Source organism: Mytilus californianus, unplaced genomic scaffold (assembly GCF_021869535.1).
Source record: "Mytilus californianus isolate M0D057914Y unplaced genomic scaffold, xbMytCali1.0.p SCAF_3, whole genome shotgun sequence".
NCBI lineage: Eukaryota > Metazoa > Mollusca > Bivalvia > Mytilida > Mytilidae > Mytilus > Mytilus californianus.
Window position 1 is genome coordinate 127,177,848 of NW_026262679.1, and position 137,566 is coordinate 127,315,413.

Consider the following 137,566-nt stretch of genomic DNA (forward strand, 5'->3'; position numbering starts at 1 on the left):
TATCGATACGCAAAAGTAACTATGTTGATCTTAAATCTTAAGAACAGAATATATCAAATAATTCTATTTAAAATTATCCTGTGGATCATTCGATGTCATTATCTTAAGTTTTACTTTCAAGCCTTAGCCGTATAAGGCAAAACCTTATGGAATTTTGTGTGTTTAATGCTCTCTAACTTCGTATCTGATTTGGTCTTCGATCTGTTTAGTTTGAGCGACCAAACTATAAGGCTTTCATCAGGTTTTTTTCAAATAAAATTCACTTATACAATATTGTAAGATGTTAGTCACCATTCGTAACAATATAATGTAGACTCATTATTTGGTTCATTGGTTAATTTAAAAACAAAATAAGAAGATGTGATATGAGTGCCAATGAGACAACTACACACCAGAGATCAAATGACACAGATTTGAGCAGCTATAGGTCACCCTAAAAGGTTCCACCATGACAAAATCTAAAACAATTTAATTGAGGAAACGAAGAACTAATGAGCAAAACAATAAACGAAAAACAATTATTAACCGTATTTCGTATGTTACCTTATAATAGGTAGGGCTGTTTTTTATAGGAAAAAATAGGTCATTCCATTTTTATGTTAGGGAACAACCATTTAATTCTGAGGGGAGGGGATTTATGGTTATTTTGCCAATAAACTAATATTAAGTTGTTGAAAAATTTATAATTTGTTTCTTGCGTGGTACGAAATTTTTGTCTCAAAATGAATGAAAATAACATACCTCCCTCAAAGTTAAAAGGTCGTTCCTGAGTAAAAATTGTATATCTACAAAAGTTATTACAAATCAAATGAGTCGAGATAATTTAAATTCGTATTAGTGTTTTGATATATAATGAAGATTTTGCTGCACATTTGTCTTTTTGAGGCTCGAAAAAAATGATAAGTGTACAAAAGCGGCGCGTATCTGGAAATTGAAGTATATTTTAAATATTCTTTTTTTTAAGCAACTCTACTTAAGATTTTGAACTAAAGATTGCAGAATTTTTATGACTTTCAAGATTGTGTTACCTTAAAGTGTTATTCTGTCTGTTACTGAGACCAAAAAGTCAATGCAAAAATAAAGGTTATTTTTCAAGACTTACAATGTGAATTATTTGTGCGTAATTCCTACGGTATTTTCAATTTTAAAAATAAAATATTCCAGAATTATGTATCGTTACTTTTGTTCACTATTATATAGTTAGCTCCTTACCTGTCCAATTGACCCTCCTGATTGTCATGAATAGTGTCAGGATCAATTCCAATTTATATACTGGTTAGAAATTTGACATACTTTATGTAATAAAACGGATTGGGTACTCCAAAAACGTGAATCGGTCATCCCTTCATTCATTTCCATTTCTTACTTCCTAGTAAAGGACAAATGGAAGTACACATTTGTAACACTGACCAGTAGAACGTAGTAACAGGAATGCTTTAGGTTATAAATCGAAATTATAGAGAATTTTCCCACAACAAATATTAAGGTGGATTTTTCACTTGGTCGTTTCACAGGTTTTTATTTCAACAATGTCTTCATTTCTAATCTATTGTACCCTAACTTCCTGCCTATCCGTCACTCTTTTTACCTTCACTACGTTGAGTTACTGATACCCGAGCAGAGCCCTGGTACCCGAGGCTATCGTCGCCTCAGCAGTCAGTGCTTAGATACTGACAAGATTTATAAGTTAACATTAAGTTAATATAAGTTTAAAAGTTGAAATTACAAAGATACAAGTTACAAATTGACAATTTACGAATTAAGAATTTTGACCCCGTTGGCTTTCCATTAGTCCGAGCGTTCCTGGTGAAGAAAAAACCAGAAAATCGCTTAGGAATCACAAAATTTATAGTGTTATTTTCATTTTCAGTCTATTCCTGTCTATTCCTGTCTATTCCAGTCTATTCCAGTCTATTCCTGTCTATTCCTGTCCATTCCAGTCTATTCCTGTCTATTCCAGTCTATTCCTGTCTATTCCAGTCTATTCCTGTCTATTCCTGTCTATACGCTGTTTTTTTTTATAGTAAACTACGTTTTATTTTGGATTTAATTTTTGGATAGAATGATTGCACAGTTACAGACAATTTACAAATGCGCAATAAGAATTAAGATGTTTTGCTTTTAATATAGGATAACTGTCAGACCAAAATCGGACGATTTTCTAGGCTTTTGACATTACCTGGTTTTTCATTTGATTTTAGGAAGCTTGTAAAATAAAAGTACAACATAAGCAGATATACACTAAGGTATCAGCATTTTTGAAATCCCAAAATCCGCCCCGAAAATAGGCTTATGGCGTTCATTACATTCTAATTCTTTGTTTTAAATGTTTTGCTCATATTTGTAAATATAATTTGTGATTATAAATTATCTCAGAAGATGATTCACCTACCAACAAGTAAAGAAAAATCTCTTTTATTTTTCTTTATTCTGTTTATTACAAGTGTGGACACAGATCAGTGTGGATAGTATGTTTGGATGTTTAGTGTTCTGTATTATTAACTGTGTTGCACAATGACAACCAACCTGAGCATTAGGAGTGTTGTTTATTTAATATTTAGTTTTTTTATGTTCAAGACGGGCATGGAAGAGACACTAATTGCATTATTTACCAAATGATTATGATAGAATATGTTCCACATCTTTGATTTTGGATACATTTTGTAGTTAGGAGAGGAACACATAATGGGTTCATTTTTTCATGATGTGATTTTTCTTATATGGGAGAGGGTATCCGAGAACATGTATTTGCTATCTATTTGTATGGTTCTATTTATTTTACGTTGTGGTGAATCATCAGTATCATAAGTAAAAGATTCCGTTTAAGAAATTGTTTCTCAGATTAGAAGACATTTAATGGTTTTTAGTAATGACAATGCCTGACATGATGCTTGGGGCTAGATCAGCTAGAAACTAAACCTCTGTGTTATTTTTTATTAATACTTTGAAAATATCTCCTCCAAAGCTGGTCAAAGCAAAAAAAGTTTTGACCAGTATGAAAATAATATCAACAAAAGAATTAACCTTTGTGAGTATGCTTTAAAGACTCATAACTGCTACAGAAGTCATCTGATAAAATTTCAAGTGGATATGAACATCTACTTATTATGTCTAAAGATCTAAAAGGTTAAAGTATTCAATATAATAAAGGTATTGCAAAAATATTCTCTTTTTTATTTTTTTTGTTATATGGATACAAATATAAGTGATACCAATACAGTAAGACAGTTTTGTTGTGGTATGAAAGTGTACTATAGTAATTAACATTTACTGTTAATCCACACAAATTAAGAAATAAACAAATGAATGATAAATGTTGAACATGTACAATGAAATATAGTTTTAGAAATCAATTAGGCTAGATAGGCCTTATGAATTTTGTTTTTTTTAACATACTGAATGACCCTCTACACTCAGGACTGAGTCGTCAGTAGGCAGTACAGATGTATGAAAATAAAGTGCAACAAAACAACCTAGCATCATATTGCTAGTAGCACGAGTAGCATTGTTTGGTAAATTTGTGCTTTTTTAAAAAATTGGCTAATGGACAAAAAATGTTTGGTTCAAATCTAAATAAAATGCTTTTATCTCCCTATAACTTACATTGTACATAGAATAGATACTACTTTGACAATTTCTTGTACATGAGAGTTGTCTGTCAAATCTTTATTTCACCAAGAATGAATTGCATAATAATGAACTGAGCTCAAAACAAAGCACTTTCATAATACACTTAGACAAAGAGCTCAATCCAGTGATATACTTTGTACTACAGGTCCTTCATGAACATCCATCGACCAAAACCATATCTCAATAACATGCCATACGACATGGTTGGATCAGAAGTCCTGAAATTGACATGAATTTTATTATCGTATTTACCGGTTAAAACTTTCACAAATTTGTTGTAAAAGCATTCAGTATCTAGCAAATATCAATCGCTTCATGCACAGATTGATATAGGTTGAGTGCCCCTCTGTCGTAAATAAGAACATACCTCCACTAATTTTAGTTAACTGATCAAGAAACATTCATAATTATAAAATGTTATCTAAGACTTGTCAGTGTCTATTTACCATCATCACTGAATCAATAATATATGCATACATATTTAAGAGTAAAATTGACATACATATATAACACTAAAACTGACATTCGGTCTTTACTCCACCTTCATTCCTCAAGTCGATGTTCAAATCTGACTTCAATGATAAAATAAGATTCCATATCTACAACCAATGAAATACCCCTCTAATAGACTAGCCGCAATGAAATCCCAGTTTTCTAAAATGGCAGGTGGAACCTAAAACTCAAAATATTTTAAACGATATATTTTAAATACTGCCAATATATACATTTCATAATAATTCTAAAAAATTCGCTATATTTTTCCTTATTTTGTTTTTTGTTTGAGACTATATATTGACATCTAGATGTCTTTCAATTACATCCAGGTTGGCGTGGATTGATGTCCGATTGTTGTACATTTAATATATCGACGTGGGATTTGTTTATATAAATAACAATAAATTGCTTCGCCGAGCGCAGCTGGATACGACCGCAGAGGTCCAACCCTGAACAGTTGGGGCAAAAATGGACGCAATATTCGCGCTTGATACAGGTCTGAATTTGGATTGTAATTAAATATTTGACACATAAAAGTTTTCTGATACAGAATAAATGTAGTCAAAGAACTTAGAACTAGTTATATGATTTGAATTTATATTCATTTTTTTGCTTTTGTGCAATACACTTTGCTGTTGCGAATTGACCCCTCCTCTCCCCACAAAAATAAAATAAAATTCCCCTCTCTTTTTTTTTTGCTTTTGTGCAATACACTATGCTGTAACGTATTCACACACACACACACACACTTTTTTTTGAAAAAAAAATAATATTTGAAGAATTTTTCTTTTTAATTTCTGAAATCTGAAATGAGAAAAAAATTGAACCCCCAAAATTTCTTTTTACCCCCCCCCCCCCCCTTTCCCCCCAAAAAAATACTTTCCCTCGAGTTACCCATTTAGATTTAACATAGTGCTAACTTAATCTATTTTATAATAGAATTTAAAATATGGTGTCAAATCTTTCATATGGATTTTTTTGTAAAAAAAAGAAGCATCATTTGCATATATTTTTACTGGTCTTCCTTTATAAATATGCATTTCTTTAAACATAATTTAAAAGCAGTGTAAGGGAGGTAATCAAAACGTTGTATTTGGATTACCTCCCTTACACTGCTTTTAAAATGTCTTAATTGTTCATTAACCATTACTTTATACATAATTTAAAAGCAGTGTAAGGGAGGTATTTCAAATGATGTATTTGAATTACCTCCCTTACACTGCTTTAAATTATGTTTTGTACTATAGTATTTGTCCATTAACCAGGACACCCATGTTTTCCCCCTTTTTTGCCCCTAAGTCCTAAACGGTTTGAGCAATAAACCCCCAAAGTAAATTCTAACCATCCCTTTGTGGTATGGAAACTTGTAGTATAATTTCAGAGAGATCCATACACCGTTCCACAAGTTATCGTCTGGAAACTAGAAAAATGCTTATTTTCTAGCCCCTTTTTGGCCCCTAATTCCTTAACTGTTGGTACCATAACACCCAAAATCAATCCCAACCTTCCTTTTGTGGTATTAAACCTTTTCCTTTTGTGGTATTAAACCTTATGGTAAAATTTCATAGAGATCCATTCACTTAAACTAAAGTTATTGTGCGAAAACCAATGTGTCTTCGGACGACGACGACAACGACGCCGACGGCAACGTCATACCAATATACGACCGCAAAATTTTTTTGCGGTCGTATTACAATTCCCTTAAATTCAAATAAAATGGATGTTAGAAATTATAGGCAACCATATGCATATCACCTTCAATAAACAGCTGCGCCATGAGCGCATGATACCCTCGTCATATTTACAAAGAATAAAGTTCAATTACTTCTCAATGTCATATTAGATTAAAATTTACGAAAATCAAAAAGGGAGCTTACATCAATAGATATAAACAATTCACCAAAGTTTAATGAGAATTGCTGAAAACATTATTCGAAACTGGGAAATCCCCCCTTTTTTATATATAAAACCCCATAACTTGGAAATATAAAATTTATAAAATTCTAAAGGCAGCAGCTTACATCACTAGATATAAACAGTTCACCAATGTTTCATGAGAACTGCTGAAAGATTTTTGAGTTATAGTCTGAAAACTGAAAAATCCCCCTTTTTTTAAGAATAAGCTTGGAAACGTAAAATCTGAAATTTATAAAAAAAGAAGAAAGGGAGCTCACGTCAATTGATATAAACAATTCACCAAAGTTTTATGCAATTTTATTAGAGCGTTTTTAAGTAAATGTCTGACATATTGACAACGGACGGACAAACAGGCGGACAACGGTATACCATTATACGTCCCGTAAACAGGCGTATAAAAATGAAAAAAAAAACCATACTGTATATTCTGCTGTAAAAGAGCCCAACATGTTTATATTGGGATTCAGTTTATATTGATATAAAGATTCAAGATTTATTAAAAAAAAACCTTTCATGACATCATAATTATTTGCATTTGTTATGTTGATTGATAGTGGTACATGTATGAGGACTGGGATGAAATCAATAGTTCTGATCAACAGTTCCATGGTAAATAAGTTGTAGTAGGTTGTTTGAAGTTTGCAGCATATTCAACTTTGATCATCTTTTTCAAGTCTGCAATCCATATAAAAGTCAGTATATGTAATATGCCAATGAGACAACTATCCACAGAGGTTCAAATAACAAAGTAATTATAGGCAACCATACAGCCTTCAAAAATGAGGAAAAAAAACCAGTCCAGAAACATGTTAAATATGCAACAATTAAATTGAGAAAAGTAATGGCCTGATTTACAACTTATAAACAACAGGTTGGGACCCCCCCCCCCCCAAAATAAAGTTGTAAAGAAGATAAAAAGAAGATGTAGCCTTTTCAACTTATAAAGGGGGATCTGGAGGGGATTCATTACATTCGAGACAATTTTTCTAAAGGATGGATACATATAAAAATTACAATATGTAATATATATATTTCCAATGAGCATGATGAGACAACTATCCACAGAGGTTTAAATGACATAGCAATTATAGGCAACCATGCATACATCCTTCAAAAATGAGGAAAACTGTCACTTGAAAAGTATGCATCAATACAATTTAGGAGCAATGATAAACAGGTTGGGAACATCCACCCCCCCACCCCAAAGAAAAATGAGGGATATTTTGCGGTTTAAAAAAAAGGAAAAATAGATGTAGCCTTTTTAACTTATAAAGGGGGGATTCATTACCATAGGAACAGCTTTTCTAAAAGATGATTCCACTTATTTTCAATAAATAATAAATATTGAAGTGTATCTCAGGCATCTGGGAACAGACTCAACAGTACATCTATACATGTATTAATATATTCCAAATTGTGGAGGCATTTGGGAACAGACTCAACAGTATTTCTATAAATGTATTAATATATTCCAAAATGTGGACAAACCCGACATCAAATGTTCTTCTTGAATGACTTTAGTGGATGAGATCAAATTAAAAAGACCCAGTGGTGATAATCGTGATATACTCCAATGACAGTCTTTCCTGCTAAAATGTAATGTGTAGATCGTGATATACCATTTTTAGGACTATAAACTGTCTTTTATATTTAGTTCATTTTGACATAGCAAAATATAAAGAAAAGGTTAACTATCGGGAAATTGAGTTCTTTTTCGCAAAATAAACCCACTATAACTCAACTTTGAATGCAAACGACCCTTAAATGGCTAACAGATATTGATATAAAGAATAGTCCTTCGAAAATATAGTTTAACATGTGACTATCTCTAAACGAATCAAATTAGTTAAAAAATACGAATTAATAATATTATACAATTATAGCCTTTGTATGAGGTCGATACAAGGATATATTGACCTGAAAGAAGTATATTGACTGAGGACGAAGTCCGAGGTCGATATACTTCTTTGGGTCGATATATCCTGTATTGACCTCATCAATAGGCTATAATTGTTATATTATTAATTTCCGACCATATTTGTATCAAGATCCTGATTGATTTTTTGATTTTGTTGGAATTTTATAGATATCATATTGTCTCCTAGACAATAACAACATATAAATTGTTATTTCATTTACTTTTTTTTTTTACATCTTATGTATATGAAGATTTTTTTTCTTCAAATAATCAATCATAGATATTTTTTTTATAAAACTTTTAACAATATCATGAAATTCATTACATGACGTCACAAAGTATATCGGTTTTTAGATATTCTATAAATATCCGTGCAATATGCTTTTTGCTGTGCAATATGCTTTTTGCTATCCGCCGTTTTCTCTCTACCTTCGAAAATATAGTTTAACATGTGACTATCTCTAAACGAATCAAATTAGTTAAAAAATACGAATTAATAATATTTTACAATATCGATCATCTGTTTATCGCTCTATTGCTGGTATTTTTCACCTCCCTAAAACAGTTTTAACGGTAGATGAACTAAAGCTTGGTAGGGTCTCCTCGCACATGACGACGTCGATGAAAAATTTTGGTTGACATATGTATATAATTTAATTTTGGATGTAACACGTCTTCTGATTGGCTGAGAGAATTTGTTTATCAGCTCTTAGACATAACTTTGTCATGTGACCGTGACGTCATCAACGTTTTTTTCATGATTTACTCCTTAAAAATGGAATTTAGAATTAAATTAAAAGGAATGATTGTATTAAAAAAAATAAGTGTGCACCACATTTTTGATGTTATTTCTTCATAGACAGAAAAAATATTAGTCATTCCTTAAAAATATATCCTCTTTTCATGGGTTTTCGTGCTATTAAGAATGCATTTTGGCGTCACAATTTCCATTGAAAAGGCATGCATAGTACGAATTCATATATGACAAATGTATGACGTACGAAAACATATGAGCTGACCATATATGTATAGATTATCGGTTTTTCTACACACAGTCTGATATCGTCAAATATTAGCCAGTGAGCCGCAATGAACCTTTTTGACGAGTGAACACAGCTAAAGAGCTAAAATAAATCAAATTGTGTCCTCAGTGGGTGATATTTTAAGGTATCTATACGGACTACGGAGAAAACCTGATTATCTGTTTATCGTTCTATTACTGGCTTTTTCACCTCCCTAACTTGGCCTAAGACAGTTTTACGCTAGACGAAAGCAAACTTGATAACGACTCCTAACACATATGTATAGATTATCAGCTTTTCTACACACTGATATAGTAAAATATTAGCCAATGAGCTGCAATAAACATTTTTGGCGAGAGAGTGCAGCTTATGAGCTAAAATTAATAAAATTGTGTCCTTAGCGACAGTGGGTGATATTTTAAGGTATCTATACTAAGAAAACATGATTATCTGTTTATCGTTCTATTACTGACTTTTTCACCTCCCTAACTCGGCCTAGCCCTGAGACAGTTTTACGCTAGACGAAAGCAAGCTTGATAACGACTCCTCACAAATTGTGACGTCGCTGATTACATCTCCTCAGACATTATGACCTGAGTTATGACGTTGCTGATAATGCCTACTTTTGTCTTAAAGCAGTGATACGAGAATTATGGATACGTTGTGCACGATGTTGGTACTACTTGGCGTTACACGATGTTCCTCATAATGAAGCGATTTCGACGATTGCAAAGAACGTTTCAAGCGTTCAAGCTTATAATTGATGAGGTCAATTTACTGTTATGAATTTGGTAACCGATTTCGGTTTGTCTAAAAATGCATAGTTTAACAAATAAAACTCAAAGTGGTCGTACACATATTTTTTTAATGAATATTTATTAATAGTTGTCATTCTTTCCAGGCCAAAACTTATATTTTACTTTTGGCAGCAGTTTGCATTAATGAATCATACATTAATTTCCAAATTTATACAGATTACTTTTTAATATAAATTAGATTTTGAATTTATTTTCCCTTTTTATTACATGTTTATACATACTCCTTTTGTTGCATTTCTTTCCGTTTCTGTTTCCTTTCTATATTTTATCATTTCCCGATGCTTTCTTTGTCGCAAAATTTCAAGGTAGTTAAACATTTTGGATTCATGTTTTTTCTCATTTCCGTATTTTTGTGGCATTATGCATATCCTTTGTTTTGATATAATTGCCAGCTATGGATTTTCTCTATTTTATTTTATTGACTAAAAAATTATGCATGTTGCTTTTGATGATTTGAAACTTGCAGATAGACGTTCCTTGAATAAACAAATGTCATGAATGTGCTGAAAAAAACTAAAATCCCGATATTTTTTATATCAATCTCATTTGGTCATTAGAATTTAAACTTAAACTTTTCCTTTATCATAAATTGGTTATAATTGTTATAACTTATATTTTTATTTTTATTCGAATTAAACTGGAAACAAATAATTATGATATAAAATTAAAAACCCGAGCATGACATCAATTACGTTTTTCGAACGTTGGGACAAGACGGCTATACTTTTTGAAACGATCTAAAAATCTTGTTGCCTATCGAAAAAAATGTTAAACACTATATTGTTTAAAAAGAAAAAGAAAAAAACTTTTACCGCCAAGTTTTATTTTCTATGATCTAACTGTGACTATTTAATATACAGCCGGTTAAAACCTCAATTGTAAAGAAAATACAGCGTTTTTTTTCGTTGGGACAAGATGGCTTTACTTTTTGAAGTCATTGCAATAAAAACTATACGCATGGTTTCCGGCAAAAAAATATCATGAACCAGGAGAAAAGTAAAAAATCTTTCAAAATATCATAAATATTTTTCCTCTCAGCTTTTCCAATTTCACGGTATAAATGCGCAAACCCGATATATGCTTACCTTGCATATGCGTGGACATTTTTCAGACCGTTTTCAAAAATAACATTTTCCGGTTTACGGTTTCAGTGATATTGATTTTGCTTTAACACCCGAATAACAATAACAATAGCAATACTCTTATGAAGTTTTACGATGATCAGTAAAAAAAAATACCGTAGGAAAGAAACGGAACTCCGATCTTTTGCACACAAAATGTAACGTTGGACATTACGTTTTTGCGTAAAAATGGGATAATTAAGTGTTATAATTCTTGATATTTTAAATTTCGGTTCCTTTTTTCCTTTATTCTCAAGTCTAATGTAATAAATTCAACCAGAAATCACTATATTTTTATCGAACTGACCAGTCTACGTATTTATTTTCATGCTAATCTATAGCAAAATGGAATTCGTACCAACATCGTGCGCAACGTCGGAGCGACTGAACAGGGTATTTCTATACGTCAAACTATGTACTATAGAAGAAGAGACACTTTTTTCTCAAAGCAGTGATACGAGAATTACTGAGCGACTGAGCAGGGTGACGTAGGGAAGGGGTGGGATATGCAGAATAAAATTGAGAATGAGTTCTTCATATCTGACTAGACCAGAGACTTAATATGTACAAACCTGACGTCAAACTATGTACTATAGAAGAAGAGACAAATAATATCACATTAAATCCTTTCACATTACATCTAAAGATAACAATAATCCAAAGTAAATTAAATTACGACTAGAACACACCCCCGAAATCGCGGGCATTTAGAGCGTGGTTGAAAGTATGTAAACTGTAGTAGGATAATTTTTTGTAAAAGATTTTATGACTGGAGAATTTCAGGAAAGGTATCAAAAGTCATAGGTACCGCGACAGGACAATATTTTCTAGCCCGCTCCCTTTTTTCCAAAGTCCGTTATTTTTTTGTTTTCTGTTAATTTCCATTGTTTTCGCGTTTTCTGTATACTATGAACATACATAACTGTTTATCATAAATAAAGTGTATTTGTTATTTACTATCAGTTCCAACTTTATCATCCACGGCGGTCACTGACATATTATATAAAGAGTCTCTATATTTTATAGTAGTATGATCATAGTATACATGCAGATAAACGCGAAAATAATTGTCCTGTAACCGGGTACTTATGAAAATTATGTGTAATTTTAAAACAGTTCTAAACGGAAGTCTTGTCTATGACTTAAAAGTCCGTCCGATGACGGAAACAATATCCGGACGCCTTTATTTTCGTTTTTCTCCCAATATAACCCAAACTGAATAACCATTAGAATAGATGACAAATGCGACTATGCATGGTACCTATAGGAAACAGAGGCATGATGATAAATTTATTGTGGACGGAAGAGAAGCGACACACAAAATGAGGTCTTCTCATTTAATAGTATAGATGTCAATGGAAGAAATTCCCGCGCAAATGTCATGACTTGGATAGACCAAAAAGAATTTTAGGTCTATGTATCATTCACATTCCGATCAATTTAGTCAGTTAAAGAAAAATAAATATGTTAACTATATCTATATTGATTTTGAATTAAGTTAATCTATCAGAAAAATGATTTATTTATCGCAGACACCCCTTAATACTATACACCAACTCGAAACTGAAGCTAAAAAACCCTAAAACATAATGGTATATATGGAATCGTCCAATCGGATTTCCTAATATTGATATATATAAAGGTGAAATATGTAGATTTAGAGTTGTGTACACAGAAATAAGATCAGAAATAAAGCCCTATGTAAGGCGAAAAAAAACCCAACTGTATAAAACATCGTTGTTTATTGAATTTGCTTGCATAAGAACCGCGAAGTTAAAATTTATAACGATTACGTGTATCCTGTCAACCCCTGAAAAAATAATAATGTCTTCTTGACTATTTCCGCGCGCGGTGGACAGTAAAATTAATATTTTGTTATATAGTATGTTAATAAATATGACAATTATACTACGCATTCTCACGTCTATTTCTCGTGTTTATGTCATTAATTAAGTGGATTTTTTTATACATTTTATCTAAGAGTTAAGCATCTTTTTATTCTTTACAAATTACATTTACGTTTGTACATCTGTGTATAACGATTCTTGATGATAAAATGTTATGTCTCATTCTGCAATTGTCAGAGGTCGGACAATTTCGTGAAAATTACACATTTATCTGTTTGGTCTTATTAACTAATAATAGTAAAGTATTACACCCCCCTATTAGAGATTTACAATAAATGAATGTCTCCAACTCGTATCCGAATGCTACAGCCGGAACTGCAGATACTATTTATGATGCTCTTGTATATCTTGAAGCTACAAGAAAAGAAAAAAAACCCGAAAAAACCCAAAGAATCTTATAATAAATGCAATTGGTTCGCAGTAACTATGGAAGATATGAAACATTTATTACAAATCAGGTTCCAAAATTGATTAAAACCCCTTTGAGTTGATTAAGATTAATCGGAAAGTGTGTAGACTGTTTTGGTTTAGGGATGTCAAAATCATGAAAACAACAATTTGCTTACGGGATTACATATAAAAATAAGATGTGGTATGATTGCCAATGAGACAACTCTCCACCAGAGACCAAATGACATAGAAGTTTACAAATATAGGTCACCGTACGGCCTTCAACAATGAGCAAAACTCATCCCGCATAGTCAGCTATAAAAGGCCCCGAAATGACAAAATGTCAAAAAATCCAAACGAGAAAACTAATGGCCTGATTTATGAACAAAACAATGTCATTAATATTACATCATTTAAAACCTAACTGAAAAAGATTTATTAATTAAAAGGATCATTAAGTCTTCTCAAATTGTATATACAGTTAGTCTGCCATTTTCGTTTGTCTTTCTCTTTTTTTTTTTAGGCAAGATAAACCTTCTAAACTTTGTTTCCCCCGTGTGTTACAATCTACATAAATTGAAATAAACCAACAAGTCACCTAAACCCCACAACAGCTGTGTAATGATGTCAATAAAAGGGTCGCCCTTACCGCTTCCTTGATTCTATAAAATAAGGTCTAACCGTAATGCAAAGGAACTGATGAATATTCCTAAATAATGCTAAAAACCCCACATTTCCCCATTTTTTTGCTAGTCACGATATCGTTGTACGACATCGTTTATCACAACTAATGCTTATTTCAAAAAGTTCCAAGGCATTTATTTTTTTCTGTCCAGTTTTGTGAAGACAGTTTTTTACAGCAAGCTTTAGAAAACGCTACAATTAACTGCCCAAAAATTTACAGTCACGAACAGACTCTATATTTAATCATTGTTCACATAATGGTCCACGGGACTATATCTTAACAATTTTCACATAATGGTCCACGGGATTATATTTGAACAATTTTCACATATTGGTCTCCTGGAACTATTAAAGAAGAAAACCAAAAAGGTTTCCGAAATTCACATGAACCATAAATTTATTACAACATGTAATTGAATAATTCTAAATAATATATATCCAGAAAATTTTCTTTTTCTTTTCAAATTTGAGAAAATTAATTGAATTATATTTTTTCAATATTGCTTTTGGCTATTATCAAAATTGACTGTGTATAGGTGTTATCTCCGTTTATCAAATAATCAAACAAAAACTTTAACTTAACCCGATTTGTACAATTATGATAACCAAACCATATTACATATCTACATATATGTTAAACATATCACCAGTCAGGGGTCCAAAGTAACATCTTGTCTGTCAGGGGTGGATAAATGCTGTAAAAGTGGACCGTAGAATTAAATAATTGTTTTCACAATGAATTCTATAACAAGTGTTGCAGTTATTCTTGTGGCTGTGTACGGTATGGTCTTTGATTACATATTTATCTAACACTTTATTTCATTTCACGAAAAAAATGTTAAAAGCACTTCTCTGTTTTATTTCATTGAAAACAAATAAATACTTGAATTGACCAGTATGGTCGAAGATTAACTTTAAGAAAAAAACTTGTTAACTTAAAAAATCAAAATCATTAAATAACACTTTCATGAACTTTCCCTTTATTTGCTTCTTGGTTGTCTAATTGTCAGTATTCATTCTAGATTTTGCAATGAGATTGTTTAACCCGTTCTAGTCTGTAATTTGGCAATATACATGAATGGAAACCTTGGGTTCCTAGAAAATCAAAGAAAATAAAAGAAGAATGTGTCCATGGGACACAGACGCCTCTTGTAAATTTACGACAAATTCAGCATTTTTTCCATTTATAAAGGGACATAACTTGAGAACGGTGAAAGTAACACCACATTAATTCTAACTTGTTTTGTGTTTGGTGATAATGGGCTTTGTGTATATGCTTCATAACATTTGGTTGAAGCAATGTTAAGTAAGAGTGAGGAAACGGCAAATTCAGTATTTTTTTCCATTTATAAAGGGACATAACTTGAGAATGGTAAAAGTAACTTGATTTGTGTTTGGTGATAATGGGCATTGTGTATATGCTTCATAACATTTGGTTGAAGCAATGTTAAGTTAGAGTGCGGAAACGGCAAATTCAGTATTTTTTTTCATTTATAAAGGGACATATCTCGAGAACGGTGAAAGTGACGCAACCCAAATTGAAATTAGATTCTGATTGAGTTCCACCAAAACCTTCACTAGGGACCGTCGTGAACGTGTAGTGAGGAGTTGGCTTTTGCTCCATGATGAGGGTCTCAATATGACTTTGAGATAAATAAACAAATAAAATAAATGAACTTTATTTCGAGAGGATAATCCCATTAGTTAAAACTAATCTTCCTCAGATTCCTCAAAAATAATAATAACATATACATAAAGTACATGAAATATTATAATGATATATATGTTACAGTGAATTTGTATAATCCCTGATTTTTCAGTGATTTTACATAATCACTAAAATCATTTGTGATTATATATGATCCCTGAAAATGACCAGTGATTTTACATAATAACTGAAAATTTTAAGAATTATTTTAGAAATTCGCCGATATTATTTCAGGTATTATAAATAATACAAAGATCCTTTATTTGATGAAATAATTCAAATATAAACAAATAAATCGTCTACATTTCTTAGCAATTTAATGTTTAAGTGGACAGTTTTCATTACCTGTCCATTTATTTATCAAATCTAAAGTGAACAGTTTTTCCAATGATATGCTATTTTAAACTGTGTTGAACTACATTAACTCATAAACAAAAAAGCATTTAAAATTGAAATGAATAATACAAACGGGATAAAGTTCTGCACATGTATGCCATAAATTGTTTCGTTTTCCCAAAACAACATCAAATGCATATTCATGTTGTGAATGTAAATGCACAGATCATGTTATTTGCAACTTAAAACAAATGGTGATGATTGTTATTGAACACCTGTGTTATGGACATTGAATTCGAATTCAAGCTAGGCAAAATAATGTAACTAAACGTACAGAAAAAAAGCCAGAACGCCTGCTTGGCAAATTGATCGCGGAAAGGAGGATACCAAAAATTTAGAACGAGACATAGAATTGTGCTTGGATCCTACAAAATAAATCAATTTGAGGTGGCCGATCTACAATTTTGGCACCTTCAGATATTTCTGCAGAAACGCTTTTTTTTCTTCAAAGTGCGGTAACATTAGATTCAATATGTGAAGGAAAAGTTTTTTTTTAAAGTGGATGTTGTTGACGAAAAATCGAAAAGCAGGGCATTTGAAAATTATGGTTGATTTGTAAATGTGCAATAGCAAATGTCATCCAAATTTACAATGTACTTTTAAAAAATAAATTATTTGTATTAGAGTACTGTGCTAAACATTTTAATATTTAAGTTTCTAAAGATGTTTAAATATAATTTTAAAGAAGAAATTATTTTATATAAATAGCTTTATTTATTGTTTCTTCGTTCGAGTTATTATGTATAATCCATGACATTTTTCTAGTGATTATGCATAATTCCTGAAAATTTTAGTAATTATATATAATCGCTAAAGTAACCAGTGATTATACAAAATCCCTGAAAAATTCAGGGATTACACATAATCCCCAGTTATACACATTTACTGTAACATATACACATATACAATTTCATAAAGATATTAATGGAAAAAAAACATATACAAGTATTGCCTTTTGATATTGAATTCGTTTTTCTACATTCAACCAATTTAAACTATTAAACATTAAAGCGGAGGATGTCATTATGTCAGCTTCTACTGTATATCTAGCATATTTCTATAAAACTTATTAAGTTTATCTATTCCACTTTCATTACAATTACCCCATATATCGCAACAATAATCAAACAATGGCATAATACAAGCATTATAATACATAATACGTATATTCATAGGCAAATACTTTTGTAATAAGTTGATTCTATTCGATATTGTACATACCATTTTATCTATTACCTCATTCCAATTTAGATAATTGTCGATATATAAAGAAGTTTTCACAAGGCACAGCCTCTAATCGTTTATCTGAAATATTGATATCTAAATTGTTCCCAGTTGAATAAAGCCTCTGTTTTGAACCGATAATCATTGATTTATATTTTTTGGCATTTAGTTTCATACAATTTCCGAACACCAGTTTTCAATAATATAAATATCATTTTGAAGGTTTAGCATTACATGTACATTATTACATTTACTACGTAAAGAACAATCATCTGCATGTAAATCTATCAATGAATTTCTATGTTCAGTGTCAAATCATTGATGTATAAAACAAATACCAGAGGGCCAAGGATAGAGCCTTGTGGTACACCAGTTTCTATGTATTTAGTATCAGACATGCCATTATTTACCTTAAATTTGTTCAAACAAGTTTGACTTAATATAAAAATAAGGAGATATGGTATGATTGCCAATGGGACAACTATCCACCTAAGTTCAAATGAAGTGGATGTAAGCAATTATAGGCAATCATACGGCCTTCAACAACGAGAAAAACCCATACCGTATAGTTGGCTATAAAAGGCCCCGACATGAAAAATATGAAACAATTTAATTGCAAAAACTACATGTAACAGCATAATTTATAAAAAAAAACAATTTACGAAAAACAAATATGACAGAATGAACCAACGAAAACCACTGAACTACAGATTCCTGACTTTGGACAGTCACATAAAGAATATGGCGGGTTTAACATTTTTTTTTATTAAGACGACATTTATTCCAAGTTTCTCCGCATTGCATACACCATTCCACAACATAGTAAGCTCGTGATTCCACAATGTTTTTTTTTTTTTACATTTTCTAGCTTTATTGTTAAATGCATTACTGATACGAATTTTCTTACTTGGTAACTTTTTGGACATTTCGATTTAATTACAAATACAGAATTTTCATACATTTTATCAATAGTTTGATTGGTATTTAAGATTGTTTTAATTGAAATATCACACGATTAATTTCTGTCACAACAGATTTACCACGAAGCCAGTCTTTCGGTATACTCTGGGTTTCATGCTTAAGTTTTATAACAGTTTGACTTTTGTCTATGTTTTTATTGACTTAGTCTTTTTCTAAAAAGTAATGGAACATTTCCATGACAATAGCGAATGATCAGGTACTATTTTACGAAGATCATATCTGCCGGGTTTGCCAAGACCTCGAACGATAGTAGTAGCTTTTGTTACGCTAAAGTAGTTAAATGAGTCATTGACTCGACCGTTTTATTTGTGAATTGTTTCAAAGGTTAAACATTGAACAATCTAATATGATGGTGTTTATCTAGTTGATAATTTCAACATTTTATCTTATTATATCATCGAAAGAGGCACAGATGTAATTGTGTTCTTTTGTACAAAGCACTTTTGATTTGTCTTTCGTACTTGACATCACATCCCGGCTTAGCTCAGTTTAAAAGATAAATAGGACACGTACATTTTTATGTCATACCCTTTTGGACAATCAAGGAAGAAAGTTCTACATTTGAATGCAGATTTAACAGTGGTATTTTTAATTAATGGTGATCATGTTTGTCACTTTTTGGTATTGCACGGTAACATTTGTAGATATAAATGTGATTGATTGATTGTTGGTTTCTTAACGTCTAGTGGCAAGTATTTCGTGCATATTCGGCACGAGAACAAATTATCAATAGATACAATGTGAAGGTCCTGTAATAGAGTCCGTCTGGGATGAAATGTCGAGGAAATTCGGACAGCTATTTGGAAATGGGGTTATACTGGATAGGGACAGAAATCTTCCATTGCAACAGACCGCCTACAGACCCCTCAAAGAGGTGTTGCAAGGATTTTTTACGTGCCACTTTCTTTACAAGAGGCATCGGATTTAACTTCTCTATTCTGACCGGATGTGGCTGCGTTCTTGTACATACCGTACAACCCGAATTTTCAAGGGTTTTGGTGCCGGTTAGAAGAAGACCAAATTGAACATATTTCTATTCCACAGTCACCTTTGCGGCCTATTAGTGTACATTATGGCGAAAACAGAAGCTTATATTTTTATGCGTTTCTGGATGTAAGTATGTTTTTTTTTCCTCTACTAAATTATTATTACCAGCATACGTTTGCGGTGTGTGAGTAAAGTTAATATTTCAGATATGCTTTGTAGGAGACATTTATATCAGTTAAGGTAAAGCTATATTATGATAGCTTTAAAGTATTTTATTTCTGTTCCGTTTTACAAAATTATAGCATTATCGTAAGGTAGAAATAGCATGAGGGAGATAATATAGCGTAGACAAATGTATGATAATGTCTATATATTTTTTAAAAATCAGATAATTAAAATCATTTAAAAAATAAACATATAAACATATTACTGTGACTTGACTGTAAGTGTGCTCTCCACCTGTTGCAATTTATTCAAAAATTTTATAAAACCAAACTGTTAAACTGGTCAAAAATTTTAACAAACTGCTGTAGAAAATACAGTCAAGTAGTGAAAGTGCAAGGTGATAAAATAAAGCATACTTACAATCCTATAAGACTTTAATTACACTTCAATGATACTATGAAAAACCAGTCTAACAATTTGTATACAAATTTATTGTAATTGTCATGCTAAAGGTGAAGTTAGTAATTTTTGAATTGCTATAAAAATGTCCAAACTAAGTTTTCATACAATTTTTCTTTCGAAAAGTCTTCTATATTCATAAGAATCAGACATCCTTTGAATTAAAACATCTTATATTCAGTAAAACATAGAATGAATTTCATAACAGCGTGGACATGGACACATGGTAATTAAATGTTATCGTGTGTATCAATGGCTGTCGACAACAAAGACTTCACGCAATTACAGTATGTCAGGGACCTCTCAATGGGGATATACATAATTACTATCTTTACACATGTTCATTCATAAAATAAAAGATTTTGCATGAACGTTAATAGGAATTTGTGTTTTAAATATATTTATATACTCACAACAAAAAATATCTTTTGACAGAATGAATATATTCAGAGATGATATCACCAAGTAATCGAGAGAGAAAATTATGTTTTTTCTTGCACAAACTTTTTGTGGCTCCTTAAAAAAATAAGAAAACATTTATTCGTACGAGTTGATGTTGAGTAACCTACGATCAACCTTCATACTAAGATTATTTTTGTTGGTAATAAGAACACCGGACCTTCATAAAAAATAATTTTAGCCTTCTGGACTGCATAATTTTTTGCACGGAACAAATTTGAATTCCCATCGAAGACTCCAACGATCAGATTTTCATTAACATTTAAATATCATTCTAACAAACAATAACTTGTGAAAATATCAAGAAGCATATGAATCCGGTCTTGTGTGCAAAATTTACGTTGATTTGAGTCAGAGTAGCTTTTTTGGAAACATTGATATTTATTTTAGATTTTGTTATACCTGAACACGTATAACAAAAGTTAAGGGATCTACATTCTTTTACTACAAATTAAGCAGGTAATTTCAATGAATTTGGTCTTACTCAACTATTTTTTTTTTGTTATTTGAGGATGTATATTTGAGACAATTCTGCATAAACGTTTATTTGCAATTTTATTCATGCTGATTTCAAAAGTCTCTTGCATAGCCACCCCCTCCCTTATTTTAACTGAATCAGGAATTGTCGCCCCCTTACAATTTAAAATTGTACTCACTTCTTTTTCGGTTTCTATGTTTCAATATATATCCATGAATTTAATGATATGTTCACAATAAATCTTTTTTGGAATAATAAATCATGTGTACAAGACTAAACTGGACAACTGTAACACGAGATAATGTACTATTAGTTACATGGTGTGTTAGTGACCTAATACGATATATATGGGGTCAGTAAATTCCATATGGATGGAATTTACTGACCCCATATATATCGTATTAGGTCACTAGCACACCGTGAAACGAATTTATCTTACCGACTATTTTCACATGTGGTATTTAGACTAGCGGCCTATCAAAGTGATTAAGTCTTCAATATTTAGTAATAAGAACCTACTACCATTTGTCTATACAAAAGACAAATGCCAACAATAACAACTTGTTAGCTTTAAATTTGTTTTATGAATTTATTTCAATCGTTCATTATCAATTTCTTCGTCTATTGAAACCTTTCAGATTTCTTTTTTGTTTTGAAAGGGAAGTAACTCCTTACTAACCCCATATGGTTACTAGCCCCATATTTTTTTAGGACACCCTATATCAAATATATGTAGTCACCACGTGTAGTCCTTTAACCAATCATATCCCCAGAAATCTATAGGAGGTAAGATAAAGGTTATTATGTCAACATAATAGTAACAGTGTAATAATAACCTTTAAACAGGCGCACTCGTTTAATTATTCAAGTATAAAAGGTCATGTGAACATATTTAATTCATGGATAGATATACTGAAACACAAATTAAAAAAAAATAAAGTACAACTCTAAATTAACAGAACAGCTGCATTTAACAGGTCCGCATGGGCGTATGCGTTATACATTGGGTTAATAGCGGATCAACACAATGTATAACGCATACCAGTCGACTGGCATATATTTCCGCCCAAAACATCTATGATACGCGCCCCTGTGACAGGTCGGGCACATTTCCTAATACTGACATGTATTATTTGGCATACTTATACCCCTGTCAATGCATGTATTAGTGTTTGTTTACAAATAAAGCATTTTTTTTTATTTTGACGATTGACCAATACACTGAATGATTTGCAATGCATTATGGACTACTTGTCTATAACTGACACACTACTTAATTTTTCACTTATTGCCAGAAAAGAGTTTTCTTACTTTTTATCTCTCGATTACTTGGTGATATCACCTCTGAATATACTCATTCTTTCAAAAGAAACCTTTTGCGGTGGGTATATAAATATATTCAAAACCTATAAACGTTCATGCGTCAGGCCTGTTTCTTGTCATCGCAACTCATCTCAAACCACACAACAGAATTTCACGAAACCTTTTTAGATAATAAGGACATACTATGTAGTTGTGCATATCGACAGGAAATTACGATTCAATTTTTTTTTCTAGGAGTTACGCTCCTTTGAACTTATTTGCTTCAATATACCTCTGCAACAGTTTGTCATCGCAACTCCTCTGAAACCACACAACAGAATTTCATGAAACTTTGTAGATAATAAGGACATACTAGGTAGATGTGCATATCGACAGGAAATTATGATTCAATTTTTTTCTAGGAGTTACGCCCCTTTGAACTTATTTACTTTAATGTACTACTGCAACAGTTTGTCACTTTAACTCCTCTGAAACCACACAACAAAATTTCATGAAACTTTGTAGATAATAAGGACATACTACGTAGATGTGCATATCGACAGGAAATTACGATTCAATTTTTTTCCAGGAGTTACGCCCCTTTCAACTTTTTTGCCCAACATACTACTGCAACCTTTTGTCATCGCAACTCCTCTCAAACCACACAATAGAATTTCATGAAACCTTTTCAGATAATAAGGACATACTACGTAGATGTGCATATCGACTGGAAATTACGATTCAATTTTTTTTCTAGGAGTTACGCCCCTTTGAACTTATTTGCTTCAATATACCTCTGCAGCAGTTTGTCATCGCAACTCCTCTGAAACCACACAACAGAATTTCATGAAACTTTGTAGATAATAAGGACATACTAGGTAGATGTGCATATCGACAGGAAATTATGATTCAATTTTTTTCTAGGAGTTACGCCCCTTTGAACTTATTTTCTTTAATGTACTACTGCAACAGTTTGTCACTTCAACTCCTCTGAAACCACACAACAAAATTTCATGAAACTTTGTAGATAATAAGGACATACTACGTAGATGTGCATATCGACAGGAAATAACGATTCAATTTTTTTTCTAGGAGTTACGCCCCTTTGAACTTATTTGCTTTAATATACCTCTGCAACAGTTTGTCATCGCAACTCCTCTGAAACCACACAACAGAATTTCATGAAACTTTGGAGATAATAAGGACATACTAGGTAGATGTGCATATCGACAGGAAATTATGATTCAATTTTTTTTTCTAGGAGTTACGCCCCTTTGAACTTATTTGCTTCAATGTACCTCTGCAACAGTTTGTCATCGCAACTCCTCTGAAACCACTCAACAGAATTTCATGAAACTTTGTAGATAATAAGGACATACTATGTAGATGTGCATATCGACAGGAAATTATGATTGAATTTTTTTTCTTATACAATTTTTTTTTTCTTACAGTTATTTTATTTCTCCAGTGACAATGTGTGGACGTGGGGTATGTGAGCGCGCTCACTAAGGTTCTTTAATTGCGTGCAGTCTTTGTTGTTGACAGCTAGTGACAGACACGATATCATTTAAATATCAGGTGTCCATGTCCACACTGTTATGAAATTCATTCTTCAATAAAAACAATATTCAAAGTCTAATTACAGTGTTAAATTGGTAACCTTTTAGAATAAGTTTATTTAAAGGATCGATAAGTTTATCCTGATCGTTTCTAAATTTCCGGGCTCGGTAAACAACATCTCCGTAAAAATGAAGATGTGCTATCCCGTTTGAAATAAGTTTTCTACAGGAACAACCAAACTTCAAAACCAAATCTTTATATCTATGGAAGAATTTAGTAAAGATTTTAAGTAATTAGTGGTAACGAAATCCCTGACTTAATAATTTACCAGTAATACATAGATTACGTTCATTAAAATCCAAAATGTCACAACAGACACGGGTTGTGATATATAAACACCGTAAGATGGTGCCAAAGGATCATCACCATCCAAAAAAAGGAAAATTAACAATAGGGTACGAAAAATCGTCCCTTTTGTCGTAAATTTTTAATGTAGAGTTTCCCGTGTAAAAGTGAAATATCTAAATCTAGGAAAGGACAGTTATTACCGTTTACATTTGACTTATTTAAAGTAAGTTCCTTTGGGTAAATTTCGGCAGTATATTTAGAAAATTCTTGATTATCTAACGAAAAAAATATCATCAAGATAACGGTAAGTGTTGTTGAATTTATCAATTAAATGCAATTTAGACGGGTCTTTACTGAGTTTGGTCATAAACTGTGATCATAACAGTACAAGAACAAGTCTGCTATTAAAGGGACGCAATTGGTGCCCATAGGAATACCTATAACTTGTCGATAGACTTTATTGCCGAAACGTACATAAATATCATCAAGGAGAAAATTAACAGCTTCAATCATCTCATCACACCTCCAGTAAGTATATCTAGCATATTTACATTTCTCATTAGAGAAGAAGGCTTTAAATAAGTTCTAGTTCACAAGGAAACAGTCCGCAGGAAGACATGTCACCTTACCCGGACACATTATTCTGACTCCGAGCCAACCAGTCTTTGCTCTTACTGCTTAATGCCGCGTGCTAAGCGGAGAAGTAGCAAATACCAATTTTAAAGTCTTTGGTTTGACCCGGCCGGGGTTCGAACCCACGACCTCCCGCACGCGAGGCGAGACTCGAAAAAGGTCTTTTAGTTAATTGACAGCTTTAATAAGTAATCATGCAATCATTGTTTCACCTTGATACAACAGTTAACACTAAATAAATAAAAAAAAACACGAAACATTGAATTAAAAATTTGTGTGTATGAATAATGAATGTGGGATCTACGTCACAAAGACACAAACAATCAAAAGACATATAGAGGTCAAAATATGGCCCAACGATAATTGACTATACATAGCAAATTGCCTAAAAAATTTATAAGAGACGATTACAGCCCTACCGCCAACACCAACGTCCCTTAAGATCCAAATAACATGGAGATAGGAACAAAGCCAACCACTGTCTCATGATTTGTGATTGTGAGATAGTCACTGAGCGTGTAAAGCCTCGTTTTTTAGTAGTAATATGCTTACGAAGAATTTTATTGATGACGAAATGAAAAAATGCAGTTTCTTCGAATAATTTCATCATCCGCTTCATATTAGAAATTCTAAATTTTCGCTACATATATTCAGTTTCGAGCGTCGTTATAGTTAAAAAAGGAATATGCTATATTGTCTCGGATATACAAAAAAAATGGCAATCGACACGAAACACTGAGACCAGACAAATGTTGGTTGTGATCTGGGTTGGTATGCCACATACACTCAATGCTACTTTGTTGTTTTTTTAGGTCTATGTAGCGGTGACCAGACAAATGTTGGTTGAGATCCGAGTGTGTATGTCACAGACACTCAATGCTACTTTGTTGTTTTTTAGGTTTATGTAGCTGTGAAAAGACAAATGTTGGTTGTGATCCGAGTGTGTATGTCACAGGAACTCAATGCTACTTTGTTGTTTTTTAGGTTTATGTAGCTGTGATCAGATAAATGTTGGTTGAGATCCGAGTGTGTATGTCACAGACACTCAATGCTACTTTGTTGTTTTTTAGGTTTATGTAGCTGTGATCAGATAAATGTTGGTTGAGATCCGAGGGTGTATGTCACAGGCACTCAATGCTACTTTGTTGTTTTTTAGGTCTATGTAGCGGTGACCAGACAAATGTTGGTTGTGATCCGGGTTGGTATGCCACATTCACTCAATGCTACTTTGTTGTTTTTTAGGTCTATGTAGATGTGACCAGACAAATGTTGGTTGAGATTGTGGTTTATATGCCACAGACTCTCAATGCTACCCTGTTGTTTTTTAGGCTTATGTAGCTGTGACCAGACAAATGTTGGTTGTGATCCGGGTTGGTATGCCACAGACACACAATGCTATTTTGTTGAACAAAAGAAATCAGTAACAAGAGCCCAAGCTGCTACAGATTGTGGGAACAAACAGGCAGACTTATTCAAATTTCAGGACCCTGGTGAACTGGTTTGTCTCTTACAAATTTTATATTAAAAGTTATTGTTTACCATCAAAAGTTCTTCCTTTTAAAATTGACAATAATGTATAACTAAGGAAATATGCCTTATGAATAAATTCATTCAATTTTATAAACAACGGCCACCTGCAGAAAAATATAAGTTTAAAAAAAAACTCATCATTATACTTGTATGTTTGGAAACATTTTCTCTAACAATTTTCAAACATTAACAATGATATTCATCATAATGACGTCTTTTATCAATTTATTTAAAAAAAAGAGGCTGCCAAATTTAAGCAAAACCGGTTACCTCTATTTTGTCACCAGTAGCAAGACAAAAAAGTTTAAAAAGCATTATTTGAACGGTTCTCAATTTATTGCACAGAACCAGATGACACAAAAATTTCCATGATCGCTCAACATAGCTGTTAAATACAATTTAAAAAAAAAATGAAAATTGTACATATTTAAGTATAATTTGCATTGAAGGATTGATTGGTTGATTGCTTTGCATAACGTCCAGTTACAAATGTTTCATGAATATTCAGGACGGGCATCAAAGACATAGTTAACCAAGATTAATATATCTAAATTTAAAAGAGCTTTCTGAATTTGTGGCTCAACCTCTTTACAATAAAGTATTCAATGATTACCTTCCGATAAAGACAAATCCCGACTTTTAGCATTGGCCACTGGAAAAACTTTAAGAATATGTATGACACAAAACATTTACTGCACTTTTAACTAATACATTAGAAGACAATGTCCACGCCCTACCTTGTAAATCCGTTTCAAATCCAAAATAGAAGGGTCTTTGTATTTTATTTTGACGAAACACTTTTTGTTTCACACTACACTTGTTCTTTTTTGCCATTGTTGACAAGACGAAAGAGTTCAATACAACAGCGTAATGTCTATAAATCAAAACTTCCAAACTTTCTACAAACATGGAGATACAGATATTGGGGTTAAAATGAATTTGTGTGAGTTCATTTTTTGAATCAATATCTCATGAAAATCGGAATGGAACCCTTGTCTGGATTTATAGAGTATATTGAACTGTTAGATAAACTCTTCTTTATTTCCACCAGGGACCTTTAGGAATAATGTGTTCTTTATATTTCAGACTTTTATTCAAAATACAATAAAAGGATTCAGTGGGGACGGCTTTTGGACTGATTTATCAGATCTTAGATTTGATGGTTCCTTGACTGGGACTGGTATATGGCAATGGGGACAGTATTTCCAGGTTGATAACTCTACCATGTATGTGTTCTATAATATCATTTGTCAGCAATACAATTGTTTGTTTTTATACTTAACGTTTACAATTCGAACGACATGTTTGTATATTTCATAGGCCGACGGCCTCGTATTACACAAAGAACACTTATGGACTTGAAAGATGGAATTAAGGGATCGAAATTTGCGAACATTTTCCATAACAACGTTTTTACCATGCATCAAGGAGAAAAAATCAAACAATTGCAGCGTGTCCATTTTATCGGGTTTCCTGGTGACCATTACATGATTGTTATTTGGTAGCGTATCTAATTCATATTATTCAAAAATAGCATGATATTTAGTTCTAATGTTATAATTATTTTATAAGTTGAACTAACAACTAATGTAACAATATGTACATATTCACATTCGTTAACAAAATAATGATCTAGTTCTTCTTTTTCTGGTTTAAACATTACTTTCAATGTATCTCTTGACTACCTAAAAACTATATATTATCTTACACACTCCCTCTTTCTCTTATATACCATCCTCTTGGTCGGTGCCATGGTGTCCCCTATAGTACCGCTCTCTCAGTAGACACCGGGAGGTATCTTTACACCACATACAAGGATATTTGTAACAAATACTAAATGCGACTATTTCGAAACCTAACTCTAATAAAATTTACTACAATTCCCTCTTTCCAGTACTTGAAATTCCTATTTCAAAATGTAACTCATTAAATATAATGATAATTAATATATTCTTTCACGGGATTTGGTACTTTCTCTGTCCAATTCCATTTAATTTTTTATTTTGTAAGTTCACATAGACTTTTACCTCTTGACGAAAAGTTTTTAATGAATATCTTGTAATACGAAATTTAGCCTAAGCATGATCTACGTTCTTTCACATTTTGCGTAGGTGCCATCTTTGTAACAGCTTCAACTTTATTTTGATCAATTCGTATACCTTCTCTTGAAACTGTGAATCCTAATTATTGTACATCATGACAAAAGAACGCACAATTCTTCTGTTTAAGTTTCAATCCATTAGTTTTAAGTCTGTAGTTTTACAAAGGTTTAAAAGATGCCCATCAAGTGATTTCCCATAAACAAAAATATCGTCAATATATAACACTGCAACATGCAAATGAAGTCTGCCAACTGCTACTTCAATCATCTCTGGAACATTGTTGCTGCATTACATCGTACGAATGGCATTTATGTATAATGATAATAGTCCACCATTTGGGGTTGAACACGCAGTCTTCTCCTTGTCACTAGGTTTCATTAATATTTAATTATAAGCCATATCCAAGTCCAGTAATGAGATCCACACAATGCATCCAAGTTATCTTCAACCTTCAGGATCGGATACGCATCTTTTATGGTCTTTTCATTTGATTTCCGGTAATCCACACATAACTGCCATGATGAGTATTTTTTTTACTCAGACAATGAGAGCGGACCATGACTGCATGATTTTTCTATATATTTTTCTTCTTCAAATGCTCTATTTCATTTCCGATATTTTCCTCTTGAACAATGGTACTCTTCTTGGGGGCTATTTGATTGGTGTTTTATAATGTAATTTTGTAGAAAGCATCCCTCCCCAAAAAAAAATTCCAGGTTTTTCATTAGGATTTGCAAATACCTCTTGGTATTGCATTAACACCTTCCAAAATTCATCGGCCTCTTCTTGTTTAAATAACTTCATTTTAAAGAAACAGCTTGTTCATCTATTGAGGTAACTGTGCACTAGTCTTGCTTCTTTTCTCGTCAATGTGACAAACGTCAACATGATCAATATCTACCTCAACATAGTAACCGATATTCATAACTGAAACAAACAAAGCCATATGCGTTCCCTTATACAGTATGATGTCTGCATTGGTTGCATTAAATGATCTGGCATGAATTATTCCCTTAGATACATTCACATATTTTTCATAAAACTTCTTTCATGAGACAGAACATCATAAATATTCTTGTCAGTCCCAATTTTACTGCTATTTCGTGTTTAGCAGGTACCATTATTTAATCGAGTGTCTACACTGTTTTTTTGAAATGATATATTCTTGCCATGGACATCAAAAGAAGTATTCCAATCCAAGTGGCAACGAAAACACTTTTTAATTTCTTCTAACAAATTCGATTTCATCCCTCCAACTATTATAGGAAAATCGATAATATTGATATATCTGGTAGTTAAAACGTGTTGTTTTCATTTTTTACAGAAGATGTTGTTAGTCAAAATAGTATATGTATATGTTCTGCAGTCAACGTTAAGTGCAGTCACTACAGATAGTACATGTATATGTTGCTTTCCATGGCCCATGGAAAGCAAAATGACCCTGAATAGTACATAAATATGTTGCAGTATGCAGCCCATGGAAAGCATTGTCACTCTAAATAGTACATGTACTCATGCTGCCATCAACAGCCCCTAGGAATCATATTCACTCTAAAAAGCAAAAAATAATACTGTTCACTGGTCTGTTGTGGTCCGCGTTTAAACAATGTCGATTGCATTGAAAATAAAAATGCACGGTTGGTAGGTAAAAACGTATACGTTTATGAGTAAACTTTAAACTGCAGGATGGAAATAAATCTTCGTGCATTATAGGAAAATCTACATCCCATGGGAATCTTAGTTACTATATATGTTGTTGTCTACACCTTATGAAAATCATAGTTACAATGTTAGTATAGTCTATTGGAATCATAGTTACTCTATGATTGTATCTATAGCCCATGAGACGCATAACCACTATATATGTTGTTATCTACACCCCGTGGGACGCAAATTAACGCTAAATGATGTTATCTGCAGCCCAGGTGATGGATAGTAACTTTTTATGTTGTTATCTACAGTCCATTGGAAGCATAGTCACTTGATATATATTGTTATCTACAGTCCATGGGAAGCATAATGACTCTGTATATTGTTATCTACAGTCCATGGAACTAATAATTAACTCTATATAGTGTTATCGACAGTCCATGGGAATCATAGTAACTCTATATATCGTTATTTTCAGTACATTGGAAGCATAATGACTCTGTATATTGTTATCTACAGTCCATTGGAATAATAATTAATTCTATACATTGTTATCTATAGTCCATGGGATTCATAGTAACTCTATATCTTGTTTTCTACAGTCCATGGGAAGCGTATCCAACAGCTGAGACATCTGAATCATGTGGAGCTATGAATGTTCAGGGAAAGTTTGTTAATCTGGGATGCAGCAGACGACTAGGTTACATCTGCGAAATAGACAACACTGCAAGTAAGTACAATAATATATAATGAGATATAGACAACACTGCAGGCAAGTACAGTAATATATAATGGGACATAGACAACACTGCATGCAAGTACAATAATATATTATATCACTGAATATTTAAAGATAACTGCGGGCGATTTGAAAAATGTGAAAACGAATTTTGTTTTTATATTTGATTTATTTTAAAAAATATGCACAATGGGAAACGTCCAATTACTTTCGAGAGCATGTATATATGTAACACATTAACATTAAATGTGTCTTTAAAAGGTAACAAATTTACATAAACTGAGTAATTAACACTCCACATTTACGTGTTTTATGAACATTTAAAATTATTCGTTTTTATTAATAGGACATTATTCATAGGATTTTTCATTTTTGGGGATATGGTATATGTGTATAATTTTATCGGGACACGTATAAAATGTTTTAGCAAATACAATGTTACGCATAGGGAGAGAGTAGAAGGGTAACTTCCAAACTTTAACTGCCAGATTCCAAATAAATATTAAAATGCTTCTATTATGTGCCTTAGGTTTATTTGATAATGAAGAGACACTAAATTGATTTGAAAATATAAACTAATCGAGGTGAATGAACATCATCCTTCAAAACAATTCTAAACATTCCTATCCGATTCAGCTAACACATGAGACATCAGTTTAGGGCGACCACTCACAGTATCGGTCTTGGACGACACACACGAAAACAGAAAGACATCAAAAGTCATTTAAATATCAACAAATATTTTAGATACTGGGTGTCCAGAAAATTGGATGCTTACAGACGACAACGGTTGCTTCTTCTTCAGTGACACAACAAATGGAACGCAACTTTTGTCTTTTGCGGATGCTCAGCGGGCATGCGCAGCTATGCCTGTTCCAGCTGGAATAACAACAGCTGCTCATTTGATGACAGTGGATTCACCTAGTGACGTAGTATGTAATTTAACTTTTTATTCAATCAAAGCTAATTTGACTTTCTTTTTTTCTGTTACTGCATGAGTTTCGAAATCTGCACAGTAAACATGTTACATAAATTTTTGTCAGCCATTGTTTCAGGAAAGAATAAACGTCCCGCGAAGCACGGGATTCTGTAATTTTATATTACATAAGATTAAAATCATGAATTGTGTTTTTTAGCTTTGTCCCAATGCAAATGATTGCTTGTTTTCTCAGTATAAATGAGAAAGATCACGTGTCTGTTCACAGTATTTGTTGTAATTGGAGGGGAACTTCTAATGAATACTTCAATGATGCAATTCGTTTAACGTTTAGAATAATCATGAGCTTTTGTAAGCTACTACAGATAGTCAGTAAGTAAGCCGAAAATTAAATACAAGCAAAAATAACTAAGAGTCCCCTGTCCTCATCTCTAAAGACTGTTTTATAAAGGAACCTGTTTTTTTTCACTTGGTTTATATTTGAGGGATTTAGCAGGACTACTAGTTTTTCAGTATCAGACAGATTTTGAAATATTATCTATTCCGATGTCAAAATGTTACACAGCAACAAACGACAACCACCGAATTACAGGCACATACAGAATATGGCGGGGATAAAAATCAGTTGAAAAAGGTTTAACTCATCAGATGGATACAAATAGAAATAAATCTAACAGAAACACAGAGTGAACGTGGCAGGGTACTTATAAAAAACGACAACCACTCATTTACAGGCTCCTGACTCGGGACAGGCACAAATAGAATGTGGTGGGGTTAAACATGTTTACTAGTGCCAAACCCTCCCCCTAACCTGGGACAGTGGTGTAACAGTACAACATAAGGACAAACAATAAAATCAGTTGAAAATGGCTTAAATCGTCAAATCGACACAAAGCAGAGAAAACAACTAACAAATAAAAGATCTGACGTAGCAGGGAATTGATACACCCCCCCTCCCCCCCAAAAAAAAGACAGACAAAGAACAGATCTGAGAGTACTCGCGGTTAATGACAGCAAATTCAAAGCCAATAACAACTACTAAAAAAACATGCATCTTAGACAAAATATCAATCAGTACACATCCAACATCCAATTGATTTAGTGTAAAGACGTCATTAGCAGTCAGAGAAAAACATGACCTTGTGCAATGCCAAGAAACAGGTATCGACAGACTGTAGAGCCACGAATGCGCATGTGTATATAAAAATAACATTTAGTTTGATTTTAATTTACTGGTAACAAAATCAATATTAATGCCAATAAAAACAATATTCAAAGATCTAAAAATTACAGTGTTGAATTGGTAACCTTTTAGAATACATTTATTCAAAGGATCGATAAGTTTACCCGGATCGTTTCTAAATTTCAGGGCTCGGTAAACAACATCTCCGTAAAAATTCACTGGTATCTCCACCGTACAGTTGATTTCGGACGTTGCTGTGTCGCCAATCGAAGTTGGTAGATAGAACGTGTAAATATTTTTCTTCAAAAGATTTATGGCCGTAATAGTAGGCATAACATGTTTTGGAAAACAAAGTTTACTGCATCCTGACAGCATTGTTCACAGTTGATTTCGGACGTTGCTGTGTCGCCAATCGAAGTTGGTAGATAGAACGTTCAAATATTTTTCTTCAAAAGATTTATGGCCGTAATACTAGGCATAACATGTTTTGGAAAACAAAGTTTACTGCATCCTGACAGCATTGTTTATTTATTATAAAACATAAACACCCATTATTAATTTAAACAACAACAAAAATCATTAAACACACGGTCACATTTAGTTTTCGAGTCAACATACCATGCTTTTATTTATAGTTAATTCAAGTTTGTGGTTCATAGCATCTTTATTTCGCGATGTTTACAAGTAATTTATATACACGTCTATTTAAAATAGTCACAACGAATGAGAAATCCTTTGTTATATTTTATTTATAAATGTTTAAAGACCAAACTCCGAATTTCGTCATGTTTCGTTGTCTTTATAGTGTTTTTGTTTAGTATCGTTTATTGCAAATCCTTGTACTGTTTGTTGTGCCGATCAATATGGTAAAAATATGTATATAACATAATAATACTGCTTGGCAACTTTTCAAAACTTGTTTAAAAGAGGGACGAAAGATACCAGCGGGACAATCAAACTCACAGATCGAAAACAAAACTGACAACGCCATGGCCAAAAATAAAAAGACAAACAGACAAATAATAGTACAGATGACACAACATAGAAAACTAAAGACAAAGCAACACGAACCCCACCAAAAACTGGGGGTGATCTCAGGTGCTCCGGAAGGGTAAGCAGATCCTGCTCCACATGTGGCACCCGTCGTGTTGCTTATGTTATCACAAATCCGGTAAATAGTCTAGTTCGGTAGGTCACATTCGTGAAAAGGGAAGGGTATTGTAGTTACGACATAAGGAACATAATCAAGCACTGCAACTTTTTAAGGACAATTTGCCGTAAAAATACGTTGCACTCATGGATTTTCTACTCCCGAATATTTTCGAATCCCTGACACACTAATAACAAACTCAGGACGATGTGTCGCATATCATCTTGATCTTCGTGTGACCTTTACATCAAGATCAAAATACAAGATTTTTAGAGTTATTTTTGCGAAATCGAAGTTGGTAGATAGAACGTGTAAATATTTTTCTTCAAAAGATTTATGGCCGTAATAGTAGGCATAACATGTTTTGGAAAACAAAGTTTACTGCATCCTGATAGCATTGTTCACAGTTGACTTTTCATAAACTGAAGACTTTTATAAAAAGTCATAATAATTACAATGAACTAGGTATGTGGGGGTATATTCTGGAGGAAGATACGCTCACTAACCTACACATATGTAATTCATCAAATGAATATTATCAGTTTTTGCATGTCCAATTATCGCATAAAACCACAATGAAAATCCATGCCACCTAAAAAAAAAATACACATCAGAAATGATCGCACTTACAGTGATAATGGATCGCACCAAATGTCAAAATGAATTGCTTTCAATAACTTTATTCTAGATTCTGTTGCTTTAATACTATATTATTGGACTTTAATCATATTATTGTACATTGTAAAGTCATATTCTAATGAAATTGTGTTAAAAATACATTCAAATCGATTATTTTGTATTTCTAAAACGTAAACAAACACAGTTTTTCCCGTCATCCTTTATTCTACAATAGTAATCCTCGCATATGACAGTGAAAATGAACTATCTGGATTCGCACTTTCTATACACTGATATATGTTTACAACAGCGATGAAACATTTAAATACATAGTTGGCTGAAAAGAATTCTTACATTGTTTTGATAATCTTAACGAAAAAGCTCATTTAATGAGCAAAAAATGACTTAAACTGCCCAAAGAGCTTATGGCTTCCCATGAAAATATGGGAATCTAAAGTTAAGAAAAGCTGTGCAGACTTTTCAAGAATATAAATAAATAGTGATATTGTATGGTTGTAGACATATTTACAAGGACAGATTCCTTACCTGGCTCCTACAACAGTGATGTACTGGACTGGATTACAACGTCAGGGTTCGTCATGGGGATGGGCCAATAAGGACCAATTTATTACGCAAAATGTGTAAGTAGTAACACGTTGGTACAATACTTTTAAATGAGTCCATCCCTTCACGTGACTTTTTAATGAGTCTATCCAATCACATTACTTTCTAACGAGTCCATTTCTTCAAAGTATTTGTTCTCTGACATTTATTCATAACTGGAAACCAAGGTATGTATAAATGCAATCAATAAAAAAGTCCGTAACATTCTGGTATATGTCACCGTAAAGCATTCACCAAAGAGCAAAACCCACACCGCATAGCCCCGACATGACAAAATGTAAAATAATTCAAACGAGAACACCAATGGTATGACTTATTTAAAAAAACACAATCAAAAACAAATATGATATACAGCAACAAACAACTACCACTGAATTACAGGTTGTTGACTTAGGACAGGCACATACAGAATGTGGCGGGGTTAAACATGTTTGCAGGAGCCCAACTCCATCTTAATCTCGGACTGTGGTTTAACAGCAAAGCATAAGAAAAAACAATAAAATCAGTTGAAATGGGCTTGGCTCATCAGATCGATACAAGGCACAAAAACAACTAATGAAATCACTCAAGACACAAAGTACCTATCTGAGAGTACTCGCAGCTACTGAAAGCTAGATGCCAAAAACAACTAATAAAAAATCATGTGTCCAAGACAAAATATCAATCAGTACACATTCATTTTTTTTCAATCTCTCATCATAGAATACACAAACCATACTTAAAATATTTTTAGAGTGTGGGCAGTGGAGCCAGATCATTTAGCAGGCAATGAACATTGTGGTATAATTAGAACTGATGGAAAGTTTGCAGACACAGATTGTACGAAAAATTATAACTATATTTGTGTAAAAGGAACAACAATGGGTATATATTTTTTTTTTAATTTTCCTTTATCCATGTAATGCAACTATATAATCCTACCAAGAATGTAAATTGTACATCTACATGTATGCAGTTTGTCTTTTCTAAATTAAAAAAAATTGAGTCTTATAGATTTTTATTTATTTATTTATTTAAATAAGGTAAATCAGTGATTTTAAGTATTATGAATACTGTTAAAAAAATTTATATGGCTTAGTTAATAAATCCATTTTTTATAAAAAGAATTTAGTTAGTTTTTTTTTTACTTTTTGATTCTGGTAACTTAGGTCTGACAAAAATGATATAACTTATGAATTTATACTTTATATTATTTTCTTATGTGAACTGAAATATACTTAAAAGTTTTGAAACTCAAAGAAAATGTTGATACATAATATAAATCTTTTGAACTAATAATGAATTTATTTTAATGAGTGAATAGGCTATTTCAGGTTGTTTAAGGTGTTAAAATTTTCAACTGTAGAGAAATATTTTTTGAATTTATGGTGTTAAATGGTACATTTGTAACTGTTACGTTGACATATATACCGCATAGTTTTATGTTCCCATATACAACATGGAACTGTAGAATTAAGAACTCGTGCTCTTATAATGTAATTCATTAAAAAAGTAAAGATAAGGGGACAATATTTGATATTCTGGGAGAGGGGGACAGGAATATCTTTTGCAGATTGTTTATTCATTTTCATCTGTTGCTACGTATCCTCATTTTTTCCTCGGCTTGTTCCCTTAGTTTCATGAAAATCTATGGGGAAATAGCTACCTAGCTACCCCTAAACCATTTATATGTAATATGCAGAGAAAATATTTTTCTGCTTATCAGTTATATAATTGCAAAAACATGAAGATTGCAACTCAGGTTATCAGACAAAGCTGACCATATTTGGTTTATGCTGTTCTATTTAAGCTCATTACCACTACTGCTACCGATTGACTGTCGAGTACTCTCCTTGGGTACCATCCACCTAGTAGGCTACCGATTGACTGTCACTCCCCTTCGGTACCATCAACCTAGTAGTCAACTTCACTATTGCATCAATATACTGATACATTTTCACACGGTAAATTTTCAGCTAATGAATAATGTTATAGTAATAAATTTAAATTACAGCAAGTAAAGTTGACTCTAGATGATTCTCCCTATACTTTTTAATGCATATTTAGTATTGAAGCTCACAAATTTTTTATTTGTTTTGCCTAGTAAATGTTTGATATCCAAGCTTATTCCAGTTAAAGACCCCTTAGGTCATATATGTCCTTAATTTTCAGTCATGACAAGATATATTGAATAGAATATAACACCGTAGATAAGGTCTTCCTCACCATGTTAAATTACAATCTTAATCGTCTCGTAATACTGTAGGATTTTTTATTTTGTATTTTAATGTAATATCTTGATCGCCACGGTTGTTTCAAGTAGAAGTAAATCGCTTTATCCGTTTCTGACACTTTATAATCACCATTTTGGTTTTCTTTTTTCACGTAGAAAGACGCAAAAGTTCATCATACTCATCATGAAAACCATGGTAATTAAAGTAACTTATGCTTTTTCTTGTATAGTTGATCCGACATACTTTTTTGGTTGTGGTGGATGGAACCGAGCTGGTCATAAATGCTACATATTTTACGACTCTCCAAAAACTACATGGTCTGATGCTAGAACACGATGCCAAAGTATTGGTTCAGACCTTTTAAAAATAGAAAGTATGGATGAAAAGGTAAAAATGATACAAATTAATCAAAATAATACCTATCAAAAATGCTGCCAACTGTTTCTGAAAGCAAGACCAAAGAAATCTTGAAAACAGTGGGGGTTGGGGTGGGGGGGAATAGATAACTACTCAAAACAAAATATCTATACCCACCACATGTTAAGACAGACATTTAAAGTCAGGACTTCGTCGATATGTAGAGTAAAAACAACTGCAAAGTCAAACAGACCCTAACTAAAAAATCAGGGTGATTCAACTACTCTATGAGTGAATGCAGTTTCTGGTTCACTGGTGGCACCAGTCGTGCTACTCATGACAAGTTGAACCCCAGTGATAAGTCGCATCGGTGATATGTAATAAAAAAAGAAGAAAAACGAGACAGTGCCAATAAAAGAGAGGCAAAAGATACTACAAGGATATTCAAACTCATAAGTCGATAACAAACTGACACTGCCATGGCAACAAACGAAAAACGACGAAAAAACAAACAGTACACAAAACACAACAAAGAAAACTAAAGACTGAGCAAGACGGTTGCTCTGGAAGGAAAGGTGGAAGGGTAAGCAGACCCTGCTCCACATGTGGCACCCGTTGTGTTGCGCGTGTTAGTACAAATCCGGTGTTAAGTTTAATTCGGTAGGTCACATTCGAGGAAAAGAGGACGGGATTTTGGTTGCGACAATTATAACATATACGTCGTCATCTGTAAAACAGATATTCCATAACGGTTAACCAACTCGTGATGGGGTCCGTAAAATTTGCGAAGGAATGATTTCAACTTCACCACTTTGAACCCATTGGTTTAATAGCTTCTTTGTAAACAGCAACCCTCTATCAAGGAAATCATGATATGAAATGCACTCTGGAATATCATCAATTGGGAGATAACAAGTGTTACTCACTCATGGCCATCTATGGCACATTTGTAACGGTCAATAAACATAAAGTTATGCTAACGTTCGTATGTCATTAAAGTCTGCAATTGTAATATACATGGTTGAATAACATTTCTATATTGGATAGTTTCTTGCATTGTATTAATCAATTTTTCAGAGATGGTTGGAGTGGGAAATGTCAATGACAGATACCCATCCTAATCTATACTGGACAGGACTGAATGACCAATCACAAGAGGGTGTTTATAAATGGGCTGATTCAACCACAGCTGATTCGTCACTGATGTAAGTTTGATAGTTTGTTTATAAATGGGCGGATTCAACCAAAGGTGACCAGTCTCTGGTGTAAGTTTGATATTTGTGTATACATAGGATCATTTAATAAGACATTTGTAGAGATTAAAGGCTATGACGAATAACCCAAAGCTCGATCTTTTACCACCACCACAATGTGTGCTTGTCATGCTGTCTGAACCGTGTGATAAACATTTTTTTTAATTGTTTTTTTAAAGTCCGGTTTTAAGTTTATATAAATAATAGTTCAACTATGTATGGAGTATGGAATGCTTGTTACGTGTATATATCAGTCTGGCATGGTTTATAAGACAATGACCTCATTTTTATGGTTCATTTGTCAACGTTATGATTTCGTGGTTAGTAGATATAAGAAGATGTGGTATGAGTGCCAATGAGACAACTCTCCATCCAAGTCAAAATTTATAAAAGTAAACCATTATAGGTCCGTTTTTCAGGTTCTCTAAGCAATAGGTTAAATGCACTTGGTATATGTCAAATGTATATTCTCAAATCCTACAAGCAATATTGGTGTATGGAATAATTGTAAGATGTAAATGTCGTCTTACAGTTTTATCTTACCTTAACTTGTATCTATGGTTCATTGGTTAACTTTAAGTTTTCGTGGTTAGGTCCGTTTCTCAGATATTTTTAGGACTATCAGACTATATTTGGTGTATGGAATGATTGTAAGGGTGTAAAATTGAAACATGATTAGTAGAGCAGGCCAGACATACCAGCGTGTGTAATTCATGTTTGTATTCTCCTATAAGAGCAGTGTCAAAGCAAACATTTATAATCTTTCAGTAGTTTCGATATTTGATTTAAAAAACAGATAAATTTATTATACCATGTAATATAATATTGTATTGTTTCATGACTACAGTCGCTGGAATCAAGAACCAAACGACTGGTTTGGAAATGAAGATTGTGCTGCATTGGTAGGAACTGGTAACTATAACGATATGGATTGTACATCTCAAACAGGATTTATATGTGAATATGTCAACTTGTTTTATAATGGTAAGTCTATAATGGTTTATCATGTAGCTAAGAATCTGTTAAAATGAGTGATTATTACCATAAGTTAACCACCACTGGGCCAATGCAACTGCTAAGGAATTGTCAGTTTTTTTTTCTTAAAAAAAGCTATCTTATTTAACATCGGACAACAAAAATACGTTGATAAAGGTCTACTCCACAAGTGTTGAGAAATAGATATGGCTTCTTATATATTGAGAAAATATGGTTTTAAATTAATGGTCGACCAGTTTCTGCTCCATTAGTAGCACCCATTGTGTTGCTCTTGATAAATAAACATCTGGCGATGAGATGCATTCTTCTTTGTAACTAGCAAACAAATCCTGATAAATAACACAAGTTCTGGATAACAATTACCAACTAGGTTTTATATATACACATTTTGCAACTGTTGCTGCGATGTTGCTTAATAACGTGGAATGTTTACAATGGGGAAATTCACTTTTGTCCTCAAGTTTAGATCTCATCGTTTGACTTAGGTGTAAGACCTCATGACTACCAATTCATGGGACAATGAAAGATCTTAAGAAACGTTGATTGTGCTTGAATATGTGGAATTCCCAGTAAATCAACAGTAAATCAACTGTAAACAAAATATTATTTAAAAGACATTTTGTGAAAAAGTTTTGCTGTAAGGTAGTTTACCAAGAGGTTGTGGTTACATCAGCTTGAATCTTCGTACACATGTTCATTATGATTAAGAACATATATGCCAAATTTGGTTTAAAATAGATCAAACACTTGGTTCGCGTCTTCATTATGATGCGAACTTTTTAAAATAAATGCTAAATTTTGGATTTTACTAAGATTTCAATGTTCACTGAACATGTTAATGTGAAGGCGAGAGGGACATGGTTTCTTACGAACACATATTCATGTCTCTTATTAATAATGCAATGATCTTTTCAGCTGGCACTTCAGGCCCCATCTGTCCAACAGGTAAAGGTTGGATAAATATGCCAAATACCAAAGAGTGTTATTACTTTAGTCCACAAAACCAAACTCTTTCTTGGTCAGAAGCCAACGACTATTGTCACAAGCAGAAGATTGTTTCTACGACTATACCTACAACGCTACTGGCAGTAAACAGTGCCCCTGAAAGGGTAAAGTTCATGCATGAAAGCATCCATGTTATCTGTATGTTTCAAATTTAGCGTCATTAGAATCGTTACTTAATACACATATTGTATATTTTGTACTGACAGATTATTTAATATCAATGACAAGATCCCAAAAGCTGTTCTGACAGGTTTTGCACTTTTGCGTTAATTGTATGAAAATGGAAGCCTTAAAAAAAAGTAGGTCAGACTCAATGTAAGATATGAACACTTTTTTCCTCACAAACTTACGTTTTATAAATATCTGGAAGGTGGTATTTGAAAGGATTATAATACTTTTTTTTATTTTCAAATTCAAAAGGTAAAAAAGTGGAATACCAAACGTTCTTCTGTTGGCGTAAATTATATACTAGTACTCTTATCATACTCTTCTGTAAGTGAAATCTAGTCTGAAACAGCCACTTAAATGTGTATAGGGTCGAAAATTGGTGATTACTCAAACGTTAGTCATGTCAATGCTCTAAACTTGTGAATGTATGTACTTCTACTGTACATAGAAATTCTTGAACCCATTGTGTGGTTCTAGTACAAGCTATTTTCTTGTCTCGTTAACATGGTTTTGTCCTGGAAAAGCATGAATTATTAAAAGCTGCACGTTTAGTAGTTATTTATAAATAAATCATTGAAGCATTCCGAATACAAAAAGTACATTTTACGCTGATGGATATAAAAAGTGGTCAGCATGATAATCACATTTTAAAAGTAATGTTGAGGTTAATGTTAATCATGGAAAACCAGCGACCAGTTTAAAATATATAGTAAATATTTTGTAGGATTTCATAGTAGCACAGATGGCAAAAATGACAAATCCACCTAAAGGATATTGGACATCCTTGAACGACATGAACCAAGAAGGCCAGTGGATGTTTTATGATAATTTCAATAACCCGCCAAATACAAAAGTTATGTAAGAACAATTGATAACCCCTATTTTGTTTGATTTGTCATTTTACAACTTTGTTTTTTTAACAAAATATATGAAAGTCTCACACAAATAACAAATAAAAAAATCTCACACAAAGAAAATATGAAAACATCTCACACAAAAGCCAATAAAAAGATTTTAATAATAGCACCATCTTTAATAGAAATACATTATTTCGTTGTTCTACTACCTTTAGCCAGGTGAGCTACTTTCCGTCATGTGTAAAATTAAGTTGTCGCCGGTGAATCATAAACTGTCGAGAAGAATCTTCATACTGTTTTTGTTTTTGATTTTAATAACTGTATCACAGTCCTGTCCTTTAATATTATGAATAAAAGGGGATGTATTATTTCTGAGTTCATAACAAATGTTTCTTGGATAATATTCATCATGTATGCTCGACAAGAAAAAAAATATAATAAAGCACGTTGGGAGGCATAAATACAACAGGGTCTAACAGCCAACACTGTCTAAGGACAACTTTGGCTGATAGAGTGCATCCTTTAGAGCACAAAAAAAAACCAAATAGGCCCGTTAGAAAAAAGAAAAGCCGAAATCATCGAATGGTCAACTTAGTTTCAAACTTATGAAATTTTAGGTTTCAAAAACAAAATTCCTATTACATTATCAAATGAATTGTCCATTTTTGTTTTGAAGAAATATCAATTGTAATTTTTTTTAAAGAAAATGAATTTGAAATATATTTTTTTAAAGAAATTGGGGTGGTGAACCAAGTGATGATGGAACAAAAAATCAGGATTGTACATTTGTGTTATATGGTGGAAGATATTTTGACGTAAATTGTAAAGCCAAATTTGGTTTTATATGCCAAAAATACGCTACAGGGTTGGCTGCAGTTTATGGTGAGTTAAAATAGTAGTAAAGTTGAAATGTATATACAGTTATAATGGAGATAAGTTAGCTTATGTGGGATGTATAACGTTATATCCAGTACATGTACGGGAGTATTCCAGGCTCTCTGGACTCACTCCGAAAATCTAGGCTGTATACAAAGCCATGTGTTTTTGGTTATGGGAATACACAAACCTTTAGAGGAAATTGACTGAAAAATACTTGATTAATTGGAACCGACGGCATACAGAATACATGGTTTGTCCGACGTACGGTTTTCAAGCTATACAGTTTACATTAAGTCGGGTGTTAGAACATAAAACTAAAGGTGTACATATTGTCAGGATTTTGATTTCCCTTAAATTTTATACAAATAACGGGTTGTTGAACTTAACGTTTTCAAGCTAGAACTGTTATTAATGCTAGTGTTTGTACATACACAATAGTTGTATAATCAGTACATCAAATATGTTTTAAAAGACGCGAACATCTCAAATTGTCCTTCAGCATGACTGATACTAAGGCCACCGAGGGCATCATCAAAAGAGAGGTGCAAGATACCAAAGGACATTCAAACTCATTAGTCGAAACCAAACTGACAACGCCATGGCAAAACTCTTAAACGATCAAAAGACAAACAACAGTATATAAAACAAAATATTGAAAACCAAAGACCCTACTAAAATCTGAGTGTGATCTCATGTGCTCCGGAAGGGTGAGCAGATCCTGCTCCACGCGTGGTTCCCGTCGTATTGCTCATATTTAGTTTAGAATAAACTTTCAAGTTTGGGATAAATTTTATTCCCAATTCTTTGATTCAAAATGATATTGTTTTCAGTTAGAAATGTATTTATTTGACCATTGCAGGAAATGGGGGATCATCAGGTAAAACAGACGTCATCACCATGGTAACAGTGTTGCTTGTGACACTGTTTGTAAAACGTTGTTTTTGAAAAGATATTGTCTTATAAAGTTGAACAATGTGACTATTCTTTTGGTATTGTGAAAATGTGTAAAGTGCCACGAGACCTATCCTGTCTTATAGAGTTTTAGATAATATTGATAATAATGTCGCAAATTTTGGCAATCCAAGATTATTGTCAACCAATACCTTACTCATCTGAGATAACAAAAAATTTAAATAAATATTCATTGAGAAAAAGATTCTCTAAAAAGTTATAATCTATTTGAGTCAATTACAACAGTTATCAAAATCATACCGTAAATTTGTGTTGCACAGAGTTTACTTTCATTTAATTTGTATGAAATCTATATAACTTAAATATTTAAACAAGTAAATTAATCAAATTGTAGGTAGTTAGAAATATTTTTTTTATTAGCTAATATTATGAGCATTCTTGTTTAAAAGTATGTACTTTATCTATCCCAAATAAATAACGACAATATTGCTTTCAAATTATTTTTATTATAAAGGTTTTTCTTATAAAACAAAGCGTTATATAACATAATAGTTATATGTTTAGATATCATATAACTACGTACATTTAAGATCATATGTGGACTTTTTACATGTGTATAAGCTGACTTGGTTTGTGTGCGCTCTGATAAAAATTGTCTCTACATCATATCATTTTGTTATTAAAAATATTTACATCATTCCTTTTCATTTCTTGGCATGTTGAGAGAGAGAAATATTCATAAACTGTGACTCAAAGCCGAAAGATGCAACATTGAAAAACTGTTATCAAAATGTTTCTCCTGAATTGTCATCATAAAACTACGAGATATGTGATAATTTACAATATGATAGCAAGCCAATCACACTAAAAAATACAAATCCAGATGTCAAAATGCTGTCTTAAAAAGTATGTTTTATAAATTTCGGGGGTACGAAGCGCTTTTCTTGACATACCTTCACTTAGAACGCATATAACCAAAATTCTAAGGCAAAGAATGTATAAAACCTTGAGGAGCTATAATACCAAAATGGACCATCAGAAATAGCAAAAAAACCTTCCTGATGGAGTTGGAATAAGGACATTTTTAGAAATGTATGCATTAAATGATACATAATAGGTTAATACCAACGCCTTATTTGGATATTTTGATTACTTATATTTGAAAATATTTCTGGAAATATTTGAAAATAATTGTATTTTTAAATTTCGAGGTCAAAATTATTGTTTCTCAAACTTCCAACTAAGCTCTCTTGGTGAAATCGGTAACATTAAGATTCATTCAACAAAGGTTTACTTGATATCATTTTCCATCAAACTGAAAACATGTCAATTTAAATTGCAAACCATAACAGAACCAAACAACCAGTCCAAATATCTGTCATAACTGCATGAGTGTATCCTATATTTAACTGTGAAGACTGTGCATTAGCCGATCTTCCATCATGTTGTTCATCTGGTGTCTGAGTAGTTCCTGTAATTATGATAAAGAAATCATTTGAAGCCTACTCAATCATTTAGATGTAGCGACTGACGGAAAAGCCATATCGGAATTGTATGCTTATAAACATAAAAGCATGTGATATAAATGCCAATGAAGCAATTCTCCACCAGAGTTCAAAGGATGGAGTTGTAAGCAAAAACAATTTACGAAAAACAAATATGACAGACATAAACCAACGACAACCACAGAACTACAGGCTCCTGACTTGGGACAGGAACATACAAAATCTGACAGGGGTTAAACATGTTTGAAGGCACCAACCCCCTTAACTTTGGGCAGTGGTGTAACAAACTATGCAAAATAATTAACGAAAAACAAATCTGAGTAACAGCAAAAAACGATAACATCTCAATCACATGTTCCTGACTTGGTACAGGCACAAGTAGAATGTGGCGGGGTTGAACATGTTTACTGGTGCCAAACCCTCCCCCTAACATGGGACAGTGGTTTAACAGTACAACATAAGAACATACAATAAAAATCATTTGAAAATGGCTTACTTCATCTTATCGATACAAAGCAGAAAAAAAACTAACAAAAACACAGACCTGACGTGGCAGGGAAATTATACATCCCCCCAAAAAACAAACAGATCTGAAAGTACTCGCAGTTACTGACAACTAGCTCAAAGCCAATAACAACGAATAAAAAAATCCTGTATTTAAGACTTAAATAACAGTACACATCCAGCATCCAATGGATTTAGTGTAAAGACGTCATTAGCACTCACATAAAACATGACCTTGTGCAATGCCAAAATATAGGTATTGACAAATTGTAGAACCGTTAATGTATAACAATAAGTATCGTGTTAATTTACTGATAACATAATCAATACTTATACCAATAAAAAAATGTTCACAGATCTAATTACATTGTAGAATTGATAATCTTTTAGAATAAGTTAATTAATAGGATCGATAACCTTACCCGGATCGTATCTAAATTTTTTGGGATCGGTAAACACCATCACCGTAAAAATTAGGATGTGCTATCTAGTGTGAAATCAGTTTTACACAGGCATAGTCAAACTTCCAAACCAAATCTTTGTATCTATAGAAGAATTTAGTAAAGGTGTTAAATAATTTGTGGTAACAAAATACCGGACTTTAAAATATTTTGCCAGTAATACATAGAGTACGCTCATTAAAATCCAAAACGTCACTACAGACACGGGCATAGCGAACGAGTTGGAATATATAAACACAGTAAGACGTTACCAAAGGAACATCACCGTCCACAAAAGAAATCAAAGCGTGAAAGCGCTGTAAAGGCAGTTAATTACAGGTTGTGTGTATTGTTAGTCCAGTTATATCATTATCTTGCATAGTACAGTGTACTTATCAGAGGTGGCTTTCAGTATTTAAGATTTAGAGTTCTCTAATGATATTGAACAAGCTATATGAATGTCATATTCTGAGCACTATATGAAGGTGATTGTTCTCACTTGTTTATGAACTAGTGCATTATGTCCAGTTTGTACCTTTTTTTATCTATGTTTATAGTCAAGTTAGTTATCAAAGGTACCAGGATTATAATTTAATACGCCAGACGCGCGTTTCGTCTACATAAGACTCATCAGTGACGCTCAGATCAAAATAGTTATAAAGCCAAACAAGTACAAAGTTGAAGAGCATTGAGGACCCAAAATTCCAAAAAGTTGTGCCAAATACGGCTAAGGTAATCTATTCCTTGGATAAGAAAATCCTTAGTTTTTCGAAAAATTCAAAGTTTTGTAACAGGAAGTTTATAAAAATGACCATATAATTGATATTCAAATACTGTTTAAAATAGTTAGGCATTTTCTTTTTAGTAATAAGTAAATGTTATCAACTGTATTTTATTCAACTCTGCAAATGTGGTTTGTTACTGTTAAGTATGGATGATAGTTGTTTCATTGGCAATCATAACACATCTCCTTATTTATATAATGATCTATATTCAACGACCTCAGGTACAAAAAAAATGTATGTAACTTAACTATGATGGGAAACCTTTGACTTCTTTCTTTTATATAAACTTTTGATTTGGTACCATAGAACTATGTAGAATAAATGTACATTGCAACATGTCAACTCTTTCAATGACAATACTTTTTTAAGAAACTATAACTCCAAGCAAAATTATATTTCCAAGTTTAAAGTAATTTATGAATGAAAAAAAGAGTTCTTAATTAAGAAATAAACTGATTCGCTGAGCGCAGCTGGATACACCCGCAGAGGTCCAACCCTGAACAGTTGGGGCAAAAATGGACACAATATTCAAGCTTGATACAGGTCTGAATTTGGATTGTAATTAAATATTTGACATATTATAGTTTCTGAATAAATGTAGTCAAAGAACTTGAAATCGGTTATATGAATTGAATTTATATTCAATTAAAGATTTCTTGCTGTTCTGCAATACACTGTGCTTTGCGCAATACTTAATAAATCTGTTGCCAGACTATAAACAAATAAAGTTCAATTTCTTCTCAATGTCATATTTGAAATTTATGAAAATCTAAAGGGAGATTACATCAATAGCTATAAATAATTCACCAAAGTTTCATGTGAACTGCTTATAGCATTTTTGAGTTTTTGTCCAACAAGAGTGCACACGCTGAAATGTCTTGCCTTCTTTACTAATCACTGATATTATGTTGATAGTCCTTAATATAAAGCTTTATTACAACTGTCACATAAACTTAACATTAACCAAGAAAACTAAACATTGACCAATGAACCATGAAAATAAGGTCAAGGTCAGATGAACCATGCCAGGCAGGCATGTACAGCTAACAATTCTTCCATACAACAAATATAGTTGACCTATTGCTTATAGTTTAAGAAAAACAGACCAAAACACAAAAACTTAACACTGAGCAATGAACTGTGAAAATGAGGTCAAGGTCAAATAAAACCTGCGCGACTGACATATAGATCATAAAATATTTCCATACACCAAATATAGTTGACCTATTGCATATAGTATTAGAAAAAAAGACCAAAACTCAAAATCTTAACTTTGACCACTGAACCATGAAAATGAGGTCAAGGTCAAATGAGACCTGCCAGCTAGACATGTACACCTTACAATCATTCCATACACCAAATATAGTAGACCTTTTGCATACAGTATAAGAAAAACAGACCTAAACACAAAAACGTAACTATAACCACTGAACCATGAAAATGAGGTCAAGGTCAGATGACACCTGCCAGTTGGACATGTACGCCTTACAGTCCTTCCATACACCGAATATACTTGACCTATTGCTTATAGTATCTGAGATATGGACTTGACCACCAAAACTTAACCTTGTTCACTGATCCATGAAATGAGGTCGAGGTCAAGTGAAAACTGTCTGACGGGCATGAGGACCTTGCAAGGTATACACATACCAAATATAGTTATCCTACTACTTATAATAAAAGAGAATTTAACATTACAAAAAATGTTAACTTTTTTTTCAAGTAGTCACTGAACCATGAAAATGAAGTCAAGGACATTGGACATGTGGCTGACGGAAACTTCGTAACATGAGGCATCCATATACAAAGTATGAAGCATCCAGGTCTTCCACCTTCTAAAATATAAAGCTTTTAAGAAGTTAGCTAACGCCGCCGCCACATCACTATCCCTATGTCGAGCTTTCTGCGACAAAAGTCGCAGGCTCGACAAAAACTGGAAAATCCCCCCTTTTTTAATGAATAAAACCCCATAACTCAGAAATGTAAAATCTAAAATTTATAAAATTCTAAAGGGAGCTTACGGATTGATAATTTAGTCTTAGATGCAAAATTTTTTTATCAGTTGTTAGTGGCTTTGAACTAGCTGTCAGTAACTTTGAGTACTCTCAGATCTGTACTTAGTGTCTTTTTGTTGTTTGGATGTACAACTACCCGACCACGTCCACTTGTATTTGTATTTATCCATCTGATGAGTTAAGCCTCTTTCAACTGATTTTTATAGTTCGTTCTTATATTGTACTGTTACACCACTGTCCCAGGTTAGGGGGAGGGTTGGCGCGCCTTCAAACTAGTTTAACCCCGACACATTCTGTATGTACATGTATGTGCCTGTCCCAAGTCAGGAGCCTGTAATTCAGTGGTTGTTGTTTGTTTATGTGTTGCATATTTGTTATATTCGTTCATTTTTTGTACATAAATTAGGCCGTTAGTTTTCTTGTTTAAATTGTTTTACATTGTCATTTCAAGGCCTTTTATAGCTGACTGTGCGGTAAGGACTTTGTTCATTGTTGAAGGCCGTACTGTGACCTATAGCTGTTAATTTCTGTGTCATTTGGTCTCTTGTGGAGAGTTGTCTCATTGGCAATCATACCACATCTTCTTTTTATATTTACATCAACAGATATAAACAGTTCACCAAAGTCAAGGTGAGACAACAAAACTTAGTGGGAAGATCTCTGAAATGTTTTACACGGTACAAGTTTTTCTCATTGTTGGAGATTGTACGGTGACAGTAACACCTGTAACTGCTTAAACCCATTTCTTATGCACTTTAGTTCGATAAACTCACTGAATATCATACCACATCTCCTTATTTTCATATGCATTACAATTTACATGTGCATGTAATTATAAATATATATATATCAGAACAAAATTCATTGCGTCACTTTTATTTATGCATCCTTTGGCACAATACAAGTTCTAAAATTACACAACATCATGAACATAGTACAACTAAATGTTATTTCAGATGAAAGTTTTGTTTCAGTTCCATTCATAGGATTTATTAGAATTTTGTATGTTTTGCCAAGTCCAATAATTCGTTCCATGTGCACATGTTAATTGGAGACTTTTCTATCCCGTATAAGAGTTTTGGAACTAATTCTGTTTCTTTTTTTGAAAAAAGTTAGCAAACAAATCTTGCACATTTAAACCTTTGTCTGCCATCACACTGTCACCTGGATCACATAATTGAACTATTCTACATCTTTCAACTATTTCATAGTCACTGGTAGAACCAACATATGCATTAGAGACATAGTTGACTAAACCAACAGGTGTCGAACATACAAGTATTTTCAGTGTTTCTGTTTTTATATGATGAAAAGGTTGCCTGAGCTCTAGGAGCTTTAGGTTTTATCACGGGATATTCTGTGCTGTCAATAATAATCCAAGTCGAAGGAAACTTTAATTTGAAGTTGGATGGTGAAAAATACCTGACTAAACCACTAGATGGCCAAGTGTTAGCCTCACACCACTGTTTAGACATAAAAACAATCCATGTATACACAATATTCTTAACACTAGATTCAATCTAGAATCTAGAAAGTTCAAAATTGGTTGTATAATGCCTCAATTTCATCAAAGTCATAAAAAAACTGATTTTCAACTGACACCCTATCAATTTGAAAATATATGTATCTCATACAATGTGCTGCTGGACCAAGTGTGGTCAAAACAAATAAAAATTTACTATACAACTCTAAACCGGTATAAAAATGCATGGCTGTGTCACGTGTCTTCATTTCAAAATTCTCTGCTGAAAACATAGGCATTGATGGTGTTTGCATAATTCCATCTGTGAAGCTCAACATTAGCTCAGCAGTTGGTGGTGGACAGTCATAAATCCTTTCTGCAGTATGAATGACTTCTTCAGGAAAACCAACTTTACAATCAAAACTTTCCTCTAGATTTCTACTACAATATTCATCAAGTTTAGTTCTTTTGTTTTCACAGGAAACTGCCCTGATTTTTCTTTTTGCGGACGATTCAGTCTCTTGCTTGGTCCAGGAAAATAGGCTGGGAATGGCAGTAGACTTAAGTCTCTGAATGGTGGGTTTGCGCCCTGAAAAAGGTTATAAAACATTAGTTTTTTGATAATTAAATGAACTTCCATTAGCAATGTATACTTTGTATTACCTGGCGAAATATTAACTAGATTTATTCATTACAATCTGGATAAAACTATGTTTGCCTGATTCAATGTATGTTAACATTGTTATGTTAATCCAAAGGACAAATAATGAGAGACTTATGCAAAAAACGTACATTGTTTGTACCTAAATAACTATAATATAGATGAGAGTATGTCATTGTTTTGTTCCTGTTAACATTGTCATTGATATTTTTCAAGAAAGTCTATGAGGCATAGCTTATGCATTCCTGTCATTACTACATTAGCATAATTACTGCTAAAATAATTCTCAGTATGATATACCTCTTGTAAGAAATCATTATAATTGTAGCAATCACCAAAAAATCTCAAACAGATCACATTGAATCGTAATCCAAAAAATTAAACGATAATTGCGGTTGTAAACAGACTTTGGTTTATTCGCATGGCGATTACATATATAACTATATATTTCAAAAAGAAAATAGAGTTTTACCATGAATAGTTTCCTGCACGTAGTCTTTTTCAGTAAAATGTGCCTTGCAAACAACAGCTGATTGAGATGGACTCCACGATTTCATCGTGTTCTCGTCCAATCTGCGTATGGGCCATGGCGTTGATCCAACTTTTCCTTCTTTTTAAGTCATTTGGAAATGCATGTCCTCCTCTTAAATGACATCCAGGTACACAACAACAAGTACTTGGCATCGTTAATTAAAAATGTAACTGAACCGGAAGTTGCGGAACAGGATCGGCTACCACGGCGCCATCTATTCAGGAACGATAATTTGCTACTTTATATAACTGCGAAATAACAATAACGTTAGACGGGTTCACGTGCATAAACAGAAATGCGCTTTAAATTGATTAATATAATTCATGTTCAGTCGACCTTTAATTATTATATCAACGACTGAAATAATTTATAAACATATCGATTGTAGATAACACTCGAAATTAACCCGAGCTCTTTCCACACGGAATTCAAATAATTCTAGTTTGTCAATCGGTTGACTGCTTATAATGCAAAATACAAATATATCAAAAGTTTTTAAAACTAACAAAACACAATGATCGTTTCTCTATTTCCCAATGTAAATGAAATGAAACAAAAAACATTTTATATCACAATAAGAAGAGGAGAGAATTCAACATTTCCGGATCTACTTGGAGCCTAACGACCCCCCACGTAGATAAGTTGGATATCGCGGAAGGGAGGATTAACCCGGCAACTAGAAAGGCATTAAAGCACTGCCTTTAAAAATTAACACTTGGAAAAGAAAATCGTCTCTTTGTCTACACTCGAAATTGTTTACACTCAAAATAATTAATTCAATTATTTTTATATGTTTGGATTAGTAGTAAGCGAACTAGTTAAAAGCACTGAAAGGTAAGTTTAAGATGAGTTACTAGAAGCCGATATGAAACTATATTTGACGTTGGTTTTTTTCGGTGTATCGTAGGTAGCCATGCAATACATTGTATGGACATTTAAATGTTCAGAGTAGGCCTTATGCTGAGATGTGGTAATGATATGATTGTGTAATACTAAGTATGTAACTCCCTAAGAAGCACACGGAGCTGAATGTAGAAGAATTTATAATTTCATTCTTTAAAATTTCCTTGAAGTATTTACGTAATATTACCGCCACATTGTTGACTAGCTGCTTTGTCGGCCAATTTGTACACAAACCACTTTGCTAGTACCTGTATATGTGACATCTGAGAAAAATATGATTTTGCCATGAAATATATCTATGGGTCGGGATTTTCACAAGACTTCAATATGGTATGAATGGGTGTGTTTTTGAAATCCCAGCTACACTTTTGTAGTTAAAATCCCACGTTGAGACGCCCGTGACCTGACCGCACTCTTTCGACGGAGGACGATATATACATTTTGGTTGTTTTTTTTCAAAAAGTTTTTTAACCTCTCGTTCTTGAACGATGTTGAGGTTCCCTGTATTCGCATGGCAATAGGGGTCATATCATAAATTCGATGCTTCATAGTCTCAGGCATGTTGAACGAGCATTATTTTTTATACGGTCGTCTAATGTAACTGTTGTATACTCAAAATCAATATTCTATTGGATGTTGTGCACGTATACGAAATACAATAGGTGGTTCTTTGTAATCAAATTAGGGAGGTATAAAGTTTTAACGGCATGCATTCAGCGCAACGACTAAGAGTCGTGCAGAATTACACAATGACTAAATGTATCTAACCTACGTAAATATGTAACTGGGAGCTGTTATTGCTTGGCTTTGTAAGAATTATTCAATATTTATAAAATATGATAATAAAAATGGTCGAGAGAAAAAAGCAGAGACCTTAGAATAATATTTGATATAACAGTAGTCACCAAGAGGTATACCAGGGGTGGTGCACACCTAGCACCTTCCCCGATCTGCAATTACAAATGCATAGATTTTTGTTAAAAATTGACATGTCGTTAATACATAAATTTCTGTTTCAATAATGTTAAATGATAATAGGGTCACCGACTTTGTTTTGTTAGATATACATCAGTCAAAGAGGTGATCTAAGTGAGAAAAAAATACAACAAAGCGTCGAAATAAGCGTTTTTGAGTTGTAAGCCGCTGCGTTGATTTTTGACGTTTTTCATTACATTCTAGGTTACAAATTGGTTAATACATGTACTTCAAAAACGAGGAAGATGATCCCATATTATTATTTGATAGCAATCAAACTGAAATTTAGGAATCAACAATATATAATGATTTTCAAGACAAATCTATGCATTGGCTTTAGAGATTTCATGATTTTAAGACTATTAAACAACGTTTTTCTCCAATTCTATGTGCTTTCTATACAAATTGTTTACCTATTTTGAAAGAATTTATTCAGTAATAAGAGATAAGTGTATTATTTTTCTACTTTCAGTTCAAGTTTAACATACCTAAAAATGTCATCTGTGACATGACCTAAAGTATACATATACGTACTCGGACAAGAATGTTGCTCGGTGGGGTTCGTGTTGCTCAATCTTTAGTTTTCTATGTTGTGTTTTGTGTACTATTGTTTGTATGTTGGTATTTTTCTTTTTTAGCCATGACGTTGTCAGTGTATTTTCGACTTATAAGTTTGAATGTCCCTCAGTTATCTTACGACTCTCCTTTGCTCTCCTGTAAACCGTAAATGTTCTACTGTTGTTACGCTAAAACGATTACCCCCTCCCCTTTTCCAAACAAATGAGGTTTATCAAAGTATAGTAATTGTATTAGTATCAGAAAAGAGATAGAATAAATAACATCTGAAAGCCGCTTTTTATTATTACTAACAAATTATCATGCATGCTATATAGTTTGTAAAACATACCTAAGATAGGGCAGTTTACTTTTCTGGAAACTATATCGATATACTTAATTTTTGTCCAATCAAAAAACTCGAATGCATCCTGGGAGCACAAACGTTGAATAACAGTACCAGCACAATCGAACATACCATGGATCTTTCTGTAAAATGTAAATAAATGCAGTTATATAAAGATACGACGATTCTAATACTGGTTTCTATTTTGAACCTTCAAAAGGCAAGAGGATCCTCTCCCCATTAAAATTAAAGGTCGTCTCTGAGCAAGAGATAGAAATCTGTTGTGACCAATGTATGTTTATGTGCTAGTCAGTTTTCACTGGTCAGTACTCAAAACAAAAAGCATGATATATGATATATGGCAGGTTTTGTAATGTCCAGTGATAAACATGTTTGCAACAACATTGCTCAACTGTATTGGATCTCTAACAAAAACTGTTTTAAGAAGCAAAATTGGACGATACAAAATAAAATATTGACTAGTTATTTATCATTAGGACATTTGTAACATTGCACGTGTTGTAAAGCATATACGATCATTTCTTCGATAAACATCCATCTTTTTCCTTGTATTTTGTTTTCAAAGAGAAGCCTGTCAATTTACACAATATACGGTAAGTCACAAGGTAAACAATGTGTGTAACAGTCAAAAGATTGAGCAAATTATAAAGATGTAAGATAAGGATATAAAATATATTTCGAAACGTGATTTTGGTTCATTAAATGCTGATTCTGACAGTTGCCACTATAAATCTTTTTTTTTTAACTTTCTGTGCAGGGATTAAAAAACACAACCTAGTATTTTCTACACGAATCCAATATTTAAAGTATTCTATCCAACCGTATTTTTGTGGGAAATGTGTTTAACACATACACTTCATTGTTAACACAAATTTTCAATAAAAACAAAATATGTTTGGTTGTTTTACTATTAATGAAAGCTTCTGACATCCAAAAAAAAAATTTCCATTGCAGAAAAGCCAAGAAAATTACCTAATTTCTCATCCGGCCTTGGCAAAAAGTTATATACAATGTTTAATTTTTTAAAATTTATATTGATTTAAAAACGATTTACAACAGATGTCCATCTTGTTAGCCTAATTTCTTTTCTTTTTAACATTTCATTTTAAAAACTATTAGTATCTATTTATATGACACAATATTGATAGAGAGGGTTAGGTTTACTACAAACGGGACGATTTAAAGTTTCACATTGTGAACTATTTATTTTAAGTAAAGATATTCTAGATATTGAGTTTTGGTAGGGTTCGTGTTTTACAGCACGAAGAATGCCACTAGTAGAGATATGACTGCCTACTCTTTCAGAGCACCAGATATAACAAAGGGTATTGGTAGGGTTCGTGTTGTCTAATATCTAGTTTTCTGTATAGTGTTTTGTAAATTTCTGTTTGTCTGTTCGTCGTTATTCTTTTTATCATGGCGTTCTTTTCTCGACTTATGATTTTGATGGTTCCTTAAGTGTGTTATTCCCCTTTTTTCTTATATACACAAGATTTGAGAGGGCGCTAATATTTTTGAATACTTACTTGCACTCCATGTTAACTGGATGAGGTGTTTCTACTCCAAATGTTGAATTTTCTTCAACATACTGATTTTGACAGTTTGCTGCACCGGTAAGGTATTTCTCGGATTCAAAACATTCTTTCCCAAACTTTATATATCCTATAAGCAGTAAATATAGTTTATTTAGTCAGTAATGATCACATGTACTTGTCTCTGAAAAAAATTATATATACCCCAATATATATTAAGGTATATATATAAAAAAAAAAGATCAGAGATAAATATCTGTGGTAATGATTTAAAAAATTATATTGAACAATATAAAATTGTATCTATCAATAGTATACGAGATAGATTGACAGAAATACTTCAAAACGCATGATCAACCCTGCATTTTTTCTTCTGTTTATATATCTTGCATTAAATGTTGCTTTGAACTCTTTTAAAAATTGAAAACAACACGTTTCATAATTTCATGCGTCCGAAGCGCTTTTCTGGATTTACCTTCATCAGGAACGCTCAAAGCCAAACATTTGAAATCCGAGGGATGTATAAGTACCGAAACAGTTGAAGAGCTATATGACAAAAATACCCAAAACAAATAGCCAAATTCATATAAGGTCAACTTTGCCTGAGGGAGTTGAAACCTTAGTTTCTTTATAATTTCAAAATTTAACAACGGACAATTTTAGAAAGGTTTGTTATAAATCATGTCAGTACCGAAGTACTGACTACTGAGCTGATGATACCCTCGGGGACTGATAGTCCACCAGCAGAGGTATCGACCCAGTGATGTTAAAAATTGAAAACAACACGTTTCATAATTTCATGAACTGGTATATCACTTAACATTGTCAATATAAATATTGGGAGATGTGGTATTATTGCCAATTGAGACAACTATCCACCACAGTACAAATGGCATGGATATAAGCCAGTCAGAATTTGAAACGGTTCGGTATAAATAAACTCTAATATAATTATATCATAGATTTGAAATCAAGTGTAAGAAATGTGTTTTATAGTCCGTAGCGACTGAAATTTCAATGATTAAAATCATTGTAAAATATTAGAGTATTCCATTGTCATATTTTGGTGTATTTTTAAGGAAACTAATTTTACCTGTTCGGTAGTGATCACCACATACAAAGTTGGAGATTTCTCTTACAGTTTTCAAACCCTTTCTGTATTGGTCATGTTGGGGTATTTCTTTCATGATATTGACACATTTCATGAGAGGCCCTATACATTCATGAAAGACATCCATCAATCTATAAAAAAATCATATTTTAAAAGTCCCTTTAACCACAAACACCATTCAAAAAAACTACAGAATAAAAAACAATGTTTGTTTTTAAAGCACACGAAGCTTAAAACACGACGTTTGTGTATGGAGCCTACGAAGCTTGAAAATGCAACCTTGTTTTATAGAACCTGAGAAGCTTGAAAGAACGACTTTTGTTTTTAAAAGCTACGAAGCTTGAAAAACTACTTTTGTTCATAGAGCATACAAAGCTTGTAAAAACAACTTTTGTTTTTTAAGCCTAGGAAGTTGTGTTTTTAGTGCTATTGTTTGTCTGTTGGTTTTTTTCTTTTTTAGCCATGGCGTTGTCAGTTTATTTTCGACTGATGAGTTTGAATGTCCCTTTGGTATCTTGCGCCTCTCTTTGAAATACGACTTTCTTTTTGAGATCTTCTGCAGCAAGGAAAAACGACGTTTGTTTATAGAGCCCTTAGTAAGAATCTACGGTTATGGGCTCTCCATAATTCAAACAAGAAAGTGTCCATTATCTCAATATTTCAGTTACGCGTATATTAACCAATTTTTCTGGTCTGATTTTTTTATTACAGAAAATTACATCGTGTATAGTATAGTTTTTTTTAACGGAATTAGACATAATATACTTTTAGAATTTTAGCTTCTGTTATACGCATGTTGTTTTAATTTATTGTATCTAATTGCAATCTTTACATATTGTTTTTATTATTGCTGCGTAAGGGGAGAACGAGTTGATATTCGGGAGTTGGTGTGTGGTTCAGGGGATTTTTCTGCGGATTGACTACTCATTTTCATCTGTTGCTATGCATGTTTGCCTATTATTTTCACTTTTGTGCACAATTATTTCCTACATTTTGTGTTGAAGAATATGCATATGCATCCTGACTTATTTATTTTCAGCTCTTTCCAGGCCAGGATATTCATTTTCAAAATCCTCTTGCCGCCCCCTCCCCCAATCCCCCCCCCCCTCCCCGGCCATCAGAAAATCAAATGGTCGTCCCCTGAAAGATACAATTATAGAACATTGAACAAACTTTATCTGTATAACCTGTATAGACATAAATTCAAGATACTTATGTTTATCTACTATACAACAGTATAACAATTTTGGCCATCCAAACATATATAAATATGTGACCACACATGTTATAAATAGTACTGTAACATATCTTATCATTACCCATCTAGAATATTGATTGTTTATATTGTATTACACTAAGAGAACAAAAAGTTAGAAATATTAATTCAAACTTTTCTTGACTAATTATTTTCACTTACGAACATATTTTCTCAAGTTGGTGTTCAGTTGGATAATGCTCCAAATAATTCACGTTTCCCCTCATAAACAGTTGGTTACATTCAATGATCTTTCTTAGGCTACACTCTGTGAAAAAAGGTGAATAAAGAGTTATTTCGTGATGGCCTTTTCACCAAAGACTGATATTTTAGCAATTTATTTGGAGTGTTATGGTTTGGTGTTGGGGAGCACGGTTTTTGAGTTCGCGTTTTCATCTAAGGTCACTAATTTTGCTGCAGTTTCTTTCAAGTTTTCGCATAGTTAAATGTATCAATAATAGAAGCATTTAACATCTCCAACGTGACTTTTGTTTGTACTTATGATAGTATAGGGAAAGTCATGCATGAACGACAAATTGAATATCTCTGATTTGATAAAAATAAAATCCACAAGAAGCAAAATATTGCCCCGACCCTGGAAAACACATGGAATTTAATGTGTTTTCATTTGGTCTATTAAACTTTTAAATAACAAATGGCATATCTTTCTTTGTATAATAAAAAGTATCTCAATGTGAAAATGAGAAAATTGTTGAAATGTGGGACATAAGATAAAACTTATATGTTAGGTCCCAGGATTTATTCACTCTTTTTCCAACTACTAAAACGTAGATTAATCCGAACTAAAAGATAGATCCCATTTGTTTCGAACATTCTGAAGCAATATCGAGAAGGTTTTGAACATACGACGTAGATTCTGTCAAATAACAATTAGTAAAAAACGTCTTTTTTTTCTATTTCAATTCAAGTTTCAGAAACAAAGGCAATATTTCAAAAGCGCACACCAAAACTTTTTGGTTCGTGAGCAACGTTCTAACAAATATTCGACAAATGATGGTAGCTCTATTTTGTTTTGGTGTAGCGATTTATTTCTGACGAGATTTCATGAATTTTGTTGTTATTGCAATATAACCCTGCTTTTTATTCGTGTGAAAAGTATTAGATCTGTGCTGTATTAATCATAGGTACTTGGGAACATGACAGTTTTTTAAGCCCTGCCCCTTTTTACTGAATCTTTTTTTTTTCTTTTAATTTCAATTATTTTCGCGTTTTTCTGTGTTAGAAATAACTCATTTTTGTTAAAAACTATTAACTCCTAGTTTACTATCCACAGCAGTCACTGATTATATATGTTACAAGCAGCAATCTTAATTTAGGCATTTGTTTAAAAAGAATATCATTGAGATATGACCAAAAACACAATATCTTGCAAAGAAAATACTGAACGGTACAGTAAAACTAAGTTTATTCTTCAAATACTAGATGGGAAAGTGCGGATGTCTGTAATAGGTTCTTTTTGGTGAAGCTACGTTTATACTAACGTTGTATTTCAGATAGAATTTTATGATCTTCTTTTCATGGTGAACGGTGGACAAATTGATCTTACAATAAAACAAAATTTATAAACGAGTTTTTAGACAATCTAGATTCAAAACAAAAGAAGAAGATATGAAGCAGAGAAAAAGAAGGAAGCTGTTTGATTGACAATTTCCTGTTTGTTTACATTCAGTGGCAAATATTTCATGCTTACTTAGGACGAGAACAAATTGATAATTAATAAAATAGGTAAGTCCTGCAATGAATTGATCGGATAAAGAACAAACACTTTGACTGCCACTTGAAAAGATAGTATGCTGGTTAGGGACAGATTTACCTTCCAACAGGCCACCTTTAAAGAAGAGTTCCTAACGTTCAGAGAGCATCGCACTTTCTTTCCACAAGGCATCATATTTAATGTCCCATTCAGAAAAAATGCAAATTTACACATGCTGCACAGCAAAACGAATTCCACTCTAAATAAAGGCAATAGTAGTATACCGCTGTTCAATAGTCATAAATCGATTTCACTGAAACAAATCGGGTCACAAACCAAAACCGAGGAAAACACATCAACTATAAGAGGAAAACAACGGAACAACATACACACTGAACTGCTACAAAAACAAACGCCAATATACATAGAAACGGACTTTTTGATAACAACTGCAATATTCCTGACTTGGTACAGGACATTTTAAGAACAAATGGTGGGTTGAACCTGGTTTAATGGCTAGCCAAACCTCCCGCTTATATGGCAATGTAAAAAATAACGCTAAAATGACAATATTACGTGACAGGAATACAGTACAAATAAACGCAAGAACACTCAGGACAGAGATATACATAAACAAATAATATAATAGTACATTACAACATGTAAACCACAGAATAACAACGGACACCCCCCATGTACATCACAATGAATTATGAACTGTACGTCACACGAATGTATCAACGCCACAAAAAGTGACGTCACAGGTAAATTTCTAAAAATAGAATATAAAATTGGGATATCGTTTGTAATGGTGATATTTTATGTATTTTCTAACCATTACAAGAAAATTAAGATAGAATTGTGTTAGTAATGGTGTAATTATTTGTATTTTCTAACCATGTCGGTTTTTCTTCTAAATCAAAATTGTGTAAAAACAAATAAATCCTGTGCATATAGTAGCTTTAAACTAAAAATCATATAAATGAACTAGCTGGTTAATTATCTTAACTTTTACATACATATAGAACATGAAAAAAAGAGAATTCAAACCACAAACGATAAGACATAACACAATATCCAACTAGAATTACAAACGAAACATCATAACTAAATACATGAATGTTGGATGTATAAATACCGAGACACGTCTAATAGCAATGCGAATTCACACTCGGCAAAACAGTCATATTCGGGAATAGGTCACGTTCGGTACTTATCAGACCAGGTGACGTAGATGGTAAACCACAATCTAAGACGTGGTAAAAATTTCGTTAGTTAGTTTAGACACAGACACATCGTATAGATCAATCAATTCGTGATGGTGTCCATAAAATTTACGGAGTTTCATTTTTAACCTTTCCTCCTCATAACTCTGTTTGAGCAGTTTCTGCGTAAGTAGCACACTCCTGTATTTGAAGTCCTTATAGTGTGAACATGCACGAGAATAACATATCAACCGAGATATGTAAACACAATACGATGGGGCAGAGGGTATGTTACTGCTGAGAAATCGGAAATAGATTATTGAGAAGTTGAAATCGTCCCGTTTGTCATATATTTTAGTGTGAAGTCGTCCATCTGTGTCAATATTGAGGAAAAGATCAAGGTATGAAACAGTCATTCTAGTATCAGTAGTATCCTTAATTTCAAATTCACTGGGATATATGAGATGAAAGTACTGACTGAAATATGGGTTATTCAGTGATAGGACATCATCAATATATCTGAAAGTAAAATAAAGGTTTTCGCAAGGTGCTTTTTTTTTTGTCTTTCAGAAGGTTCTGAATTAATTCTGCTTCATACGAGTACAAAAACAAATCGGCCAGTAGGGGTGCACAATTAGTACCCGTTGGAATACCGACTGTCTGTTCATAGTCAAAGCCTGAAGGACATTCTTAGTCCTTACAATCTGATGAATTCAGGCGACAGTAGCTTATTAATGTCAAAATAAAAATAATAAAAAAGAGACAAATCAAAATGCGTCAAAGGGTAACTATGCGAATATCTGACTCAGCCTGGCGAATGCTTTCATAAGCCAAAAGGTGTAAGTCAATCTAACAACGCTAATAATACTTCGAATCTTTTGGAAATATTTATTCATGTCTGTGCTGAAACCCCATGTTTTTCAAACGTTTAAATGTAGACAGAGCTGAAAGTGTCATGGTCCAGGTTTCACCAAATGTGGCTGTAGTGCTAAGACCAAATTTAACACCAAACGATATGCTTGCAAAAAAAATCAGGACAAATGCGCAACAGACCCTGTTATCCAAATATTTAATGAAATAACAAATAATTGTTGAGGGTAGCTTTTGTGAGAATGTTGTTGATAATTAAATCTGTTTAAATGCAAGCGTTTAAATTCAGAAATTACGATAGATAAAACTACTGTGTTTTTTTATACTTTCAATAGCTCAGTTTTGATGAACATTTCTGGAATGGAATTTTATGCGACTGTCATACAAGTGAGAAGTTTAGCTAGCTATAAAACCAGGCTGAATCCACCATTTTCTGCATAAGGAAATGCCTGTACCAAGTCAGGAATATGATAGCTGTTTTCCATTCGTTTGATGTGTTTGAGCTTTTGATTTCGCCATTTGATTTGAATTTTCCTTGGAGTTCGGTATTTTTGTTTTTTTACTTTTTTCATTCTTTAAAATAATTCATGCATTTTGTAAAATGCCTAAAAACAATAGTCATGCCTACATCTTACAGGCATTTTAGAAGATGCCAAAAGTCCTCAGCATTTTGTTAAATGCCTAAATTAAGAAAAAGCCTGTAACATATATATATACTCTATATATATAATCAGTGACCGCTGTGGATAGTAAACTAGAATTGATAGTATATACATGTAGTACAAAAATGTTATTTCTAGTATATTTATGTTAATATAACACAGAAAAACGCGAAAACAGTTGAAACTAAAAGAAAAAGAAAAAATAACGGATTTTGGTTAAAAAAAAAGGATGAGGTCATAAAAAAAATTGTCCTGTCCCAACGTTCCTATGATATTTATGTTTTTTTTATATAAGAGATGAAGGAAAGGGTGTTGGGATACACTAACATCAAACGTAAACCTAGTGCACTAACAGGGATATATATATAATCTATATTCAAAACTATTTCCCGTTATTTTATGGATTTTACAAGTATGAAAGGTGGCTGATGAATAAAGTACAAAACTATTAGAACGTAAAATCAACCAGCTATAGTGTATTGTATCCTATTACCAGTAGGATAAATCTTTGGCACCCAATTCTGATATCTATGACGTATACTGTGGGATATTTACCATCTTCTGCTTTCTTTTCTCCACAAAGTGTAAATACTGTTGTCTTTAAGGAATGTACACCAAGCATAATGTCATCACCTTCGCATGCAGCTTTGTGTGGAGCTATGCAGGTGTTGAATGCTGATATAAGTCTAGAAATTTATACAAACACCAATAAATGTTAAATTGAGATATAATTATCTATCATTGCGTTGAATGTGGAAGTAAATTGGAATATAAACATAAAATGAAGATATCATAATTTGATAAACAGAAAAATCTGTTTTAACTCTAAAATGACCTCCGCACAAACGCAATATATGATTTATCATTTCCTTCACGGAATCGTAATATTTTTTTTTTCATTTGGTCCAATAGTTCACTAGTCAGTCGTTAAAAAAATGCATGTTGTTATAATTTCTTTTTTTGTTGATAGAAAGAAAATATATATATTTTTTAGTTTCTGAATTGTCAATTAAGGTCAAGGAACTGTAAACGGGCGATGTCACAGATTTTGCTGAAATTTTGCATACAACTTTGGCTCTTTTATTATCTGAAATATTATTGTTTGAATTCTTTTAAAATAGGTGTCTGACAAATTTGCATACAAGTGTAAATACGTCTATAATGATGATGGTTACTATGAATGACTGATTAACATCCAGTGGCAAGGAAAATCCATAGTCAGGACGGAAACACGTTCATGATATGAGCTCTGCTTTGAAATAGACTGACATATTGAGCCGGATTTTTAAGAAGGTTATTCCCATAGTAACAGTCCATAGGAAGACATTTCACCATAACAGGACACATTATTCCTACTTCGAGCTGACCATTTATTTGCTATTTTAAATGGAATGAAAGCGGAAAAGCAGTAAATACCAATTTGCAAGTCTTATGATTGATCCTGTCAGGATCGAACCAACGAGACACGACCTCGAAATCCGTGCCATATGGACAGATAGGTAATCAGAATACATACTGTATTATATTGGTTCCAAATCAATACTTTAATTACAAACAGTGAAATGCAAAAAAAATGTTTTAAAAAAAATATATGCCTTTCAAAGGTTTCTATAATGCATTGCCCCAAGATAAATAATAAAAGTCTCAAAATTTGTATTCACTATTGTGTAATGCATGTCAAAAACATTTTGTATATTATCAGTTTAGACACGACAAACACTTACTTGCAAACTGATTGTGCATCTGGTAAAGTTCCCGAACTGGACAAAGGTTTAAGCGCAAGAATACAGTCAGAAATAGCATTTCTATCACATACTCCATGGACCACTGTAAACATCAAAATATATTCTCTATATGTATATAATTTTCTCTGGTAACATCTCTTAAAATAATGATATAGATAACTAATAAATATAAACTTTTATCTCATTTAATCATAATTATAGGGACTTACTATAGAAGTAAAAAAACTTAATTGCATGTATTGGATATATAAAATTGACATCTTTTTATTTTTATATGACCATTTGTGGATATTCTTTTTTCTGCCAGGCAAATTTTCAAATGTCACTCATTTAAGAAGCGTCATATTCTTACTTTATGCCAGTATTTCTACACATCAACAAAACATTAGACAGAACAATATGTGGGTTTAAGGGATTAAAGCATCAAGAGTAAATAATAAATACCCCAAATATGTCTTTTTAAAATACTATTGAATTGTTGATGAAGTAGTTAGAAGTTCATTTTCAAAATGTAAAGAAAAACAAAAACTTTAGAAAAGAGAAAAAACTTTGCAGTTTCTGAATTAAAGCTGAAAAACTGATCGGTCAACAAAACTTTTTCCGTCTTTGTATCTGTAAACTTAAACATTTACCTGTAAGAACATTCATTATGAATAAAGCTGAAAATGTCTCTTCCATGGCGGACTTCGTCGTAACAAAACCTTGTGACTGCAATTAGAGATCAAAAATAGAAAACTACTTAATGAGAGCACCATTTAGGGACTACATATATCTTCCTTTTGTCTCTTGCATTTGTAGCTACTTAAATCGTAACTAGAATAAATAATCATCAAATTAATCTTTTCGTTCAACTCCAAATCACTTGCCCATTTTCTCCATTACCATCGAACAATTGAAAAAAATCTCAGATGCAGTGTACCCCTCGTTATATAAAGACATATACGTACTTGAAGATCTTAATATAAAACACGTTTTAATTGTCATCCGCTAGTTTCACGTACTTGAAGATCTTAATATAAAACACGTTTTAATTGTCATCCGCTAGTTTCAAATGTAGGTTATAAATATCGTCCCCCGTCAATTATTAATTGGAATGAGTGTCGTAACATCATCCACGACTCACTTCGTGCTTACTGTTTGAAATGGATAAAGCGGGAAAAAGCTGACAAAAAATCTTTGGACTCTTTTTTTAATTCAGTAATGAAGATAGTTGATATACGTATACAACATTTTAAAGAACATTTTACTCTTAACAACAACCATAAAAATCCTATTTCTCGTATCAAACATAAACTAAAAGAACTAGCCAAGGAATTTGTTTTTGTACCGACTGAAAAAGCTGCTAATAATATCATTATAGTTTGACGTAAATTTTACATTGAGGTTCTACAAAAGGAAATCACGAATTCACCAACATTCCAACTGACTTCATTTTCAGAAAACGATATCTGTAACAAACATAAACTATTAGCTACTTTTTTACAAGCAGAACCAAATACAATGAAAGTCCCAACTATGTACTGGCTTCCGAAGCTACACAAATCACCTTACAAATATAGATTTATTTCGTCTTCAAGTCATTGTTCCACTACCAAATTGTCTATTCTACTTACTAGTACACTTGGTACAATCAAAAACCTGATAATAAATTGTTCAAATAAGGCCTTTGAAAATAGTGGAATTAACTACTTTTTGAGTGTCAAAAACTCGTTGGAAGTACTTGATAAATTGCATGCATATATTGGTGATTTTGAATCTGTTCAAAGTTTTGATTTTACTACCCTATATACCACGTTGCCTCATGTTATTTTTAAGAAAAAAATCACACACCTAATTAAATGGGCATTTAAAAAGTCGGAATGCGAATACATATGTTCAAACTCTTTTAGGTCATTTTTTAGTAACAACAAAAAAAAGAGCTATGTCAATTGGACATGCTTTGGTACTATATCTGCCCTTGAATATTTACTTGATAACATTTTTGTTCGCTTTGGAGATTCCGTATATCGTCAAGTTATCGGAATTCCAATGGGGACTAACTGTGTACCACTTATTGCGGACCTGTTTTTGTATTGTTATGAGTTAAAATTTATGACTAAAATCAGCAAAGACCCATCGAAACAACATCTGATACAAAAATTTAACAATACTTTTAGATATTTGGATGATATATTGGCTCTCAATAATGACGACTTCAGTATGTATACTAAAAAAATTTATCCTGTTGAACTTACTTTAAATAAAGCTAATACTAACAATGACCACTGTCCTTTCCTCGATCTTGATATCTATATCATTAACGGGAAGCTTAATACAAAAATTTATGATAAAAGAGATGATTTTTCATTTCCTATCGTTAATTATCCATTTTTAGATGGTGACGTTCCCTTGTCACCATCTTATGGTGTTTATATATCTCAACTTGTACGATTCGCTCGTGTATGTAACAACGTATTAGATTTTAGCGAGAGAAATTTATGTATTACTGAAAAATTATTACACCAGGGTTTTCGATATCATAAACTAGTCAAAACATTTACTAAATTTTATCATCGGTATAAGGACATCATTCGTAAATATAACTCGACATCTTATACGTTCGGGTATTTCACATCCAATCTTTTATGGTAATATTCTTTACAAAGCACAAAAATGTCAGTATTCACCTTAAAAGCTAACAAAACCTTTAAACAGACTTATTAAGAAGGGATATAGTTACGATACTGTTGTCAGGTCATTAAAGATTGCATATTTTGGCTTTAATATTGATTCACTTTTAGGGTCTCTGCATCGGAATTAAACATATTTATTCTAAAACCAGTTGTTGGCATGACACGGGTTATGTTCTTCTTATATATTTTATGATGGTAAAATACTAAACCCGTAACGGGAGGGATTGTGCCTGATATTCATATGATGAAGACATAATCTTTCAATCAGTTTAATTGAGGTCTGGAGCTGGCATGTCAGTAACTGCTAGTAGTCTGTTGTTATTTATGTATTATTGTCATTTTGTTTATTTTCTTTTGTTTCCTATTCTGACATCGGACTCGGACTTCTCTTGAACTGAGTTTTACTGTGCGTACTGTTGTACGTTTGTTTTTCTACATTGGCTAGAGGTATAGGGGGAGGGTTGAGATCTCAAAAAACATGTTTAACCCCGCCGCATTTTTGCGCCTGTCCCAAGTCAGGAGCCTCTGGCCTTTGTTAGTCTTGTATCATTTTTAATTTTAGTTTCTTGTGCATAATTTGGAGTTTAGTATGACGTCCATTATCACTGAACTAGTATACATATTTGTTTAGGGGCCAGCTGAAGGACGCCTCCGGGTGCGGGAGTTTCTCGCTGCATTGAAGACCCATTGGTGGCCTTTGGCTGTTGTCTGCTCTATGGTCGGGTTGTTGTCTCTTTGACACATTCCCCATTTCCATTCTCAATTTTATATCTTTCTTTTTGCATCTATGCTTAATGTCAAGTATGATGATTACCGGTATCTGACAAAGAACAAACAACTTGTTTACTTTTCATGTTTATCTATGATTACTTCACGTTAAAACTTTTAATTGTGCTCATTTGGATTCCCAGATTGTTTGCGGGAGGAACAGAAGAAGGCGGTGTGTGGACAATGGTAGAGATGATCGTGGATGTTTTTAATAAATTGCAAATTACTCACGAATACTTACGAGTGACTTACGTTCCCTTGCGAGATTACTCCTGAGTTACCCAAGTTTATTTATGAGTACTGATATTTACTGAATTAGCTCAAGGTGAATATATTGTTGCAGCTGTTCGAGACAGTATAATGTGTAAACACAAGTATTTAAGCCATGGATACTGACCAGATACTCACGAGCAGTGCATAATAAAGAACTTTTCTTTTTTAGATTCTGTCCTATATCGAAGAAAAATATGTAATTATTCTCAAAAAAGCTTTTCACAAAATTATATGTTAACTATCCTACATAACCGTGGACTTTTTCCGTGTAAATGAACAGTTTTCTGTGGACATGAAGACATTTATGAAACAAACACACAAATAAAAGCAATAAGATGCTAAAAGATATAATGCATCTTTTTGATTAAAGACAAATATTCGGAAAACAACTGATTTAGTAGGTGCAAATCGTTTTGACCTTTAAGATGCATATTCAATTTCATATTTTTTTTTTAAATCGAAGAGCTTGATAGCTCTGAAGGAAAAGATCACCATTGTTCCCATTTATGTTATAAACATAAGGAGATGTGGTATGATTGCCAATGAGACAACTATCCACCAAAGTTAAAATAAAGTAGATGTAAGCAATATAGGCAGAAAAACCCATACCATATAGTCGGCTATAAAAGGCCCCGACGTGAAAGATATAAAACAATTCAATTTAGAAAACTAACGGCCTCAATTTATAACAAAACAATTTACGAAAAACAAATATGACTGACATGAACCAACGACAACCACTGAAATACAAGCTCCTCAATTGTGACAGACACATACAAAATGTGGCGAGGTATGAATGATCCAACCCTCTCCCTAACCTTGAACTTTGGTGTAACAGTACAACATAAGAACAAACTATAAAAATCAGTTAAAAAAGGCTTAACTCATCGTCTCGATACAAAGCATAAATATTTTTCCCCAAAAACAAATCAACTGCACACGTATTCACTATTTGATTCATTCTAAAAACATTTTTTGAACTTTGAAAATTGCCTATCTTGGAACTGTGTATATTTACAGATGAACAATATAATTATTGACTTTTTGCTGTACATTTACCTCATTCTTAGAAATGCAATTGCAATAATTTTAAAAGTATCCCTTCTGAATGTTCCTATCAATCCCACATACTCCGTGTCAAATATATATTTGTGCGTGGCTAAAAAACAGGCTAATCTGTTATATTTTAGCTGTAGGGGTCATATGGCCAAAATGTTACGGTATCTGGTCTAAGTCCCAGAACTCCTCTAAAAATTCTGAAATCAAATGATGTGATAATGACAAATAAATTCTACCAACGCGAAAGCTTGTGGTCTCTTGAGTTACAAGCATTAACTTGTTTAGTACAGACAGAAATACTATGCCCTAGAGGTGCATGAGGTAGGGGTCAATAATACTTATCCATATCTTTAAAACGAGTACACCTGCCAACTTTTGAAAATATCCATGATGGATTCACCTGTGTTGTGAATGAGTAGACATTTTTAAGGTATTGATGTTTGTTGCAGCATTTTTACACGTTTTTCTTTTTTTTATAATTTGTCATAAAAGAGGGACGAAAGATACCAGAGGGACATTAAATTCATAAATTCATAAATTGTATATCTTCTTTTATTTTGGTATACACTGCTGCTGAACTTATATTTATGTTTTTATTTTTACTTTTTCAAGCTATAAAGCGGTAAAAGTGAGATGACATGCAAATATACTAAGATTTGCCACATTTAAACTGATTATCTGATACTTTAAAAGAAATTTTATTACAACGATTGGCACAACTTAATATTACAAACTGTCGTAAAGGGTTACACAAAACCCTGGTTTTTATGCTCATCAACTTCGTATTTGATTTGGCTTTCTTACTGTTTTGATTTCAGCGTCACTGATGATTCTTATGTAGCAGAAACTCACGTCTTGCATATCAAATGTTAAGTCTGGTATCTTTCATGAGTTTTTTTTTTATTCCAGCGTGTGTGTCTGTCAGTGTTATCAGGCTTATTATATTTTCTAAATTTTGCTCTGGATAACGACTTTTGATCAGTACAAGGCTTTTGTCCAAGTGTCATAATATTCCATGAAGGTTTAACAAAGTTGTTGATGTAAAAAAAAAAAAATTAACACCAGACTCAAACTAAAGGTTGTCAACGCCGCTGTGATATATGTTTACATTCTTAACAGTACTTGTTTTAAAGTGTCCTTTTTGAAGTGTTTATACCTTCTATGCTGGGTAGTTGGCAATTATCTAAAAATTAACAATCAATCATCATTAGTGTCTGTTTTGTTGCAAGTATTAAGCATTTCAAAATGGAATAGTCCGACCTCAAGTAATATATGTATATCTCGTGTACACTATCAATTTACTAAGACTTTTATAGAAACTCTTAGTTCAATAGCTCCATTGTTGGCAGATACCCTCTATCAAGGAAATCATGATAAGAAATGCAAGCTCTGAAATATCGTATCAGCTAGGAGCTATATATTCCATATACAGGCGCTGCTTGAATGTTGCTACAAAGAAATGGAAAATTCAAATTTGGGAAGCTGGAATCATTTGTATTGTCGTAAAGTGTTGTTCTCAACCGATCCTCATTGTCGATTTTAAAATGTAAGTCAAAATAGTCAAAATATGAGGCAGACTAAACTATCTGTTGTAACCTTTATTTCAAGTTCGAATGGATAGATAAAGAAAGGCAACAGTAGTATACCACTGTTCAAAAGTCATAAATCGATTGAGAGAAAAAACAAATCCGGGTTACAAACTAAAACCGAGGGAAACACATCAACTATAAGAGAAAAACAACGAAATAACAGAACACAGAAGTGCAACAAAAAACAAACAACAATGCAACATTCATAGAAACGAACTATTAAATAACAACTGCCATATTCCTGACTTGGTATAGGACATTTTAAGAAAAAATGGTGGGTTGGACCTGGTTTTGTGGCTAGCCAAACCTCCGCGCTTTATGGCAATGTTAAATATACCGATAAAATGACAACATTACATGACGGGAACAGAGTACAAATAAATGCAAAAACACCAAAGACAGAGAAATACATAAATAAATAATATAATAGTACATTTCGACATGTTAACCACAGAATAAAAGCGAATAACTAAAATAATTTAGGACAGTACACAAAAACAGCTTAATAGATGTGTACAACATGGTCACCAAACTTTGAATTATATAGTGAGAGGACATCATATATACAGCGGAAAGTAATTTTCATGGATAATGCTAGCTTCTTTTCATTTTTCCCAAAACGCTCCTATATGAAGTCCGCCTCATATGAATCAACAAACAAGACGACAAGAAGAGGAGCACAGTTTGTTCTCATGGTTTTTGTTGGAAAACACGTCCTTTAAACGTAACAAATATGTTGTTAATAAAGAAATGAAGCATCTTGATAATGTCAGTTTTATAGATCTAAAAGCATGTAACAAAAATATTCCTTTTAGTGGTCAAAACATTAAAAAAAACCCAACAGAAACGATTTCTTTGAGTTGCATAACAATCATCGGATTGTGGACCTAGAGCAACCAATTAGTATATGTTTTGGATGCACTCCAAGGTATTGTATAACAAGAATATTACTAGGCGCTTAATTACATAAACAAAACGTTTTGGATTAGGTTTTGATTGAGGAGAAGTCAATTGATGTACTCCGTTTCCTTATGGAAGTGTAATTTTCACGTTTCATAAAGGTTACCTGATTGACTTGGAATAGCAACGTTTAAGGACTAACTTTATGGAAATAGTTTCATTTCGGAATCTCTCTTGTATTTTAAAAAATGAAAACAACAATAGAATACGACAAAATCCGAGCTCTAGTTGTAGTCGAAGTGCGGAATTCCCATACTGACGTCATGCTTTATATACATGTAGAATACGACAAAATCCGAGCTCTAGTTGTAGTCGAAGTGCGGAATTCCCATACTGACGTCATGCTTTATATACATGTAGATTAATACCGATTTTCCGTGTTGTTTAATAAACGCAAATAAAAAAGAAGATGTAAAAAAAACTCATCGTAAATACCAGGCTTATAATTCTGTAAGCCAGTCGTGCGTTTGGTCAACAAAATACTCATCAGTGAATTTTGAATAAAGAAAGGTAATGGTCAAATTAAGTACGAAGTTGAAGAACATTGAGGACCCAAAATTCCGAGAGGTTGTACCAAATACAGGTAATCTATTCCTGGGGTAGAAAAGCCTTAGTATTTCAAACAATTCAAAGTTTTGTAAACAGTTCATCATATAACTATATCAATGATAATTCATATCAACACAGAAGTACTGACTACTGGGCTGGTGATACCCTCGGGGAGGAAACCTGCACCAGCAGTGGCTTGTAAAAAAAAACTCATCAAGGATACCAGACTCATAATTTTGTACTCCAGACGTGCGTTTCGTCTACAAAAGACTCATTAGTGACGCTCGAATAAAAAAAGTTAAACGCCAAATAAAGTACGAAGTTGAAGAGCATTCGAGAACCCAAATTCCAAAAATAAGGATTTAAAAAAAAACTTAACGGATAAATGTATAATCTGTTAGTTTGTTTCTCTCTGAAGAATCTGAGTTGTTCCTTAATGTAAGGCACAAAACGGTTGACGTCGAATTTCAAGTAGAAATAAACGTCTAGTAAAAGGTATAGGTCTTAAAATTGCCTGAAAGCAATCTTTTCCCAAAATTTCACGGAAAGATAAAAGATTGATGCGATAAATGTATTAATTTTATTACAACTATAACATTTTGAAGAAAAAAAATCCTGAAAATGGGTAATAATCTAATAGTGAAGGAGAAAGTTAGGTACACCTTATATGTTTTAAATTTTTTAGACAGCAACAACGATCATGACAGTCGTTTTATACTAATTAATTTTATAGCCACTTTTATTGAAATAAATTCAGCTGTCCGGCTGGCAGATATTTCCTTGATTAATAATCTCAATAATTTTTTTTGTAATCTATAGAAATAATTTTAGATAATATACTCTTCTTTATTATAGTCTTAATTTTGAAAATATGTTGAGTTACACAAAGGTTACAAGAACAATAAAGCAAGTCCTGTTTAAGAACTGTTCGTGCATAAAAAGTAAAATCACAAAAATACTGAACTCCGAGGAAAATTCAAAAAGGCAAAATCAAAAGCTCAAACACATCAAACGAATGGATAACAACTGTCATATTCCTGACTTGGTACAGGCATTTTCTTATATAGAAAATGGTGGATTGAACCTGGTTTTAAAGCTAGCTAAACCTCTCACTTGTATGACAGTCGCATCAAATTCCATTATATTGACAACGATGTGTATACAAAACAAACAAACACAATAGGTAAAAATGTCACAAATAGGGGTAAATAGTCTAATTCGGTAGGTCACATTCGTGAAAAGGGAACGGGATTGTAGTTACGACATAAGGAACATATCCGATATCATCTGTGAAACGGATATTCCATAACGGTCAACCAACTCGTGATGGCGTCCGTAAAATTTACAAAGTGATGATTTCAACTTCACCCTTAATGTAATCCATCTTGTGCTGAAAATCCCTAATTGGACACTTTTAAATGTTATCGCGTAAGATAATAGTTTATAGGAAGGTAACTCGTTTTACCTTCTTCCTCATCCTTTTTAGCTTCCTCTTAATAGGAACGCATCTAAATTCATAAAAAAAGTATATCTAAAATATCGAACTCCAAGGTAAATTCATAAAGGGGAAGTCCATAAATACTTACAAAATCAAACGTTATCAACCAAAATAACGAGTGTAAAAGAATCGTCATATTCCTGGCTTGGAACAGGCCTTTTCCAAAGAAAATGGTGGGTTAAACCTGATTTTATAACTAGCTAAACCTTCCACTTGTATGACAGTTGTTTATAGTTCCATCAGATTGACAAAATTGGGTGAGGAGTATAAGGGTAATTATGTGAATTTAAAAAAAAATGTATATCAACAAATTATGTACAGCACACTAAGCAGTCTATTTTTTTTTTACTAAGCTACAGTATTTATGTGTATATGTTATGCATGCTAAAATCTAAAAGAAGTGAATAGAAAAATAGCTGAGGGGTGGTTGGGGATTAAATTATGGTTCAATTATCATATGGAAATATATATATAGATATATTTCGTCTCACATTTAGCCCAACAATGTTGATACGAAATTTGCGTTAGCCAACATTTTTTCTTCTTTAGCGGGATTCGAACCACTGCATCTGAGACACCGTGTCAACATGGATGATCATCCTTTATGACAGACAAAAACAGCTGATCTGCGTTGGATACCATCTACTTGCCACTATACATCATGCACTGTGTTACAACCCTCGACGACGAGGAAAGGCATTACTTGACTAACGAAAGCTATATTTTATATAGCCTAGTTGGTCGAATGTTTAGGGCGCTGGACACAGTAATAATGTAATTACCATGCCGTCACATCAAATAATGATTTTTAACATGTTTAGACGTATATATAAGTATAAAAATAAGATGTGGCATGATTGCCAATGAGACAAATATCCCCAAAAGTTAAAATGAAGTGGATGTAAGCAATTATTGGCAACCGTACGGCCTTCATCAATGAGAAAAACACATACCGTATGGTCGGCTATAAAATGCCCCGACATGAAAAATATGAAACAATTCAATTAAGAAATATAACGGCCTAATTTATAACAAAACAATTTACGAAAACAAATATGACAGACATGAACCAACGACAACCACTGAACTACAGGCTTCTAACTTAGGACAGGCACATATAGAATGTGGAGGGGTTAAACATGTTTGTGAGCAATCAACCCTCCCCCTAACCTGGGACAGTGGTGTAACAGTACAACATAGGAAAAAACTATAAAAATCAGTTGAAAAAGGCTTAAAACGTTTAAACCCGCTGCAATTGTTTGCACCTGTCCTAAGTCAGGAATCTGATGTTCAGTAGTTGTCGTTTGTTGATGTGGTTCATAAGTGTTTCTCGTTTCTCGTTTATTATATAGATTAGACCGTTGGTTTCCTGTTTAATTGGTTTTACACTAGTAATTTTAGGGGCCCTTTATAGCTTGCTGTTCGGTGTGAGCCAAGACTCCGTGTTGAAGACCGTACTTTGACCTATAATGGTTTACTTTAATAAATTGTGACTTGGATGGAGAGTTGTCTCATTGGTACTCATACCACATATTCTAATATCTATTAACTCATCAGATGGATACAAATAGAACTTCAACAATGAGCAAAGCCCACACCGCGTGAAAAAGTATAGTTTAACAAAACGCATTTGACTAGCAGGTCGAACAACTGATGTTCTTGAACCCTGCTGACTGCCATTGGCGATTGCCAAATAAACGGATCACCAGATGTAACAAAAAGGATCTTAACTTTTAATTTAATACCAAACAGAAAACAATAAACTTGCGGAAAAGATGGTATACCGCAAACAAAAGGTGCAAAAATTAGTACAACATATCCGGATTTCGACAATTAATGTCTCTTCAGTGATGTTAGGAATCGAAACGGTTTTTGGAAGGCCATATAATTTACCTCAATTTAGGATAGACTCTTGAATTTTGAAGAGTCGAAATAGGATGAACGGATCATATAAGCCCGAAGGCAAATATAATACAAGCCCACACGAAAAAAAATTAACAAGTCTAAATTAAAACAACGTTCAAACCTATGATTGCGTTGGATGAAAACCACAAATTGTACACGTGTGCATGCAAAACAAATTTCTTGTAAAGGGGTCTAAATACAGCACAAACAACTTTTTCCAAAAGACCAAAAACGTGAAAAAGTATATTTTAACAAAACGCATTTGACTAGCAGGTCGAACAACGGATGTTCTTAAACCCTGCTGACTGCCATTGGCGATTGCCAAATAAACGGATCACCAGATGTAACAAAATGGATCTTAACTATCAATTTAATATCAAACAGAAAACAATAAACTTACGGAAAAGATGGTATACCGCAAACAAAAGGTGTGCTGTATTTAGACCACTCTACCAAGAAATTTGTTTTGCATGCACACGTATAAAAATTGCGGTTTTTATCCATCGCAATCATAGGTTTGAACGTTGTTTTCAATTTAGAATTGTATATATATATATATGTCTCTGCTATTTTTAAGGGTATAACACTTTAGTTGGTTTTTTTTTTTTTCTCTTTTCTTTCTTCTAAATTTTACAATATCATGCATTGATAAGATCTAAAATATTTCTCTTTGATTAAAAAAAAAACCAAAAAAAAAAACAGAGAAAAAAACATATTACTGGTTGAGAACCAGTGACCATTATTTTTTCTGAAAAGATTTTTAACAGGAACTCTTTCGGGAAATATTCTTTTAACATGAAAAAGTGTTTCCAAAAGTGTTTTTTTTTTCTAAGGTTTAACACTAAAGAATTGGGTGTACAATTTCAGGTCTTTTTGGCCATACTTTTATTTTATATTTATGGAGGATCATAAGGTAAAACAAACATCATCACCATGGTAACAGCGTTGACTGTGACACTATTTGTAAAACGTTGTTTTTGAAATCTTCGTCTAATAAAGTTGAACAATGTGACTATTTTTTTTTTTGGTATTGCGAAAATGTGTAAAGTGTTATGAGACCTGTCAAAAAAAAACATTCATTGAGAATAAAGATTCTCAAAAAAGTTATAATCATTTTGAGTCAATTACAATAGTTATCAAAATTATACATATATTTATGTACGTAAGGCGTATGAATTTTCAATAAGAAAACGCGGGCTAATTGTAATAACAATAGAATAAAAAGTCCGTTAGTATTTAAAGTGTTGCGTGCACGAGAAAAGTTTATCGACAAGGGCGGCAACCATCGAGTTGTGTACTATTAGTTGTGTATATTTAGGAAGATTTCGTGACAAGTCATGTCTGATAAAGAAACTGGAGAGACGCCTGAGCCGGACAGAGTTTCTGACGAAGAAGTAACTAATGCAGATTTATTGTCGTTATTTAAGACCTACATGAATGGAAAATTAGCTGGGCTGGAGAGAAATTTTGAAGACAAAACTCATACCCTCGCTAAAAAGGTAAAGAAAAGTGAGAATTCTTTCCGTTTTAAAGGCAACCAGATTCAATACGAATTGAATGCAGATATCATAGACAATATTGAGAGAGCCGTAGAGTTTATGGAGAGCAAAAGGTCCGCCAGAGCTACGAGGCTCCTTGATGAGTCTTTACAGTCACTTAAGAAACGCAACAAGATGATCAGGATAGCTGATAAGTCCGAGGGTGGCTGGAACACTGTTCAGGAGTACCTTTCAGATGACGTCGCGAGCGATTCTGAAGATGAAAAGCGTATCAGGGCGGCGGAGAATCGAGCAGTCCGTAAGATTAAATCAACTAAGACGGAGAAAAGACAAGGCCGTAAAAGACCCGCAGAAGCCGCTGGGGCACCAAGTCAATCTACGCATAACGGTGGGAGTGTAATTCCAACTATTTCTACTCAGCAGCCCTTTCGTGGGAGCCAGGGCCAAGCGGGCCAGAGTCGTAAAGATAAGTCCGGAGACATGTGTTATTCCTGTGGGAACTACGGACACTGGGCTAGAGATTGCCGAGCCAAGGACAAAAAAGCTGGATTCAATTTCAGTAGAGGGGTCATTTAATCAGTATGGACCACACAGTGACATTTTTCAGGTACAGAATAATTTAGATATTTTCAAATCTTTTTGTGACTATGAAGAGGGTTTAAAAAATATACATGTAAAAGGTAGATTACAAAAATCTCTCGAGTTTTGGAAAAGTATTGGAACATCTGATTTTATTCTCGACGTTATCGAAAATGGCTATAAAATTCCATTGCGAACTGAGCCAGAAAAAATTGTGTTGCAAAATAATAAATCCGCTTTCAAGTATGAAAAATTTGTAGATTTAGCTATTAAAGATCTTGTTGTTTCAGGGTCAGCTGAGGTCGTGTCGGAAAGACCACATGTAGTTAATCCGTTAACGGTCTCGGTTAATTCCAAAGGTAAAGAAAGGTTAATTTTGGATTTAAGACACGTTAATGAACATGTAGTTTTAAGTAAAATAAAATTCGAAGATTTGAGAACAGTATCTCAATACATTACTTCTGAGTGTTTCGGTTTTATTTTTGACTTGAAGTCGGGATATCATCACGTAGATGTATTTAATTTACACAGAAAGTATTTAGGTTTTCAATGGAAAAACAAATTTTATGTTTTTACAGTTCTCCCCTTTGGTTTGAAGACTAGTGGTTATATTTTTACGAAAGTGGTCAGACCGCTTGTCAAACATTGGCGAAAAGGGGGGATAAGAGTAGTGGTATATTTGGATGACGGGTTCGGTGTAGCCGAAACGGCCGATCTATGTACTTTACATTCTCAAAAAGTAAAAAGAGATTTAATTAGTTCAGGGTTTGTTCCAAACAAGGATAAATGTAAATGGAACCCATCTCAAGATATTGACTGGTTAGGATTCCACTGGGAATTGAATCTGGGGAAACTTTCAGTCCCTAGCAAAAAACTTTTAGGTATTATTCAACTATGTAATTTATTACAAACAGGTTCAAGAGTGAGAGTCAGAGATTTAGCTGGGTTTTGTGGTAAGATTATTTCTTTGAAGCCTGCTGTTGGCAATGTAACACAAATTATGACCAGAAATATTTTTTCAGTGATTAATCAACGTGAGCACTGGGATCAATATATTAATATTTTTAAGATCCCAGGATGTATCGAAGAGTTAAGATTTTGGCAAGAGAACATTTTGTCACTAAAACCTTCTAAATTGTTTAGAATTTATTCAGATTTTCATGCATTTACGGATGCTAGTGACACAGGCGCTGGCGGTTATGTGTCAAACACAACCTACGTTTTTCACGAGATGTGGTTAGATCATGAGAAAACTAGAAGCTCCACATGGAGAGAGATCAAAGCGATACTAATTTGTCTGAAATCTTTTCATAATATACTCAAAAATAGCGTAGTTACAGTACACACTGACAATCAAAATGCTGTGAGTATAATCCAGAAAGGCAGTAAGGTGTCAGAGCTGCAAAATTTAGCTTTAGAATTTTCAAGTATTGTGTTTTATATAATATTTCATTACATGTACAGTGGATCCCTCGGGAACAAAATGAAAAGGCAGATTTATTAAGTAGAATCGTAGATGTAGATGATTGGGGTGTTTCCCATGAATTTTTTACGTTTCTTGATACGATGTGGGGCTCTTATAGCTTTGACAGATTTGCAAACTCTGAAAACTCAAAAATAGAGAGGTTCAGTTCACTTTATTGGAACCCAGGAACATCTGCTGTAGACGCTTTTACGTGTAACTGGGCTGGTGAAAATAATTGGCTAGTTCCGCCAGTTTCAGTAGCATCTAAGACTATTAATCATTTAGTAAAATGTAGAGCAGAAGGTACATTAGTTGTTCCTAAACGGCCTTCGGCGCCAATTTGGCCATTGCTATTTACAGAGAACTTAGGTTACAAGAAATATGTTGAAGACGTATTAGAGTTTCATGAGACAGACAGAATTTTTGTACCTGGTAATAACTTGAATTCTATGTTTGCAAACGGAAAATTTTCCGGTACAATTCTTGCAGTTAAAATGAATGCTAACATTTAATTTTAAATTGTAGAGAACGTTTGTCACTGGACACCTGGTCATTGGACTAAAGCTACAGAGCTGTTACAGTATTTTGTCACTGGACGCATTTAATTGTATTACTTTTGGTCACTGGACCTCAGTTCATATGGTTCCTTTTTGGTCACTGGACCTTTTTTGTGTGTTCACCGCTGGGTGATAGCTGGTCACTGGGCCATAATTGGCCATTAAAGGTAATTATGCTTATTTATTTAATTGCTTACCTATTTACATTTTTTAAAAAATAAGATTTTGTTTACAGAAAATATTTTCGGCCGGATTTTGGAATAACAGTGACCTCGTACAAAGTTCAGAACTGAAAAGACTTCTGTCTCATTTACGTTCTACAGTTATAGATTCAAGAGCAAAGACAACTGTTTCCAAGTATGCTTACGGTTTCAAAAGATTTTTGGCGTGGGCACAAAAATTTCCGGAAATTGACTCTATTTTACCGGCTAGTGAACTTTATGTAAGCCTTTATTTAGAACATCTTTTGCAGACAGTCAAACATTTTAGTTCCGTTGAAACAGCTTTTTACAGTATAAAGTGGGCACACAAGTTAGCTAATTTACCAGATCCTAGTGATTCTGATTTAGTTCGTAGTATAGTAGAGTCTTCTAAAAGACTGGCCCACAAGAAGGCCAGGAAAACGAAAAAGAAAAGAGACATGGATAGATATAAGAGACTCAAACAGGAAACACAATGGGAAGTCAGGCAAGCCAACAAAAAATATATGGAAGAAGTAAGCACCAATTATAAAGACAACTCGAAGAAATTCTGGTCATATATAAAGAGCAAAGGTCAAGAATGGACAGGTGTAGCACCATTAAAGAACAAATTGGGATTTCTTCAAAGCGACAATAAAAGTAAAGCTGAGATACTCAATGATCAATTCCAGTCAGTATTCACAAAGGAAAACCTAAATAACTTTCCTAACAAAGGAAAGAGCCCATATTCCACCATGGATGATATCAAAATCAGCACTAAGGGAGTACACAAACTACTCAAAAACCTTAAACCACACAAAGCTACTGGTCCAGACTCAATTCCATCCTTCATCCTGAAAACAGCGGCAGACCAACTCGCTCCTTTTCTAACAGATCTGTACCAAACATCCCTTAACACCGGAGAAGTCCCACAAGATTGGAGAGATGCTAACGTGGTACCCCTATTCAAGAAAGATGAAAGACATTTAGCTTCCAACTATAGACCTGTATCATTAACTTCCATCACATGTAAGGTCTTGGAACACATAGTCCACAGCAGCATTATGGACCATTTTGACAAACACAACATACTTACCAATGCACAGCATGGGTTCCGCAAAAAACGATCATGCGAATCACAACTTATAATAACAATCAACGACATTGCAAAAAAACTGGAAAAAGGATCCCAAGTTGACATCATCCTTCTTGACTTTGCAAAGGCATTCGACAAAGTACCGCACCACCGCCTTTTACACAAACTAGAATTTTATGGAGTAAACCCTAAAGCTACAAAATGGATTCAATCATTCCTTCAAAACAGAATGCAAAGCGTAATATTAGAAGGAGCTGTCTCCTCTCAAGTCCCGGTACTATCAGGCGTCCCCCAAGGCACAGTTCTTGGACCTCTATTGTTTCTAACCTACATAAATGACATGCCAGAAACATCAACGTCATCTGAAACAAAACTTTTTGCAGACGATAGCCTACTTTTTAGAACAATAAACAACCAGGCAGACAGCGACCTTTTGCAAAAAGACTTAACATCATTGGAAGAATGGGAGAATAAATGGCAAATGAGTTTTAACGCCAAAAAATGCATAGTTATCAGAATAACGCAGAAGAACAAAGAAGTGAGAGATACATCATATAAACTCCACGGACACACACTAGACAATGTTGATGCAAGCAAATACTTAGGCGTAACTATCAGCAACAACCTATCCTGGGATAGACACATTGATAATATTGTAGGCAAAGGAAATAAAACATTGGGATTTATCCGAAGAAATCTGAAAGACTGCACAAAACCAGTAAAAGCAGCAGCATATACAGCCATGGTAAGACCTTCAGTGGAATATGCCTGCACAGTTTGGGATCCATCGAGCCAAAAAAAGATCAAATCATTAGAACAAGTTCAAAAAAGAGCAGCAAGATTTGTTCATAATAACTACTCAGACAGAACACCTGGCTGTGTAACACACATGGTTAAACAATTACAGTGGGAAAGCCTGGAAGAACGTAGGAAAACCAACAGACTATGTATGCTATTTAAAATCCAGCACGGGCTAATCGATATAGATAGACAACAATATCTAATACCCAACGACAGCCGGACCAGAGGTATAGGCCGCTTCTACCAAGAAAGAACAAAAACCGACACCTATGGACAGTCATTCTTCCCAAAGACCATCAGGGATTGGAATCAACTTCCAGCTAAAACAACATCGACTGACTCGATAGAGGGATTCAGAGCTGCTCTGAAAGCAGGATCTGGAAGGAAGTAAACAGCATAGCGTGTACATAATTTTAATTGTAAATTGGCGAACGTTTTAAATGTAAATAACCTTGAGAAGACTTGCTGCCTTGCCCGGCACTGCGCTAAGTTTTCGCGGGACCATACACATTCAATATGAATTCGGCTCCTTACTTGGAAGAAGAAGAAGAAGAAGAAGAAAAGAAATTTGAATAGGCCTATACAGAAGAAGGAACCCATAGATGCAACTATTATAAAAACTTTGTTTAACAGATTTAGTAAACCCAGGACATTAAAAGATTTACGTCTGCTATCTTTGTGTGCTGTATCATACGCAGGATTTTTAAGATATAGTGAACTTTGTGCTATTAAGGCCAAGGATATTTCGTTCAAATCAGAATATGTAGAAATTTTTATTGCTAACAGCAAAACTGATTGTTACAGAAAAGGGAAAAGTGTTGTTATAGCAAAAACAAACACACCCTTCTGTCCGGTAGAAACTTTGTTAGCTTATATAAAAGCAGGTATTATAGATCTAGATTCTGAAATGTACATATTCAGGTCTATTTTGTATGTTAAGAAACATAATAATTTTGTTTTACGAAAGAAGAATGTAAAATTGTCATATACACGTGCAAGAGAAGTTGTCAAAGCTGCACTTTACACTATTGGCTTAGATGCTAAATTATTTGGTTTACATAGTTTTAGATCAGGTGGGGCTACAGCAGCCGCAAATAACGGTATTTCTGATAGACTTTTTAAAGTGCATGGTCGTTGGAAAACTGAGAACGCTAAAGATGGATATATTGCTGACGATCTCGAAAAACGTTTGTCTGTTTCTAGAAAACTTGGCATCTGACATGCTTTCTTTGTACGTTCGAAGATGGTCACCGCACCTGACAGTCTCTATAAAGTTGTTTGTCTTTATTAAAACAAAAATGATTTCATTGTCAGTCACAAATATTAGACAATTGGTATTTGCTTTTCTAGTTGGTAGTAGTTTGGTATAAGAAAATTGGTAGTCAGAGTACATAAATGGTTTATTTTCGGTTGAACAGAGTGAATTAAGAAAATAACGTAAATTTGTGTTGCACAGAGTTTACTTTCATGACACATGTATGAAATCTACATAATTTAAATATTTAAACAAGTATATTAATCAAATTTTAGGCAGTTAGAAATTTTTTTTTTTTTATTAGCTTAAATCATGAGCTTACTTGTTTAAAAGAATGTACTTTATTCTATCCCAAATAAATAACGACAATATTGCTTTCAAATTATTTTATTATAAATTTACTTTTTATGAAACAATACATTGTTTAATTATATTATAACTACGTACATTTAAGATCATATGTAGACTTTTTACACGTGTATAAGCAGACTTGGTTCATGTGCGCTCTGATCAAACATTGTCTCTACATCATATCATTTTGTTATTAAAAATTGACATCATTCCTTTTCATTTCTTACCATGTCGAGAGAGAGAGAAATAATTATAAACTCTGACTCAAAACCGAAAGATGCAACAATAAAAAAACTGTTATCAAAATGTTTCTCCTGAAATTGTCATCGTAAATCTACGAGATATGCGATAGCAAGCCAATTTAACTAAAAATACACATCCAGATATCAAGATAGTGTCTTAAAAAAGTATGTTTTATAAATTTCGTGCGTAAAGAAGCGCTTTTCTTGATATACCTTCAGCCAGAACACACATAACCAAAATTTTAGAGCAAAGAATGTATAAAAACTTCAAGAGCTATAATACAAAGATGGATCATCAGGAATAGCAACAAAAAACCTTCCTGAGGGAATTGGAAAACGAAAAATTTAAGAAATGTGTGCATTAAATGATACATAAAAGATTAATACCTACGCCTTTTTAGCTCACCGGGGCCCGAAGGGCCCCATGTGAGCTTATGCCATCACTTGGCGTCCGTCGTCGTCCGTCGTCTGTCGTCGTCGTCGTCTGTCGACGTTAACTATTTCAAAAATCTTCTCCTCTGAAACTACTGGGCCAAATACCTTCAAACTTTAACGAAATGTTCCTTAGGGTATCTAGTTTATATTTTGTATCCGAAGTTTTGATCCATCGACAAACATGGCCGCCATGGCTAAAAATAGAACATAGGGGACAAATGCAGTTTTTGGCTTATATCTCAAAAACTAAAGCTTTAAGAGCAAATCATACAGAGGTAAAATTGTTCAATTGGTCAAGATCTATTAGCTCTAAAATTTTCAGACGAATCGAACAACCCATTGTTGGGTTGCTGCCACCGAATTGGTAGTTTTAACAAAATTTTGCGGTTTTTTGTTATTATTTTGAATATTATTATAGATATATAAAAAGTGTAAGCAGCAATAATGTTCAGCAAAGTAAGATCTACAAAAAAGTTAATATGACCATAATTGTCAATTGATACCTTAAGGAGTTATTGCCCTTTAAAGACAATTTTACACAATTTGTTCATCAAGTTTGCTAACATTTAAAAATCTTCTACTCTGAAACTACTGGGCCAATTACCTTCAAACTTTAACTAAATGTTCCTTAGGGTATCTTGTTTATAAATTGTATCCGAAGTTTATATCCATTGACAAACATGGCCGCCATGGCTAAAAATAGAACATAAGGGTCAAATGCAGCTTTTGGCTTATATCTAAAAAACTAAATCTTTTAGAGCAAATGTGACATGGGGGTAAAATTGATTAATTGGTCAAGATTTATCGGCCCTGAAATTATCAGACGAATCGAGCAACCCATTGTTGGGTTGCTGCCACCGAATTGGTAGTTTTAACAAAATTTTGCAGTTTTTTGTTATTATTTTGAATATTATTATAGATATATATAAAGTGTAAGCAGCAATAATGTTCAGCAAAGTAAGATCTACAAAAAAGTTAATTTGACCATAATTGTCAATTGACCCCTTAAGGAGTTATTGCCCTTTAAAGACAATTTTACACAATTTGTTCATCAAGTTTGCTAACATTTAAAAATCTTCTCCTCTGAAACTACTGGGCCAATTACCTTCAAACTTTAACTAAATGTTCCTTAGGGTATCTTGTTAATAAATTTTATCCGAAGTTTGTATCCATCGACAAACATGGCCGTTATGGCTAAAAATAGAACATAAGGATCAAATGCAGTTTTTGGCTTATATCTCAAAAACTAAATCTTTTAGAGCAAATGTGACATGGGGTAAAATTGTTTAATTGGTCAAGATCTATCGGCCCTGAAATTATCAGACGAATCAAACAACCCATTGTTGGGTTGCTGCCACCGAATTGGTAGTTTTAACAAAATTTTGCAGATTTTTGTTATTATTTTGAATATTACTATAGATATATGTAAACTGTAAGCAGCAATAATGTTCAGCAAAGTAAGATCTACAAAAAAGTTAGTATGACCAAAATTGTCAATTGATCCTTTAAGGAGTTATTGCCCTTTAAAGACAATTTTAAACAATTTGTTCATCAAGTTTGCTAACATTTAAAAATCTTCTCCTCTGAAATACAGGTGAGCGATTCAGGCTCTTTAGAGCCTCTTGTGTGGATGTTTCCATTACTTTTATTGGAATAAATTTCTGGAAATATTTGAAAATAATTGTATTTTTATATTTTGAGGTCAAAATAATTGTTTCTCAAACTTCCAACTAAGCTCTCTTGGTGAAAGTGGTAACATTAAGATTCATTCGACAAAGGTTGACTTGATATCGTTTTCCATCAAACTGAACACGTCAATTTAAATGGCAAACCATAAAAATAGCAAACAAGCAGTCCAAATATCTGTCATAACTGCATGAGTGGATCCTGTATTTAATTGTGAAGACTGTATATTAGCCGATCTTCCATCATGTTGTACATCTGGTGTCTGAGTAGTTCCTGTAATTGGGATAAAAAAAATAGTTTGAATACTACTCAATCATTAAGATGTAGCGAGGAAAAAAACATATTGGAATTGTATGCTTATAAACATATATAAGAGGATGTGGTATGATTACACAATATCACACACCTATATCCCCCTCCAAAAAAAAAAAATTGACCCCCAAAAAATTACCCTCATTTCAAGTAAAAGAGCCCTAAATTTTCATAAAAAAAAAAGCAAAAAAAAACGCAAAAACACCAAAATTTTCTTACTCCCCAAAAAAATTTTTTTTTTACTTTGGAAAAAACGTTATTAAAAACACCCAAAAAACAACAAAAAAATTCCAAAAAAAAAATAAATAAAAAAACCGGGAGAACAGGCGAAGAAAGAATTCTGTGGGATTTAAGAGAAAAAAAAAAAATCAATTTTTACTTTAAAAAATGAAACAACCTACAGCTCCTGATTTATATCCAGAATTACCTATAGAAGATGGACAAAATTATAGACTACAAAAAATAACAGAAATAGAAAAAACATTAATAAATGAGAGAGATAAACGTAAATCACTATACAAAAAATATAAACGCGGAGTTAATGTTACTGATGGTGTTGATACAAGTTTAATTTCGACATCTGTTGTTTTAGCTGGTATAGGAATAGCTTTTCCTATCTTACTTCCCATACAAATTGCAGCTGTTGTATGTGGAAGTTTAGGAGGTCTAGTTAAATTAATTAGAAGAAAGTTGACAACAAAATCAAAAAAACATTATGAAATTAAAACAATGGCAGAATGCAAGTTAAACAGCATAAAAGATTTAATATCAAAATCTTTAACTGACGGACAGATAAGTGCAGATGAATTTAAACTTATTTTAGATGAATTAGAAAAATACAACAAAATGAAAGAAAATATACGAACAAAACAAACACAAACAGTAATGAATGATAATGAAAGAAAAAAACTAATTGAGGAAACAGAAAATAGAGTAAAAAACGAATTAAAAAAAAAAATGGAAAATCTTTGATTTTCTTTAATAAAATAATTTTAGTTGATAACGGAAATCCACCAAACTATGAATCAATTTTTAATTAAATAAATGGATGAAGAAACAAAAGAAAAATTAGTAAAAAATGTAAAAATAATGTTAAATAAAAAATTTAATTATTTTTATCTTAAGTTGTTTTTAACAGGTTCTTTTTATTGTTTATTATCTAATATTTTAGATGAATAAAATGGCTGAAGGAGGTTATGAGTTTGATAATCCTGTGTTTAAAAATAATGATTATGATGATGATTATGAAGAAGAAGAAACGTCTTTTCAAGATGATGAAGAGTTTCAAAATAATATAAATAAGGAATTTGAAATATCAAGAGATTTATCAGAAAATGATGTTAAAATTCGTAAAAAAGAAACTACAAAAAAAATGATTAAACAATTTTATAAAAAAAATGGTGAAACTATACGTAATGAAGAGGTTTTTTTTGTTGGGGAAAATCATAAGAGAAGACAAATCTTATATGTAAAAGATGAAAAAGGTAATGATATTGCATTAACATATTACCAAAAAGGAGTATTAAAGTTTTATAAATTTAGCACTCTTCAAAGAGAATACGGTGTTAATTTTGTCAGGGATGTTTTAGGTGTAGATGATTATAAAATATCTGATAATTTAAGAGAAGGTAGAGCAGGGTTTCAGAGAATGTTAAATGAACTCGATAATATAGAAATTCCATTACAAGAAATATCTACACAAGAAGAAGGACAAGAATTATTAGAAACAGCAAGTAATGCAGAAACATATGTGAAAGAAATAGAAACTTCATTTATTGAACAAGGAACATCTTTAATAAATGAAGAAACACAAACAAAAATGACAAAAAGAGAGATGGATGGTATAATAAAAGCATTTACAACAGCGGAAGATGAGATTGCAAATAATTTAGCAAAACTGAATGAAACAAATAAAGACTTAGCAAAAGAAAATGCCAAATTAGAACAAGCTAAAGAATACAATGATGAATTTCAAATAGATAGAATAAGTAGTCGAATAAGAGAGTTGGAATCTGAGAGAAGTGCAAGACTAGAAGTAATTAATATTAATAAAGAAAAACTACGTAGTCAAGTAAACAGATTTAAACAAACAATACATAAAATGTTAAACGAAGACAAAACATTAGGTGAAAGAATAAGAACATTATTCAGAGAACAAGGAATAACAATAGTTAGTGTTTTAACTGCTTTTGGAATGATTATTGGTGTTATTGTTGAAGCATTTACTGGTGAAACTACTTCTCCTTCTCCTTCTCCTTCTCCTCCATCAAAAGGTGGTGGTGTACAAGACTGGATAAAAAAACAATTAAAAAATCTTGGAAAATTATTATCTTTTCTTGCAGGAAAATTAGCAGCTGCATTACCAGGTATTATAGGTTCTATTGTTTCTTGGTTATTGTCTGCAACAAAAGACGTAGTAAATTGGTTTGCAAACAACTTATGGGCATTGCTTATTTTAGTTGTTAGTTTATTGTTTACTGCTGCTAGAGATTATTTGAAAAAATAAAGTGCTGTAAATCCTATTACAATACTTACAAATATTATTGCTTGTTTATTATCTTCATGATCTTCATGTTCAATTTTTTTTATTGGATCTATTTTTGGTTCTTTAGGCTTTTCAGGTTTTATAGGTTCTTGTGGTTTTACAGGTTCTTTTGGTTTAAAATCAACATGATCAAAATTTTTATTATTTAAATCATCATTTAACCCAAGTGTTTGATTTTCTGTTGCAATTATAATTTTATTATTATAACCAACAATACTTCCAATTTGTAAAACCATATCACTGGGAGACATATATAAACCAAGTCCATAAGCATAATCAACTTTACTTCTTGCATATTTTAAAACATTTTCATAATTCGATATCTGGGTGGGTAAATCGATAGGACTATTTATTACATCTTGTACATTTGCTAAGAATTGTTTTTGTGCATCAAATCCTGTTCCTACTTTTAAAATTTTTGTTTTTGTTTGAGATTGTGCACCTAACAAAGCCCATACATAAATTTTAATACTTTCATTAATACGTTCAATACCTGCTTGTGTAAACCCATTAGAGTTATCTAAAATAAATGTTGTCCAAGCCATACTTATATCTTTTTCATGCTTAATAGTATCATGAGTACTAAAGAAAGGTCCTTTAATTTTATTTCTTTGTCTATATTCTCCACTTGGTTTATAATATTGCTCAAAACTTCCTAATCCTTGACATGATGATTCTAGTTTTTGTCTCCAATTTGTATTTGGAGAAATATTAAATTCATCACATAATTTCTGATATGCAGCTTTGTCATATGGGTTCTTGTAATAACAGAAAGAAGAATCTGTTGGTAAAGGTGATTTAAGTTCTTTTAAAATTCTGGCAATACAATAATATAAATGAAACATATAAAAAGACTTTGTAAGATTTGAAGTATTTTGTATATGATCATTATAAGAAACACCACATCCTGTACTTGCACACCAAACTGCAAAATTTAACTGACATTGCCACCAATCAAATGAAGAATGAATCCAGGTATTCCATGGTTCGTTAGTGTGTATTGATGGGTTTTGATAGTTTTGAAATAAATCAGGAAAAGCTGTTTTAAAGTTCTCTTTTTGATTTACAAATATTGTTTGATTTACAAGATTTGTTTTTAATTGATGATCTTTTTCAGAATATTTAATACCTGGATTATATGAAACATTAGGATTATATTTAAATTCTTTTGTTATCATTTTTTTATATTAAAAATGTTTCATACTATTTCAAATATTGATAATACAATAAACTTAGAACAATACATAAATAACAGAAATGGAAATAAACGTATTGGTTTGAAATTTATAAGATACAGCATAGGTTGGTATAATGTTTATCATGGGTTTATAACAAAAACCGGAGAGGAACAGCAAAGGATTATGAATGGTTATTATAGTTTTCAACAAATAGTGGATGAATTTCAAAAAGAAAATATTGTATTATCCGTAAATGAAGCAAATGGTATCGCTTCATTAAACACTACTACTGAGTTAAGGATAAGTAAGGGTTTGGGAAATATGTTAGGGTTTAATAATAAACGTAAATTCGAACCTAATGAATTACATTATGGAAACAAATTTGTGGATTTTGCTATCCATAAATCATTATATATCCATTTGGAACAAGTTAGCACTTCTCATAATTATCTTGATGGTAAGCCAAGTAAATTATTAGCTGTTATTCCAGTTGAAAATAAAGAGTTTGGTGAAGTTATAACAGCAAGATTTGAGCATCCGGAATATAAGTGTTTAGTAAATGATGTTATAACAGAATTGAAATTAGAAATAAGAGATGAAAATAATAACAAGATAATTAATCATTTACCAATTAATTGTGTTTTAGAAGTTATATAATTTATTTAATAAAATGAGCATACTTGGTGTCAAAAAAAAAAACGTAGAAAAAGAAATATTAAATATGAAGAGTGAGCTTCAAACAATGGATACTAAGGATAAAAATTTACATCGGAGTGTCGCTGCCCTAAGCATCAGAGTTTTAAATGTTGAAAATATAGTTGATAATATTAAAAATAAACCAGACAGAAAAATAATAAGTATATATGCTGGAATTGATGGTCCAATAAATAGAAATAAAAAGTTTAATTTTGGTGTTGGTGGTGGTTATTATGTAATGAACTTTCCAGGACAAATATTGGGTATTAGTTTAGTAAGTTTAAGAACAAGCACAGATATTATAGCCATTAAGATGATTGTTAATGATAAGTCAACTATTTACAAAATGAGTTTGGATAATGGTGTCACACACGGTTTTAATAACTTTTATACACCTTTTGAAGTTAAGGCTGGAGATTTAATAAGTTTTATTAGTATGACTAATAATTATACATGTATCAATACTCTAGTATCAGTGATAATTGAATTATTTTTATAACAAATTTAATCCTTAAAAATGTCGGCATACGGAAACAAATTAAATCCTTACAGAAAAATAAGAGAACCCCGTGGTGTGAAAGGTATTCGTCAAAGTGTATCAATAACAAATAATCCTTCAACTATTGATCAAAATCAACAGCTATTAGTGAGATTCCCCAATCTAAGCAATAATGATGTTATTGTTCCTGGAACAACCAGATTGGCATTTGAAATAGAACTCACATCTACAGACGACAATGCAACTATATATCAAAACATAGGAAGAACAATAGTTAAAAAAACAACAATTCGTATAAGTGGAAATGAAATTATGTCAATTGATGATAGTGATATTTATCATTGTTATGTTGATTTATGGAAATCTACATCTGAACGTTTAAATATGGCATACCAAGGAATTGGTGAAACAAACATGTTAAAACACAGAGTTGGTGCAGATAATAAAGCATCAGACATAGGTGATGAAGCAATTGCAACTGCATATGGTGCAAGATTTTGTATCCCACTTGATTTTGAACTATTAGAAACTCATATGCCTTTTTATCAAGCAGGTCTTGGTGATAGACTTGAATATGAACTTACATTTAATAATTATAGCAATGTTATTAAATCAACAGATACATCTGCAAGTTATACAATCAAAAACATTTGTTTAGAATTTGATATGGTTACTGATGCAGAATTAGCAAGACAGATAAGACAACAAGTTAATGGTAAGATGGTTATTTTGTACGATAGAATACTAAGACATAGAAAAATAACCAAAAACAAATCTGATACATTGTGGAATATAAATTTAAATGTTCCAGCTAGAAGTATGAAAGGAATTCTAATGTTGTTCGAAGATCCTGAAAGAACAAGTACCGAAACTTATTATAATCCTAACATAACAAAAGTAGAAATGACAATAGAAGGTGTTCCAAATCAACTATACAGTCAAGGAATGAAAGCATATCAACAATGGGATGAAATAAATAAATTCTTTGCTTTAAATTCAAAAAGAAATAAAACAACAGAAGAAGTTTTAAAGGATTTAAATTTATCCTATACAACATTAGAAAAATATCTTACAACTAATTATGCATTATGGTTAGATTTACGTTCAACAGATGACAACTCATTACACGGTTCAGGTAGAAGAATTGAAAATGCTTCTGAAGGTATTACTATCCAAATAACTAAAACAGCAGGAGCAAATAAATTAATAAATGTTTATCTGTTTGTTATACAAGATGCACAAATTAATTTTGAAGATGGAAGATTTAAAGAAGTTAATTACTAGCGGTTCCCCTTAAAAAATGGAAACAAACGAGCGGAGCGAGATACACTCCGATTCCCTTTATGAATTACCAAAATATCCCCATTGTGCTATTATATGTGGACAAACAGGATGTGGAAAAACAGAGTTTGTTCTTGATTTATTAGAAGGAGAATATAGTGGAGTTTTCAAATATATAGTCATACTTTGTCCAACCATCCAATGGAACAAAGCATACAAAAATCGTGAATGGATTGGTGATGTTAGAAAACCAAAAACAAAAAATCTAATAATTGTTAATCCTATTGTTGAAGTGAGAGAAGCGAACGGTTCCCTTTATGAAGAAGAGAAGCTACAAGAACTACTAAGAATGTTCTTTAAAAAATATGCTGGTCATCCAACATTATATATCATTGATGACTGCAGTGCAACAAAAGAACTAACAAAGAAAAAAGATATGCTGTCCGAGCTTGCATTTTCAGGAAGACATGCGGAACAATCAGTGTGGGTCATTTCACAGAGATACAACTCTGTTTTAAAAGATTTAAGAGAACAAACAAAATGGTTATGCATGTTCTACACAAAAGATAGAGATAGTTTTGATAATTGCCTAAGAGAAAATGATGTTATTCCTACTTTGGAAGAAAGACAAAGAATAAAGGAAGAACTTAAAAAAAAGAAACATCGTAAATTAATATTAAAGACAGATCAACCTACTGATTATTGGTTACTTAATTGATTTTTTTAGCAATTCTCAAGTAATGCTTAAGTAATGCTTAAGTAATGCTTAAGTAATGCTTAAGTAATGCTTAAGTAATTCTTAAGTAATTTAACCAAAATAAGTAATTCTTAAGTAATTTAACCAAAATAAGCAAAATAATGCTTAAGTAATGCTTAAGTAATTCTTAAGTAATTTAACCAAAATAAGTAATTCTTAAGTAATTTAACCAAAATAAGCAATAAAAAAAGCAATGCTGTTGGAAATACTAACAATTGCAACAAACACTGCAGTCTTATCATTGGTTGGATATGTTGTATTTAATTTTTTTAAAGTTAAAAATAAATTATATCCGTTTTTTGAAACGTATAAAATGAATGCTGAAGAATTATTAAGCGAGCAAATTGTGGAAAACATAAATATTGATGATGAAGCGAGCGAAGTGAACGGTTCCCTTCAAGAAAAAAAACGCGAAAGATTATCATCCGTTGTTGCTGGTGGGAGTAGTAAACAATATCTGGGTAAAGAATTACAACTGTCAGATATTGATAAAATGACAACAGAACAAATAAACAAACTATACTGTAAATATGAAGCAAGATTGGGAGCTAGTATGACCAAGACATTAGGAAACTCTTTTATAAATTTATATGTCATGGGTGTATCAAAGTTTTTCAAAGTTGTTAATCCACCAATTTTAATACAAGACTTAGAGGAAGATCCTTTTATCAATAATGCTTTAACTAATACATGTTGTGAACTGTACTATAGATATGGAATGTATCTTGCTCCTTTTACTGCAATATTAACAACAGCAAGACATATTGAACCATTCGCTTCGCTCGATTTCCGAAAAAAAGATGAAAATAATGACATAAAAAATGATGAATGAAAATCCTGAACAAAAAGAAAACAAAGAAGAAAAAAAAGAAGTATTTAAAAAACCCAAACCAAAAGACCCAAAAAGAGTAGCTGCTGGTAAGAAAGGTGCAGAAGTAAGAATAAGAAATGCAGAATTGAGAAAAAAAGAAGTGGAAAAATTAAAAAAAGAAAATTCAAAAATCAAACAAATAACAAAAGATTCTGATACAGAAACAGATTATGAATCAAACGAACATATCCCTTCTGTCAAAAAACACTCCAGTTCCCTAGTTGATTACAAATTTGTACTTTTTCCTATAAGTATTGTTGGATTGGGATTGTTTTTTTACAACCAAAGTAAGAAACCAGAAAGAATGATTAAAGAAATAACAAAACCAGAAAAACAAAAGAAAGAAATTGATCCTTTTGAATTTAATTAAATTTAGTACATTAAAATGACAACTCAAAAAGACGGAAAACAAATAGCAAATATGTTATATCATGCTGGAGTGGAAACATTGTTAACAGTTGGATATGCAGAAATAGGTAAAAAGGTATTAAGGAGGCCAGCACCAAAAGTGGATTTTAATATGAATGATGTTGTAATGTTATCCATTGATATATTACTTGCGATAGCAACAAAAGATATGTTGATTAAGCAAGGTATTATACCTGCTGATATCATGAAGTAATTTTTGTTTTTATAAAATGGCAAGTGCTTTAACAATGATGCTTGGTGGGGCAATAACAAATGCTTTTGCATTTTCAGGGAGTAATTATTTATTTTCACATATGGGTAGTAATGCAAATGAAGAGAAAATAAGACATGATAAAGCTATAGAAAAATTAGAAAAAGCACAATCAGAATGGAATAAAAAAAGAATACAAAGATTAGATTTTATAAATGAACAATTACAAAAGGAACATCATGCGGTTCAGACTTTTGATGATGTTGACCAAGCAATGAAACTATACTATCGTGTCACGAATAAAAAATTAACTTCATTATCACCTAAACCTACATTAAGTGATTTTTATACTCCATCAGAATACCAGAAAAATAGAGAGATTGCATTTGTTGTTGGTGGTATGGTATTAACTGGTTTTATTGTTTGGAAATTAAAATAAAAAATAAATACAATTTACGTTTGTATGAAAAATAAGAAAAAAATGATAAAAATTAGAGTCCCTAATTCCTGTACTTTTTTTGTTTTAAGGGGTATAGAGAAATAATAAAATAAAATAAAAAATTAAATTTCAGGACATGGTTTTTCAAAAACATATTCATAAACTTTATCTGGTCTAATAAAAGCATCCCAACCAGGAGGAAACTTAGATAACTTTTTACCTTCAAACTTATCCATTACTTCCATTTGTTTTGAAGTTAAAGGACATTCTCCATCATCTCTTAAACAACATATCTGATAATTTGATAATTTTATTTTACCTAATATAACTTTAGCATGTGGATCATCTTTCTCAGTATAAGCTTCAATCATTTTTTAGTCTTCTATTTTTTAAAATAAAAATTTAAATTATATATTTTTTAATATCCATAAGGAAAACTTCTAATTAGATTTTCATTTTCATAACATACCATTCTTTTATCAAACATATAATCATAAGCTTTAACTTGTTTAACTGTTTTAAGTTGATGATCTTTTCCTATTTTTATGTTGTCATATTTTACAGTTTCATATTTTTCATTTTCATCAGTAACTATTTTTATTTTTTTATCTAATGTAATCTTTTTTTCTACTTCAGCATTTAATCTAAAACCTTTACAACAGCTAACTAGTTTTTCTGTATCTAGTTTCATAGAATAATCTTTTGGACCCGCAGATATAAATTGTTTTATATGATTAGCGTTATGTTTTGAAACAATTTCATCTGTTAAATCTCCTAATTTATTTCCCATCATACTTTCTATTTTTTTACAAGCTTCAGAACCATCATCATTATAAATACAAGAATCTGTATCCATGTATAAAACTCTTTCTTGAAGAATATCCAATAGTTCGTATAATTTTAATCTAGCATGTGCTGTTGTAAACAAAGCTATATAAACATTTACACTTGGATTAGGTTTAGAGTATTCTTCTTTATTTTTATATTCTGTTAAAACAATATCTTCATCTAATATCATAGTACTTATATCTTTATATTTTTCATTAAATACTATTTTAGTTATATGTTCTAAAGTAAAACAATATTCTTTTTGTGTAAAATTATCTCTCATACCAAAATGTCCCCATAAATTATTTAAACATATTTTAGCTATAAATCTTAATCCTGAATTGTACTTAACTTTGTCAATATCTAGATCATAAGCAGTATTATCTATAATGTATTGTATTTTTGTTTTACATTCTTTATCGTTTTTACAATCATTTTTACAATATTTAGGATCACATTTACATCCTGAAGCTTCTTGTTTATATTTCATAAACGTATCTACATAAAGTTTAAATATATCTGTAGATGTTTTTTCAAAATGTTCTAGTTCATATATTTTTTGTAATTCATAACCTTTTTCTATTGCTTTATCTATTTCTATTGTAGACCATGTACCTACTATAACTCTTTCCTCATCAGAATGTATACATTTTTCATTTTTAATATTTTTACATTCTTTACATCTTTTTATTTCATGTATTTTATCATGTTTATTTAAAGTAGGATAATCTATGTGTTTACATTTAAAAGATATTTTATTCATACATGTTCTACATAATCCAAAAAGTAATTTATGTGTATTATCACTAGTTAATTGTTTATAAGGTAAAACAGGGTGATACAATCCTTTAGGTGGTAATATTTTACATTTCATTATTCCGAAATAATTATTTTTTATATAATCATCTACAGAAATATCTGTAGATGTAATAGGATGCCCTATAGGATATTTACAATATTTATTTACTGATGGATACAGAGAACAAAAATCTACATATCTACCTTTTAAATCAGAAAGATTATTGTATAATTGAATAGTTTCTGTTCTTCCTCCATAAAATGCATCTCTTTTATCAATAGGTTTTAAATGTGGATCAACTTCAGGATATTTTTGTTGATCAAACTCACATTCCCATATTGTATGAATTTTTACATTTGGTTTTAGATAATCTTCAATAGTTTTAAGTCTTTCTTCAGTTTGGTCATATAACTCTTTCATAGTTTTTTTATTTCTATCTTTTTTACATATTTCTTCAGGACTATAACATTTTGTACATCCATGCCAATAACATCCAAAAAATTCATAAACATTACGCATTTTATTTTCTCTATCATAATAATAACCATCGACTTTATAACATTTATTATTAATGAATAATTTCTTTTCACCTCCCCTTTTAGCATGTTGAATCATTATATTATATTCTAAAGAAATATACTCTAACCATTGTATTGATTTTTGTGAATGTACTTCTTTAATTGTCATCTTTTTGTGAATTCCAATTGTTTCATTTGTCAACATTAATGTTTTAAATATTTTTGTACAACATTGAGCAATTGTAATATATTGAAATGGATCGATACAATTATTGGTTATATTTAAAAATAATTTTCTATATAAGGTACAACCTTTGGCAAGAATTAAAACATCCAATAGACAATAATAAAATATTTCTTTATAGAATTTAAATTCTTTTTCTTTAACTTTATTATACCATTCATCAAATAATTCTTTATTTTTAATTGTCATAGTATTATAACCAAAATATTCTTTATCAGGATAAATTCCCTTATATTTTTGGTTTTCTGTTGTATTAAAATAATGTGGAAAATAACCTTTGTTACCCACAAATCCAAATGTTTTTGGGAAAGCAGCTAATCCACATAATGTAAAATTTATAGAATCTATGAATCTTAAATTTATTCCTTTAATAAATATAGCTGTTAATTTTAGTCCAGAAGAAATTATGTTATGTTCAATTTTATTTTTTACAATGTATCCTAAAATCGGTTGCATATCATAACCTTTTCCATAATGTGAAATAAAAGTGTAGTCTTTAAATTTATCTCTTATGAAATATTTACAAAAGTTGTCTATTACAGAATTTGTTTCATATTTAATTTTTTCTACATCACTAAAACAATCATCTATGTCTAATTCTAACAAGTTTAAATTATCAATATTGAAATCACATTTAAATACTTTTACATAGTTATTTTTAAAACAATAAATATTTTCTAAATCGTAAGCTATACAAAAATTCATTATATGTATTCCTGTTTCTTGATTTGCTTCAAAATCAAAATATATATATTTATTATTTTTTACTTGTTTTGGTACTGATGGTTTCATATAACATAAGTGTTCTTCATTACTTTCCGTGTATTTTTCATAACATATTAAACATATTTTTTCACCACATTTGTGATTTTTACCTGTATATGTTTTGTTACATTTATCACAAATATGTTGTTTTCTGATAGTTGTTACTGTATTATCTTTGCATGTATGTTGTTCAGTATAACCAATTAAACATACTTTACAAAACCTACGTTTAGCTAAAAATCCTGTTATATTTGTTATAGTGTCAAAGTGTTCATAATGATAATATAAATATATTTGTTTATTATATTCTTCATTGCCACTATATAAAATATATTCTGCACTATTTGATGTAAAAACAATTATCCTAATATTAAGATAATTTTCAAAAACTTTTAAATCTTCAAAATCATTTCCTTCTTCTTTTATTTCTACTCCTGATTGTTCATGCAAATCTTCAGCTAATCTTTTTTGTAATGGTCTACCCTCTTTAATGTGTTTTAATTGAGAATCTGTAAAATCTTTTAATAACTTATTTGAAGCCAAAAAAGTTACAATTGCCCTTGATAAACATATTGTATCATCATTTTTTATTTTGATAATACTTCTTTTATTTATGACATCTAATATTTTTAAAGCTTTACCTTTTCCTCTTTTATTGGGTATAATAGTAACTTCAAAAATAACTTCTTCTAAATTTAATTCTTCAGCACTATTTAATAATCTTTCCATTTGATCCATGAATAACTTTTTAACTGTATTATATGTTCTTATAGGCCAGCTTTTATGTTTAGTAATTATGATTTCATGAATAGGTACTATTTTAATTCTTCCATTAGGGTAATCTTTTATGGAATAGTCTACCATGTGGTCAAAAGCATTTGTAAATGTTTCTTGTTTTTCATCCTTTAGACTAATTTTATAATTAAATACATAAATACTTGCTTTATGTTTATATTCTTTTGTCAAAACAAGTTTATATGAATCTCCTCGCTTGGATAAAATTTTATCCTTTTTTGCCTCCATTTTTTAAGAAAACATTTTAGTTACTTAAAAATGTCTAAAACAAATCTAACAAATAAATTAGCAGATGAATTACATCATAGAGTTATAAAATCTTTTCCTAAAAGACGTGTTTATGTTAATTCAATAGATCAAACATGGGCAGTTGATTTGATAGATATACAACAATATTCAAAACAAAATAAACACTATAAATATTTATTAGCAGTTATAGATGTTTTTAGTAAATATGGTTGGTTGATTCCATTGAAAAATAAAACAGGAGTAGCAGTGAGTGAAGCATTTAAAACATTATTTAAAGAAAGAAAACCAATATATATTTGGTCAGATAAAGGATCCGAATTTTATAATCGACAAGTAAAAGAATTGTTAAAAGATAATAACATAAAGTTATATTCAACTGAGAATGAAGAAAAATCCAGTGTAGTGGAACGATGGATAGGAACAATGAAACAACATATGTATAAATACTTTACTGCTAATGAAACTTTAAAATATTATGATATATTAGATAAATTAGTTAAAAATTATAATAATACAGTACATTCTTCAATTAAAATGACACCTGTTCAAGCAAGTAAATTAAAAAATGAATTAACAGTGTATAAAAATTTATATCCAGAAAAGGAAGAGAAAATTAAAAAACCTAAATTCGAAGTAGGTGCTAGAGTAAGAATAACAAAAAAAAAGGGTAAATTTGAAAAGGGTTATACTACTCGTTGGACTAAAGAAATATTTGTAATTGAAAAAGTTTTAAATACAATTCCTTTTACTTATAAAATAATTGATTTAAAAGGCGAAGAAATAACAGGTGCTTTCTATGAACAAGAATTACAAATGACTAAGTTTTAAATCTTTATTATAACATTCATTTGTAAAAGTATTTGCAAAATTACACATTATCATCCATGTACATATAACAGTCACTCAGGTATGTAGAAATACAGAATCCATTATCAGTTAATAGTCAACACAAAATCCTTAGCAACGGCGCTACTGTAGTGTCACCGTTACCATGTTATGAATTACGGTAGTAAAGTGGGATTGTACATGACAAACAAGAACAAATATTGTACTATACATAATTTAAATGGCGTATCCTCTTACAGCGTCGGCAGTCATGACTTCTTGAGATGATTCCATTTCTCGTGTGGAATACATATCAGGATTTTCTTGCCAAAATGTGTTCATTTCTGGGCTGCTGTTAAACAAAGCTACAAGTTCTTTCTTAAGCTTGAAGATCTCGGTGAAAGAAAGTCCAACTTTATAAAGTTTATAGTATCCTCCCAACGATTTTGCACATTCCCGCAACCTTCGAGCATAGGAAGGATGAATCCCAATGTTTTCAAGAAGCCACTTACCCCATGTAATAGTGATAATCCCTTGCATACGTAGTTCGAAAAATTTCTTGTAAACACCATTGAGCAACATTCCATATTGAATAAAAAAGAAGAGAGTCTGAGCATTTTGACGTTTAAGATGCTTAAACCCGTCTTTTAATTTTTCAAGCGCTTGTTCTTCAGTGGTAATGTCCTCAAGTTTAAACAGAAACACATCTCTGTCTATCGTCTTCTTTGTTTCTATAAAGTTTTCAACTAAATATGCATGAAGTTGTTCATGACTTCGTTTTTGTACTCCTTTTGTTTTCTTTGTCATGATTACTTGCTTTAAATTACTCTTTGGTTTCCTCGGAAACGTCTTGGTTGGTCCTTCTATCACAACATTATTTAAAAAATTAGTCATATTCATATGAAAAGCCTGATGTTCTAAAATAGTTGCTTTTTGTTCATCCGTCCATGTGTAATTTTGTGTAGCAATCATTTTTTGAGTATATGATCAAATTGACGAAATTCCAATAAAATGTTACAACGGAATCTATTCACAACACAAAATAATAGAATGAATAAACACCTACAGATGATTTTCTTGTGAAATACTCCAATCTCTCCACTGTCAATAAACGTCTGCTATATGTTTACATCACCCAGGCAACATGTAAACACACTCTTGACAACCATGTAAATATTTCCAATGATCGATTTAGTCTATAACACTTCACAAATGTAAAAAGCAATTGAAGTTGTAGTCGTATTGATCCGTTTTATTACTAGACTATATTGATAAAATTAATTAAAAATCAAGGTTGGGGCGCACTGGGGAAATTATTTTTTCTCTTAAATCCCACAGAATTCTTTCTTCGCCTGTTCTCCCGGTTTTTTTATTTATTTTTTTTTTGGAATTTTTTTGTTGTTTTTTGGGTGTTTTTAATAACGTTTTTTCCAAAGTAAAAAAAAAATTTTTTTGGGGAGTAAGAAAATTTTGGTGTTTTTGCGTTTTTTTTTGCTTTTTTTTTTATGAAAATTTAGGGCTCTTTTACTTGAAATGAGGGTAATTTTTTGGGGGTCAATTTTTTTTTTTTGGAGGGGGATATAGGTGTGTGATATTGTGTATGATTGCCAATGACGCAATTCTCCACCAGACTCCAACGAATGTAGTTGTAAGCAAAACAATTTACGAAAAGCAAATATGACAGTCACGAACCAACGACAACCACAGAACTACAGGCTCCTGACTTTGGAAAGACACATACAGAATGTGACGGGGTTAAATATGTTTGAAGACACAAACCCTCCGCTAAACTGGGGCACTTGTGTAACAAACTATGTAAAACAATAAACGAAAAACAAATATGAGAAACAGCAAAAAACTACTCAATTACAGGCTCCTGACTTGGGAGAGACACAAATTGAATGTGAAGGGTTAAACATGTTTGCTGGTGCCAAACCCTTCCCCTTACCTGGGACAGTAATGTAACAGTACAACATAAGAACAAACAATAAAAATCAGTTGAAAATGGCTTAACTCATCACATTGATAAAAAGCAGAAAACAACTAACAAAAACACAGACCTGACGTGGCAGGGAATTTATACATCCCTCAAAAAGAAAAACACAAAGAACAGATCTTAGAGTACTCGCAGTTACTGACAACTAGTTCAAAACCAATAATAACGAATAAACAAATCATGTATCTAAGACTAAAATGTCAAGCAGTACACATCCAGCATCCAATGGATTTTGTGTAAAGATGTCATTAGCACTCAAATAAACATGACCTTGTGCAATGCCAAAATATAGGTATCGACAGATTGTAGAACCGTTAATATACATATGTGCATAACAATAATGTTCAGAATGGTTTTAATATACTGATAACAAAATCAATATTTATACCAATAAAAACAATATTCACAGATCTCATTACAGTGTTGAATTGATAACCTTTTAGAATAAGTTTATTAACAGGATCAATAACGTTACCCGGGTCGTATCTAAATTTTCGGTCTCGGTAAATAACATCACCGTAAAAATAAGGATGTGCTATCTCGTGTGAAATAAGTTTTATACAGACACAGCCAAACTTACACACCAAATCTTTGTATCTATGGAAGAATTTAGTAAAGGTGTTAAATAATTTGTGGTAACGAAATACCTGACTTATTTTTTGCCAGTAAAACATGGAGTACGCTCATTGAAATCCAAAACGTCACTACAGACACGGGCATAGCGAACGAGTTCAGATATATAAACACCGTAAAACGGTGCCAAAGGACTATCACCGCCCACAAAAGGGAAACTAACACTAGGAAAAGATATAATTAATTCAATTATTTGTATTTGCTTGATTACAAAATGTTTTGGTAAATAGTAAGGAAACTAGTTTAAAGAACTTAAAGATAAGTTTAAGAACACTTACAAGAAGCCGTTATGCAACTATATTTGACGTTTCTTTGCGTGTCTATCTTATGTAGCCAATAAATTGTATGGACATTTAAATGTTCAAAGAAGGCCTTAAGCTGAGATGTGGTAATGATATGATTGTGTAATACTAAGTGTGTATGTCCCTGAGAAGCACACGAACCTGAATGTAGAAGAATTTATAATCTATTTATTTTTTAAGAATTTTCGTGTAGTATTTACGTAATATCACCGCCACGTTGTTGACTGCTTTGTCGGTCGATACGAACACAAACCACTTTGCTAGTAGCTGTATATGTGCCAACTGAGAAAAAAATATGAATGGGCTATGATTTTACCATGAAATATATCTATGGGTCGTAATTTTCACAAGACTTCAATATGAATGGGTGTGTTTTTGAAATCCCAGCTGTACCTTTGTACCTAAAATCCTATTTTGAGACCCCGTGACCTGACCGCACTCCTTCAACGGAGGACGATATATATGTTGGTTCTTTTTCAGAATATTTTCAACCTCTCGGCCTTGAACGATATTGAGGTTCCCTGTCATCACATGGCAATAGGGGTCATATCTAAAATTCGATGCTTCATAGCTTCATTATTTTCGATACTGAAGTTTGCTGTAACTGCCGTATACTTAAAAATTAATCTTCTACTGGATTTTGTGTTCGTATACGAAATAAAATAGGTGGCTCTATGTTATCAAATTAGGGAGGTATAAAGTTTTAACGGTAGGCATTCAGCGCAACGACCAAGAGTCGTCCAAAATTACACAATGACTAAATGTATGTAACCGACCAAATATGTAAACTGGTAGCTGTTATTGCTTGGCTTTGTAAGAATTATTCAATATTTATAAAATATAATAATAATAATGATCGAGAGAAAAAAACAGAGACCTTAGAATAATATTTGATATAACAGTAGTCACCAAGAGGTATACCAGGGGTGGTGTACACCTAGCACCTTCCCCGATCTGCAATTACAAATGCATAGATTTTTGTTAAAAATTGACATGTCGTTTATACATAAATTTCCGTTATAATAATGTTAAATGATAATAGGGTCACCAACTTTGGTTTTTTTGTCGGTATACATCAGTCAAAGAGGTGTTCTAAGTGACAAGAATACAACAAAGCGTTGAAATAAGCGTAATGTCATTGCGTTGTGAGCCACTGCGTTGCTCTTTGACGTTTTTCACTACATTATAGGTTACAGATTTGTTGATACATGTACTTCAATAACGAAGATGATGATCCTATATGATTATTTTATAGCAATCAAACTGAAATTTAGGAATCAACAATATATCAATTTTCAAGAAAAATCTATGCATTGGCTTTAGAGATTTTATGATTTTTACGACTATTAAACAACGTTTTTCTCCAATTCTATGTGCTTTTTATACAAACGGTTCACCTATTTTGAAAGAATTCATTAAGTAATTAGAAAGAAAGGCATTTTTTTACTTTCAGTTCAAGTTTAACATACCGAAAAATGTCATCTGTGACATGACCTAAGGTATACATGTACGTAATCGAGCGTGAATCTTGCGATCCTGCTAAATGTTTTACTGTTGTTACGCTTAAACAATTACCCCACCCCTTTCAAAACAAAAGAGGAAATATAAAAGCATAGTAATTGTTCTAACATCAGTACAGAGATAAAATAGATGACATCTAAAAGCCTCTTATTATTATGACGAACAAGCTAGCATGCTACATACCTATGATAGAGCAGTTGATTGATCTGGAAATTATATCGATATACCGGATTTTTGTCCAATCAAAAAACTCGAATGCATCCTGGGAGCACAAACGTTGAATAACATTACCAACACAATCGAACATACCATGTATCTTTCTATAAAATAAAAACAAATCCAGTTATTTTAATAAACGACGACTCCAACACTAGTTTCTATTTAGTTGTAAAGTTGATGACATCCCTTCGAAAGTTTTACGGACGCCATCATAATTTGGTTGATAATATCAAGATGTATCAAGACCACTGTTATGTTCAACTTACCATAGCCACAAAGAAGCTTCTGTGACCTATGGAGTAAGCAATTCATCTACTGTTCCACTAGCCTGTCTAAACTGAGGTTATGAGTTCGAATCCCGCATGTGGCAGGTGTGTTGATATTTGATATGAAATGATTTGGATTGCCGGTTTTCCTGTGGAAGGTCGATGTTTCTCTCCGGGCACTCCGGCTTCCTCTACCAATAAAAACTGACCACTACCAAATTTCCAATAGTGCTGAAAGTGGCGTTAAACACTAAATAATTAATCGATCAATCGTAGCCACAATCCCGTCTTCCTTTTCCCGTTTATGAAATCACCGAAAGCGGCTCATCATGATTTTTCCTTGTCATTAATAGCACGAAGAATGCCACTAATAAAGCTAAAACTGCTTACTCTTCCAGAGCACCTGAGATTACCAAGGGTATTAGTAAGGTTTGTGTTGTGTAATATTGAGTTTACTCTTCCAGAGCACCTGAGATTACCACGGGTATTATTAGGGTTTGTGTTGTCTTATATATAGTTTAATCTTTCAGAGCACCTGAGATTACCAAGGGTATTAGTAGGGTTTGTGTTGTCTAATATTTAGTTTAATCTTTCAGAGCACCTGAGATTACTAAGGGTATTAGTAGGGTTTGTGTTGTCTAATATATAGTTTAATCTTTCAGAGCACCTGAGATTACCAAGGGTATTAGTAGGGTTTGTGTTGTCTAATATTTAGTTTAATCTTTCAGAGCACCTGAGATTACCAAGGGTATTAGTAGGGTTTGTGTTGTCTAATATTTACTATAATTTAGATAGTTTTCTGTATAGTATTTTGTAGATTGCTGTTTGTCTATTCGTCGTATTTCTTTTCAGCGTGGTGTTCTTTCCTCGACTTATGATTTTGATTGCTCCTGTAGTGTCTTATTTACCATTTGTTTCTTATATAAACAATATTTGAGAGGTCGCTAATATTTCGGAATACTTACTTGCATATTGCATTAACTGGTAGAGGTGTTTCTGTTTCAAATGTTGATTTTTCTTCGACATGCTGATTTTCACAGTTTTTTGCAGCGTTAAGGTATCTCTCGGATTCAAAACATTCCTTCCCAAACTTTATATATCCTTTAAACAATAACTATAGTTTATTTAGTCAAAACGCATGATCAACCCTCCAATTATTTCCGTTTATATATCTTGCATTTAATGTTGCTTTCAACTCCTTTAAACTGGTATATCACCTAACATTGTGAATATAAAAATTAGAAGATGTGGTATTATTGCCAATTGAGACAACTTTCCACCACAGTACAAATGACGTGGATATAAGCAATTATAGGGCAGTCAGAATATGAAACGGTTCGGTATAAACAAACTCACATATAATTATATCATAGATTTGAAATCAAGAGTAATAAATATTTTCTGTAGCACGTAGCGACTAAAATTTCTTTGATAAATAATTATGGTAAAATATTAAAGATTTCCCACTGTCATATTTTAATGTATGTATAAGGAAACTGATATTACCTGTTCGGAAGTGATCACCACATACAAAGTTGGAGATGTCTTTTATAGTTTTCAAACCCTTTCTGTATCGGTCAAATTGAGGAATTTCTTTCGTGATATTGACACATTTCATGACAGGCCCTGTACATTCATGAAAGACGTCCATCAATCTATAAATATTCATATTTAAAAGTCCTTTTTGCAACAATCACTGCTTAACAAAAAAAAACCCAAAAAATACAGTATTAAAAAACAATGTTTGTTTATAGAGAATACGAAGCTTGTTTTTAGAGCCAACAAAGCTTGTTTAGAGAACCTATGAAACTTGAAAAAAAACGACTTTTGTTTAAAGAGCCAACGAAGCTCGATAATAACGACTTTTGTTTATATAGACTTCAAAGCTTAAAAAAACCGTCTTTTGTTTATAGAGCGTACGAAGCTTGAAATTACGACTCTGGAGATTTTTTTTTTCGGATTGACTATTAATTTTCATCTGTTGCTACGCATGCTTGCTTTTTAATTTTCCCTTTTGTGCACAATTACTTCCTGCATTTTGTGTTGCAGAATATTCATTTGCATCCTGTCTTGAACAAATTTATTTATTTTCAGCTCTCACCAGCTCTCACCAGCTCTCACTAGCTCTTACCAGGCCAGGATATTCATTTTCAAAATCCTCCTCCCCCACCAAAAGATCAAATGGTTGTCCCATAAACCTATCACGTCGAAGATGTTTATTGTCAGACCCGCAATATATAGAATTATAGAACATTGAACATACTTTATGTGTATAACCTATATAGACATAACGTTAAGATACTTATATGTTTATCTATTATATAATACCAATATATATTTACTTTTCAAGCTTTATTTTTTTTCTAATTCTATTTCTGTTGCCCATCCAAACATATATAATATATACATGTAGCCACAAATGTTATCAAAAGTACTATGACATATCTAAGCATTACCCATCTAGAATATTGATTGTTTATATTGTATTACACTAAGAGAACAAACAGTTAGAAAGATTAATTCAAACTTGTCATGTCTTATTACTTATACTTACGAACATATTTTCTCAAGTTGGTGTTCAGTTGGATAATGCTCCAAAGAATTCAGGTTTTGCCCCACAAAAAGTTGGTAACATTCCATGATCTTTTCTATGCTACAATCTTTGAAATAGATAGAATAAAGAGTTATTTCGATATGACCTTATCATCAAAGACAGGTATTTTCGCAATTTATTAATTTTTTGAGTGTAAGGGTTGGACGGTGGGAAGCTCGGTTTTTGAGTTCACGTTTTCATTCAAGGTCACTTATTTTGCTGGCAGTTTTTTTTTTCTTCAAATTTTTGCTCTTCTCTAATAGTTAAAGACATAAATAATTGAAGCATTTAACATCACCAACGTGACTTTTGTTTATACTTATAATAAAATAGAAAAGCCCTGCATGAACGACAATTAGATATCTCTGATTTGATAAAGAATCTACAAAAAGCAAATTATTGCCCTGACCCTGGAAAACACATAGAATTAAATATGTGTTGATATATATTGTCTATAAAACTTTTAAATAACAAATGGAATATCTTCCTTTGTATAATAAAGAGAATCACAATGTTAAAATGAGAAAATTGTTGAAATCTGTGACCCAAAATATAACATATATATTAGGTCTCAGGATTTATTGATTCTGTTCCAACTACTAAAACGTAGATTAATCCGATCCAAAAGATAGTTCCGACTTGTTTCGAATGATCTGAAGGAATATCGAGAAGGTTTTGGACATACGACGTAGATTCATTCAAATAACGTTTAGTAAAAAAATGGGTATTTTTTAGTTCAATTCAATGTTTCCTGTACCAAGTCAGGAAAATTGCCATTGTTATATTATAGTTCGTTTCTGTGTGTGTTACATTTTAATGTTGTGTTTCTGTTGTGTCGTAGTTCTCCTCTTATATTTAATGTGTTTCCCTCAGTTTTAGTTTGTAACCCGGATTTGCTTTTTTCTCAATCGATTTATGAATTTTGAACAGCGGTATACTACTGTTGCCTTTATTTTTCAGAAATAAAGGCATTCTGGGTAATATTTCAAAAGCGTACACCAAAACCTTTTGGTTCGTTATCAACGGCCTAACAAATGTTCGACAAATAACATTATTTCGTTTCGGTGTAGCGATTTATTTCTGACGCGATTTCATGAATTTTACTGTTACAGCATTATGACCCTGCTTTCCATTCGTGTATAAAGTATCATATTCACAAATCATAGATCTGTGCGGTATTTATGTTTTTTTTTATATAAGGGATGATGGGAAGGGTGTTGGGATACACAAACATCAAACGTAAACCATGGGAAGGGTGTTGGGATACACAAACATCAAACGTAAACCATGGGAAGGGTGTTGGGATACACAAACATCAAACGTAAACCATGGGAAGGGTGTTAGGATACACAAACATCAAACGTGAACCATGGGAAGGGTGTTGGGATACACAAACATCAAACGTGAACCATGGGAAGGGTGTTGGGATACACAGACATCAAACGTAAACCATGGGAAGGGTGTTGGGATACACAAACATCAAACCTAAACCATGGGAAGGTTGTTGGGATACACAAACATCAAACGTGAACCATGGGAAGGGTGTTGGGATACACAAACATCAAACGTAAACCATGGGAAGGGTGTTGGGATACACAAACATCAAACGTAAACCATGGGAAGGGTGTTGGGATACACAAACATCAAACGTAAACCATGGGAAGGGTGTTGGGATACACAAACATCAAACGTAAACCCAGTGCACAAACTTTTTCCTTGTTTGACTTTGCGTTGAGAAAGATTTTTTTTTAATGGTTGGTGAAAGGCAAAGTCTGTTGGTTGGAACACAAAATCAACTAGCTGTAGTGTATTGTATCCTAATACCAGTAGGATTACGCTTTGGCACCCAATTCTGATATCTATGGCGTATACTCTGAGATATTTACCATCTTCTGCTTTGTTTTTCCCACAAAGTGAAAATACTGATGTCTCTATGGAATTTACACCAAACATAATGTCATCACCTTCACAGGCAGCTTTGTGTGGAGCTATGCAGGTGTTGAATGTTGAAACAAGTCTACAAATATATAAACAAATTCCAATAAATGATAAATCGAGATATAATTATCTATCACAACGTTGAATTTGGAATGAAATAATGAAATGTAAGCATAAAATTGAGATATCATAATTCAAATGACATCCGCGGAAAAGCATTATAATTTCTAATTTTCTCCACCGAATTGCAATATATTTTTCGTTTGATCCTATATTTCACTGGGTAGTCGTTAAAAGGAATGCATGCATGTTGTTATAATTTTCCTATTTTGTTAATAGAAAATTTATAAAAAAAGTATAGATATAAAATTGTTTTTAAATTTATGAGTTATGGATTTACAAAATATGAAATATAACACATGTACATGTATTATCTTGTTAAAAAGATTGTCTGACTTTAACGTCATTTAAATTAGTCATAAATCTTTGGAGTACAATTATCGTACTCAGACTCTGAAATCAACCAATCAAAATACTGGATTTGGTGTTTTATAAACAAAATTTATCACTGAGTAAAGCAATCTAATTAAAATTCATATGCTCGTATATATATGAGTATAACGAAATCAGAGTTATATTTTAATTAGATAGCGAGTAAAGTTTAATGACTGATAGGAGTGCGTTACAGGATGTTAGTAAAAGTTCTGATATAGTTTATTACGTTATACAATAGACGTATTCACCTTTTAGTGTTATAAGCTGAAGTTTGTCACTGCATAACCCTATTTCTGTCTCAGATAACCCGTCTGACGCCACGCAACACTCACTTTTTGATTATGACGTCAATTATTCTAAATTGTAATGTTTAGTTATGGATGACAAATTTGCAAACAAGCGTAAATACGTAAAGGATGGTTGTTTAACATCTAGTGACAAGGGCAATCCATATTCAGGACGGAAACTTGTTCATTATATTTTTTAAAAGATGAGTCCTTCTTTGTAAAAGACTGACTCATTGAGCCGGATTTTTAACAAGCTAGTTTCCGTGGTAAGACATTTTACCCTAACAGTACATATAATTCTACTTCTAGTCGACCATTATTTGCTATTTTAATGGAGTGTGTTCCCAAATGTCGACGGGAGTGTTCATCAATTAGAACTGACGTGCCTGTGTGTTATCAATTATGCATACCTAGTATAAAAATTTGAATACGTGGCATGGTTGAAAATGAGAAAACTGTCTAACTAGTTTAGAAGTTAGCATATTTATGTCATAGTGCGGCCTTCACCAATGAGTGAACCACATACGTTCAGTTTTAAACATGTCGACGATTCCACAACTCTGTAACACTTTTGTAACAAACAGAATATGATCAAAACCATAGGATAGACATTCAAAGCACCCGATGAACACTTTAAGAACATTTGTTTAGTCTATGTTTGGTAACATCTATTTGACGTGTCTCGGTACTTATATATCCCGTTATTGTGCTATGGTGGATTATTGTATTCTTGTGTTTCGTTTTTGCTAATGTGCTTTGTCTATATGCCTTTTTGTTTTCCTTTGCTGACATATTTGTTTGTTTTTATAGTGATTAAGATTATACAACAATGTTGACTGCTGTACTCCTATTTTTTACCTATTACGTCTGTTTGTTTTGTTCACACATCGTTGTCAATATAATAGAATTTTATGCGACTGTCATACAAGTGAGAGGTTTAGCTAGCTAAAAAACCAGGTTTAACCCACCATTTTTTTCTTAAAATGTCCTGTTCCAAGTCAGGAAAATGGCAGTTGTTATCTTATAGTTCGTTTCTGTGAGTGTTGAAATGTCGTTTGCTTTTTGTTCACTTCAGTGTTTCTGTTGTTTTGTTGTTTTCCTCTTATTGTTGATGTGTTTCCCTCGGTTTTAGTTTGTAACCCGGATTTGTTTTCTCTCAATCGATTTATGACTTTTGAACAGCGGTATACTACTGTTGCCTTTATTTAGTGGAGAAGCAGCAAATACCAATTAGCATGTGTTTGGTTTGATCCTGTCAGAGATCGAACCAACGAGGAACGACCTCGAACTCCCGTGGTCTATCGACATATATGATAATCAGAACACCTACTTATTGGTTCCAAACTAATACTTAATTAACAATAAGTAAAAATGCAGGTTATTAAAAAAAGTATATGTCTTTCAAAGGTTTCTATAATTCATTGTCAAAGACGCACCTAATTGTATTTACTACTGTGTAATGCATGTCCAATACAGTTTTGTATATAATCAGTTTCAACATGAAGCTCTTTACAGAAATTACAATTACAATGTACCACGATACAATATAACCATATAGCAACGCAATGGAAATGAACGCCAACTATAATTGAAACAAACCTGTAATTTAATGAATGAATTAATTAATTGTTTTTTTGCAGGACAACATTATTTGTTTTCCCTATACCCCCACCCCCCGCCCCTCCCAAAAAAAACCAAAAAAACTCGAACAAACAAAATAACAACAACAAACAAAACAATCAAACAAAAATCTAACACACACACACACATCCACATAAAGTTCCTGGAATACTGGAATAGATAAACTGTTTAAGAAAGAAATGCTCAGCAATTTACTTACTTGCAAACTGAATGTGCATCTGGTAAAGATTCCAAATTCGACAAAGGTTGAAGAGCCAGCATACAGTTGGAAATAGCATCTCTATTACATACTCCATGGACCACTGTAAAACATCAGAATATATACTCTTCGTTTACTCAGTTTACATCTCTTAAAATAATGATATAGATATCTAATAAAACTAAACTTTTACTTAATCTAATCATAATTATAGGGACTACAGAAGTGAAAAATTTAAATGCATGTATTGGATATATAAAATGGACATCTTCTTTTTATATGAATATTTGATGAAATTCTTGTTTCTGCCAGGCAAATTTTCAAATTTCTCTCATTCTAACTGTTTAAGAAGCGTCATATTGATAAATATGCACCAAAAGGTTAATAACGACGTTCTTCAAATTAAGTGTTTCTTACTTTTAGCCAGTATTTCTACACATCAACAATAATTAAAGCTTAAACGCTGAACGGTCAACAAAACATTTTCCCTATTCTTATCTGTAGATTTAAAACCTTACCTGTAAGAATATTCAATACCAATAAAACTGAAATTGTCTCTTCCATAGTGGACATCTTTATAACAAAACCTTGTGACTGTTATTAGAGATCTAAAATAGGAAAGTACTTAATGAGAGCACCATTTAGGGACTACAGATATCTTCCCTTTCTCTTTTGTATTTATAGCTACTTCAATCTTAACCAGAATAAATTATGATCGAGTTAATCTATTTGTGCAACTCCAATTCATTTTCTCACTTTCCCCATTATCATCGAACAACTGAAAACAACTCTAAAGATGCAGTGTACCCCTCGTTATATAAAGACAACTACGTACTTGAAGATATTAATACGAAACATAGTCTTAATTGTCATTCGATAAGCATTTACATGTACATAGATTTGTTGAAACTAAAGGTATCTTTCACTTACCATATATGCCTAATGTCAAGTATGACAGTTACTGATATTTGATCCGGAACAAGATACTTGCGTTTACTTATCATTTTTATCTATGACTACTTCATGTTAATACTTTCAATTATCCTCATTTGGATCCTCAGTGGTAGTAACAGACTTTCAATCATCCTCATTTGGATCCTCAGTGGTAGTAACAGGCTTTCAATTATCCTCATTTGGATCCTTAGTAGTAACAGAAGAAGGCGATGGTGGTGTGGGGTGAAGAGAATTGTGGAGATGCTTCTTATGAGTTGCAAATTACTCACGACTTCTTACGATTTACTCACAATCCCTTGCTAGTACTCCTCAGTTTTCGACGTTTATTTGAGTTGAGTAATGAGTTGAAAAATCAAAGCGCGAAAGCGCTATAAAGGCAGTTAATTACATGTTGTGTATAATTTTAGTCCAGTTATATCACTATCTTGCATAGTACAGTGTACTTATGAGAGGTGGTTTCCAGTGTTTAAGATTTAGAGTTCTCTAATGATATTGAACAAGTTTCATGAATGTCATATTCTGAGCATTATATGAAGGTGATTGTTCTAACTTGTTTATGAACTAGTGCATTATGTCCAGTTTGCACCCTGTTTACAGTCAAATACTGTTTAATATAGTTGGGCATTTTCTTTTTAGGAATAAATACCAGGTATCAACTGTATTTTATTCAACTTTGCAAATGTGGTTTGTTACTAGTAAGCATGGATGATAGTTGTTTAATTGGCAATCATACCATATCTCCTTATTTGTATAAATATCTATATTCAACGACCTAAGGTACAAATAAAAATGTATGTAACTAAACTATGATTGGAAACCTTTGACTCCTTTCTTTTATATAAACTTTTGATTTGGTAGCATAGAACTATGTAGAATACTCCTGTTGAACTTATCGTGCATAGATGACGTTGTCTATCTATCATTTTATATATGCATGATGTTAATTCCCTGCTATCCTTGGATTCAATAGCTTTAAGAATATGATGAATACTTGTTTATATGCCATGTATATGCAACACAGCTCATGGTAAAGTATGCCAACAACAATGCTGGTATTAAATCTCAGTACATTTTGATGTTTAAGGGCAATTTGTATTACTGTTACTTTGACATTATTAACTTGCACATAGTATATGTGTGTATCTGTAAAATTACATATTGATATACCAAGCATATATTTTAGCATGGTTGATGATAATAGATATTGTGGCATAATTATAAAATACACTTTATATGGATTATGTGACATAATGTTATATTAATTTTATTTGTAAACTATTGTAACATACAGTCAATCTCAAGATATCTCTTTTAATCATTAGTCACTGTATTGTGTGTATTGCAAGAACATCAAGTCGCATTTTTGCGACTGTCCAAAGTCAGGAGCCTCTGGCCTTTGTTAGTCTTATATGTTTTTTAATTTTAGTTCATTTATATGTTTAGTGTGACGTCCATTTCCACTGAACTAGTACATATTTTAATTAGGGACCAGCTGAGGACCACCTTTAGGTGCGAGATTTTTCCGCTGCATTGAAGATCCATTGGTAGCCTTCCGCTGTTGTCTGCTCTTTGGTCCAGTTGTTGTCTCTTTGACCTTTTCCCCATTTCCATTCTCAATTTTATCAAGTAACATAATGTTAAATGTTCATTGCAACATGTCAACTCTTTCGATGACAATACTTTTTCTAGAAACTTTAACTCCAAGCAAAATTATTTCCAAGTAGAAAGTAATTTATGAACGAAAAAAGGAGTTCTTAATTAAGAAAAAAAATGACACCTTAAAGACTTGTTGTTTGGTCACTGTCATAATAGTTGTCTCATTAGCATTTTAACCACCTCTCCATATCTGTAAGACAATAGAAGAGAATGATTCAACCCAAAAACAAAACTTAATTGTAAGATCTCTGAAATTCTCTACACGGTACGAGTTCTTCTCATTGTTGGTAATTGTACGGTTACAGTAACACCTGTAACTGCTTAAACCTATTTCTTATGCGCTTTGGTTTGATAAACTCACTGAATATCATACCACATCTCCTTATTTTATATGCATTACAAAAAAAGAAAAATCACAAAAATACTGAACTCCGAGGAAAATTCAATCGGAAAGTCCCTAATCACATGGCAAAATCAAATGACAAAACACATCAAACGAATGGACATTTACATGAAATTGAGGCATCTTTGATGAGTTTTTTTTTTTATTCCAACCTTTGCTGCTGTCAGTGTAAAAAAAATCATCAAAGATATCAGGCTAAAATTTTGGAACGCAAAACACGTGCGTTTCGTCTTCATAAGACTCATCAGTGCCGCTCGAACCAAAACAGTTGCAAATGTCAAATGTAGCAGTAAAGTTGACTGTCAAAACTTAGTCCATTTACTAGTATCTGTTGAATTAAATAAATAATCTTTTTCTTCAGATGCAATTCTTCATCATAAGCTACCCCGTTTCATAACATTAAATTAAAGTTTATAAAATTATTGGTGACTACAAAATATTGATGTCTAAAAAACTTAAACCTTAGACTTTCTAAATATTAACAGCATATAAAAAACTTAGTACAGTTATCAGTGAAATACTGGAAAAATTTGACATTTAAAAAATGCTCTGGATACTGTCTTTTAGTCATGAAGCATGCATTTGTCCCAATCCAGACAATTTTTCAATAATTCCAAGAAAGGTTTGACAAAGTTATATCTACGTCTGAAAAAAAACCAAAATAATCTAAGACTCTAGAGCAGCAAATGTGTCGATGTTTCGGATGCACTACAAGATATTATATAATAAGTTCAAGAAAAAAATACACAGGCGCTTATATACATAAACAAATCGTGTGTATATTGTTTTGATTCAGGACAACGCGTCACTGAGTTTACTATGTTTCCCTATAGGAAGTGTAATTCAAAGTTTAATAAAGGTTACCTGATTTATTTGGAATGTTATCGCTTTAGGACTTACCTGACGGAAATAGTTTAAATTATGAACCACTCTTGCATTTTAACAATAGAATACGAAATCCGAGCTACAGTTTAAGGCGAAGTGCGAATTCCCATAGTGCATCAAGCTTTATATTGTACTGCTTTTCCGTATCGTGAAATAAACACACACATAAAGATATCAAGGCTTGAGGATAGTTGTTGAAATTCCATCTGTTTGTTTGTTTGATATAGGTCGTAAGATTGCTTGAAAGCAATCTTTTCTCGAAATTCCACGGTGAAATAAAGTTTTTCTAAAAGGTTACTAATTGAACACTGTCAATAGATCTGTGAATGTTGTTTTATCGGCATAAAATATATTGATTTTATTATCGATGCATTAAAACCCAACTTAATGTCATTGATATACACATGTAATCATTCATGGTACCATATATCTGTCTATACCTATTTATCGTTGCTCAATGTCGTGTTTTTCTCTGACTCTTTACTCTAAATCCATTCAGGATGTTGGATGTGTACTGATTGGTATATTAGATACATGATTTTTCATAGTTGTTATTGGCTTTGGACTAGCTTTCAGTAACTGCTAGTACTCTAAGATTAGTAATGTGTGTCTTTTGTGTTTTGTTAGTTGTTTTTGTACTTTGTATCGATCTGTTGATTTATATAATTTGTTCTTATATTGTGAAGCTACACCACTGTCCAAGGTTGAGGGAGGGTTGGGTGTTCGCAAACATGTTTAATCTGGCCAATTATTTTTTCCGAGTCACATATTCCGCTATATAGTTGATGTTCTCTCACTAATTAATTTTAAATTTGGTGACTGAGTTGAACTCATCTATCCCATCGAACTTGAGATAAAGGATACAACAGATACAGTTAAGTCTGCCTCATATCTTGACTTACATCCAGAAATTGACAATGAGGGTCGGTTGAAAACAAAACTTTACGACAAAAGAGATGATTTTAGCTTCCCTATTGTGAACTTTCCATTTTTATATAGCAACATCCAAGCAGCGCCTGCATACGGAGTACATATCTCCCAGTTGATACGACATTCCAGGTAGTTCCTATCATAATTTCCTTGATAAAGGGTTGCTGCTCACGAGTAGGCTATTAAACAAAGAGTTCCAAGTGATTAAGTTGAAATCATCCCTTCGTAAATTTTACGGACACCATCACGTGTTGGTTGACCGTTATGGAATATCTGTTTCACAGATACCGACGATTATATTCAAATTGTCGTAAATACAATCCCGTCCCCTGTTCCCTGACCAAACTAGACTTATCACACACTAGCAACACGACGGGTGCCACATGTGGAGCAGGATCTAACCCTCCCGGAGCACATGAGATCACCCACGGATGTTCGTGTTGTTCAGTTGTTAAAGTTTTATATGTTGTCTTTTTTGTACTAATGTTTGTCTTTTTTTTTTTGCCATGGCGTTGTAAGTTTATTTTTGACGTGTGAGTTTGAATGTCCCTTTGGTATCTTTCGCCTCTGTTTCACAGTGGTTGTCGTTTGTTGTTGTATACCATATTTATTTTTCGTTAATTGTTTTGTTCATAAATCAGGCTTTTTGTCGTATCGGGACCTTTTATGGCGTACTGTGTGGTTTAACTGGTCCGCCATTCAATCTAATACTCCGCAGCGAATGGTTGTTATAAAATGACTATAAACCCACTTATTCATAGTATGGCATCAATATTTCTGACCTGACACTACGTACTTTTAATTGCTTAATTCTTTAGAATTTAATATGCAATGTTTCTGGTTTTTTCGGGAATATTCCCAGGTAAACCCTCATCAGAGGCCGACCTTTATATGTTTAATCCGTATCTAACATTATGATAGTAGATGGATGTGTGTCTGTTTCATAACAGTTTTTTTCTAATTTACTACTCGTGCATATAGGTCTACGTTGTAGCTAGTCTTTTTACAAACTAAAGAAACTGACCAAGTTGATAAGCACTATTGTTTAATTATCCATATATATAATGAAAAGACTTATTGTTTTTATTTCCATAAACTAATCTATCATAAATCTACACGGGATCTAGTAGAGGTAGTAGTTATCAGTGCTATATTGTTGAATTTAAAGTATACTGGCGTTTATGTTTTAGCACCTATTTGATAATACACAAAAATCTCCATGTTTAACATTTGAAGAAGTTTATGTAGGTACCATGCCGGGTAAATGCATGACTATATAAGAAACCATCTGTTATCCCAAAATATCATCAGGGACATTCATTCGGTAGACACGTCTCAGTCATTACAGCTGAAAGGACGTGCTGAGTCAGCTCCTCTTTACCCGCTATCTACGATGTTGGTTTATTGATAAATAGGTCAAGACTTACTACTTTCGATGCCAGAAACCAATCCAACGCTGTACAGTACGTTCACAAACTTGTTGTTTTGCGTTAATACCCGCGTTAGCATATACTCCGTAACACCAATTATGGGGGAGAATGTATACCGACTGACGTCCGAGACCCATCGACAAGTACTTCATCATCGTGGTTAGCGGGCTGCCAAGCTGACCAACCTGGCCCTGAAAGCAGCCGTTGTGAAAGCAGTAAACAACACCAAAATCAAAATAGTCAACATACCAAAATACGTGATCTTTTGAAATAAATCGGCATCACATCTTTTTTACATCTGTTTCACAGTATAATGGTTGGTTGTAAACTAAATTTAAAGCCTTCCGTGGTCGTGTATTGTGAATCGATGTTAACGACTTAATGGTTAATTATCATGTCGCTAATATTCTTATTGTTTTTGAAACCCATACCTGGTTTAGATTTTGATATTTGTTTGGCGGCAATCGGATCTTTCCGAAATTATATACCAAAATTTTGTTATTACCTTTTAAAGATATTCAGCATTATAATGATATGTTGTTATGAACATATTTCTGCCTGTTATTTTCTTATCATTCATCTCATTCACATCACATTACCATCACATCATCACAATCCATCAATCCAGTCACGTCTCAGTCCTTACAGCTGAAAGCACGTGCAGGATCATCTCCTGATTATCCGCGTTACCTACAACATGTTACGCTGCTCAGATGGTTCAAAGACAAACAAGTTTATGAGGCTCCCGTACAGTAAACCCGCGTCAGCGACACTCTGAAACCCATTGTGGATGGGTGAGTGTCACATGCTGCCCAGACGTACGAGGGCTATGGGTATCCGGTAGTATTATTGCAATTTGCAGTCATCTACTACTGAGTCAATGATTCATCTACCAGCAACACATCGTCGAGGTTAGCGGGCTGACCAGCTGACCAACCTAGCCCTGAAAGCAGCCGTTGTGGAGGGAGTCCAGACTATAAAGAAAACATCAAAATAGTAAAAAACCAAACAAAAACAACTCACGTAAACCAAGATGGCCGCCTACCAAAATGGCGCCATCCACCTGTTCCTGACCAACTGCGACAGAAACTATTTAATGCTCAACAATCGTCTCCGGGCACGAGCCTACCGTGCGAGGGCTGTTTAGCCAGTCAAGGTCGTTAATAACCCCCATCATCTTCATCATCATCTTATCATTGTGTTTCTTTCGAAGTGTTGTTATGAAATGACCATAAATCCACTTATTCATGGTATGGCATCATTATTTCTGACCTGACACTACATACTTTTGATTGCTTAATTCTTTAGTATTTTAATATGCAATGTTTCGGGTTTTTTGGAAATATTCCCAGGTAAACCCTCATCAGAGGCCGACCTTTATATGTTAAATCCGTATCTAACACAGTAGATGGATGTGTGTCTGTTTCATAACAGTTTTTTTCTCTAATTTACTACACGTGCATATAGGTCTAACTAGAAAGATTTCACGAGTTAATAGTCCTAATGGAATGTAAATAAAATCACTAACTTATGTCGTTAGTGTAGCCATAAGTGAACACAACAGGGGTACAGTTTAACTATGTGGTATGGTTTTGCTCATTGTTGAAAGCCGTACGATGGCCTGGCTATAGTTGCATACTTTTACGCAGTTTGGTCTCCATTGACAATCATCTAAAAGAGACACCTTGTGTTTTTGGATCCACTGCTTTACTTAAAGGCACTGGCTACGGTTACATTGAAATGTAACAATAATAAAAAAGTTATTGTTACATTGGAGACTAATTGCCGGAATGCAGGGTTCGGTAAGGAACTGATTAATTACGAATGTAACAATGATATTACAGTCTACGGTTACGTTGTGTTATTGTTACGTAGATTTATTAAACTTTAACCTTCTGTAGTTGTGTTGCTTAATTCTTCGATGTGTACTTATAATAATAGTATTATTATTATTATTATTATTATTATTATTATTATTATTATTATTATTCAACAAATAGTGTTTAAATAGTTCATAATATCCAATCGAATTTAAATAATTAAATTCGTGTTATTACAAGAGTAAAAAAAAATATTAATCTAATGGCACTATTAATTAATACTTGATGAACTGTTCAATAGAGCATGTTCTGTCGCAAATAAGAACCAAATTACGATCACAAAACATCTGGACTCTGAAAATGAAAACACTGTTTCCAAAAACAATATCAAAATCAATTGCCTTCACAATTGACTTGTATTCTAAAGTGTTATTGTTGTTTTTTTTTCATTTCAGCCATGCTAAGTTGGATATTGAAATCGGAGGTGAACATAACATCAGTAATGGACGGCAAGAAAATCTTATTAAAACACAACATGAAACAACCTCACATGTTTCCAACAAAATTATAGGACGAATATATAAACATCGCAAGAGTAAAACAATATTTTTCACCTGAAGCATGGCAGACATTGAAACTTTCTATAACTTCAAAAAGGAATATTGCAGAGTGGAATTGTAAAGTCTGCATCACTCGTTTGTCATGGCTGCCTAGAGTGGTTTCACCAAAAATGCGTCGTACTGAAACATGCTCCCAAAACAACATACTGGATGTGTAGAAACTGCCATTGTAAATAAGTATTTAAAAAATGGAATGTAATATTGAAAAATTCAAATAAAGGTTTTCAAGATTTATTTTTATACATATTACTAGTCCCAGCATACATTTAAGTGCATTAACGTAACAATAACACATTGTAACCGTAGACACAAATATTATTGTTACATTCGTAATTAATCGGTTCCTTACCCAACCCTGCATTCCGGCAATTAGTCTCCAATGTAAAAATAATTACATCGCGATGACCGTGAGGGCATTCCGATGTATTGTTGCCGACGAGATTTCTACTTACGTAACTTTCGTGTTTGACTTGTAACCGATCTATAAATACGCGGACATTATCGAGTGCAAAATTACATTCCTTATCGATTGTTATAAATTCATTTCTTAAATGAATACTCATAAAATATTTTTGTTTAGAACATAAATTAATAATATGAAAATGTTTTGTCGTTAGAAATATATATAAGTAAAAAATCATTGATAATATCTATGCACACGTACAGAAAAATTGTGTTAACGCATGCTTACGATCACAAAACATCCGGACTCTGAAAATGAAAACACTGTTTCCAAAAACAATGTCAAAATCAATTGCCTTCACAATTGACTTGTATTTTAAAGTTTTATTGTTGTTTTTTTTTTTTCATTTCAGCCATGCTAAGTTGGATATTGAAATAGCAACACGACGGGTGCCACATGTGGAGCAGAATCTAACCCTTCAGGGGCACATGAGATCACCTACAGGTGTTCGTGTTGTTCAGTTGTTAAAGTTTTATATGTTGTATTTTGTGTACTAATGTTTGTCTTTTTTTTTGCCATGGCGTTGTAAGTTTATTTTTGACGTGTGAGTTTGAATATCCCTTTGGTACCTTTCGTCTCTCTTTCACAGTGGTTGTCGTTTGTTGTTGTATACCATATTTATTTTTCGTTAATTGTTTTGTTCATAAATCAGGCTTTTTGTCGTATCGAGACCTTTTATGGCGTACTGTGTGGTTAAACTGGTCCGCCATTCAATCTAATTCTCCGCAGCGAAGGGTTGTTATAAAAATGACCATAAACCCACTTATTCATAGTATGGCATCAATATTTCTGACCTGACACTACGTACTTTTAATTGTTTAATTCTTTAGAATTTAATATGCAATGTTTTTGGTTTTTTCGGGAATATTCCCAGGTAAACCCTCATCAGAGGCCGACCTTTACTTGTTTAATCCGTATCTAACATTATGATAGTAGATGGATGTGTGTCTGTTTCATTACAGTTTTTTTTTCTAATTTACTACACGTGCATATAGGTCTACGTTGTAGCTAGTCTTTTTACAAACTAAAGAAACTGACAAAGTTGATCAGCACTATTTGTTTTAACAAAGATATCTGCATTCACAGATAACGGTAAAGTCTGCATCACTCGTTTGTCATGGCTGCCTAGAGTGGTTTCACCAAAAATGCGTCGTACTGAAACATGCTCCCAAAACAAAATACTGGATGTGTAGAAACTGCCATTGTAAATAAGTATTTAAAAAATGGAATGTAATATTGAAAAATTCAAATAAAGGTTTTCAAGTTTTATTTTAATGCATATTACTAGTCCCAGCATACATTTAAGTGCATTAACGTAACAATAACACAGTGTAACCGTAGACACAAATATCATTGTTAGATTCGTAATTAATCGGTTCCTTACCCAACCCTGCATTCCGGCAATTAGTCTCCAATGTAAAAATAATTACATCGCGATGACCGCGAGGGCATTCCGATGTATTGTTGCCGACGAGATTTCTACTTACGTAACTTTCGTGTTTGACTTGTAACCGATCTATAAATACGCGGACATTATCGAGTGCAAAATTACATTCCTTATCGATTGTTATAAATTCATTTCTTAAATGAATACTCATAAAATATTTTTGTTTAGAACATAAATTAATAATATGAAAATGTTTTGTCGTTAGGAATATATATAAGTAAAAAATCATTGATAATATCTATGCACACGTACAGAAAAATTGTGTTAACGCATGCTGAAAAATATCTCAAGAACTTTTTGCGGGAAAATATGAATGCCTGCTCAAATCCAATCTATTAGAAAAATCATATTATTACAGAAGAGTGTCCACCATGCACTTGCACTGCACTATTATTAGAATAGTAAAATAGAATGATATACAAATGGATGAAAATTATATTTTATACATGTAACTGTTATATACAAACATTAATATAATATATAACAACAAACCAGAGTATACTGATTTGTATCACTACAATATAATAGTTATTACGGTGACGTTGAATTCCCTGTCATTTATTCATTATCCACGCACGAACTTGTCTCAGAAAAAAATATATCTCTGTACATTAACCTCACTTTCAGGTATACAGATGTGATTTTTTTTCTGGAAAAGTGCTTGTGACCATCCACAAGAACTTGCGGTCATCCGATGATCAGAACTTCAGTACTTTGATCTTTTATTATTGTTACATTTCAATGTAACCGTAGCCAGTGCCTTACATAAATGATTATTTTTATTGAAAAAAAATCAGCTGTCCGACGGACAGATTTTTCCAAGGTTCGTTATTCTTATTTTTTATATAATCTAGAGAAATAGTACAAGTCAAGTTAATATTCTCTTCTTTATCATAGTCTGAACTATAAGAAAACATTATGAGTTAAACAATGTTACAAGCACAAACGTACCGAAAATCAACTGTCCTGTTTTAGACCTTCCCATGCATAAGGTCATGTCACGCGTGCTTAAAATTCCAAATGAGTAGTTTAAAAAGAAAAGAAATGGTTTACAAAAAAGGTAAGTCGTTTTTATTTCTTCTTCGTCTTTGTCAGAGCCTTCTCTGGATAGGAACACATCTAATTAATGAGGGTCGTAAAAAGGGGGGTATCTGCACGGAAGAACGCGAAATAAAAGTGCTATTTCACGATGAACGAACAATAAAAAAATTCTTGCACGTTAATCTTTTTACCGATTTCACGAAACACGGTGATTAACGAACCTTTTTCACGGCTGCACGTGAAATAAAAATGGCAAAACACGTTGCACGAAAATAACCCTTTAGTACCACCCTCATTAATAATAGTAGATCTATACAAGTTATCATTATTTATATCAGTACAGTAGTAATAGATACATCTAACTTTCACAGAACTGTATATAGTTCATCTATTATTATGGACTTCATGTGCAACACAGTGGCAAAATAATCAGACAGTTTATTGTGGTCGATTAGAAGATACTGCTCTAAAGACATTTTTAGACGCGGCGTAACGGCGGAAAAAAAATGAGTTACTTCCCTTATTATGGGAACGAGGCTAGGTTCAAAATGTCGGCTAATCGGAAGAGGAAGCGGGATATTCAAGATTGTAGTTTTGATATAGGATGTGGGATAGGGTTAAAACGACGCAAAAAGACAACACCACACCCTCCATTTTTAAGAAAGGTACAAATAGTTTACCTTAACCTAAGCAAGTTGTGGGTTAAAAGCCAAGTATTTATTGTATGTTGTGTCAAATTATTTGTTTTTGTTAGTGTTGTCATAATTTTCGTTCAAATAATAATTTATGACACCTTGGAAGAGCAATTGCTTTTCTTGTTTTTCTTCGTATTATTATTTAAGTATATATAATTAAACTCAATAATGAGTACTCAAGACCGGACAGGACAACATACTTTCCTATTACAATTTACAGCCAGCCACCAAAGACTAGGAAATGGTCCTTCTTCATAGACAGTAAGACACCGTCAAGGATTGGAACAAACTGCCACCAGATACCGCCACAGCAAAGTCTCTTGAGATATTCAAGTCTCAAGTGACCAAAACCACAAACTAAATCAACTGAACAATTTGTTTTTATCCTGTTTTTAACCTGTTTTTAATGAATCCGGGTCCGTCGCGCACAATCACGTTTGCCCCCATGCACGTTCGCCCCCTTTCACTTTCGCACCTTACACATTCGCACCCTACACGTTCTCACCCAAAGTCCGTTCGCACCCTACACGTTTGCGCCCAATTTTTATTGATTTTGTGTTTAATAATTTGTAAACGAGATTTGGTAAGTGTAGTGCTATAAATATATATATTTTTTTTCATTGTTTCTAAACAAAGTGAGATTCTGACAAGGTTTTTTTTGTGTCACGGTAAATGTATTGCTATAAACATTTTTTTTTCATTGTTTTTAAATAAAGTGAGATTCTGACGACCAGTATTCTATTTTTGTGTTGAATAATTTTTAATCATGTTTTGGTTGGTGTATTGTTATAAATATTTTTTATTCATTGTTTCTAGTATAAAATAAAGTGCGAATCTGATAACGTTATTTTGGTGTTGAATAAATGGTAAGCATGGTAAATGTATCGCTATAAATATATTTTTTTTCATTGTTTCTAAATATAGTGAGATTCTGATAACGTTTTTTTTAATGTGTTGAATAAATCTTAATCATGTTTAGGTAAGTGTATTGCTTTATATATATATCTATATATATACATGTATATATATATAAATTTTTTTTTTTCATTGTTTCTAAATTAATCGAGACGCTGACAACATTTTTTATGTGTTGATAAAATCTTAATCATGTTTTGGTTAGTGTATTGCTATAAATATTTCATTTTTATTGTTTCAAAAGGAATTAGGATTCTGACATGTTTTTTTTATGTGTTGAATAATTCGTAATCATGTTTTGGATAGTGTATTGCTATAAATTTTTGTTTTCATTGTTTATGAATAAAGTTTAAGTGAGATTCCGACGCACATGAGATCAAATGACACAAACTGTTAAGAACAATTATCTTTCATGTCTTTTATTTAAAATCTTCAAAGTTTTACACATACCAAGCTAAATACATGCAGTATTTACATCAAAGCAAGTTAAAACAACCATGACAACAATCATGATTTTTAAACACTCAACAATAACACCAAATTAGGCTGTGTATAAATACCAATTAGCAGTAATCATACATAATTAACATTTAATAACTAATCATCAAATCAATTAAAAACAATATTTCATTTGAAAATTCCCGAATTTTTATTATGAAAATAAAAATATTTTGATATAAACATCTACAAAACATCTAAAAATTTATCAGGTTTTTGAATAAAAAAAGGGTGCGAACGTGTAGGGGGCGAACGTGTATTGGGCGCGAACTGACCCGATACCGTTTTTAATCATGCGCAACTTGCCAGAATATTCATCATGTTGAATGTGGGCAGTATTTGGAAGAAGAAGAAGAAGAAGATTTTTAATGCGTGTATGTGCTGGTATAAATGTCTATTTACAATAAATATTCAATATGAGGCAGATGCTACCTGTGAAAGGGGACAAATTCCTTATAACTTTTTTTTAATCAACATGATCAAGCATATTTTATCTTCAGAATCTGTTAAAAAAAGAAACGGAAATTCGGAAACGTTTCCGATGTTGGTCCTGTTAGGGATTTTAGTTGTGATGTCATTTTCAATGTAAACAAAGAAATGCTATCATCAGGTAACATTTTTTTTATATCAAAGAATTATTAAAATAAAGTTATTATAATTTATATCTTTTAAATGACGAAGATTCCAAGTCGGCTTTTTATTCTTATCCGATACTAAACTCACAGTATTCTTTCATTATTCAAAAACAACAAATTTTGGGGAAACAATATGATGCTCCTTCCTATATTTTACTCAAAGTCTCTTGACAAACGAGACCAGAAGTGATTTCTGCACAAATGCAGGTAAATAAAAAAGTTTGAAAAAAATTTAACAATTTTGAGTTCATTAGTTAATATATATATATTTTTTTTTTTTTTCATTTAATTGATTTTCTTACTGTAATTGGGGACTTTGTCCCCATATTAAAAAGTCAAAAATATGGTGCATCCTGCATGTGCTGTATCCTGATAAAAACATTCCATTATCTATGCAATCAGTGTATAGAAAGCTGTTATAGTCATGATAGTGGGAGCTTTAACTGTCCCAAGATATTAAAAATGAGGATGTGGTTAATGGTGGCATTTTTTTTTTTCAGAGAGAGAAGAATTTAAAGTTAATGCCTGATTTCACCTGTTGAGCAATCTTGTTTTGCTTTCAAAAACTGGCATGCTTCAAGTGTCAAATTATCCCACACAACTTTTATACAAAACCTAGTGTTTTATCAACAAAAATTCTGCACATCAAACTATAACAATTTGATTTTCTAGTGTCACTACAGACTACAGTAAATATTAGACATGAATACAAACTGACTGGTTTCAAGTAAAAATGTTACTGAAAATAAACAAAAAAAAGTCAATTCAGACTTTTAAAACAGACATAAATTTTAATAATACTCCTGTGTCAAAAAATAGTGTATATCTTTGCGAGGTATGCTGTTTAATTTGCACTACTGTATTTGATTCTCAATTAATAGAACTCTCATCCTACCTGGTGATTTAATGAGGATCCAAGGATCCTCTATTTTATTTTATGCTATAACTATGATATTGCCATTTTTATTGCAGGAAAAAGAAAACCTAACTCCTTGGAAGAAACCCTTGTCCTCATGGAGACCTCCTCGACCAATAACCCCAGTGTTTACTCCACCTGCACTGAAAAGAAGAAATTCTTTCAAATGTACTCTACAGAGAAGAGTTTCTATGAATGTAATGAAAAAGAAAATGAAGAAATTACAGGACTACTCCCTACCATCAACAAAGTTAAAGACATGTGGTGTAGTTGGATACTGTAGTCCTGTTTGTATTAGTTGTCGTGTTAAAAAGGTAGGGACAATAGTATTTTTTTTCTTCCCGCAGATAAACAGATCTAGTCATGGAATCTTGTGCAGATTACATCCTAATTAATTCTAAAATTGTTAAGATAATTCCAAACGTGAAAATATTCACATTCCTTCAAAAACTGAACTGTACATGTATACATGTACACCCCTTAGCATTCAGTGATTCAATTATGAAGAAAAATAATGGTGGTTATGAGATATCATACCGACATTTTGTGTACATATAAAAAAGAAGATGTGGTATGATTGCCAATGAGACAACTCTCCACAAGAGACCAAATGACACAGAAATTAACAACTATAGGTCACCGTATGGCCTTCAACAATAAGCAAAGTCCATACCGCATAGTCAGCTATAAAAGGCCCCAAAATGACAAATGTAAAACTATTCAAACGAGAAAACTAACAGCCTAATTTATGTACAAAATAATGAACAAAAACAAATATGTAACACAGCAACAAATGACAACCATTGAATTACAGGCTCCCGACTTGGGACAGGCACATACAGAATATGGCAGGGTTAAACTAGTTTGTTGGAGCCACACCCTCCCCCTCACCTGGGAGAGTGGTGTAACAGTACAACATAAGAACAAAATATGCAAAACAATTAACGTCAAACAAATACGAAAAACAGCAAACAACGACAACCACTTAATTACAGGCTCCTGACTTGGGACAACCACTTAATTACAGGCTCCTGACTTGAGACAGGCACATACACATAGAATGTGGCGGAGTTAAGCTAGTTTGAAGGCGCCAACCCTCCCCTAACCTGGGACAGTGGTGTAACAGTACAACATAAGAACAAACTATAAAAATCAGTTGAAAAAGGCTTAACTCATCAGATCAATACAAATAGAAATACATTCAACAAAAACTGAGTGGACCTGGACGGGTTCTTGTACATCCAAACAACAAAAAGACACTAAGTATAGATCTGAGAATACTCACAGTTACTGACATCTAGTTTAAAGCCAATAACAACTAATAAAAAAAATTATGCATCTAATAGATATAAGAAGATGTGGTATGAGTGCCAATGAGACAACTCTCCATCCAAGTCACAATTTATAAAAGTAAACCATTATAGGTCAAAGTACAGACTAAATTATCAATCAGTACACATCCTACATCCAATGGATATAGTGTAAAGACGACAAAAACAGTTGGAGAAAAACATGACCTTGCGCAATGCCAAGATACAGGTGTCGACAGATTGTAGAGACATGAATGTGCATATGTATATACATGTATCAATAATATTAAGTTTGATTTTAATTTACTGATAACAAAATCAATATTAATACCAATTAAAACAATATTCAAAGATCTAATTACAGTGTTGAATTGGAAACCTTTTAGAATAAGTTTATTTAAAGGATCGATAAGTTTACCAGGATCGTTTCTATATTTCCGGGCTCGGTAAACAACATCTCAGTAAAAATGAGGATTTGCTATCCCGTTTGAAATAAGTTTTCTACAGGTACAACCAAACTTCAATACCAAATCTTTATATCTATGGAAGAATTTAGTTAAGGATTTAAGTAATTTGTGGTAACGAAATCCCTGACTTAAAAATTTACCAGTAATACATAGATTATGTTCATTAAAATCCAAAATGTCACAACAGACACGGGCATAGCGAACGAGTTGTGATATATAAACACCGTAAGATGGTACTTAAGGAACATCACCATCCAAAAAAGGAAAATTAACAATAGGGAAGGAAAAATCGTCCCTTTTGTCATAAATTTTGGTGTAGAGCACGTAATTTATCTAAAACATCCAAAGAATTTTCTACACTCCAAAAATAGTTATTTCCACTCTTTTCATATATTTTATTACAAAAGTTAATGATAAGTTCTTTGATAGTAGTTAAAGAACTAGTTAAAAGCACTGAAAGATTAGTTGTAGAACACTTACTAGAGGCCGAGGTGAAAGGATATTTCACTGGTTTTTTGTGTAGTTTAGGTAACCAATACATAGTAAGGACCTTCAAATGTTCAGAAGAGGCCTTAAGCTGTGATGTGTTTATGACATGTTTATTTACTCTATGAAGCTCGGTGGAGCGCACAGACTTGAATGTAGATGAATTTAAAATTTCATTCTTATGAAGTCCGTGTAGTATTTACGGCATACTACCACCACATTGTTGGTACATGTACATATATCATATATTACCTGTACATGTATACATGTATGTATTTTTTGTGATAAAAATACAGTATTGACTAAATGTCAAAATACCATTTTATCTGTCTATTTTACAATGGAAATATAGTTATGTACATTTGTGTATGTGCACTTTATCTGTGAAGAAAATTTTTTTTGAGTCAATGATTTACATAAAATGGGTTAGGCATAGGCATTCTAGATAGTGGCATTTTCACACATAACTTCAGAAATTAAATGTAATGTACATGTATGTCTATCTATTCTGAAGTGTCAAATAAAAAATAATCAATATACATGATACAGTTTCCAATATTAAATTGATGTGAAACAAAATTGCAGCATTATATTATTGTTTCAATAATGGTGAAAACAACATGATTCAATATTTGAATCTCAATGATCAACAAAGTGATTTGATTTTTCAATAATTGTCTTGGACATCATATTCCCTTCATTGACATTAACACATATTCACACCTGTCATTTGTTTATACATGCAAATGACATTTTATAAGAATTAAACTTTTTCTGATTTCCCAGTTAGTGAAACAACTCTGTTGACGGTAATGTTATCCTTCCTCCATCTTCAACAATTTGTAGGCATCAAGTTTGCTGTAGGTTGGATATGGATACAAGTACTGTAAGAAATTTTAAAAATGGGTTTTTCAAATATCTTTGAAAATTTTTCAAATGTAAATGATTTCAAGTTGAATTTTATTATTTCAAAACTGTAAGTATCCTAATTCCTTGTAAAAAACAAAAATTTCTCAGTACTTAAGACACATTTATTATTTGTATTTTGCTGGATTTATTCCACTATTATGACGCTTGAATGACTCCAGCAAGACAAATGTGTTAGAATTGCATGTACAAAATAGAAATTATAATTATAATTACAATGGCGTCTGTCACTCACAGTCAGACTATTGAACGGTAGGTATTACATGTGAAAGTACATTGTACATTTCAAGTCGTAATCAGATAAGGTGTTAACACACACAACATGTACTTCATTATAAAACATAAGGATATAAGGTACATGTATGCTTAACCATGAGACAACTATTCACAAGAGAACAAAGGATCTTAATGTATGCAACTAGATGTTACTATATATATGGCCTCCAACAATGAGCAAAACCCTTACCATATAGTATTAAAGTTGAATACAAAGCCCTGACATGAAAAAATGTAAAATACATGTATATCAAACAGAAAAACCTACAGCCTAATTTCTGATTAAACAATAGACGAAAAACAAAAATGAACAGACAGCAACCAACCACAACCACTGAATTACTAGCTAATCTGACTTATTTTTATATACAATGTGTGCTGCAAATTAACTGTCATCTGTAAGTAACAAAAGTAGTTAAATGTTTTTTATTTCCTCTGGTAATCAGTTTTTTTACTAAGATAGTAGGCATAGTTGAAAAAATGTATCAAAATAAAAACAAAACTGTGTTATTTTACTATATTAAGACACTATTTATTGAATGGGAGACTACTCAGATCTATCAAGTGAGAATTGGAATTGAGATTATCTCCCTTAGATTATTTCATCTTTTTTTAATTTAAGGAGTAAAACCACCATTGATTTTCCCCTACTAGTCTTTGTTGAATTGGCATTTTTCCTAAAATTGTGCAGAATTTATATTTGTTTCAAATAAAGAAATACTTTGCATGAGTAAAGTTTTATCCTGTCCAGTACTACAGTGAAAATTTCACATCACATTTCATTGCATATCAGATAATAACCATCACCGGAAGTAAACCAATCAAATTTTCACCCCTTTTTTCCTATTAACAAAGCTTTAGTAATCATGTCACCTGAACTTTGTTGTTTTGAAATTTTGGTGTAGAGCACGTAATTTATCTAAAACATCCAAAGAATTTTCTACACTCCAAAAATAGTTATTTCCACTCTTTTCATATATTTTATTACAAAAGTTAATGATAAGTTCTTTGATAGTAGTTAAAGAACTAGTTAAAAGCACTGAAAGATTAGTTGTAGAACACTTACTAGAGGCCGAGGTGAAAGGATATTTCACTGGTTTTTTGTGTAGTTTAGGTAACCAATACATAGTAAGGACCTTCAAATGTTCAGAAGAGGCCTTAAGCTGTGATGTGTTTATGATATGTTTATTTACTATATGAAGCTCGGTGGAGCGCACAGACTTGAATGTAGATGAATTTAAAATTTCATTCTTAAGAAGTCCGTGTAGTATTTACGGCATACTACCACCACATTGTTGGTACATGTACATATATCATATATTACCTGTACATGTATACATGTATGTATTTTTTGTGATAAAAATACAGTATTGACTTAATGTCAAAATACCATTTTATCTGTCTATTTTACAATGGAAATATAGTTATGTACATTTGTGTATGTGCACTTTATCTGTGAAGAACAATTTTTTTGAGTCAATGATTTACATAAAATGGGTTAGGCATAGGCATTCTAGATAGTGGCATTTTCACACATAACTTCAGAAATTAAATGTAATGTACATGTATGTCTATCTATTCTGAAGTGTCAAATAAAAAATAATCAATATACATGATACAGTTTCCAATATTAAATTGATGTGAAACAAAATTGCAGCATTATATTATTGTTTCAATAATGTTGAAAAAAACAAGATTCAATATTTGAATCTCAATGATCAACAAAGTGATTTGATTTTTCAATAATTGTCTTGGACATCATATTCCCTTCATTGACATGAACACATATTCACACCTGTCATTTGTTTATACATGCAATTGACATTTTATAAGAATTAAACTTTTTCTGATTTCCCAGTTAGTGAAACAACTCTGTTGACGGTAATGTTATCCTTCCTCCATCTTCAACAATTTGTAGGCATCAAGTTTGCTGTAGGTTGGATATGGATACAAGTACTGTAAGCAATTTTAAAAATGGGTTTTTCAAATATCTTTGAAAATTTTTCAAATGTAAATGATTTCAAGTTGAATTTTATTATTTCAAAACTGTAAGTATCCTAATTCCTTGTAAAAAACAAAAATTTCTCAGTACTTAAGACACATTTATTTTTTGTATTTTGCTGGATTTATTCCACTATTGTGACGCTTGAATGACTCCAGCAAGACAAATGTGTTAGAATTGCATGTACAAAATAGAAATTATAATTATAATTACAATGGCATCTGTCACTCACAGTCAGACTATTGAACGGTAGGTACTACATGTGAAAGTACATTGTACATTTCAAGTCGTAATCAGATAAGGTGTTAACACATGTACACACAACATGTACTTCAGTATAAAACATAAGGATATAAGGTACATGTGTGCTTAACCATGAGACAACTATTCACAAGAGAACAAAGGATCTTAATGTATGCAACTAGATGTTACTGTATGGCCTCCAACAATGAGCAAAACCCTTACCATATAGTATTAAAGTTGAATACAAAGCCTTGACATGAAAAAATGTAAAATACATGTATATAAAACAGAAAAACCTACAGCCTAATTTCTGATTAAACAATAGATGAAAAACAAAAATGAACAGACAGCAACCAACCACAACCACTGAATTACTAGCTAATCTGACTTATTTTTATATACAATGTGTGCTGCAAATTAACTGTCATCTGTAAGTAACAAAAGTAGTTAAATGTTTTTTATTTCCTCTGGTAATCAGTTTTTTTACTAAGATAGTAGGCATAGTTGAAAAAATTGTATCAAAATAAAAACAAAACTGTGTTATTTTACTATATTAAGACACTATTTATTGAATGGGAGACTACTCAGGTCTATTAAGTGAGAATTGGAATTGAGATTATCTCCCTTAGATTATTTCAATTTTTTTAATTTAAGGAGTAAAACCACCATTGATTTTCCCCTACTAGTCTTTTTTGAATTGGCATTTTTCCAAAAATTGTGCAGAATTTATATTTGTTTCAAATAAAGAAATACTTTGCATGAGTAAAGTTTAATCATGTCCAGTACTACAGTGAAAATTTCACGTAACATTTCATTGCATATCAGATAATAACCATCACCGGAAGTAAACCAATCAAATTTTCACCCCTTTTTTCCTATTAACAAGCTTTAGTAATCATGTCACCTGAACTTGAAGTTTCCAAAATATTTTATAGAAACAGCAAATAAAAAAAGAATGGTGTTTTGAAGCACCCAAGATATATGTTTATGACAATGATGAAATGCAGGGTTAATTTCCTACAACTGTCAAATTCAAGGGAATATTTTTTTTTCAACCCTTTTTCGTAAGAAACAGATGTGACTTACTATGATTTGGTGGTATTACACCTTCTATCTCTTCAAATATATTGTTTTAGCTTTATATATTGATTCTCTAGATCTTATTTAATCTTTTCAACTGTTATAGTTTTTGTTTAAATATTTGAAATGTACACATACCTGACTATAGTATATAGCTAGTGACAAACAAAGTTTTGCATACATGTATTTGATTTGACCAGGAAAAAAATGTGAGGATATAAATTGGAAAACAGTAAATTTGTAGCAAACAATCTTTATTCAAGGGAAAAAACCTGATCAAAATTACTCAAAAAATTCAAACCGAGCCTGATATTATACCTTATATACATGTATGTGAAGATTGTTTATTTATCTGACTTGCAATATTAAAAAAGTGAAAAAATATTCTCTATTATTACCATGATTTCCTACATTTTTTTAGCCAACAAAGATATTACACTGTACTTCAATAACATGTTTTAATAGAAAATAATTTTTTATATTTAATTCAAATCTTTATTTCCATTACACCATATATTTATAGCATTTGACACAACATAACAAAATAAAAACAAACAATATCAACAAGATCATTAATATACATAATAAAAGTAAATATTTCAAGAGTCCCCTGTCCTCAGTTCTATAGACTGTTTTAAAAAGGATTTACCTGAATGTGTGATCTTGGGTTGAGTATTCATGGTATATATGTAATTTTATCTATATCATTTAAATCTGTATAGTGCAAATTCTCATTTATCAAAAAATCTAAATAAACTTTTCTACTATTACTGTTACTATCATAAATAAAAAGAAATGAATTTCATCTTCATTTTTATTGCAGTTTTTGCATAATCTTTCTTCTCTTGGCATTTAAGATATCTTCTATTATAAATTATGGTAACTTAATCTAAATTTTGTTATCAGTTTTCTAAATTCAAATTTTGAGCAAATTAGATATTTTTCTTCTGTATTATTTAGTTTTACATGTTTATAAATAGTGAGCTTGCTGTTATCCTTTATATCTGTTATTTCATCATTTACTAGCTTTTCATAAAAATACTTCAATTTTAATTTTATTTGTTCTCTTATAGTTTTAGTTATCTTATGTGAGGAATATTTCTTTAAAGTGTCCAAATCCATACCGGTTTCTTCTAATACATGTTTTACATACCTTAAACCAAGCATAAATTCCCAACGAGTCCAAGTTTTGAGACAAAAAAAGGATTCTTTCACAAGAGGATTAATGTCATCAGAATATAATCTAATAAGATACAATATAGATTGAAATTTAATATTTAGTTCCAGAGGAAGTAATAATAATAAATTCTTTATTTAAAGAGGGTAAACACAGTTAGTTACAATTACTAATCTTCCCTGAGGCCCTTATATACAATACAAGTAAAAAAAATAATAAAGAGAAAAAAAGCAAACATACAACATATTAACACATAGTCAGTTCACAATCATATAGTCATGATAGTTCAGTGTACATGTACCATTAGAACATAATAAAACAGTTACAGAGTGCATGTAGTAAATAGATATTATAAGTCTCCCCAGATCAGCTCTTGCACCTAAATTTGATGAAGTTTTTCAAATACCCAGTTTATATTTACAAAACTGTAGGTGTAACTTTTCTTAAGGTGTTTTATTAATGAAATAAAAAGGGTCCAATTGTTTTAGAAAGTTGATCTTTTTTTTTATATATATATATATATATATATATCTTAAAAATCAGAAACTGACAATGACATAGGTGTTTTGTTGTCTGTAAATAGTTTAAATTATTTTGATATCCATGTGACCTAACGGTCATGTACAGTTGTAATAAGATACTTCAGGACAGGATATTGTCCATGTTGGTTAAAACTTTATGACAAGTGTTAAAATGATAGGAATCATGTCATAATGACTAACCTAACTTAGGAATTTAAGTGAGCCATATTTTATACGAAGTGCTCTGTTTAAAATTAGGAAAAACTGAAAATTGATTAATTATTGATAATTTGAAATGATTTATATTTCTTGAGTTGCATGTAACTTAAACTTTTGTTTTCTTTATTTTTCAAAGTCAAACTACATTTGATATCCTTTCTATAACTGACTGGCCCACAACTAAGCATCTAGTATCTCATATGAATAAGACTGTAGGCCACTGTCATCTGGTGTTCTCATCATTGTCCTATTACTTTTTATAATAAAATTGAGAATGGAAACAGAGACAAAAATATTTTCCTCTGAAACTACTGAGCAATATGGAATCAAACTTGGCCACACTAATCATTGAGGTATCTAGTTTAAAATATATGTCCGATGATATCTAAAAATTGAAAATAGGGGTAAAATGCAATTTTGTCTATCATCTTTAAAACTGCTATAGATAAAGAAAATTTGGCAGTAGCATAAATGTTCAGAATGATCAGATCTACTTACTGTCTATTTACATTAAACTGTCGGACAACTTTTTATAGGAGTTACAAATGTAATGTCCTTATGAATTTTACCAATTTTTAATGTTTTCCCCTCTAATCTTGAAAACTATAATAGATTATATGAGATAGAAACTTTGAAAAGCAAAGATGATCAGCAAGACCAGATCTACAAATAAATCAATATTGCAGAAATCACTGGTAGACTCTTAATAGGAGTTATTGCCCATAAATGACAATTTCTATCAATAGTTTGAATTTTTGTTTATTAACTTGAAAACTATATTAGATAGATGTAAATTTACATAACTAAAATATATCAGAATATAAGTCAAATTGTCAGTAAAATCCTTATAGAGGTTATTGCCTAAAAAGGACATTTTTACTATTTTGTTTGTGCCTTTGCCTTCAATCTTGAAAGGTATAATAGATAGATAGAAACTTGCAAAGGCAAAAATGATCAGGAAGACAAGATCTACAAGTAGGTCAGCCATAGATGATATTTCAGTTGTCTTCTTATAGGAGTTATTGCCTTTAAATGACAATGTATACCCTTTTCTGTGTTTTGGGCAAAAATTTAGAAGATGATGCAGGATTTATTTATGTTATTTAGAATACTTTTTGATTTTTGAATTCAAGGGGTCATAACAGTGGCTTTAGAATTATCATTCCTTCTCTTTTATATCACAATAGTATTGGAAATATTTGACCCTGATAAATTGTGTAATACACAAGCTAAAAGTCCTCGGGGAGTT

The 137,566-nt window shown here is 32.2% G+C and overlaps 3 protein-coding genes across 4 annotated transcripts; 1 reads left to right on the top strand and 2 right to left on the bottom strand.

The window, feature by feature from the left end:
• The first annotated feature begins 14,571 nt into the window (after positions 1–14,571).
• Positions 14,572–44,472, top strand: LOC127736144 (macrophage mannose receptor 1-like). Its single transcript, XM_052246693.1, has 14 exons — positions 14,572–14,683; positions 25,931–26,100; positions 27,219–27,358; positions 30,487–30,614; positions 31,371–31,555; positions 35,031–35,152; positions 35,869–35,999; positions 37,578–37,735; positions 38,783–38,910; positions 39,806–39,942; positions 40,870–41,063; positions 41,852–41,985; positions 42,718–42,866; positions 43,723–44,472. Exons 1-14 carry the CDS (start codon positions 14,638–14,640, stop codon positions 43,806–43,808), a joined length of 1,908 nt encoding a protein of 635 aa, XP_052102653.1. The 5' UTR covers positions 14,572–14,637; the 3' UTR covers positions 43,809–44,472.
• Positions 44,271–113,261, bottom strand: LOC127736148 (uncharacterized). Of its 2 annotated transcripts, XM_052246703.1 has the most exons (9): positions 113,232–113,261; positions 112,820–112,909; positions 112,302–112,404; positions 109,628–109,758; positions 107,703–107,808; positions 106,655–106,803; positions 106,114–106,249; positions 104,847–104,983; positions 83,649–86,264 (listed from the first exon to the last, which is right to left on the bottom strand). In XM_052246703.1, exons 2-9 carry the CDS (start codon positions 112,872–112,874, stop codon positions 86,125–86,127), a joined length of 957 nt encoding a protein of 318 aa, XP_052102663.1. In that variant the 5' UTR covers positions 112,875–112,909; positions 113,232–113,261; the 3' UTR covers positions 83,649–86,124. The 2 variants fall into 2 exon arrangements, with proteins under 2 accessions (XP_052102664.1, XP_052102663.1); XM_052246704.1 differs by lacking the exons at positions 83,649–86,264; positions 104,847–104,983; positions 106,114–106,249; ... (4 more) ...; positions 112,820–112,909; positions 113,232–113,261 and adding exons at positions 44,271–45,246; positions 54,465–54,601; positions 56,006–56,141; ... (3 more) ...; positions 64,553–64,655; positions 65,206–65,259.
• LOC127736149 (uncharacterized) lies at positions 49,885–51,861 on the bottom strand. Its single transcript, XM_052246705.1, has 2 exons — positions 51,620–51,861; positions 49,885–51,075 (listed from the first exon to the last, which is right to left on the bottom strand). The coding sequence occupies exons 1-2, from the start codon at positions 51,702–51,704 to the stop codon at positions 50,561–50,563; spliced, it is 600 nt and encodes a 199-aa protein (XP_052102665.1). The 5' UTR covers positions 51,705–51,861; the 3' UTR covers positions 49,885–50,560.
• Positions 113,262–137,566: the final 24,305 nt, after the last annotated feature.

Bases quoted from the DNA above. Each gene is read 5' to 3' on its own strand.
- LOC127736144 (XM_052246693.1), top strand. From the start codon at position 14,638: ATGAATTCTATAACAAGTGTTGCAGTTATTCTTGTGGCTGTGTACG. The intron at 26,101-27,218 runs GTTTGTCTCTTA...TTTATATTTCAG, and splicing joins TTCAGGACCCTGGTGAACTG to ACTTTTATTCAAAATACAAT. The intron at 38,911-39,805 runs GTAAGTTTGATA...TCATGACTACAG, and splicing joins ACAGCTGATTCGTCACTGAT to TCGCTGGAATCAAGAACCAA.
- LOC127736149 (XM_052246705.1), bottom strand. From the start codon at position 51,704: ATGAAATCGTGGAGTCCATCTCAATCAGCTGTTGTTTGCAAGGCACAT. The intron at 51,076-51,619 runs GTAAAACTCTAT...AACCTTTTTCAG, and splicing joins CGTGCAGGAAACTATTCATG to GGCGCAAACCCACCATTCAG.
- LOC127736148 (XM_052246703.1), bottom strand. From the start codon at position 112,874: ATGTCCACTATGGAAGAGACAATTTCAGTTTTATTGGTATTGAATATT. The intron at 107,809-109,627 runs GTAAATATCTCA...TCTATTTCAAAG, and splicing joins GAAAAACAAAGCAGAAGATG to ATTGTAGCATAGAAAAGATC. The intron at 106,250-106,654 runs GTAATATCAGTT...TATTGTTTAAAG, and splicing joins TGGTGATCACTTCCGAACAG to GATATATAAAGTTTGGGAAG.